General features: G+C 49.1%; 2 protein-coding genes, 3 long non-coding RNA genes and 1 pseudogene across 12 annotated transcripts; 5 read left to right on the top strand and 1 right to left on the bottom strand.

The window, feature by feature from the left end:
- Positions 1–808: 808 nt before the first annotated feature.
- On the top strand, positions 809–22318 carry RACGAP1 (Rac GTPase activating protein 1). Of its 4 annotated transcripts, none has more exons than XM_073318664.1 (17): positions 809–899; positions 6108–6196; positions 7217–7419; positions 8581–8717; positions 9385–9454; positions 11089–11142; positions 12030–12107; positions 12447–12570; positions 13939–14069; positions 14936–15100; positions 16098–16193; positions 16474–16672; positions 17440–17545; positions 17756–17888; positions 18081–18216; positions 19436–19544; positions 21116–22318. In XM_073318664.1, the coding sequence occupies exons 2-17, from the start codon at positions 6112–6114 to the stop codon at positions 21189–21191; spliced, it is 1902 nt and encodes a 633-aa protein (XP_073174765.1). In that variant the 5' UTR covers positions 809–899; positions 6108–6111; the 3' UTR covers positions 21192–22318. The 4 variants fall into 4 exon arrangements, with proteins under 4 accessions (XP_073174765.1, XP_073174764.1, XP_073174763.1 ...); XM_073318663.1 differs by having other exon boundaries at positions 12447–12576; XM_073318662.1 differs by having other exon boundaries at positions 8554–8717.
- Positions 22319–28613: 6295 nt separating this feature from the next.
- AQP6 (aquaporin 6) lies at positions 28614–34806 on the bottom strand. The gene is made up of 4 exons (XM_073318656.1): positions 34444–34806; positions 33064–33222; positions 32569–32649; positions 28614–28811 (listed from the first exon to the last, which is right to left on the bottom strand). Exons 1-4 carry the CDS (start codon positions 34804–34806, stop codon positions 28614–28616), a joined length of 801 nt encoding a protein of 266 aa, XP_073174757.1.
- A 25777-nt stretch (positions 34807–60583) lies between these two features.
- On the top strand, positions 60584–71421 carry LOC140901008 (uncharacterized). Its single transcript, XR_012155759.2, has 4 exons — positions 60584–63815; positions 64730–64871; positions 65171–65839; positions 69567–71421. It is a non-coding gene; the product is annotated as an uncharacterized LOC140901008 (long non-coding RNA).
- Positions 71422–73348: 1927 nt separating this feature from the next.
- Positions 73349–111494, top strand: LOC140901007 (uncharacterized; annotated as a pseudogene). The gene is made up of 3 exons (XR_013634853.1): positions 73349–73936; positions 108237–108350; positions 108758–111494. The product of XR_013634853.1 is annotated as an uncharacterized LOC140901007 (transcript).
- On the top strand, positions 96217–108230 carry LOC140901010 (uncharacterized). 4 transcript variants are annotated; one of them, XR_013634857.1, is made up of 7 exons: positions 96217–96815; positions 97018–97067; positions 97755–97890; positions 98176–98351; positions 98652–98735; positions 98871–99012; positions 99302–108230. It is a non-coding gene; the product is annotated as an uncharacterized LOC140901010 (long non-coding RNA). The 4 variants fall into 4 exon arrangements; XR_013634856.1 differs by having other exon boundaries at positions 98652–99005; XR_013634855.1 differs by having other exon boundaries at positions 98652–99012.
- Positions 111495–124298: 12804 nt separating the features above from the next.
- Positions 124299–128036, top strand: LOC140901009 (uncharacterized). The gene is made up of 3 exons (XR_013634854.1): positions 124299–125870; positions 125982–126067; positions 127315–128036. It is a non-coding gene; the product is annotated as an uncharacterized LOC140901009 (long non-coding RNA).
- Positions 128037–143387: the final 15351 nt, after the last annotated feature.

Below are 143387 nucleotides of genomic sequence, written 5' to 3'. Positions count from 1 at the left end.
CAGTTTTATGTCTCATCTGAAGAGCAACAGCTCCAAAAGGCAACCCTAAAACATCCTCACTGCATTTTCCACTTTATGCATCCAATGAAATGAGCTGTAGCTCACGAAAGCTTATGCTCAAATAAATTGGTTAGTCTCTAAGGTGCCACAAGTCCTCCTTTTCTTTTTGCAAATACAGACTAACACGGCTGATACTCTGAAACCAGTCCCCACACAGCAAGCCTGGGTCTGCCCTTCCTCAGTTACTGCAGCTGTAGAACTGAGAGATTAGCTTAGGTAAGGTTTCTCAAACTGGGGGGGTCGGGACCCCTCAGGGGGTCATAAGGTTATTACAGCGGGGGTCACAAGTTGTCAGCATCCACCCCAAACCCCGCTTTGCATCCAGCATTTATAATGGTGTTAAATATATTTAAAAGTGTTTTTATTTATAAGAGGCGTGGCACTCAGAGGCTTGCTGTTTGAAAGGGGTCACCTCTAAATTTGTATGAGAATCACTGGCTTAGACTGCAGCATGCTTGGGGTGGGTGCTGTGCCTTGTTTGCATATAGGCTGTAGCCCACTGAAGCCTCTAGGTGTGTCCCAAGTGCTGAGGTCTCCATTGCGACACTTGCCCTCACTGACGAAAACGCCGCCCTGCGGCTCTCAGAAACCAGGGGGCGGAGGCGGGAGGCCAGGCCCTCAACAAAGATGGTGTTCAGGTCAGCTTCAGCGTGCCAGTTCTACGTGTGGAAGCGGAACCAATGAGTGGCAGAGAAGGCGCGGATAGCTTTCTGTGATTCGCCAGCTGTGAGGATTCAAATCAGAGGGCGAGGCTGCCGCGCGGAGCTGGGTGGTTGCGCTACAGTTAGCGCCTGCCGGCTGGTGAGGAACCGCCGCTCCGAGCGTGTGAGGCGGCCAGGGTGAGTAGCGGGGGTACCGGGGTCACCCTGTCTGGCGGGCGTGGGGCCGAGGGGTCCCTCCCGGCTGACGCTGTGGGGGCGAGTACCCGCGCTGAGTGACCCCCAGGCTGGTGGGGAGGGGTCGCCCCATCGGCTTCCCCTGTGTCGTGGTGGCGGGCCTTCCCCCCGGCCGCCGCGCCGCACTGCCCCTCCGAGACTCGGGCTCGGTGCCCGTCAGGCAGGAACCGGTCCGAGCTGGCCGGAGCAGCCCCGCGCGCTCTGATGCTGGCATCTCCCAGCACGGCCAGGCCCCGTCACCGTGGCATCGCGGCCCCGAGGGGACGGGAAGCTCTGGCGGCGGGAGGGCGATGCAGGGTGCCGGCGACGCCTTCCACGCAGCTGGAACGTGCCCTGACTCGACTCTTCTTTGTACTGACCCTTCCTCCCCGCATCAGGCTATGGTGGATTAACCTCAGGGAGCCTCATGACCACGATAGCCGCCTCTGTCGTCAGGCGGGGTCCTGTTTGGGGAGAGCCTTGCTGTTGAACGCCCCTTTGCGTGGTGGGCATTGCTGGATTCCTGGTAGGGGAAGACAGTTGTGTTTTGGACGTCCCAGAGCGAGCCCGTACCTGTCAACGGGATGTTTAGGATGCCCTGCATGGGTGTTTTTCTCTAGAGGCATAATTGAAATTCTGTTAGATCCTTGGGTTTAAATAAACTTGTAGCTCTTTCAGTGGGACCCTAGGTTTCAGAGTAGCAGCCGTGTTAGTCTGTATTCGCAAAAAGAAAAGGAGGACTTGTGGCACCTTAGAGACTCACCAATTTATTTGAGCATGAGCTTTCGTGAGCTACAGCTCACTTCTTCGGATGCATAAAGTGGAAAATGCAGTGAGGAGATTTATATCCTAATGACTCTTTCAGATACACTCCTCTTACTTAGAGGCATCTTTGCAATTGACATTGTAAATGTATGAGAAGGCTTAAGTTAGATCTTTTGGATCTCTACCTTGTGTAGAGAAAGAGTGATTTATAGTCTGGAAGTGGCACCTCCCTTTTAACTGTGGAACAGAAGAGTTGCCCAGCATTGTGGTATTTTGTTTTAAGGACATGGATTACCTTGAAATGAGCCTGTGAGAGAACGAAAATTAATTTTGACCCCTTAGTTAGGACTGCTTGGCTTCCATCTCCTGTCTCATGTTTAGGTCTGGATCTCCATGAAAGCACCCTAAATATCATATTTTAGGAAGGTGCCTGGGTGATTGATGCTTTAAATACACTGTATCAACCCTTCTAAAATGTTGTTTTGCATTTTGCCTACTCCAGACTCTTCTCTCACCCCATATTGTCTATTATATTTTTATATATTCTTCACTCATTCCTCTCTAAACCTGGATCATTGTACCTTTAGAAAATAACTTGGTGAATGTAGATTTTAAGTGCTACTGCTCAGGCAGCTGTACTTGCTGCCTACATATTTTTTAGGTGTTGAGGTAAAAGGCATTTAACCAGCTGAAAAACACTGTACCTCTTGAAGTTAGTAATTTTATGGGAGTGGGGGGAGGAACAGTTAAATTTTAATCAAACTTTCTTTCTTAGACATCTGTACTCTATTCCTATGTAAATCAGGGTTGTATTCGCTGTTTGAGGTAATCCCATTGTTTTTAGTGGGACTGCTCTTGTGAATAAGGAAAGTAGGATTTAGACTATGTTAGGGTTCTATTTATGGTGGAATGGGTGTATCTATTTACACTTTAAGAATGCAGCTCTCATAGATGTACTGGAGGGCTTGCTAGTATACCTTTATGTTGTCCCATAAGTGTTACTGGTGAGAGAACTGTGGAGTGAAGCACTAAGCACTCATGGTGAGAACAGGAATGTTCAAATACCATGTCATTGTCCAGTGGTGGACTAGTTGTTAATCCTTCTCTACTGAGAACAATCCTCCACCTGCAGAAATATGAGAGAGGCTTGCCAACTATTGAGGTGACTGCAAAGTTCCAAGAGGTGCTTGAGACACTCTTAGTTCAATAAGAAGGCTTCAGATAGTTCTGCAGAGCTGGCACAGTTTGGCTGGTGATGCAGTAATGATTTTCTGCTGCAAGAGTGCTCGCTTCTGTAAGTAAACACAATTGCCACCTACATCCTATTACATAAACCTTGGAACATGGGGACCTGAATCCCAGGATTCTCTTAGGGCTGACTAGCAACATGTCTGTCAGGTGAGGTATAAATAAATGGTATCACTGTAAAGTGTGGAGCCTGTAGAAGACAAACAGATGATAGGATGGCAAAGAAAATTAGCAAACACAACTAAGGTCAGTCTGACTTAAGAGTCTGACCACCAGCTAGACTGCAGAACGTTGTATGCAAGAACACAGCGAGGTTGGGTTTAGCAGAGGAAAAAGCCATGGACAGGAATGACTGGCGGTGGTGTACTGCTTCCTATGTCTGTAAAGTTGCTTTGGGATGAGGGAATAATAAAGTGTGCATTTCCGTTAAATGGATAGTGTGGGAAGAAAGGTCTTTGGATTCCCAATAGAGGAGCTGGCACTACTGCCTGCAGCCTGTTTGAATTTTTTTCCAAGTTCCGTTGGTTGATGTGGGGGGACCCATTGTGTAGCCAATAATGTCATGTCTGATTGGTTCTAAATGTTTTAAGTAACAAAAAATTGTACTCAATTTTTTTCTTTCTTATTTTTATAACCACAGGAGACTTGCCCATTAAGAACCCATAAAAAGAACTGCTGCTGAAGTGATTCGAAGGACATTTAACGCACTAGTGCTCTTTATTGGTGTAATGAGATTGCTGTAGAGAGTTTCTTGGTTAGTGCTTGATTCTTAAGAGGCATATCATTTTGAATATGGAACCAAAGAGTTCAGGTCTAGTCTAACCCCCTGCCAAGATGCAGAATTTTGTTGTGTCTAAAGCATCCAACACAGATAGCTATCCAGACTCCTTTTGAAAACCTCCAGTGAAAGAGCTTCCACAACCTCCCTAGGCAGTCTGTTCCATTGTCCTACTGCTCTTACGGTTTTAATCCTAAATTTTCAGCTAAATCTGCTATGCTGTAGTTTGAACCTATCACCTCTTGTCCTGTCCTCTGTGGCAAGATAGAACTTTTCTCCATCTTTTTTTATGGCAGCCTTTCAAATATCTGAAGACCACTATCATGTCTCCCCCAGGCTCCTCTTTTTCAGATTAAACATACTCAGTTCCTTCAGCCTTTGCTCATATGGCTTACATCCCATCCCTTTGATCATCTTTGTCACTCGCCTCTGGATCCTCTCCAGTTTCTCTATATCCTTTCTATAAAGACCAAAACTGGATGCTGTACTCCAGCTGAGGCCTAACCAGCGCTGAGTACAGTGGTACTATCACCTCCTGTGACTTGCATGCTGTGCTTCTGTTAATGCAACCTAAAATTGCATTTTCTTTTTATGCAACAGCATTGCATTGCTGACTCGTGTTGAGGTTGTGATCCACCATAACTCCCAGATCCTTTTCAGCAGTGCTGCCGCCATGTCAGTTATCCCTCATTCTCTATTTGTGCATTTGTTTTTCTTCCCTAAGCGTAACATCTTTGCTGAATTTCATTTTGTTGTCAATAGCCCAGTTCTCCAATTTATCAAGATTACTCTGAATTTTAGCTGTATCTTCCAAAATGCTGTTAACCTCTCCAGCTTTGTGACATATGCAAATTTGATCAGTATGCTCTGTATTCCTACATCCAAAACATGAATAAAGATGCTGAACAACACCAGACCCAGAACAAATCTCTGTGGAACCTCACTGGAGACCTCCCTTCAATCTGACGCAATTCCATCGATAGTTACTCTTTGTTTGTGGTTGTTTAACCAATTATGTAGCCATTTAATGGTAGTTCCACTGAGCCTGCATTTTTCCAGCTTACTTATCAGAATGTCATGTGGCACTGTGTCAAAAGCCTTGCTGAAGTCCAGGAATATGGTTATGAGAATCAGTCCACTGGAAAGCATTTCAAAACAATTCTGCTATCATATTACGCTCTTCCCTTACCCTTACTAAGAACATTTTCATGAAAATTAGATCTGAGGATTCATCTGCTTCTGATGCTGGTTTGGTATCTGAACTCGTAATCCAGGTCCAGTCCTTGCAAAGCCTTACTCCTGTAACTAAAGATTACTTGCTAATAAGGCTTTTCTGCACTGTAACACCGGTTTGACATCAGTCATGGAGAAATGAACAGAATTAAGCAGGAGAACATATGAACATTTAAAAACTGATGTCCCCCTTTCTTTTAGGTGTCCCTACTAATGAAGAGTGTAGAGTGAAGGTACAGAAATATAGAATAACATTCTTGCAGTAGAATTTTTCTTCTGAGGCATCAGCAGGTCTCTAAAGTGTTTGAATTTTCCCTGCCGAATGGAATTAAAGCATGCCTGTTCACAGTGCTTCATATGTAAACTGCTTTTACCCTTCTAATTGTGGAGGTGGTGTGTTGTGTAGCTTGGATGCCAGGACATATTACAATGTAATCATCTGCCTGTACTTGGTATTAACATATTAGCCAGAGTTCTCATAAGCATTCCAGCATAAACCTGCATTAGAGAAGTAATTTCTGCACTGCTGAGCTAGCAATTTCTGTCTTGATCATTCCTGTGATGTAACTAGTACTGCCATGGCCATCATTTTAAAACATCTTTTCAATAAGAACAGTAATTTAAAAAATGAAGCAAAATCCAAATCTACCCAAAGATCTTCCAAGGACATTTGTTTAATTTTTTATGTATGTAGCTCTGAAACTGTATGGATAATGGTGTCCTTTGGAGAGTTATATTCTTCCTAGTCCGGAATTGGAACATTTTGTATACCTTCAAAATTATAAATTGGCAGGAAATCCCTTATTGTCTTGTTGGGGGTATGAGGCCCTACAGTATATTGCAAGTTATCTGAAGCATTGGAGTGTTTGTGGGGGTGTGTATGGGGGAAACGTAGTGGTTCTGTACAAAGCTGTCTCGACCATCTTCAATTTATGGGGACACTTGAAGACCTTTTCTTCAAGGAATAAGATCAGAAACATACAGCTGTTTGAAACTGCATTCTTGAGAGACTTTTGTATTTGGCTACAAATGTTAAGTCAGAGACTTTAGAGCACAGGTTTGTCTTAGGCTGGCAATGAATGACTCCTGTGTCTGGAGGAGTGGAAAAACCTGGATAGATCACTTTAACTCTTTTCATTTCTTGGCAGGAAGATGGAGACTGCAATGCTGAATTTACGGAATCTGTTTGATCAACTCATGCACCAGTCAGAATTTCTAAATGAAGGAAATGAATACCGTAAGTCAAGTCACAGTTAACTCATGTATGTTGTTCAATGTAAGACTAGACAACTACTAGCTCATTTCAACTTCAGTCCCGAGTACTAAAGAGCCCACTGGTGGCTTTGTAGGTAGTGGTGTACCTAGAAGAGCATAGATTTGGGAGCAAACTTGGTTCATTTGCTCTGACTGGATGCTTGAAGTGACCAGCTGAACTTCTGGAAAGAATGCATCATGCTGTAGCATCCTGATTTTCTTGCACACAGAATTTCAAAGTTGGAGTTTACAAGGTTTGTAAGGTGTGTGTGCGTGTGTGTGTGTGTAGAGTAAGCTAATTAGTACCAAAGGAGGGGGTGAAAACCTTAGAGGGCCCCAATAGTTAACTTTCTTCGACATGGGCCCAAGGAGAGTTTACACTGTCTGGGACTAACTGCTTCCATAAATAGCAGGGGGGAAAACGCTGGCTGAAGGCAAACTTGTGAAATCTCTTCTTGCTGTAGCTTTGCAGGGTGGAACATTTATATTCCCCTTAGGGCAGTGTGAAACAGCTAAAGGAAATTGGCTTTATACAAATATTGATTTGAAAGTAAAATTATCTAGCTGAATGGAGTTGCAGCTCCAGACATCCATAATACTAATTTACATCTACTGGAGCATATTACAGCAGTTATATTTGAATCTGCTATTGAAAGTCTTTCTGGTGTACTAAGCTGTGACGATAATGTAGTCTGTCTTCATGTTACTTTAATAGCAGTAGTTTTGGCCGGATGTATGACAACTTGCCAGGAAGGTCATCTTTTTCTTTAAGCTGATATAGCATAACATATGAAACCTGGGGAGCGACTCTCTTATATTGAAGTCTACATTACATGCTAGAGACAGGATGGCCAGTAAAACAGGAATCCATGATTCTGGTATGGGGAACTGATGTAACTGCTGGGGACATCAGCTAGACCAGTGGTCACCAACAATCGACTGGTTGATTCTAGAGTTGTTAAGACAGTTAGAATGTTGTTAAGACTAAGCGTCCTCTTCTCAGAGTTTATCCAGTTGGCAAAGAACTTTGAAGAGTTCAGAAAGAAGTGGCAGAGGGCAGATCATGAGCTGGCCAGGTACAAGGATCTTCTGATGAAAACAGAAACTGAGTGTAGTGCACTGGATGTGAAGCTGAAACATGCTCGCAATCAGGTGGATGTGGAGATCAAGCGAAGACAGCGAGCTGAAGCAGACTGTGAGAAGCTGGTGGGTATCATGTTACCTGTGATGTGACTTGTGTGTGGAACAGGCTTTGCCTTAATTGCATAGAGGCTCACTTAAATGAGTGTTTCCGTGCTATAGATAAGTCCACTCAGAGAAGGATGTGGAAAGTTACAAAAGAGCCCTCTATGTTCCTAAATGTGTTGGCACAAAAATATTAATTCCTGTAGTATATTTAATAGCTATACATGTTTTCCATGGTACCATCACCTTCAAATGTAACAAAATGGAAGACTCCACTGATTTTAATGACACTGGGCAATAGGAAATGGCACATGAAGCACCTTCATCTGATTAGAGTATTAGGAGTGTTCAGTATGGTTCTGACTGCTTGAGTTCAGTTTGTAGCTTCAAAGCTACATGCAGCTCTTCTGGGCGTTTAATGAGCCTGATAAGAACTCTTTTCACTCTCCTGGTCTCAGGTAGAGAGGACATAGGCAGCCTCCCACCAATGGCATGTGTGAGGCAGGAATGAAGAGAAATTCTATATTACATGGATTTGCAGAGAGCCACAAAACCATGACTACTTGCGTCACTGCAGCATTGTGAGACATCAACAAATTTCAGGAAGTTCTATTGGGAATCTTGTGACTGTCTGTGAGGCCTTTTGCTGCAGTGTCTCTCCAGCTCTTTAGGGTTTAGTAACTGTAGACATTTATAACCCTGCAGGTAGGAATTGAAGCATATTGGCAAGATTAGTATGGAGTTTAATTCATCCTAATGTGTTGTTTGGAAGATTCCATATTGGTTTCCTCAGCAGACTGGAATTGTTCAACTCTATAATTCTTTTGTGCGTTTCTCAGCAGTCTAAAAAGGTCTAAGCTACTTGGATTTATGAAGACAATAACTGGCACCTAATAAGACCTCAATAAATTGTTTTCTATTGCAAGAGATTATAGCCTTCATTTGAGTAGTGATTTAATTCAGAAGAATCTCACTGCTGCTACTTTAAATTGAGTTTGTTACCTGTTGGAAGCTATGACACCAGTTTCTGCTTTATGGGCTTTTAATATGGTGTTGGAGTAGCAAACTTCCTCAAAGCCTACCTGCATTAGCTGTATTAAATGTCTTATGGTCTGCCTGTCTCCCATAAATCTGAAGTGACGCTTTCTCCCCTAGCTACTGCTGATGTTTTCCGCTTTACAGGAGCGGCAGATCCAACTGATTCGGGAGCTACTGATGTGTGATGCATCTGGAAGCATTCAGCTAAGTGAAGAACAGAAATCTGCCCTGGCCTTCCTTAACAGGCCTCACCTTTCCACTGGAGGTTCTGGGAACAGAAGGTAGGGAAGGTAGCAACCTGACCATAAGGGAAACAACTGATTAGCACAAATACTTAAACTCTTGGATATCTGGTCCCTAGATTTACAGTAATCTTTGACTTTGGTGGAGATTTTTGACTTTTCCTTTGCAATACCCCAAAGCTATCAGCTTTTTTCTCCTGTGATCCTGTATTCCAGGATCTTTCACATGACCTCTTCCTCAAAGTGATCTAATGCATAACATAAATTATTTTAGTTTGAAAAATTTGAAACTTTAACTGTTCTTATCGAAAGCTATAAGAATTTCATATTTCTCATTAAATCTAATTAAAGCAGGTAATTGCATTTACAAGTTTTTGATATCCTCTCAAAATCATTACAAAAATATATTTTTGCCATATCTTTGAGACTGAATACAGTGATCCAGATGAGGTCATGTCACTGATTTATGTAATGGCACTGAAATATTCCTTATAGCAGAAATAAGGGGGCTCAAGAAGCACTAAAATGATTGCAAAAATCATTATTATGTTTATACTACATTAGTGCTACATTCATAGCATCAAGGTCTTGCCTTGTTCCGAACTGGAATACATAGCTATTGCCTGGTCAGTAAACTTGCCCTGGAATCATGAGGTCAACTGGAAGTGAAACCCACAGACTAATGGCTTTTTACTTTACTTCTTAGACTTTCAACAATAGATGAATCTGGCTCAATTCTATCAGACATCAGCTTTGACAAAACTGACGAGTCACTGGTAATGTAACTCCAATCTTTGAGAATTATCTATCTTCACTCTCCATATTGTTTCAGCAGCTCAGTGTCTTGCAATATCAACCATAAAAACACTGCACTGCTAAGCAAAGTTAAATAGTGTCCTTATATGTTGATTCTCCTTACAGACCTACAATATGAGTGTTCTAATTTAGTGTTCTAATCAGTGGGGGGGGGGTGTGATACCACAAGATCAGGTTTCTAGTCTCTAGTTACCATTCTGTCTACAGAAACCGAGTACTGTGATGTTATAACTAGGGATTCACGTCTGGTGTGGAATGGCAAAAAATCCTAACAGGCTTCAAGACAAAGTTTGTTAAGTTTATGGAGGGAATGGTATGATGAGACAGCCTACACTGGTATGTAGTGATCTGCAACTGCTAGCAGCATATATCTCCAGTGGCTGGTAATGGGATACTAGATAGGGAGGCCTCTGAGTTACTGCAAAGAATTCTTTCGCAGGTGTCTGGCTGGTGTGTCTTGCCTACATGCTCAGTGTCTAACTGCCATATTTGGGGTTGGGAAGGAATTTTCACCTGGGTCAGATTGGCAGAGACCCTAGGGGGGTTTCACTTTCCTCTGTAGCAGGGGTGGCCAACCTGAGCCTGAGAAGGAGCCAGAATTTACCAATGTACCAAAGAGCCACAGTAATATGTCCGCAGCCCCCCCACATCTCAGTGCTCTACCACCAAGCTTTGGAAGTCCGTCGTCCTCCTCCTCCCCCCCCCCCCCGCATCAGCAACCCCGCCCACTGGCAACCCCACCAATCAGCGCCCTCCCTGCACCTCCCAATCAGCTGTTTCATGATGTGCAGGAGGCTCGGAGGGGGAGGAGCGAGGGCATGGCAGGCTCAAGGGAAGGGGTGGAGTGGGAGCAGGGCCTGTGGCAGAGCCAGGGGTTGAGCAGTGAGCACCCCCTGGCACATTGGAAAGCTGATGTCTGTAGCTCCAGCCCAGAGTCAGTGCCTATACAAGGAGTTGCATATTAACTTCTGAAGAGCCGCATGTCGCTCCAGAGCCACAGGTTGGCCACCCCTGCTAGTCTGTAGCGTGGGGGCAGTGATCACTTGCAGGTTTAAATTAGTGTAAATGGTGGATTCTCTGTAACTTGAAGGCTTTAAAAGATGATTTAGGGACTTCAGTAACTGAGCCTGAGGTTAGGGGCCCATTACAGGAATGGGTGGCCTGCAATGTGCAGGAGGTCAGACTAGATGATCATGATGGTCCCTTCTGACCTTAAAGTCTGAGTCTTAGTAGTTCCAGCATGAAATTTAAAGGGAGCAGTGAGTGTAAGAAAATGACTAATGAGGGGTGGAGGAGGTAGTAGAGGCCAGTGAGAATTCTGAACCTCTGTTTCTATCCCTGCTGTCAGAATCTTAATGAGCACAGAGGTGAGGGAACTGCAGGGAAGCTGACTTCCCTGGTTATAACCCTTCAGAAATCACAAATGGAGCCAGAGGAAACACTAGATTCATAACTGGATGATAAGATGAACCTGTATTATATTTGTCTTAAGCTCGCTGCTCCACCGTTCTTTAAAATTGATTTAATGAAAGACATGGCTAAAGTCTGAAAGATATTTGTAGTATGTTAACACAAGACTTTGTCCTACCTATAGGATTGGGATTCCTCTTTGGTGAAGGCTGTCAGACTGAAGAAAAGAGAGAAACGGGTATGTTACATTCTTTCCTGTTAAGTGGTTGGAGCAGTCAGGAGTAACCATAGGTAGGACTGTGGCTACATGTGGTAGTTCAGCTATTATAATAGACACTCTGATCTGGTGGTCATTGTCCAAGTTCAGTCAGATCAGACCACCCAGAAATGCACTCTAATCTGCACCATGGGCAAGAGATGGAAGGCTTCTTCTGACTTAGTTTATAGAACTGGACTATCTAGACAAATAAATCCTTAATTCTTTGCATCCAAAAATTCAGCACTATTGTGTGGATTCAGATGAAAGCTTTGGAAGTAACTTTCACTTGTCAGCTGGAGATGATGGAGTGAATTTCCACATCCCATTCTAGTCTCACCTGCAGCTTACAAGCGGAAGTTACTTGGAGTGAAGCTTCTTGGTGGATCTACTGCATCATTCTGGTAACATGAAATAGGGGGAAATCAAAGTTAGGTGTTTCCATTATAATAGTGGGTTCAGGATTTGTCCTACTACCCTGCAGTCAGCATGTGGGTTGGGTAGGGAAGGGGGACTGAACCATCAGAAGAGATGATTGTCTTATTGGGGGAGGATTTGGTATTTGCTCTGTGTTTTCCAATAGCATTCCTCATGTTGAAGGGGGAAAATTACTTCCCCTGAAGGTCTTGGTGGTAGAGCACTGAGTTGGCCAGTCAGACTTCTTGGGAAGAATGTGTGCTAAATCATTTCTACTGGTCAGTTAGGCTACCTTATTTCACAAGTCTTCATATCCTTCCTAAATAGAAATCATTATGGACTTCAGTATCTGCAAACACTGCAGTGGAATTTACCCCAGACTTTCAGGAAATGCAGTGTGATGCTCTAGGTTTGACACCTCCAATCTTGTTTAACACCCATTTTCTTTTCAGCGTTCTTCCAGACAGTTCATAGAAGGCCCTCCAGGTCCTTTAAAAAAAACCCGATCAATTGGCTCCACAGTGGACCAGGTATGTAAACCCAGCTGAGTTTGTGTGCATCTAAAATCTCTTGTCAGAGGTGGCTGTATTTGTGTAGCCCTCAAATGCGTAGGATACTTTTTGAAATTAGAGCTAGTATAACAGTTTCACAGGACAGCATCTCATGAAGTCACTGCTAATGCCTGTCACATAATAATTTGGAAATTATCTTCCTTTTCTGTACCTCTGGCATTTGACACAAGATTAAATTAGACATCTGGTTAAGTTGTACACATTAATGCAATATAATTGATCTGCTGGGGCCAATAAAAGCTATATATCCCTTGCCACATCATATTGCCATCTAATCATATAGCTCTTTCATTTCAGGGAAACGAGTCTATAGTTGCAAAAACGACACTTATGGTCCCTAATGATGGTGGCCCAATTGAAGCTATCTCCACTATTCAGACTATACCTTATCATCTCAGAAGCCGGAGGAAGACAGGGACAGGTATATGTATGTCTGCAGGCTGTCCCTTATCCTGGTTTTAATGCACAATGCTGTTACTTGTCATTAATTTTCATGAATCTTTATTTGCCTGTCTCTGCAGACACTGATAGAAATGGGGGTGATTATGTTGAAAAGTTATTTTGAAAAAGGGTAGTCTGAGGGATCTTAATGGCTACTAGTAAAGTTTACAGCAAAGACCAGAACTTGTTTGCTGAACCACACTTCACAATGACCAACTTCACAATAAATAAACTAGGCACACAATTTTTCTCTGCCATCTCTTTATTTGTTAAATCTAACTGGGCTAGTAAGTGTTAATATCTAGGAGAGGAGGATGAAGTAAGGAGGATGGAAACAAAATTCCAAGAAAATCTTTGTTCCCTCCACCTGCTGCTTCCCATTTCTCCTATAATTAGCATTAAACTGGCATCTTGAAAGCTAGTAATCAAATAATAGTCTCTCTCAGGTGTCCTAATCCTGGCTATTGGAGAAACTCTAAATTTAACTTGTTCTTTAAAAATAATAAACCTCTCTTTGAAAGTTGGGTTACAGAAGGATCTTTAAATGGGATCAAGGCAAAAGAAAAAACTAAACATGGGGGCATTTTCCTTTCAGACCCTCTGAAACAGACCATAGTTATTTCAAGCCCAGAGAAAATCAAACTGAAAGACAAAAGATGAACTTCTTGCTTTTAGCCTTCTCTTCCTGGCCGTCTCCAAATAAATGACTTTAACCGCTAAAACTTCTCTTTCATAAATCTTCTGAGTGGAGGTATTCTGATAAATCCAACGCAGGGAGTGGGGGGGTTCTAGCATTGCTTTTATATATTCATAAGCAAAGTAATAGCTCAAAGAAGTTTTGTATACTAGAGAGATTAGAGGTAACTCAATGTGTATCCAATACAAGAACTATGTGCCTGTATTAATGCTTATTCTCTCAGTTAACTCAAGATGTGTTGCTCCTGGGCAATAATAATTGAAGCTTGTTGCCCTTATTCTCTGATTTTAATTGCTTTCAAAAGTAACATGGCTTTGCTTTCAGTTTTAACACACTAATACACCATACTTCTTGTTTGGCTTTGGAAAGCATGTCTGCAAGAGTGATTGCCTGTGAGATAGAAAGGAACACAAGACTGCATAATTAACCGTTAATTGCCAGTTGTATCTTGTAACAGCCTCTGCTGGGGGCACTACCTTTGGCATAACACAGATGCCAGGTGCAACTGGTAGTACTTGTTAGGCCATGGATATCTCTGTCATTCACAATAATCTCCTGCCGGTTCCAGGACACTTGTCTCAATCATTATATAGTCTTTATACTGAAAACAGAAGACTGGAAAATTATTCTACAGATCTCTCTCTTTTTCAGCCAGTTTACAGCCCTGGAATAGTGACTCGAGCTTGGGCAGTAGGCAGCTGGAACCCAGATCTGAAACTGATGGATCTAACACTCCTCAGAGCAATGGGGGGATGAGGCTGCATGAATTTGTATCAAAGACGGTATGTGTACAGGCAGTAGGAACTTGAGCAGCTCTCCCCTTTCAGTTCTCTTGTGGGTGGATTATAGTCAGTCCTGAAAGAGATTCACTGGACCTACTGCTGTACATCCCTCTTAGTGCAGGCTGGTGCACAGTGTCAGTTATCAAACTGATGTTGCCAGTTTCAGCTCTGGGCCCTGACCTGGAGTCCTCAGCTATGCCCTGGAATATATGCAGGCAGAGCCGTCCCTTGGGTATGGCGAATCAGGGTGAAGCGGGGAGGTGAGGCTAGAGGCAGGTGAATGGGGTGAGGAGGTGAGCGGGCAGGTGGAGGAGCCCCCCACCAGAACCTCCACCTCCCTCCAGCACCACCACCTCCTCCCTCTCACCGCCTGCCGTGGATCAGATGTTTCATGGTGTCAGGAGGTGCTGAGGGGGGAGGAACAAGGGCACAAGAGTTTCTAATGTCTTAGGCCCTGCACCCCCCTAGGGACTGCCCTGTAGGCAGGCATATATCTTTTAGTTTCTGCTGTGAAAGACCTCTTGTACTGCTATGCTGAAGTTTAACAGCTGACAGTTAAGCCCTTGAGATCCAGAGTTTAAACTTCCCATGCATGTCCCAGTGACTGTAACAGATGTCATGATGGCTGGAACTAAGATGGTAAAATAAAGGAGCAGGGTTTGTTAGAAGCAAAATCACCAACCATTGCCAAGGGCCTATTTAACTCCCAACCCCATTATTCTTTCAACAAATTTGACATGATGGTATCTGTGCTTTGCCATCAATATAGAACAAGACACTCATTCAATATACCTGTGCAGCTAAACTGTATCTGTTGTTTTGTTGCATTATTACCACTTCCTCACACACAGGCTCTTTATTTCCAGGTTATCAAACCAGAGTCATGTGTTCCATGTGGAAAGCGGATAAAGTTTGGGAAACTGTCCCTAAAGTGCAGGGACTGCCGTGTGGTGACTCACCCAGAATGTCGGGACCGCTGTCCCCTTCCCTGCATCCCAACGTTAACAGGAACTCCTGTCAGAATTGGAGAGGTATGGCTTTATGTGAGATGAGCTTTAAACCCTGTAGCTGCCAACAACAAATGGGCTAATGCCCATTTGTGAGAAATAGACCTTGCTTAAGGACTCCAGGAATCTTATATACTGGTTAACTTGTTTCTGCATTATGTAGATTGTCTGCTTTATTACAGATCTAATAGAAATACATAAATGAGACTGTTAAATAAAGCCAAGAATAGTAGGAATGTGGGTTTTTTGGAGGGAGGAGAATTGTATGTGGTGGTTCTGAAAGTATGTGGTGGAGGCATTTTGTTCTGATTTTGCAAGCAGTCACAGAAACTATTTCTCGCTCTGCATGTATCAGTGTTTCCAGTGCAGCCTCATCTGTGAACTGAAGTTATTGGCAAAGTTATTTTGCTTAAATTGGAGCCTTAAGATGCTTTCAGGTTGGTGAATGATGGCACAGCTAAGCTTGTCTTTAGGCGTCTCCTGCTTGTTTCAGGCTAGATCCCTCTTTTTTGGCCACTCACAGTAGTAGTCCTTCCGTTTGCTATAAAGAGCTGAATGCAGTCTAGACATTTCTAGTGGACTTAAGATCCTGATATATAGGTGCCAGAGTATCTGATTTATTAAATGTTAATATTACTTGCCCTCCTCCTTTCCCTTCATATCTGCTGCATGGTCCATTCTCCACTGGCCTGTGAAGCAGGAGTCTTTTGCCCAAGCTTCTAGTGTATGGTAAGACGTGTTGCACCTGTGGAGTTAAGTGAAACTCAGTTCTTGGCTCTCCATTTCCTATAGAGTAAGAATGTGTTTTTTGGAGGACTCTGGGTAGATACTGTTTAGCTCTCTACTAGACTACATAGTGTTTGTCCTCTCTTTGTGCCTATGACACCTACCTCTGTGGGTCTGGGGAATGAGAATCCGTGACTATTCCTAAGCCTATATCTGATGGGATCTCCTGAGCACTTCCAGTGTCCTGAAGCTTGTAAATGTCAATGTTGCAAAATCAGTCTCTTCCTTCTTTTAGGGGACGCTGATGGACTTTGTGCCCATGACTCCGCCAATGATTCCTTCCATTATAGTTCATTGTGTGAATGAAATTGAGCAGCGGGGGCTACGTGAGGTAAGAATCACCTGAAATCAGTGGGGGTGCTAGTGAAATGAATTTGGCTGTGATATTAGAGCCACAGTTGGTTAACTTGAGAATCTCTTGTTTATGATGCTGTAGATGTACACAGTGCTGTTCAATACATGAGTCACGATGAGCAAGTTACAGTCCCTACTCGGAGATCTCACAGTTTACAATGGGGACAGGAGACTGCTTTTACTGAAGAATCTAGACTTTACCTTCTCAAGATGTTTGGGCAGGTGAAGTCCTGACTTTAGGCATTACTCTCTAACAGACAGGCCTATACCGAATTTCTGGCTGTGACCGGACAGTGAAAGAGCTGAAGGAGAAGTTCCTTCGAGGGAAGACTGTGCCCTTGCTCAGCAAAGTGGATGATATCCATGCCATCTGTGGCCTTCTTAAAGACTTCCTGCGCAGCCTAAAGGAACCCATTCTCACATTCCGGCTAAACAAAACTTTTATGGAGGCAGCAGGTGAGGCGAGCCAAATGCCATTGGCAGCTGTCGTGCCTGAGGGAACATTCTCAGACAGATCCATCTGAATTGGCAGTCCTTCTCGGGTATGAATGTATTGGCAGTACTGGGTATACTGTAAAGAGGTCTTCCTTCCTACCGCAGATCTACGTCTACAACACTGCCTGGTGTTAGTGAAGTATCTCATCCAGGTCTTTGACAAACTTTCTCTGATCAGTAATCTGCCTTGCTGCTGCAGCTATCTCATTCTGTGGATTTTATCATATAGTCTGCTAACATTAGGTGGATACTCACTCTCTAGATCCCATATTTTTAGATTAGATTAATCCTTAAATAATCCCATGTTTTGATTTTTGGAACTAATCAATAGTCCTGGTAGTCAGTATCCTGTTCAGGAATGGTGCACAAGTTTAGTGCAGTCTTGAAGCTATTCTAATATTTGTACAGAAAATCTTTGAAATCAGTGTCCAACAGAGAGATCACAATACAGTGCTGTTCACCAGAGGATTTCAAATCATTTTACACACATTAAGCCTCATAACACAAAACCTCTGGGACACTGGTATTAGCCCCATTTTAGACAAGAAAACCACAGCACAGGTGTTTAAATGACTTACTCAAGGTTAGACAGTATCAGTGTTAGAATTAGAACTCGGGAGCATGGGACCCAGAATCTTAACACTCTCCAGCACTGTGATGGAACATACTACTGTCTGAGGAAAATGGTCCCATAGGCCTCTCTAATCGCTTTCTTTTTTTATTTAAAGAAATTCTAGATGAAGACAACAGTGTGGCTGCCATGTACCAAGCTGTTGGTGAACTCCCTCAGGCTAACAGAGACACACTCGCTTTCCTCATGATTCATCTTCAGAGGTGGGTTCAGCCAGGTTAGGAGTTCTGGAAATGGGGAAAAAGAGATGATGCTGTAGTTCTGTTTCTACAGGGGTTGAGTGACAGGGGAGTCTTTACCTGGGACTGTTTGCAAATTCAGATATAATTGACATCAGCTTACATTATCAGGGCTTTCTATCTGTGAACAAAATTTACTCAATGTCCTTTTCTTTTTCTTTCTTTCTTGTCTAGAGTGGCTCAGAGCCCAGACACTAAAATGGACATCACCAACCTGTCCAAAGTCTTTGGTCCCACAATAGTTGCCCATGCTGTGCCAGATCCTGACCCCATGACACTCTTGCAGGACACTAAACGACAACCCAAGGTAGGTGATTAGCAATGACACCTTGAGGTAGAATGTGGATGTAAGACACATGAAGTGTCCTGTTAAAGAATCTGATTATACTGGCACCTGGGGGGCTGTTGTCCTCTGGCCCATCTGATACCACTTTTAGGCTGAATGAGTTGTAGGTTTCTGGTACAGTGGGGAATCGTGTGCTAAAGTGTATTTCTGTAGGTGGTAGAGCGGCTGCTGTCACTGCCAGTGGAATACTGGAGCCAGTTCATGATGGTGGAGCAAGAAAACATTGACCCAGCGCATATAATTGAAAACTCCAATGCCTATTCCACTCCTCGAACACCAGATGTTAAAGGTAGCACTGGAATGTTGCTCTATCAGATCTTCAACTATGGTCAAACATCCACTCTAACTAAAACAATGACCTCAGATCAAAGTCTTTTGTTAGATTGTGTTGGAACAGGCTTGCCAAACTGCATATTTCCTACTCCTCCTCTTCCACATTAGTTACCAAACAGCCTTTGATACTGATGGTCATGGCTCTTTATCGCTGATATGGCATTTCAAGTGCTGTAGCCATGTTGATTCCAGGATAATAGAAAAACAAGTGGGGTGAGGTAATATATTTTATTGGACCAACTGGTGAAAGAGACGCTTTCCAGCTACACAGTGTAGCTTGAAAGCTTGTCTTTTTCACTAACAGAAGTTGGTCCAACAAAAGATATTATCTCACCCATCTCGTCTCTCTAATGGCATTTCAAAGCAGGCATTCTTTGGTCCGTTTTACCTACCTCCCAGCCTCAGGAGGAGTCTTACTTTTTCACAGTGAGAACATAACATTTTGCTCTTAGTCCCCAGCCTAGGCCTAACTGTAACCATTCACTGTGATAACCAAGCATCTGTAACACCTGCTGCCTTCAGTGCTGCAAGTCTGAATGTCAAGCTACGAAGAAGCTTTAAAGAGTTAAATATCTAGCTGTGGCATTGTCAATTGGTGCGATGTTACCAGGGCATTTTTGGGGGGAATGGAGTGGGAAGTAGCTTATGACAGGAAAGACAAGCTTCTCTCAAACTTCAGCAAACCTAGTGGAAGACTAACACATTTTTACGTACAACGTGTACTAAGCAGCGACTCCTGCTTCACTTAGCTTTGCTGTTGTGCCTCTATTTTTATAGAACATATTGGGCTAGTTCTGCTATTTTCACTTGTGTAAATCTGGAGTCCCACCATGGACTTCAGCAGAGTTATCCTGATTTACCACATGTCAACGGGGCAAAATATAATCCCATTACCTTAGTTTAAGAAGAAACATTGTATGTGAGTTATCCTGTGCCTGTCCTAATATGAAAAGGAGTACTTGTGGCACCTTAGAGACTAACCAATTTATTTGAGCATAAGCTTTCATGAGCTACAGCTGTAGCTCTGAGCTGTAGCTCACGAAAGCTTATGCTCAAATAAATTGATTAGTCTCTAAGGTGCCACAAGTACTCCTTTTTCTTTTTGTGAATACAGACTAACACGGCTGCTACTCTGAAACCTGTTCTAATATGACTCTTGTTTCCTCTGTTGGAAGTGAGCATGCTGGGTCCTCTCACTACTCCAGAACAGCAACTGACAAAGACTCCTTCGTCTAGCTCCCTGTCCCAGAAGGTCCGATCTACGCTCAGCAAGACTACCCCGAAGTAAGTGGTGCTGCGTACTTTGGGATAGTAAAATCAAATGCTACGGCCATGTCTACACTAGAGAACTTACAGTGGCACAGCTGTACCAATGCAGCAGCACTGCTGTAAGATCTGTTTGCATTTGGACAGGAAGAGGATGTCTGTCTGTATCTGTACAAGTTTGTTCATGCAGTTGATAGATTTCCACTCCATATAGCTAAATACAATGCCTTGCATAATGACAGGTTTCAGAGTAACAGCCGTGTTAGTCTGTATTTGCAAAAAGAAAAGGAGTACTTGTGGCACCTTAGAGACTAACAAATTTATTTGAGCCTAAGCTTTCGTGAGCTACAGCTCACTTCATCTGTTTCCACAGTATGCATCCGATGAAGTGAGCTGTAGCTCACGAAAGCTTTAACCAATTTATTTGAGCCTAAGCTTTCGTGAGCTACAGCTCACTTCATCGGATGCATACTGTGGAAACAGATGAAGTGAGCTGTAGCTCACGAAAGCTTAGGCTCAAATAAATTTGTTAGTCTCTAAGGTGCCACAAGTACTCCTTTTCTTTTTGCAAATACAGACTAACATGGCTGCTACTCTGAAACCTGCTGTAACATCGATTGTGTAGCCGCTCTATGCCAATGGGTGAGAGCTCTCCTGTCAGCATAATAAAACCAACACCTCAAGTGGTGGTAGCTATGTTGGCAGGAGAAGCTGTTCACCCCAGCGCATCTGTCAGTGTAACATATGTCGTTCAGGGAGGTGCTTTTTTCACACCCCTGAGTGACATAAGTTATACAGGCAAAAGTGGTAGTGTAGACAATCTAAGCTACTGTCTCAGTCCAAATAATATCATACACTATATTTGAGTGTTTGTATACCAGAGAGCACAAACAAACACCACCACCCCCCCGCCCCAGATTTGAAAGTGTCTTCTTTCCCCATTGGTCCTTCTGGTCAGGTGCCAACTAGGTTAATTGAACTGATTAACCTCATACAAGTAAGTGATTCTGTACCCCTGACCAGGAGGGATTTTGTTACTGCATACATAAAGGTTGTTACCCTTCCCTTTTGTATTTATGATGGTAGTTTTTTTATAAGAGACTAATCAACTGCTTACTGCGGTGGAGAGGGGCACTACTCCATGGGTGGGGTGGAATATATGGCAGAGAACTAAAGGAGTTGAGAAAGTTACAGGGGCTTGGATCTGCCCTTCCTCAATGCAAATTTCATAACATGCTCCTCCATGGCTCTTAGTGCAGCTGGTCAGAGGGACAGCTTATGTGTACAGGTCCAAGCCTCTCTCCCTAGCTTCCATGGCACTAAGTTAAACAGAATGCCTGTACTTCAGACTCTAGGAACCAACAAAAGCAGCCGCATCATAAGTAGTATGTGACATCGTGAGCAGGGAGGGGGGACCACAAACAAATCAAAGTTAAAAAGGAGTGTTTAAAAAAGCACAGAATGGTGAAAAAAGATGTCACTGTACATGTAGAGGTGCTAATTCACTAGTTCATCACAAGGTGGTGCTCTAATGGCAGGGCTGGGAATTATTGCTTTAGAACAGATCCTTACCATTTCTGTTTGTTTAGATTTGGGAGCAAAAGCAAGTCAGCAACCAACCTTGGACGCCAGGGATACTTCTTTGCCTCTCCTATGCTGAAGTAAAATGGACATGGAGTTTCAGCCCTTTTATAACGTTTACAGCCCACACATGCATGACTACAATAAAGGACTAACTGCCCTTCACTACTCTCGGCAGCCTGTGTACTAGGGTGTAATCTTATGACTTTTTTTTGTTTTTAGCTTAATTGAGATTTTTATTGTGCAATGTATTTTATTAAATATTTAGTGCTATATTACATCTAGCATTAGCGAGAAAAGTAACTGGCAAGATCTAGTCAGTATGTTAAGGCAAATTGCCACAAAAATATTTTAATTTGGAAAATATATATCTTTCAATGGGAAGCTGGCCTCCATCTGTTTAAGAGCACCTTACTGGAGTTCCATTTAAACACTTTTTCAAAACTATAAGGCAGCATTTTGCACCAGCAGTAATCCTACCTTGTTCCAGGAGAACTAGCATAATCCTTTGGGGAAAGAGTACTGATCCTGTCTATTGAGAAGCAGTGAATGCTGAGGAACACTTGTTCTTCCTTTTGCAAGTCTATTTTTAGTGAAGCCAGTGACTTTAGAAAATGAGAACTCTTAAAACTTGGCCACGTGAAAAATTACAAAAACCAGTGTTCCATAATGCGCCTAAACCTGCCATAAATCTTGACTTATTTGTGTACTATAAAGTGGCTCAGCCTGTAAATATGGTACTGAAGTTTGTATCTATCTTGAGTACAGGCCAGTAATTTTGGCCTCGGCTTCTACAAAAGTGAGTTTGGTTTGTTCTTAATGAATTGCCACTTGGTATATGACTTATACAGCAGAACTACATTAAAAATATCTGCTGTCTGTAAAGAAAAGTTTTATAGATAAGACTGTCTACAGATACTTGCACAAAGAATTATTGGATTGGTACTGTGGGTGCTTTTAAAAATTGTACTACTCTTCTTGATTTTTGGGATGGACATGTTTGTTAATGACAGTTTTCCAAATTCCAGGATATGAGGGGATGCTAATTTACCTAGCCCATTGTTGCACCAGAAGACTTGTTAAACATGTACCAATGCTTCTAAACATTGCTTCTCTGTATTAAGTTCCTGGAAACTGTACTGACTTCTGCCTATAAGAATCATGTACAGTTGGTATATCTGAAAAAAGTAAAATCACAGTTTTCTAATGAGGCCCAGGTTGCTTTATATTTTGGCTAATGCATTTCTCTCATTTGTGTGTTTAACATGGCATCTTTCAGACCAAAGTTCATGCTAGGCCTGAGATTCTCTCCACTCTTACTTTCTTTCTGCTGCTGCCTCCCACAGCAAACCCACCCCCTTTGAAATACTGCCAGAACAGTCCAGGAAACAAATATTTTTACCTTGCCTGCCCAGGATGTGATCCGATAGATCAATGACTGTAGTAAGAAAGTGGGTAAGAAAATAGATTTTCTGTGTCAGCAGAGGTTAGAAATAAACAGGTGTAACAACTTGAGGGAGAAGAGAAGTCTGTGGACTTGTAGGTGAGGGGAGAGGCCCCTACAATCTTGTAAGTGTCAGGAGATCATCTTGCCCTCCATTGCCTATTACAGGCTTTCCTACACTTCAGTGTGGTATCTGTGTCTCAGGTTAAGTTTCTGACCATCCTTACTGATCTGTTTTAACACAAATGGTAATTGTTCTTGCCCAGTCTGTGGTGTTAGTACAGATTAGTGTTCCATCTAACTTTTCACACTCATGTGTGGAATGAATTTTATGTGCACCAATATGGAGGTGATGTGTCACCTCTGTATTGGTGCACATAACAAAATTCATGTGGTGGGGGGCCGAGTGGGGGAAGGGGGCTCAGGCCTGGGGCAGAGGATTGGTGTGTGGGGGTGGGTGGGTGAGGGCTCTGGGCTGGGGATGAGGGGCTCAGGGCTGGGGCAGAGGGTTGGGGTGCAGGGGCATGAGGGCTCCAGCTGTGGGGTGCAGGCTCTGGAGTGGGGCCAGGGACTAGGAGTTTCGGATGCAGGCTGCTAGGAGCTATGGCCGGAAGAGAGGACTCCACCCAGCTCCCTCTCCTGGCAGCAGTACCCGAGCTGGGGGTGGGGGAGACGTGCCTCTCCCCTGGCTGCAGCAAGTCTGGGGCAGGTTTGTGCTGGGGAAGAGGTGCCTCTCCCTGCTGCAGCCCTGAGCCCCTGCACAGGGCTTAATAAGCAGCTGCGCAGCCATGTGACCATGCAGTTTAGAGGGAACTTAGGTATAGATTGTTTAGATTTTCCTAGAGATGAAGGGAGGATCGAAAATTAGGCAAGTGTGCCTTTCAGGGCTTCATAAAGTCTGATTTAATGCACGACACAAGGAGTTCTGCTTGAGTCACTTGGGATTGGGATGACATAATTACAAATGCTATCATACTAAAGAAGCAGATGCCATCTTGAACTAAAAGAAAGGAGGGGAGATGGCCTTTTATGGGTAAGCAATCCACTCCATATTGAAACTTCAGAAAACCTATTAAATAGCACAGCTTGTATAAGGAATCTTACTCCACTTTTGCATTTGCTTGAAGTGCTATAGGAGGTGTGACAGGGTCGGGCCAGATGGCTACAGGAGAGTAATAGAAGGCAGATATATTAGCCCCAGGCTAATTAGGTCCCTTTTCCTGGGTAAGGTAATGGAAGGTTCCAGAACCATCAGGAACCTTCTGGAGACAATTAAGACAGACAGGCTGATTAGAACACCTACAGCCAATCAAGAAGCTGCTAGAATCATTTAAGGCAGGCTAATCAGGGCACCTGGGTTTTAAAAAGGAACTCACTTCAGTTTGTGGTGTGTGTGTGAGGAGCTGGGAGCAAAAGGCACTAGTCGCTGAGAGTGAGAATGCGGACTGTTGGAGGACTGAGGAGTACAAGCATGATCAGACACCAGGAGGAAGGTCCTACGGTGAGGATAAAGAAAGTGTTGGGAGGAGGCCATGGGGAAGTAGCCCAGTGAGTTGTAGCTGTTGCACAGCTGTTCCAGGAGGCACTCTAGGCAGCTGCATTCCACAGGGCCCTGGGCTGGAACCCAGAGTAGAGAGCGGGCCTGGGTTCTCCCCAAATTCTCCCAACTCCTGGTCAGAGATAGGAGGAGTTGACCTGGACTGTGGGTTCATGAAAACGGAGGACTACTGTGAAGCTCCAAGGTGAGCAAATCCACCAATAAGCGCAAGACCCACCAAGGTAGAGGAGGAACTTTGTCACAGAGGATGTCTAAAATAGACACCCTATGTGTCTACTTTTGTCACCCTAGAGATGAGCAGCTTTAGAGTGTTTCCCCTTTTAGCTGCACTTGCTAATGTGACCAGCCATGGGTATTGCGTTGCTATGTAGACAAACTCTCTGTGCCTCCATTCCTATTTGTAAAATAGGGGTAGTATGAAGATAAATACATTAACTGTGAAATACTTAATTCCTATTACCATAGTATCTATACAAGTACCTAAAATAGAAACATAGTTTTCCAGTCCCTTGCTGTAATCTAGATTACCCTCCCTTAAACACAATTTGCCTCCCTAAACCTTTGTTACAGACTTCGTTTAAAAATGGTAGTAACAAATCAACACATCTTTAGTACCTTGCAGTTGGGAAGTCTGTCAGGTCCAGTTGGTTTCTGCTGGTAGCTTTTTTTTTTTTTTTGGGGGGGGGGGGAAAGCATCCTTTTAATCCTGTATGCTTATGCTCCATTCTGATGTATATAAATCCTTGTAAAAATTGCATAAAAAAGCTCTTGCAAATATCCTGAAAGGCAATAAAAACTTGACCATTAAAGTTCTGAGTAGAGGGGATATTTGCCATCTGCTGAGCTTCAGACAAAAAGATTTACAAGGTAATTATTACCCAGACAGACCTTTTCTCTCTCATTCTTCTCTCTTCTGTATCTTGGTGGAAAAAATACAAGACATCCATTTTATTGGAGAAATGTATCTTATTTAATGCTCTTAGTATTTTGTTAGTGTCTAAAATTGGCAGCAATCATGAGGAAATAGCAAGGTCAGGAAGACTGGAAAGCATGACGAAAAGAGAAATTCTTCAGTAATAGACAGTTGTATGTATGAAACAAAGGTGAGGTGGCTCTGACAAAGGGTCTGTTAAAGGCTCTGCTCTCTCAGTAGTGCAATCTGGACACAATATGCTTAGACTTTCCCACTTAGAAGAAGCATCCCAGAAAGCCTGAAGAAATATCTGAGGAACTTTGATTTTAAAAATGCTCACAAGAACCAGACAAGCTTGAAGGTGGATAAAACAAAGAGGAGTAAGTCATGTTCTGAGGCTTAACTAGTTGGCTTCACAAAGTATTATTAGCAATTGATGTGCAAAGTATTATTGGCATCATTATGATGTCTGAACAGAAGGCATGAGAAGTAAAACAGTGGGAAGCAAATTGAGAATTGTGAGAGGAGCAATTTTTGCTTATGTCATCTGTTCCTCTGCTAGTGATCAATCAATAAAACAAATCAAATGAGCCAGATTCATATGGGCAGTTTTGCTACTTGGTTTGTAAAATATACAGCTATGGGCAAGCATGATCCAAGGGGAAGGAAGGTAGTCTAGAGAGGTTAGAACAAAGGAATGGGAGCTAGGATTTTTAAGGGTCAGGGAGGATGGTGTACGTAGAGCTCTGCAAATCCACAGGTGTGGATATCTGCGGATCACAGCTTGGATGCCACAGGGCATCTGCAGTACATGCTCACATGGATCGGAGCAGCTGTTACCCAACCCTCAGACTCTAGCTGGGCTGGCTGAATCACACAGCAGCTGCTATGGCCTGCTAGGCATTCTGGGAGTTGTAGGCCTCAGCTTGCTTGGCTCCAGCGTTGTGGTTGTACATGGCGAGTAGTTGCTGCTGCTTAGGGTTGCCAACTTTTTAATCACACACAACTGAACAGCCCTGCTCCTTCTCTGAGGCCCTGCTCACACCCCACCCTTTCTCCAAGCCCTCCCCCACCCCTGTTGCTCTCCCCCCCCCCCCACTTACTTTCACCATGCTGGAGCAGAGGGTTTGGGTGTGGGAGGGGGTATGGGTGCTGCAGGCTAGGGATGCAGGCTCATGATGAGTGGGTTTGGGGTGCAAGAGGGCTCTAGGCTGGGACAGGGGGTTGGAGTGTGGGAGGAGGTATGGGCTCTGGGAGTGCAGACTCTGATGAGGCTGGGGATGAGGGGCTTGGGGTGCAGGAAGGGGTTCAGGCACCCCCCCCCACAACTCCTATTGGTTGTGGTTTCCAGCCCCTGTGACCAATGGGAGCTGTAGAACCAGTATTTGGGGTGGGGGACAGTGTGTGGAGCCTCCCAGTCCCTGGCTGCCAAGCACCTAGGGGCTGTAGGGACCTGGTGGCTGCTTCCGGGAGCAACATGGGGCCAAGTCAGGTAGGGAGCCTGCCTTACCCCAGCTTCCTGCTGCACCACCAACTGGACTTTTAATGGCCCAGACAGTGGTGCCAACTGGAGCTGCCAGGGTCCCTTTTTGACCATTCTGGTCAAAAACTGGACATCTGGCAATCCAAACAGTCACATGTACTTGCATCTTGTGTGCCTAACTTCATGACAGGAGTGAGGTTTAGGACAAATCCTCCTGTGTGTTGGCATCTCCCATTGGCTAATGTAGGGAGTGCCTCGCTTTGTATGGTGGCTTTTGTGAATCCCATTCTTAGGTGCTTGTCTTCCCCCAGTCATTGTGCAGGGGGCCAGGCACCTGACTCAGGTTTTGTGGATCTCATTATTCCGGTGTTTTTCTAGGCTCCCAAGTCCTTTTGTAGATCTAGGCCTGCTGGTGGTAAGGGGATGTACCTATACACTTTCTAGCTCTCTCATCTATCCTCTGGCATAAGAAGTGGTCTGATCATATTAGTAGTCAGGTTTTTAGGGGCAGTGTAAAGAACTCTGAAAAGCCTTTTGCAAAATAATTTACTTACAAAGTTATAAATAGAGAACTGATTCCAAGAAAAACAAACAAAGGAAATGTAAACTGCCAGCAAATGGAATATCATTCAATGGCTGTTGAACTCTGCTGGCTTGACCAGCCCTGTAGAAGAGAAACCATCAAGGGCTCTTGACAGACATTTGCTCCCTGTTTCATGGCTATGAGAAGAACAGCCTTGGAGGAGAAGGGCTAGGAAATTCCTTGGTTTAGTAGGGCTCCCACAAATGAGTGAAATGCCTGGTTAAGCTTTCAAAACTCCCATATTGGCTATAATGTCATGGGGACATAGATCATACAAAAAAAACACTAACTCTTGAGAATCCACCTTAGGTGTTAAACTGAGCCCCATGCATGTTGGAGCAGGATTTGGCAGGGAGGAGGGTGTTCAGTCAATGCTGTGCAGACATAGTTGATACATTAATCTTATTTACTAAATTATTGATCAATTATATTGCTAATAGTTATAGGTAGTTAGCTCATGGCAATTTAGAGCCTTCATTAAAGATGCTCAGTACATGACTGAAGTGTGCATTGTAAAATGTATCCACAGCCTGATGCAGTGAGTGACAAAGTGGGTTCACTGCTCAACAAACTGTATTTATGATGGATTTCAAGTTTCTCAGGAAGATGAAATACCCAGAGTAAATTCAAGAGTCACAAGCTCAGGAAAGGGACCAGTCATTTTTTATTATGATGGCAGTGGGTTTCTCCATTAAACCAATGGGGCTTAGAGCCCAGCCTTCATAAATACAGTGTACTCCATTGGCCTTTTGTTATTAGGGAGAGGAACACATGGTTCAAACGGTGCCTGAGGTCCTAAATAGAATGACTCAGTAGCATTCCCTGATTAGCTTTTAAATTTTCCTAAGCAACAAAATTCACCCTGCCCTATTTTTTAGAAAATCCTGACAGAGCGAGGAGCGGACCTGCAGCCACCGACTCCCCAGCCAGGCTCTCTTAGGCAGCCACTGCACTGCACAGAGCAGTGACCCTGAGCAGCCATCTTCAGCCATGTGAGAAGCAGCTTTGTCCCACTCCCTGCCCATGCCCTGCTGCCAGGGACAGTGGATGAATGTGCTGGGGTAGGGGAGAGGCAGAGCGTCTCCCCCTTCCCCCCCCCCCTCCAGGTAACTCCAGGGAGGTGGGGAGAGCGCAGCGGTCCCTGGACTGGGCTCAGGGGTCACTGGGGAAGGTGCTGGGAGCAGATTCCCTGGCCTCTCCAAAGGCATGTGCTCCCTGCTGCTGTGGCCCCAGCCCTCACAGGAGCTGGCAGGATTGGCTGCCCTGGACCAGGGAGATGGCTGGAAGTTTCTCCAGGAGGAGACCCGGGGGGGGGGGGGGAAGAAATCATGTGTCCTCCCCTTTACATCCTCCCACTCCCAAGGCACAAGTTGTCTGTGCTTAGGTCTCTTCCTACCATGATCCTGCACCCACCAGATACCATCAAATATCATCATGCTCTGCCAGCTCATGGGATGGTACCTGGCCAACTCTAGACTGCAGGCCTATTCAGAAGATACCCACTTATCTCTGGGATGCTGTGTGATTAAACCCTTTGTATGACATTGATCAATGACACAGGCTGCCTGTTCTGCTTTGCTTCCTCCATATCTTCTGCCTCCATGTCAAAGGTGCCTTTTAGAATTGCCAGCCTCTGTGAAATACTCTTCAGGTCAGGATAGAGAAGTACATTATACATCAGAGAAGCAAGGATTGCGCCTGTCATAGGGCCCACCCAGAAAATCTGCAGCGATAGGGAGAGGGAGACAAATAGCATATTAATTATTTATTGTATGGTGATAGTGCCTAGAAGCCAGGACTCCATTGTGCTAGGCAATGATTGTAGCCCCAAATAACTTACATTCTTTGAATGTGTGTCAGTATGGAGCTCAATGTTGGTATGCCTGTATTCCATGTGTATAAGCTTGAAAACTTTCAGTGTCTGGCAAGGCTGCGAATGCACCTTTTGCCTCCTCATGCTCCTGTGCAAAGGATTAGAAGGTGAAGCAAGCCTGCCCTTCCTTCAGTTCCCTCTTACCACCTGTGATAGCAAGACTGCACCTTCATTGTGGCTGACAGACTAACATTTTGAACTGGTGAAGTTACATCTTCACTCTTTTTTATTGATTTTTTTTTTTGAGGGGTGGCCATTTCCTCCCAATAAATTAGACAGACAGGTTGGACAGACAGGAGGGGCCTTTTATGCCCCTCTGTATAGTGGAGTGAGGTGTTTTGTGCCAACTGCTAGTTATGGAGTCAAAGGCCATGGGGTTTGTAACCCTTCTGCAATGTAGCAGCAGTGACAAAGCCTGGGTCCTTAGTTTAGGGCCATCTCTTCAGTTTTAGTTTGAGCCCCCAACCCAATATTCTAGGCATCTGTAATCACTCTGGGTGTCTTTGCCAGGCAAGTCTGTACTCACAAGCACAAAGGTTTAAACCAATGACCTTTATGTGGGGGAGTGATTGGAGAAAAGGGAAAGGCAGGTTGGGATAAATATTTACACTTTTAACACCTACTCTGACACACAGGGTTGGTGCGAGTTCCTCTGCTCTCAGCCTGGTGCATGCAACTGCTCTCACTTTGCTGTTATTCTGCTACAAACTGTACCCTGTGGGGTGAATCCAAGGGTTGCTTTACTCTGCCTGTTGCTCAGGTAACTAGAGCTGCTGCTCGGCTCTGTTTTCTATTTCCATGTGAAATCACTGTCTAGAATCACACCCCTTACCTCCCCATAGCCTTTTTGGCTAGAATTAAACTTATGATCCCCTCAGCTGCCTTATCACAAAAAAGCCCCACAATAACACAGCAACATATAATAGCTCTGCTTCTGCTCCTCAGTTTTTGTGAGGGCCTCTTACCCCACCTCAGTAAATATGCATTGTCAGAGTGACCCTCCCACACTTTCATTGTCTCTGGTCTGCCCAGGTGGGTTCCCAACAGGCAAATCTCAAAAATATGGACCTCAAGTACAATATTTAGTGACTGTATACCCCACTGTCCTCAAAGTACCTGCATTTAGTACACAACTGAGGTCCTGACAGCAAGAACCCAGCCTGTATATGACAGGTTTCAGAGTAGCAGCTGTGTTAGTCTGTATTCACAAAAAGAAAAAAGGAGTACTTGTGGCACCTTAGAGACTAACCAATTTATTTGAGCATAAGCTTTCGTGAGCTACAGCTCACTTCATCAGATGCATTCAGCTCACGAAAGCTTATGCTCAAATTTGTTAGTCTCTAAGTTGCCACAAGTACTCCTTTTCTTTCAGCTTGTATATAGTATCAGCAGGGTAACCATGTTAGTCTGGATCTGTAAAAGTGGCAGAGTCCTGTGGCACCACCTTACAGACTATACAGCCTGTATATGAAAACCTGGGAGACCCAAGCTGCAAAGCAAAGGCAGTTTGTGCCTTAAGAATCTGACAGCCTGTTTATCACTCACAGTGAGAATTTGCTAATTCATATCCTACTTATCTAGTATGTTAAACAGAACCACAAACTGAGTTTATTTACTAGGTAATCACTTATAAACACTTAAACTTATTTTATGTTTTAATATAAACCAGTGTGCGTTTGACTAAGGAGTCTGGGGAAAAAAAATCTCATCTTGGATACCACAAGCATGCATGGTCCTCTTCACATTGAGGGAGAGGCAGACCAGCTGTTAAACCCATATACTGGACACAGTTTGACCAGGGCAGGATGGTACTGCTCTGGGGTCCTAGGCTGGTGGTTAGAGAGCCTGCATGTAACTGCAGCTGGGTGTGTCCCTACCTGTGTAAATGCTGGTGAAAGTGCAAGCTGGGAGGGCTTTGCAGCTTGTCACAGCAGCACAGTGTGAGAAGAAGCCCAGGCTGGTGGGTCAGAGGGCTCAGTGGTACCCCAGTTCCAGGTGGCACCCCATGGGGAATCAGTCACACTGACCATGTCAACCTCAGTACTGAAAACCTTGTTGCAAAGACTCCTGGCTCCATCCCCTTTTCCTTCCCAGTCAAAATGGAGAAGTGCCCCCCCATACTGAGAACATTCAATAGGAAGCACTCTAGTTGGAGGAAGAAGCCCTTGACACAAACTAAAGATGGTGCCAAGACACTGGCAGCTATAGCTGGGGGTGAGGGAGGCTAGCTAACTGGTGCCAAGAACTGTGGAGGCAGTGGAACTGGAGCCCTTTCCAGTATCACTATTTACCTTTGACTACTGGGGGGATATGATAGAGGCCTATAAAATCATGATGTGTTTACATTTGCCACACAAGAACTAGGCATCAAATGACATTAATAGGCTTCAGGTTTAAAAAAAAACAAACAAAAGTAAGTATTTCTTACTTACAATGCACAGTTAATCTGTGGAACTCTTTGCCAGAGGATATTGTGAAGGCTGAGACTATAACAGCGTTCAAAAAAAGAACTAGATACATTTATGGAGGATAGGTCCATCAATGACTACTACACAGGATGGGCAGGGATGGTGTCCCTAGCCTGTTTGCCCGAAGCTGGGAATGGGCAACAGGGGATGGATTACTGGATGATTACTTGTTCTGTTCATTCCATCTGGAGCACCTGGCATTGGACATTGTCAGATACAGGATACTGGGCTAGATGGACCATAGGTCTGACCCAGTATGGCTGTTCTTATGTTTCTTCCAACTGCTACATAAAAAAACAACTTTGTTTTAAGAGGCCTGTTGGTCAATGTCACTGATCATGGGTTCCTGAAGGGAGGCACAAGCAGGTGATTAAACTGAACTAGCCCTATGTGGCAACAAGCAGTTGGTATACAAGGGACCCTGAGCTAAGAGTAGAAGAATCACAAGCTTTCACCCCAAGAGAAGTGAGAGCAAGAGGCCTAACACCCAACGTGGTGCACTCACAGACCAGATAGTGGGAGGGGGAAAAGGTGTGGCTAGCCCCTTAACAGTGAAATACTGACTGATTACAAGAAGATGAAGACAACTTGGTCCCTGCCTGCAAAGTGGTACACCCAGCTAACTCAGACTTCTGGGGACCTTCCCTTCCAGGTCTTTGGAACATCTAAAGAAGAGAAAGAAAAAAGGAGTACTTGTGGCACCTTAGAGGCCAACAAATTTATTTGAGCATAAGCTTTTGTGAGCTACAGTTCACTTCATCCGATGAAGTGAGCTGTAGCTCACGAAAGCTTATGTCACAAGTACTCCTTTTCATTTTGCGGATACTGACCAACACAGCTGCTACTCTGAAACCTAAAGAGGAGGCTGACTCCTATGTGTCCTTCCCAGACTTTACACTGAGCCCAGTGCCTGATGGGGAAGGAGTTGGGGATTTAGTAAGTGCTGGATTGATCACATTCAGTGCAGACATAATTGATAATGTTCAACCCATGTTACTCAGTGTTGGTCTCAGTACATTGATATAAGGAGCTCCTAGAAACCTGGGGTGCAATAAGGCCAAATTTCAACATCTCACCCAAGGTATTTTGGAGATGGTAGAGACCCCTGGGACAGAAAGGGAAAGGACAAATGATATTACCCAGTGAACAGTAAACTTATTGACTATGACAGCAGGGCCAAAGGATCTTGCAGGATTCATGGAGCAGCCAGTGAAGTAGATCTAGTAAACAGAAATGGGGAAGAAAGTATAAGGAAAATGACATGGTCTAAAGATGAATGAAGTCCAAATGAACCTCATGTTTGATTTGTCATATCTTTCTGGTTGTAGTTTAGGCAGTTAGACATTTACAAATCTCTCTCTACTAATTTATAGTTTAGTCATTATTGCTGTATGATGGGAGAAGCCTGGAATTGGCCTAGTTGGGAGTTCCTCCCACAGCAAGCATCTTGTACTGGGAGATACTGGGCCTGGCATAACAATAAGCTTTCCCCACAGCCAGCACTCCTGCCCTCCTCCTGCCTCCCAAAAGCGCTGCTTGGGTGTTTAGAATTGGTTGATTAGAAACAAATAAAAAGCATGCGCTCCATTAGGTATAAACCTCTCCATGGTTTATGCAGTGCCTAACAAGCTTACCCCAATCAGGTGTCCCAGAGCAACGGATAGGCCAATGAACGTGGCTGGGGAGTTGGCATTTCTGTGTCTGTCGGTGGAAGCAAAATAACAAAGAACCAGCTGAAAGGTGAGAATGAGCTCAACAGCAACTGCTTGTCCAGAAGTGATGTTGCTCCGCACCTGGGGAAAGGGATGGCAAAGGGACTTCTTAGGAGACCACAGCAGCCCATTGACTTCTGCCCACCAGCCACACTAGGTAATGCTGCTGCCTCACACAATCCACCTCAAAAGCAGGCATCTGCAGTAACACAAGCTCCTGGGAGACTTAAGTATAACAGTGGGGGTAAGGGGATCTTTCATGGTTTGTTTCCTTAATTTTGGAGCCATGCAGTACCAACTGACCGAGTGTAGGAATGATAAGCACAGAATGTACAGATCAGGCATCGACAGCAGATTTTGGAACAGTAGTAACCAGTTTTCATAGGCTATTGAGGACAGATTTTCAGAATGGCTCAGCATCTAGCAGCTCTCATTGAGAACAATGGAGAATTCTACACATGCACATCAATTGAGAACCATGGGGGCTCTAGGGTGCAGAGCTCTTTTGAAAATCTGTTCCTTATGGTTTAGGTACTATATTGCTGGGAGCATGAAAAAGCAGAGAGGAAGGCAAGTACTCATGCAACTAAAATCCACTTAGCTGGGAATGCGTGGAAATTATTTGAAACATATGTAAACAGCAGGAATGCTCAGCTGTAGGTCCTATCTGTGGAGTCCATTAAGTTGTTCTGATATCTTGGGTGACTCTTCCTTGTTCTGAGCCTCACTTCTCATCTGTAAAAGTGTGAGAGTCACAGTAATAAATGCTTAGTACATGCACAAGCCTTTACTAAGGGTAAGCACTTCCACTAGCCACTTCTTTGGCTTGACTTAAATAGACATAGATTCATGAGGTATCTAGTATAGTTTTGTTTGACCTGTATCTAAAAACCTGCCTGTACTGAGCATTCATTTCTAGCTGGTCACTTGGCAGGTTTCACTGTAAAGATCAGCCCATTTGTGTTTCCATCTTGAGCAGATGGCAGTGATTTTTATCACAAATCCCCCTCAATTCATACCTACCACAGCACTGGCCTCCTAATTTAGGAATTACAACATAATTCAGCATGGTTGGCTGTTTCTCCTCCTGCAGCGGGGTTCAGGTCAGGATTGAGGGGCATTGACATTGCTATCAGTCACTACATATTAACCCAAGCCTGGACTAGCAGGGGGGCCACATAGGTAAAGAGTGAGGGGACCGGAAGAGGTGTGGTTGGGAAGCTTGCACATGTCTGGCTCATAGCAATGTTAATGGTCATTCACTTTCATCAGCACTACCAAAAAGAGAGGTGAAGAACTCACTGTGTTAATGGCTAAGCTTCCTCGGACCTCTGCAGGTGTCACTCCATACAGCGTGGCTGCTCCAGCGATCCCTCCGGCCAGCTGGGCAACCATATAGCAAGCAGCTCTTGCCAGAGAGATACGAGAGCCAAGCAGGAAGGCCATAGTCACAGCTGGGTTGATATGAGCACCACTGACATGCCAGGCAATCTGGACCACAGTAGCTGCAGCCAAGTTGAAGGTAATAGAGATCTGTAAGATGGTGGGGAGGGCTGAGGGCCAGTGGAGGGCTGAGCCCAGGCCAAAGAAGACGTAGATGGAGGTGGCTAGGAACTCTGAGAAAACAGCCCGATAAAAGGTCACAGACAGCACCTCCTTCCACATCCTCTCATGAGGCCAACAGTGAGAGGGACAGAGGGAGTTTCTAATGCTGGAGCTCCTTTTTACTGGAGAATATTTGAGGAAACACTATGTAAATAAGTAAGTTTGTAAACTTGGGCAGGACCAGGAAATCCAGAACCTGGAAATTCTTCAGTGAAGGAATGTGTTAGACCTACCCAGTTCAGTACACATCAATGCTCCTTCGTCACCCCACTCCCCACTGTCCCAGGGTCTTAGCTCCCAGTACTAGACTTAACCCAGTTTCTGAACCTCAGAAATGTGTGTTTCATTGCTGGGTTGTCATCTTAGTGTAATATAGGCAGGGCAGACAAACTCCTGTGGGGACCCTGGAATTTCACACACAGACCAAGACCAGTGCACACCCTCCCCCAAACCCCACCACAGGGTTTGTGGGGTTTTGGAATGGACAGTCAGAGGAGAAGATAATGGGGACTGGGGTGAGGGAGTGGAGGAGCTGGGGTGGGAGGGACCATATGGATGGGGGAGCCTTGTGGATATTGGGGAGGGCTTGAAATGGGTTGCTTGGGAATGGGGGGCTCAAGTAGGTGGGAGATTTTATAAGTGGAGTTCATGGTGGGGCAGGAGGCTGGATGGGTTTGGTGGTTGGGGGAACCCTGAGGGAAATATGGTGGGGGGGTGCCTGGGTGGGGCATTAAGAAGCAGGCTGACCAGGAAGGTATGGGGCAGTGAGGTGGGATGATGTGGTTGAGGATGGACTCAGGCAAGTTGGAGTGGTGGAGCAGTGAGGGGCATAAGAATAGCTGGAGAGAGGGAGATGGAGGGGCCTGGGGATGTTCAGGATGGGGTGATAGGGAGGGTGGAGTTCCCTTGGGCTGGGTGGGTATTTCTGGGCTGGGGGAGCAAGGAGGACTGGGAGAGGCTGGGCTGGGACTCAGGAGGGGGTGCGCCGTTGGTTGGGAGGCACTGGGAAACCCAGGAGAATTTGGGGGACTGGGGGGTTGTGGGGTGACCAAGGGAATGGGAGGGAGCAGGATGAGGTAGCTGCAGGAGGTTGGGGGAGGGGAAGATTGCAAGCTGGAGATTGCAACTCCCACAATGCTTGGGAACTGGTGGGGAGCAGCATTCTGGAGGTACAGAACACAGATTGCAACTCCCATGATGCCTTTGATGGAATCTGGCGCTAGTGATCAGTAGGGCCCTACCAATTTCACAGCCATGAAAATCATGTCACAGACTGTGAAATCAACCCTGCCCCCTGAAATCTGATCTCCCCTGCTGCTGGGAGTCCAGGAATCCTAACTACTAGTCCAGCCATGCTGGGGAGGGACAGGAATTGTCCTTCTCCTGCATGGCTACTCTTGGTGGGGAGATCAGACCCACCTCCAGAAGCAGCACAGAAATGAAGGTGGTATCCCCTCACTTCTTTGCTGCAGCAGCCCAGGAGCTGGGCTCCGGCCTTCCATTTAACCCCACGACTCCTGCCACAGCTCCAGGTCCAGGTGTGGCTTCCTCCTGCAGCTGGGGCAGCCTGGGCTCTGGCCTTTGCAGCTCCTCCCCCCGCTCTGCCTTTGCGGCTCCTACCACTGCTCCGGCACCAAACCCAGGGCTTCCTCCTGGTGGCTGCACCCGGAGCAGGGGCAGCTTGGGCTTGGGGCTTCTTCCCTTGCAGCTCCTGCCAGGTCTCAGGATGACCCGGTAGGAGCTTCTGCCCTGCGGCTTCTCTGGGGCTGGGGCACCCTTTTTTTCTGGGGGCCCCCCAAATTGGGCAGGGGCCCCTGCCTTAATCTGTCCCTGGCCTGGACTAATAGCTAGAAGCCCCTGGTTGGGACACTCCCTGAAGCATGGGGGAGATCCTACCCACCTCCAGGAAGCTCCTCTAACTGCATGAAGCTGGGAGGGTGCTACCTTCAGAGCCCAGCTCTAAAGGTAGCACAGAAGTGAGGGTGGCAACTTTGCAACCCCCCTCATGATCCCATTTGGGGTCAGGACCTCCACAGTTACAGCAGGGTGAAATTTCAGATATAAACATCAGACATCATGAAATTGACCAACTGAAAAATCCTCTGGCTGTGAAATTGACAAGAATGCATGTGAATTTGGTAGGGCTGTAGTGATCAGGAAAGACAGGATGAGAAACTTTGGAAAAAAACAAAAAAACAAAAAACACAAACAAAAAAACCCTTCTGTTTGGTTTTAAGTAATAACATAATAAAGTTTGTAAGACATTTGCCTTCAACGTCACCTAACCAGACTAATCCATTACATCCTCAAACTTGGCATTTCTATTTTCTGAGTCATATCACCCGCCCTCAAGAATTGGCATGGTTATTTCTCAGAATCACTGGTGTAATAAGGCCCCAAAGTGCACTGATGCAAGAATAGGTTAGGGACCCCATCGCAATTTCAGGTCATAGTCCTCAAAAGCCCCCAGGCACCCCAACATCCCAGCCCCCAGCCTACCCCCTGTCCCAACATCCTCTGTTTTCCCACAACTCATTCATGCCCCCCCCCATAACACCCTCTCCCCCAAACCCTCACTCCCCAAAGCACAGCCAGAACTCATTCCACCAGCTCCGGGATTTTCCTGTCCACTCATCCCCCACTCAGCACTTTGCTCTCATCCTGAACTTGGGCAGTTCCTCCTGCTCCTAGCTATCCTGAGGTTCTGCACATGCCCATGGCCAGCCCCCAGATTTGAGCAATGAATGGCATTGTCACCTAATACATGGGCTTGCAGTGCCACTCAAGTTTGGCCTGGACACTTCATCATAATTAAGGGCAGCTGGGCCAAATTTGAGTGGCACTGTGACTCCATGCCCCAACTTGCAAATCCACTCAGGCAAATTTAGCCCTACTGCCCCCTACCATAGTAGAGGTGGTGGGGCCAAATTTGAGTGAGTAGCATTGTGACACCAGGCAAAGTGCTGCTCCAGTTGGTTGGGTTCCCATAATCTTGTGGGTCCTGGCACTACCGCACCACTGGCATCATTGTGGCTACAATGCTGCAACCTTTTCTGCATATATAAAGCAGAATCAAAACTTAGGATCCAAACCTGCCTGAACTTTGGGAAATATCTATAAGTAGAAGTGGTGGGTGGTAGTGGTAAGGAGAAATGAAACCATTTGAAGGGTGAAAAAATGTAAGCACAACTTTCATCACAAGATAACAAGGAAGTAAACCAAACCCTGAAACTAGTTTGGTCAGTTTTGCTTCCTGGTCCTCCTGTGCTAAACCTAGTGCTGCTGTCTTTGGGTTTCCCCCCTCCAGCATTCCCATTTTTCACTGCTCTATCTACTCAAGTGAGATATTTTTAAGGGGGGAGGGGAGGGAGCTAATCCTTCTGCTAACATCCCAAGAGTAACAAAGGTCAGTCCGTCTTCTACGAGATTCTCTATAATTTTGGCTTGAGCCCCCTACTCACTAATATGGGAACTTGCTCTGGGTGCCTTTGCCAAGCAAGTCTAATCACTCATAGGCAGAGGTTTAAACAAATGACCTTTATGGGTGGGGGAAGAGTTGGAGAAAAGGGAAAGGCAGGTGGAACTGGGATAAATATTTATACTTTTACACCTTATGCTGCCATTTCCCCACAGTCCTAAACAATTTGATACTAAATGGCTGATGCAATTAGTTTTGTCTTCCAGCCTCACACTTGCCGTTCATTGGTTGACAACTTCCCTGTGACATACCCATGTATGCAAATCCTACACCCTAGTCTAATAACCATTGCATAAAATATGCATTCTGAGGTTTCAGGTGCAATTTCAGGTTGAGGGAAAGGGTCAGGATAGGGATTAAGATTGGGGATCTGGTTAGGTTAGGGTTAGGATGAGGTGAGGGGTAGGCAGGGCTGTCTTTAGGCATAGGCAGCTACATAGGGCACCTGAAAATTTGGGGCACCACTGGGTCTTAGTGTCCACCCATCTCACTTTCTATCCTTTCCTGCAGGCTCCCTCAGCTGGCTGCTGCAACCTGGTGAGTCTTCCTCAGGAGGGAATCTAGTAGTTAAAAGTGAAAAGAAAAGAGTACTTGTGGCAGCCTGCCAGACTTATTAGCACAACACTGAAACTGTTAAAGAGCCATTCAAGGGGTAATGAAGCCATTTAACAGGCATTTGCCAAACCCCAGGTATATACTGTCAGTTTCTGAATTTGAGAAAAACAGTTGTGCATTACTTTAATAAAATATTTTTAAAGCAAATTTTAAACTAAAGTCCTGTAGACTGACATGTTCTGAATAAATTATTAGTGTGTTGAAGATTATAAATTCACATCTCTAAAAAAAATCCTTGTATAGATTTTTAGATTCACAATCCTCTTTAGCCTTAAATGCTTGCCTTTTCAGACTTTTTTTTTTTTTTAAACACACACAAATCCTTCAAAAGACCACCCTTATCTAAAAGACACATTCTAATGACTGGTTTCAGAGTAACAGCCCTCTTAGTCTGTATTCACAAAAAGAAAAAGGAGTACTTGTGGCACCTTAGAAACTAACCAATTTATTTGAGCATAAGCTTTCGTGAGCTACAGCTCACTTCATCAGATGCATACTGTGGAAGGTGTAGAAGATCTTTTTATACACATAAAGCATGAAAAAATACCTCCTCCCACCCCACTCTCCTGCTGGTAATAGCTTATCTAAAGTGATCACTCCCCTTACAATGTGTATGATAATCAAGGTGGGCCATTTCCAGCACAAATCCAGGGTTGAACAAGAACATTGGGGGGTGGGGGGAAGGGGTAGGAAAAAACAAGGGGAAATAGATTGCCTTGCATAATGACTTAGCCACTCCCAGTCTCTATTCAAGTTAATTGTATCCAATTTGCAAATGAATTCCAATTCAACAGTCTTTCGCTGGAGTCTGGATTTGAAGTTTTTTGTTGTAATATAGCAACTTTCATGTCTGTAATTGCGTGACCAGAGATTCAAGTGTTCTCCGACTGGTTTATGTTGTTGTCATCATGACTAGGTCGGAATATGAACAAGAGGCTGCTCGGCAGCTCTCCAACACCACTTTCTACAAGCCATTACCCTCTGATCCCACTGAGAGTTACCAAAAGAAGCTACAGCATTTGCTCAAGAAACCCCCTGAAAAAGCACAAGATCAAATCTGCACAGACACACCCCTGGAACCCTGACCTGGGGTAATCTACTCCCCAAGACCCATAAACCTGGAAATCCTGGGCGCCCCATCATCTCAGGCGTTGGCACCCTGACAGCAGGATTGTCTGGCTATGTAGACTCCCTCCTCAGGCCCTACACTACCAGCACTCCCAGCTACCTTCAAGACACCACTGATTTCCTGAGGAAACTACAAGCCATTGGTGATCTTCCTGATAACACCATCCTGGCCACTATGGATGTAGAAGCCCTCTACACCAACATTCCACACAAAAATGGACTACAAGCCGTCAAGAACACTATCCCCGATAATGTCAAGGCTAACCTGGTGGCTGAACTTTGTCCTTACCCATAACTATTTTACATTTGGGGACAATGTATACCTTCAGATCAGCGGCACTGCTATGGGTACCCGCATGGCCCCACAGTATGCCAACATTTTTATGGCTGACTTAGAACAACGCTTCCTCAGCTCTCGTCCCCTAACGCCCCTACTCTACTTGCGCTATATTGATGACATCTTCATCATCTGGACCCATGGAAAAGAAGCCCTTGAGGAATTCCACCATTATTTCAAAAATTTCCATCCCACCATCAACCTCAGCCTGGTCCAGTCCACACAAGAGATCCACTTCCTGGACACTACAGTGCTAATAAACGATGGTCACATAACCACCACCCTATACCAGAAACCTACTGACAGCTATTCTTACCTACATGCCTCCAGCTTTCATCCTGACCATACCACACGATCCATTGTCTACAGCCAAGCTCTGTGATACAACCGCATTTGCTCCAACCCCTCAGACAGAGACAAACACCTACAAGATCTCTATCAAGCATTCTTACAACTACAATACCCACCTGCGGAAGTGAAGAAACCGATTGATAGAGCCAGAAGAGTTCCCAGAAGTCACCTTCTACAGGACAGGCCTAACAAAGAAAATAGCAGAACGCCACTAGCAGTCACCTTCAGCCCCCAACTAAAACCCCTCCAACGCATTATTAAGGATCTACAACCTATCCTGAAGGATGACCCAACACTCACAAATCCTGGGAGACAGGCCAGTCCTTGCCTACAGACAGCCCCCGAACCTGAAGCAAATACTCACCAGCAACCACATACCACACAACAGAACCACTAACCCAGGAACCTATCCTTGCAACAAAGCCCGTTGCCAACTGTGCCCACATATCTATTCAGGGGACACCATCTCAGGGCCTAATAACATCAGCCACACTGTCAGAGGCTCGTTCACCTGCACATCCACCAATGTGATATATGCCATCATGTGCCAGCAATGCCCCTCTGCCATGTACATTGGTCAAACTGGACAGTCTCTGCGTAAAAGAATAAATGGACACAAATCAGATATCAAGAATTATAACATTCATAAACCAGTCAGAGACCACTTCAATCTCTCTGGTCACACGATTACAGACATGAAAGTTGCTATATTACAACAAAAAAAAAAAACTTCAAATCCAGACTCCAGTGAGAAACTGTTGAATTGGAATTCATTTGCAAATTGGATACAATTAACTTTAGGCTTGAATAGAGACTGGGAGTGGCTAAGTCATTATGCAAGGTAACCTATTTCCCCTTGTTTTTTCCTACCCCCCCCCCCCCCAGAGGTTCTTGTTAAACCCTGGATTTGTGCTGGAAATGGCCCACCTTGATCATCACACACATTGTAAGGGGAGTGATCACTTTAGCTAAGCTATTACCAGCAGGAGAGTGGGGTGGGAGGTGGTATTTTTTCATGCTTTATGTGTATAAAAAGATCTTCTACACTTTTCACAGTGTGCATCCGATGAAGTGAGCTGTAGCTCGAATAAATTGGTTAGTCTCTAAGGTGCTACAAGTACTCCTTTTCTTATTCTAATTACTATAGTAAAAAAAAAAAAAAAAAAAACTTGCTTCCAAAGTCTTCCTGTCCACCTCTTTCTCCCTTCACCCCCCCCCCCACCCCATTGAAGAGGTTCCTTTAAGGAACAACCACCCTTTTCTTCCAGATAGCAAGACAAAGAGTTACTTCTGACTATCTGATGAACTAATTTTAAGAGAACCCTCCAGCAAAATCAGTACCTTAGTAGGATATAAAATCCTTTGTTATACCTAAAATCTTTGGAAACATTTTTTAAAGTTGGTGAAATTTCATATAACCCTTCTGCCTGTCAGAGTTGGCAGCAACAAGGGCTGGGTTCTGTATCTAGGGGTTCCATTCCAATAACAGAATGCAAAACTGGCTCGAGCCCCCACCCAGTGACCTGGGACAAATATATACCACCCCTGCTGGGCGCCTCCAAGAGGCAATACTTCCCCTCTCGCAAGCACATATTCTGAGTGTAACAAAAAGCCTTTTAATAACAGAGAGAACAATGTGGCATTATGTTGGGGAAACACCACCAACAGGATTCATAACAACCCATGAGCAAAAACCCACCCCAAGCAAATTGGGGCATGTCCTTTCCCTTTAGTTCTTGAGTCCAGCAACCCAAAAATCACCCAAAGTCCCAAAAGTCCAACAACCCAAAATGGGGCTGCCCTGACCGGGGACAGACGAGTTCAAAAGTTTATCTGCAGAGTTTTACCTCCCGACCTGGGTGGAAATCAGACCTGGGGGGCAGTTAAGGGGCACCTTATATGGTCAAAGCTGATGACCCCACCTCTCCATGGGGCTCTGCCAGCTACCCCATGGGCTGCTCTAGGCATCCCGTAAACTGCTCTGCTCCGTCAGCCACTCCGCTCACCATCCCGCCCTCAACAGCAAAGTAACAGATTCTGATGGGGAGTGTTTTATAACACTACAGTAGTGGGGGGGAGGCTCTTACTATGAGCCAGGTATGATGTTCTAGGGTGTAATCTTGACTTGTGTGGGGCTGTGTCACCTGACCTGCAATGGGGGTGCCTCACCATGCTTCGCTGTTGTAGCCCAACTTGGGTAGCTCATGAACAGCCTGTCAGCGTGCAGCTCCCCCACTCTCCCCCAAGTGTCTGTGTTGGGAACACTGTGTGTATGGCTACGACTCTGATCCCAGCAACTTGTCAGTCATGCTTTGGCTTCCATCAGACGTGGGCTACCACATACAGGGTGACCCTAACACTCCCTGTCCTGACCTTTACCCCCAAACGTGCTGTGCACTGTCCAGCCCTCTCCAGGACAGGACAGATAGATTAGGTCTGTTTTACCTCTAGGAGGTCAATACACACAAATCTGTCACTTTGTGGATTTACAATCCACAACCCTGGATTAATTTTGGTTCAAGAATAAAACAAGTTTACTGAACTACAAAGAGAGGTTTTAAGTGAATAAAAGTAATGAGGCATTAAAATACATGACAAAGTTCCTCCTCTGCTTTGGTGGGTCCTGCGCTTTTTGGCACATTTGCTCACCTCAGAGGTTCACGGCAGCCCTCAGTTTGGCCTCTTCTGCTACAGGCTCAAACCTGCCATTCACTCAGCCAACCTCATCACTGGCCAGCAGGAGGAAACTGAGAACTAGCTCTGCAGTCTCTGTTGTCCCACCTACGGGGGTCAGGGACCACACCAGATCCCTTTCCAAATTAGGCCTTCCCTTCTGGTGTTGCTCACAGATCAGGTCAACGCCTCCTGTGTCCGATCAGGAGTTGGGGGGAACCTAGGCCCACCCTCTACACCGGGTTCCAGCCCAGGACCCTGCAGATAGCAGCTGTCTACAATGTCTCCTGTATCAGCTGTGACAGCTACAAGTCCCCAGGCTACCTCCCCATGGCCTCCCTCCACCACCATCTTTATCCTCACCACAGGATCTTCCTCCTAAAGCCTGATCACACTGGTACTCCTCAGTCCTCCAGCAGTATGCCTTCTCACTCCCTGCTCCTTGCATACCCTCTGCTAACTAATGGGAGGTCCTTTTTAAACCAGGTGTCCTGATTAGTCTGCCTGCCATAACTGATTCTAGTATGTTCTTAATTGGCTCCAGGTGTATTAATTAGCTTGCCTGTCTTAATTGGTTCTAGCAGGTTCCTGATTGCTCTAGTACAGCCTCTTCTCTGGTCACTCAGGGAACAGAAAGCTATTCATCCAGTGGCCAGCATATTTGCTTTCTATCAGACTTCTGTACCCCACTGGTCTGGGTCTGTCACAAATAAGAAATGGTTAGAAGAAAAATAAAGATAAAATCATTTCTAAACTTAGCAAACTAGGCTTGTGAAGTCACTTTCCACAGGTTCCAGTAATATTGCTGCCCAAACTCTCAGGTCAGGATCTGCTTCCAGGGTCCAACAGCTGTTTCTCTGACCATCTTAGGTGAAAGGGAGATCGGTAGGGAGAGACAACTTGTGTGTTTTTGCCATTCACTTTTATAGCTTGGTCACCCTTTGAAAAGTATTTTTCCCGAGTGTTCACCTAAGGTAAAGTTCTTTCTTGCTGAAAGCAAGGAGACATGGAGTTAGGTGGAGGAAGGAGGCTTTGTGCTGTTTCTTTTCACCTGTGTATACTGCTTCAGTCTTCTCCCTCTTGTCCTCTGTGGAATCTGTTTACAGCTGATATGCAAATTGAGGCAAACACAGACCCCTTTCTTTAGGACAGGCCTGCTTGACCAGTTCCACCTAATCAGGCTACTTGGAACTTGTGCCTTTAACACCCGGGGGTGGGGGTGGGGGGGTAGTTCATAACATTACACAGACTGTTGCTACAGCCATTTCACCATGATAGTATTGATCACTGAGTTTCAAATGCTACCTCATAAGGCATATTTTTTTCCAAAGATTGTTACCACAATGTGTAGGGTGCGAATACAGGGGTGCATTTGGTCACAGTGGGCTGGGGTGTTCATGCAGGGCTCACTAACCTTGCCCTTCCCTGGAAATTGCCAGACAATGAACAGGAGGGGGAGAATTCTTGCTCCAATCCTGAATTTCTGGAAATCCCAGGCTCGCTGGAGCTGGTTTGATTTCCCAGTGGAGTACTAGTGTCACCTTAGAGACTAACAAATTTATTTGGGCATAAGCTTTTGTGGGCTAAAACCCACCTCATCATATGCATGGAGTGGAAAATACAGTAGGAAGATATATATACATAGTACATGAAAAGATGGGGGTTGCCTTACTAATTCTAACGAGACAATTCAATTAAAGTGGGCTATTATCAACAGGAGGAAAAAAATCACTTTTGAAGTGGTAATTAGGGTGGCCCATTTCAAACAGTTGACAAGAAGGTGTGAGTAACAGCAGGGAGAAAAATTAGGCATGAGGAAATTAGTTTTTAGTTTGTGTAATGACCCATCCACTCCCAGTCTTTATTCAGGCCTAATTTGATTGTGTCTAGTTTGCAAATTAATTCCAGTTCTGCGGTTTCTCAATGGAGTCTGTTTTTGAAGTTTTTTTGTTGAAGAATTGCCACTTTTAAGTCTGTTATTGAGTGGCCAGGGAGGTTGAAGTGTTCTCCAACTGTTTTTTGAATGTTATAATTCTTGCCATCTGATTTGTGTCCATTTGTTCTTCTGCGTAGCGACTGTCCAGTTTGGCCAATGTACATGGCACAGGGGAATTGCTAGCACATGATGGCATATATCACATTGGTATATATCACTCCAGTGGAGTCAGTTTTTCACCCTGGTGGATTATGATTTTCCCCATTGTAGTTAGTTGCACTTTATCTGCTTCCCTACAGCCCCTCACTACGTTCTTCAGGCAGCATCTCATTGCTTCACATTAAAACTGCTTCCCTTTGGGTCTGTATGTTCTGGGGTGTTTTCTGTCATCAGTGACTGCACCAGCTTGGGCAGATGCTTGGCAAGGCAAGGGTTCTACATTGCTAATGAAAAATGCTCTATGTTAAATAAAATTACTCTGTGACAGTGGCATTTGACTTTTTTTTGAAAGTGTGAAATAGCCACCAGGGATCACTGACCAAATGGGGGAGGGGGCGGGAATGGACGGACACACACACGGCACTGTCTCACCTGACGGCACCACACATGCGCACAAACACACACACACAAACTGCATGGGGTGGTCTAAGTGAAGCTGTGCCCTCCATTTAGTCCCTCACCCACCCATATTGAGGCAGTGACCCCTGCTGGCCAGTTGGGGGACTACCCTGTGTGTTGCTCCACCAATTGGAGTGGTGACGATCATCTCCCGACCCTCACACACCTCTTGGTGTGTGTGTGTTTTGGTAAAGCCCAGTGTGTCTCCTGCCAAAATGGGTAATGCACAGAGCAGGTTTCCTTCGAGCAGCAGTGACACCCAGTGGCCAGTCGGGGTCTTGCACAGAGTGTGCTTCCCTTCCAGCAACAGAGCGTGTTCCCCTTGGAGCAGCAGTGACACCCAGTGGCAAGGCAGGACAATGCACAGAGCATGTTTCCCTTGGAGCAGCAGTGACACCCAGTGGCAAGGCAGGACAATGCACAGAGCATGTTCCCCTTGGAGCAGCAGTGACACCCAGTGGCAAGGCAGGGCAATGCACAGAGCATGTTTCCCTTGGAGCAGCAGTGACACCCAGTGGCAAGGCAGGGCAATGCACAGAGCGTGTTCCCCTTGGAGCAGCAGTGACACCCAGTGGCAAGGCAGGGCAATGCACAGAGCGTGTTCCCCTTGGAGCAGTAGTGACACCTGGTGTCCAGGTTAGGTAATGCACAGCGTGTTCCCCTTGGAGCAGCAGTGACACCCAGTGGCAAGGCAGGGCAATGCACAGAGCGTGTTCCCCTTGGAGCAGCAGTGACACCCAGTGGCAAGGCAGGGCAATGCACAGAGCGTGTTCCCCTTGGAGCAGCAGTGACACCCAGTGGCAAGGCAGGGCAATGCACAGAGCGTGTTCCCCTTGGAGCAGCAGTGACACCCAGTGGCAAGGCAGGACAATGCACAGAGCGTGTTCCCCTTGGAGCAGTACTGACACCTGGTGTCCAGGTTAGGTAATGCACAGAGCGTGTCTCCGGTGGAGCAGCAGTGACACCAGGTAGCCACTTGTGGTAATGCACGGAGCGTATTTTCCATGGAGAAGTAGTGACACCCAGTGGCCAGTCAGGGTATTACACCGCGTGTCTCCTTTTGAGCAGCAGTGGCGTTGAGTGGCCAGTCAGCACCTAAGATGCCACAAGTACATCCACACGCCCCACTATTGCCCTGTGCCCAGCTAAGGCCCACTCGGGATGGGAAGGGGGCGGAGGGAAGGAGTCGTGCCGCAGTGACTTCTGGGAGATGTAGTGTGCACCGGCCTACGCCTCCCATCAGCCACCGCAGGGCCAGCGGAACCGTGGGAGAGGCAGTGTCCGGTGCCCGCTTCCCCCAGCGGCCAGGGCAGGGCCTGGCGCCTTCTCTTCCGGCGGGAGGCGCTTTTGGCGTTACAGCTTCCGTTTGCAAACTGGCGCCGGAAACGGAACTTGTTGGAAGAGGAAGTCACATCAGCGGTCAGGACGCCAACCGCGGTACACCAGGGGATTCGGCTTCGCTCTGCGCGAGTCGTTTCCGCCATGAGCGACGCATCCTGGGAGTTGTAGTTTTGGGGTATGTTTGGCCCTGGCACATCTCAGCCAGTGCCCCCATCCCGCCCCAACCTTCCCCAACCCGAACCCCGGCCCGCCCCAGCCCCTATCCCGCCCCCCAACCTTCCCCAACACGAACCCCGCCCCCTCCAGCCCCCAGCCCGCCCCAACCTTCCCCAACCCCGGACCCCATCCCGCCCCCCCAACCTTCCCCAACACGAACCCCACCCCCTCCAGCCCCCATCCCGCCCCAACCTTCCCCAACCCGAACCCCGCCCCCTCCAGCCCCCATCCCGCCCCAACCTTCCCCAACCCGAACCCCGGCCCGCCCCAGCCCCTATCCCGCCCCCCAACCTTCCCCAACCCGAACCCCGCCCCCTCCAGCCCCCAGCCCGCCCCAACCTTCCCCAACCCGAACCCCACCCCCTCCAGCCCCCATCCCGCCCCAACCTTCCCCAACCCGAACCCCGGCCCGCCCCAGCCCCTATCCCGCCCCCCAACCTTCCCCAACACGAACCCCGCCCCCTCCAGCCCCCAGCCCGCCCCAACCTTCCCCAACCCGAACCCCGCCCCCTCCAGCCCCCAGCCCGCCCCAACCTTCCCCAACCCGAACCCCGCCCCCTCCAGCCCCCAGCCCGCCCCAACCTTCCCCAACCCGAACCCCACCCCCTCCAGCCCCCATCCCGCCCCAACCTTCCCCAACCCGAACCCCGGCCCGCCCCAGCCCCTATCCCGCCCCCCAACCTTCCCCAACACGAACCCCGCCCCCTCCAGCCCCCATCCCGCCCCAACCTTCCCCAACCCGAACCCCGCCCCCTCCAGCCCCCAGCCCGCCCCAACCTTCCCCAACCCGAACCCCGGACCCCATCCCGCCCCAACCTTCCCCAACCCGAACCCCGGCCCGCCCCAGCCCCTATCCCGCCCCCCAACCTTCCCCAACACGAACCCCGCCCCCTCCAGCCCCCAGCCCGCCCCAACCTTCCCCAACCCGAACCCCGGACCCCATCCCGCCCCCCCAACCTTCCCCAACACGAACCCCACCCCCTCCAGCCCCCATCCCGCCCCAATCTTCCCCAACCCGAACCCCGCCCCCTCCAGCCCCCAGCCCGCCCCAATCTTCCCCAACCCGAACCCCGGACCCCATCCCGCCCCAACCTTCCCCAACCCGAACCCCGGACCCCATCCCGCCCCAACCTTCCCCAACCCGAACCCCGGCCCGCCCCAGCCCCTATCCCGCCCCCCAACCTTCCCCAACACGAACCCCGCCCCCTCCAGCCCCCAGCCCGCCCCAACACGAACCCCGCTCCACCACGCCTCCCCCAGCCAGTCCCAACCCGAACCCCGCCCCCAAACCCACCCCCCCAACCTTCCCCAACCCGAACCCCGGCCCGCCCCGGCCCCTATCCCGCCCCCCAACCTTCCCCAACACGAACCCCGCCCCCTCCAGCCCCCAGCCCGCCCCAACCCGAACCCCGGACCCCATCCCGCTTCCCCAACACGAACCCCACCCCCTCCAGTCCCCATCCCGCCCCAACCTTCCCCAACCCGAACCCCGGCCCGCCCCGGCCCCTATCCCGCCCCCCAACCTTCCCCAACACGAACCCCGGCCCGCCCCGGCCCCTATCCCGCCCCCCAACCTTCCCCAACCCGAACCCCGGACCCCATCCCGCCCCCCCAACCTTCCCCAACACGAACCCCACCCCCTCCAGCCCCCATCCCGCCCCAACCTTCCCGAACCCGAACCCCGGACCCCATCCCGCCCCAACCTTCCCGAACCCCGGACCCCATCCCGCCCCAACCTTCCCCAACCCGAACCCCGGACCCCATCCCGCCCCAACCTTCCCCAACCCGAACCCCGGCCCGCCCCAGCCCCTATCCCGCCCCCCAACCTTCCCCAACACGAACCCCGACCCCTCCAGCCCCCAGCCCGCCCCAACACGAACCCCGCTCCACCACGCCTCCCCCAGCCAGTCCCAACCCGAACCCCGCCCCCAAACCCACCCCCCCAACCTTCCCCAACCCGAACCCCGGCCCGCCCCGGCCCCTATCCCGCCCCCCAACCTTCCCCAACACGAACCCCGCCCCCTCCAGCCCCCAGCCCGCCCCAACCTTCCCAACCCGAACCGCGGACCCCATCCCGCCCCCCCAACCTTCCCCAACACGAACCCCACCCCCTCCAGCCCCCATCCCGCCCCAACCTTCCCCAACCCGAACCCCGGCCCGCCCCGGCCCCTATCCCGCCCCCCAACCTTCCCCAACACGAACCCCGCCCCCTCCAGCCCCCAGCCCGCCCCAACACGAACCCCGCTCCACCACGCCTCCCCCAGCCAGTCCCAACCCGAACCCCGCCCCCAAACCCACCCCCCCAACCTTCCCCAACCCGAACCCCGGCCCGCCCCAGCCCCTATCGCGCCCCCCAACCTTCCCCAACACGAACCCCGACCCCTCCAGCCCCCAGCCCGCCCCAACACGAACCCCGCTCCACCACGCCTCCCCCAGCCAGTCCCAACCCGAACCCCGCCCCCAAACCCACCCCCCCAACCTTCCCCAACCCGAACCCCGGCCCGCCCCGGCCCCTATCCCGCCCCCCAACCTTCCCCAACACGAACCCCGCCCCCTCCAGCCCCCAGCCCGCCCCAACCTTCCCCAACCCGAACCCCGGACCCCATCCCGCCCCCCCAACCTTCCCCAACACGAACCCCACCCCCTCCAGCCCCCATCCCGCCCCAACCTTCCCGAACCCCGGACCCCATCCCGCCCCAACCTTCCCCAACCCGAACCCCGGCCCGCCCCAGCCCCTATCCTGCCCCCCAACCTTCCCCAACACGAACCCCACCCCCTCCAGTCCCCATCCCGCCCCAACCTTCCCCAACCCGAACCCCGGCCCGCCCCGGCCCCTATCCCGCCCCCCAACCTTCCCCAACACGAACCCCGCCCCCTCCAGCCCCCAGCCCGCCCCAACACGAACCCCGCTCCACCACGCCTCCCCCAGCCAGTCCCAACCCGAACCCCGCCCCCAAACCCACCCCCCCAACCTTCCCCAACCCGAACCCCGGCCCGCCCCAGCCCCTATCCCGCCCCCAACCTTCCCCAACACGAACCCCGCCCCCTCCAGCCCCCAGCCCACCCCAACACGAACCCCGCTCCACCACGCCTCCCCCAGCCAGTCCCAACCCGAACCCCGCCCCCAAACCCACCCCCCCAACCTTCCCCAACCCGAACCCCGGACCCCATCCCGCCCCCCCAACCTTCCCCAACACGAACCCCACCCCCTCCAGCCCCCATCTCGCCCCAACTTTCCCCAACCGAACCCCGGCCCGCCCCGGCCCCTATCCCGCCCCCCAACCTTCCCCAACACGAACCCCGCCCCCTCCAGCCCCCAGCCCGCCCCAACACGAACCCCGCTCCACCACGCCTCCCCCAGCCAGTCCCAACCCGAACCCCGCCCCCAAACCCACCCCCCCAACCTTCCCCAACCCGAACCCCGGCCCGCCCCAGCCCCTATCGCGCCCCCCAACCTTCCCCAACACGAACCCCGACCCCTCCAGCCCCCAGCCCGCCCCAACACGAACCCCGCTCCACCACGCCTCCCCCAGCCAGTCCCAACCCGAACCCCGCCCCCAAACCCACCCCCCCAACCTTCCCGAACCCGAACCCCGGCCCGCCCCAGCCCCTATCCCGCCCCCCAACCTTCTCCAACACGAACCCCGCCCCCTCCAGCCCCCAGCCCGCCCCAACCTTCCCCAACCCGAACCCCGGACCCCATCCCGCCCCCCCAACCTTCCCCAACACGAACCCCACCCCCTCCAGCCCCCATCCCGCCCCAACCTTCCCGAACCCGAACCCCCGGACCCCATCCCGCCCCAACCTTCCCCAACCCGAACCCCGGCCCGCCCCAGCCCCTATCCCGCCCCCCAACCTTCCCCAACACGAACCCCGACCCCTCCAGCCCCCAGCCCGCCCCAACACGAACCCCGCTCCACCACGCCTCCCCCAGCCAGTCCCAACCCGAACCCCGCCCCCAAACCCACCCCCCCAACCTTCCCCAACCCGAACCCCGGCCCGCCCCGGCCCCTATCCCGCCCCCCAACCTTCCCCAACACGAACCCCGCCCCCTCCAGCCCCCAGCCCACCCCAACCTTCCCCAATACGAACCCCGCCCCCTCCCACGCCTCCCCCAGCCCTCCCCAACCTGAACTCCAGCCCGCCCCCCCAACCTTCCTCAACCCGAACCCCATCCCGCCCCCCAACCTTCCTCAACCCGAACCCCGCCCCCTCCCACGCCTCCCCAGCCCTCCCCAACCTGAACTCCGGCCCCCAGCCCTCCCCCCCAACCTTTCCCAACCCGAACCCCGCTCCACCACGCCTCCCCCAGCCAGCCCCAACCCGAACCCCGCCCCCAAACCCCCCCCCCCAACGTTCCCCAAACCGAACCCCGGCCCCTCCAGCCCCCAGCCCACCCCAATCTTCCCCAACCCGAACCCCGGCCAGCCCCAGGCCCCATCCCGCCACCCCCAACCTTCCTCAACCAGAACCCTGGACCCCATCCCGCCCCCCCAACCTTCCCCAACACGAACCCCACCCCCTCCCGCGCCTCCCCCAGCCCTCCGCAACCTGAACTCCGGCCCCCAGCCCGCCCCCCCCAACCTTTCCCAACCCGAACCCCGCTCCACCACGCCTCCCCAGCCAGCCCCAACCCGAACCCCGCCCCCAAACCCACCCCCCCAACCTTCCCCAACCCGAACCCCGGCCCCTCCAGCCCCCAGCCCCCCCCAATCTTCCCCAACCCGAACCCCGGCCAGCCCCAGGCCCCATCCCACCACCCCCAACCTTCCCCAACACAAACCCCGGCCCGCCCCAGCCCCTATCCCGCCCCCCCAACCTTCCTCAACCCGAACCCCGGACCCCATCCCGCCCCCCAACCTTCCCCAACACGAACCCCGCCCCCTCCCACGCCTCCCCCAGCCCTCCCCAACCTGAACTCCGGCCCCCAGCCCCCCCCCCCCAACCTTTCCCAACCCGAACCCCACTCCACCACGCCTCCCCCAGCCAGCCCCAACCCGAACCCCGCCCCCAAACCCACCCCCCCAACCTTCCCCAACCCGAACCCCGGCCCGCCCCGGCCCCTATCCCGCCCCCCAACCTTCCCCAACACGAACCCCGCCCCCTCCAGCCCCCAGCCCGCCCCAACCTTCCCCAACCCGAACCCCGGACCCCATCCCGCCCCCCCAACCTTCCCCAACACGAACCCCGCCCCCTCCAGCCCCCAGCCCGCCCCAACACGAACCCCGCTCCACCACGCCTCCCCCAGCCAGTCCCAACCCGAACCCCGCCCCCAAACCCACCCCCCCAACCTTCCCCAACCCGAACCCCGGCCCGCCCCAGCCCCTATCGCGCCCCCCAACCTTCCCCAACACGAACCCCGACCCCTCCAGCCCCCAGCCCGCCCCAACACGAACCCCGCTCCACCACGCCTCCCCCAGCCAGTCCCAACCCGAACCCCGCCCCCAAACCCACCCCCCCAACCTTCCCCAACCCGAACCCCGGCCCGCCCCGGCCCCTATCCCGCCCCCCAACCTTCCCCAACACGAACCCCGCCCCCTCCAGCCCCCAGCCCGCCCCAACCTTCCCCAACCCGAACCCCGGACCCCATCCCGCCCCCCCAACCTTCCCCAACACGAACCCCACCCCCTCCAGTCCCCATCCCGCCCCAACCTTCCCCAACCCGAACCCCGGCCCGCCCCGGCCCCTATCCCGCCCCCCAACCTTCCCCAACACGAACCCCGCCCCCTCCAGCCCCAGCCCGCCCCAACACGAACCCCGCTCCACCACGCCTCCCCCAGCCAGTCCCAACCCGAACCCCGCCCCCAAACCCACCCCCCCAACCTTCCCCAACCCGAACCCGGCCCGCCCCAGCCCCTATCCCGCCCCCAACCTTCCCCAACACGAACCCCGCCCCCTCCAGCCCCCAGCCCACCCCAACACGAACCCCGCTCCACCACGCCTCCCCCAGCCAGTCCCAACCCGAACCCCGCCCCCAAACCCACCCCCCCAACCTTCCCCAACCCGAACCCCGGACCCCATCCCGCCCCCCCAACCTTCCCCAACACGAACCCCACCCCCTCCAGCCCCCATCTCGCCCCAACTTTCCCCAACCCGAACCCCGGCCCGCCCCGGCCCCTATCCCGCCCCCCAACCTTCCCCAACACGAACCCCGCCCCCTCCAGCCCCCAGCCCGCCCCAACACGAACCCCGCTCCACCACGCCTCCCCAGCCAGTCCCAACCCGAACCCCGCCCCCAAACCCACCCCCCCAACCTTCCCCAACCCGAACCCCGGCCCGCCCCAGCCCCTATCGCGCCCCCCAACCTTCCCCAACACGAACCCCGACCCCTCCAGCCCCCAGCCCGCCCCAACACGAACCCCGCTCCACCACGCCTCCCCCAGCCAGTCCCAACCCGAACCCCGCCCCCAAACCCACCCCCCCAACCTTCCCGAACCCGAACCCCGGCCCGCCCCAGCCCCTATCCCGCCCCCCAACCTTCTCCAACACGAACCCCGCCCCCTCCAGCCCCCAGCCCGCCCCAACCTTCCCCAACCCGAACCCCGGACCCCATCCCGCCCCCCCAACCTTCCCCAACACGAACCCCACCCCCTCCAGCCCCCATCCCGCCCCAACCTTCCCGAACCCGAACCCCGGACCCCATCCCGCCCCAACCTTCCCCAACCCGAACCCCGGCCCGCCCCAGCCCCTATCCCGCCCCCCAACCTTCCCCAACACGAACCCCGACCCCTCCAGCCCCCAGCCCGCCCCAACACGAACCCCGCTCCACCACGCCTCCCCCAGCCAGTCCCAACCCGAACCCCGCCCCCAAACCCACCCCCCCAACCTTCCCCAACCCGAACCCCGGCCCGCCCCGGCCCCTATCCCGCCCCCCAACCTTCCCCAACACGAACCCCGCCCCCTCCAGCCCCCAGCCCACCCCAACCTTCCCCAATACGAACCCCGCCCCCTCCCACGCCTCCCCCAGCCCTCCCCAACCTGAACTCCAGCCCGCCCCCCCAACCTTCCTCAACCCGAACCCCATCCCGCCCCCCAACCTTCCTCAACCCGAACCCCGCCCCCTCCCACGCCTCCCCAGCCCTCCCCAACCTGAACTCCGGCCCCCAGCCCTCCCCCCCAACCTTTCCCAACCCGAACCCCGCTCCACCACGCCTCCCCCAGCCAGCCCCAACCCGAACCCCGCCCCCAAACCCCCCCCCCCAACGTTCCCCAAACCGAACCCCGGCCCCTCCAGCCCCCAGCCCACCCCAATCTTCCCCAACCCGAACCCCGGCCAGCCCCAGGCCCCATCCCGCCACCCCCAACCTTCCTCAACCAGAACCCTGGACCCCATCCCGCCCCCCCAACCTTCCCCAACACGAACCCCACCCCCTCCCGCGCCTCCCCCAGCCCTCCGCAACCTGAACTCCGGCCCCCAGCCCGCCCCCCCAACCTTTCCCAACCCGAACCCCGCTCCACCACGCCTCCCCCAGCCAGCCCCAACCCGAACCCCGCCCCCAAACCCACCCCCCCAACCTTCCCCAACCCGAACCCCGGCCCCTCCAGCCCCCAGCCCCCCCCAATCTTCCCCAACCCGAACCCCGGCCAGCCCCAGGCCCCATCCCACCACCCCCAACCTTCCCCAACACAAACCCCGGCCCGCCCCAGCCCCTATCCCGCCCCCCCAACCTTCCTCAACCCGAACCCCGGACCCCATCCCGCCCCCCCAACCTTCCCCAACACGAACCCCGCCCCCTCCCACGCCTCCCCCAGCCCTCCCCAACCTGAACTCCGGCCCCCAGCCCCCCCCCCCAACCTTTCCCAACCCGAACCCCACTCCACCACGCCTCCCCCAGCCAGCCCCAACCCGAACCCCGCCCCCAAACCCACCCCCCTAACCTTCCCCAACCCGAACCCCGGCCCCTCCAGCCCCCAGCCCACCCCAATCTTCCCCAACCCGAACCCCGGCCAGCCCCAGGCCCCATCCTGCCACCCCCAACCTTCCTCAACCCGAACCCCATCCCGCCCCCCCAACCTTCCCCAACACGAACCCCGCCCCCTCCCACGCCTCCCCCAGCCCTCCCCAACCTGAACTCCGGCCCCCAGCCCGCCCCCCCAACCTTTCCCAACCCGAACCCCGCTCCACCACGCCTCCCCCAGCCAGCCCCAACCCGAACCCCGGCCCCTCCAGCCCCCAGCCCGCCCCAATCTTCCCCATCCCACCACCCCCAACCTTCCTCAACACGAACCCTGCCCCCTCCCACGCCTCCCCCAGCCCTCCCCAACCTGAACTCCGGCCCCCAGCCCGCCCCCCCAACCTTTCCCAACCCGAACCCCGCTCCACCACGCCTCCCCCAGCCAGCCCCAACCCGAACCCCGGCCCCTCCAGCCCCCAGCCCACCCCAATCTTCCCCAACCCGAACCCCGGCCAGCCCCAGGCCCCATCCCGCCACCCCCAACCTTCCTGAACCAGAACCCCGGACCCCATCCCGCCCCCCCAACCTTCCCCAACACGAACCCCGGCCCCTCCCACCCCTATCCCGCCCCAACCCGAACCCCGGCCTGCCCCAGCCCCTATCCCGTCCCCCCAACCTTCCTCAACACGAACCCTGCCCCCTCCCACGCCTCCCCCAGCCCTCCCCAACCTGAACTCCGGCCCCCAGCCCGCCCCCCCAACCTTTCCCAACCCGAACCCCGCTCCACCACGCCTCCCCCAGCCAGCCCCAACCCGAACCCCGGCCCCTCCAGCCCCCAGCCCACCCCAATCTTCCCCAACCCGAACCCCGGCCAGCCCCAGGCCCCATCCCGCCACCCCCAACCTTCCTGAACCAGAACCCCGGACCCCATCCCGCCCCCCCAACCTTCCCCAACACGAACCCCGGCCCCTCCAACCCCTATCCCGCCCCAACCCGAACCCCGGCCTGCCCCAGCCCCTATCCCGTCCCCCCAACCTTCCTCAACCCGAACCCCGCCTCCTCCCGCGCCTCCCCCAGCCCTCCCCAACCCGAACTCCAGCCCCCAGCCCGCCCCCCCCAACCTTTCCCAACCCGAACCCCGCTCCACCACGCCTCCCCCAGCCAGCCCCAACCCGAACCCTGCCCCCAAACCCACCCCTCCAACCTTCCCCAACCCGAACCCCGGCCCCTCCAGCCCCCAGCCCGCCCCAATCTTCCACAACCGGAACCCCGGCCAGGGCCAGCCCCAGCCCCCCCCCAACCTTCCTCAACCCAAACCCCGGACCCCATTCTGCCCCCCCAACCTTTCCCAACCCGAACCCCGGCCCCTCCCAGCCCCCATCCTGCCCCAACCTTCCCCAACCCGAACCCCGCCCCGTCCCGCACCTCCCCAACCCGAACCCCGGCCTGCCTCCGCCCCATCTCGCCCCAACCTTCCCCAACCAGAACTCTGGCCCCCCCCCCGGCACCCATCCCACCCCCAACCGGGACCCCGGCTCCCCCAACCCCCATCCTGCCCTAACCTTCCCCAACCCGAACCCCGGCCCCCCCAGCTCCCAGCCCGCCCCAACCTTCCCCAACCCGAATCCTGCCCCCTCAGCCCTCTCCAGCCCACTTCCCCAGCCCCGCCGTGCCTCCCCAGCCCTTCCCAACCTGAACCCCAGCCTGCCCCAGCCCCAGCCTGCCCCAACATTCCCCAACCAGAACCCCGGCCCCCCCCGCCCTCAGCCCTCCCAACCCAAACCCCGCCCCCCCCCCGCCCTCAGGCCTCCCCAATCCACTTCCCCGGCCCCCCAGCCCACCCCAACCTTCCCTAACCCACTTCCCCGGCCCCTCCGCACCTCCCCCAGCCTGCCCCAACCTTCCCCAACCCGAACCCCGGCCCCCATCCTGCCCCCCAGCCCTCCCCAACCCGCTTCCCTGGCCCCCCCGCCCTCCCAGCAACCTTCCCTAACCCAGTTCCCCTGCCCCCCCCACCTCCAGCCTGCCCCAACCTTCCCCAACCCACTTCCCCGGCCCCCCCTTGCCTCCCCCAACCCGCTTCCCTGCCCCCATCCTGCCCCAACCCGAGCCCCAGCCCCCTCAGCCCTCCCCAACCCACTTCCCCGCCCCCCCAGCAACCTTCCCCAACCCAGTTCCCTGGCTCCCACCCCGCCTCCAGCCCACCCCAACCTTCCCCGGCCCCCACCCCGCCTCTAGCCTGCCCCAACCTGCTTCCCCAGTGCCCCCAGCCTGCAGCAACCTTCCCCAACCCACTTCTCCAGCCCCCAACCTGCCGTAACCTTCCCCAACCCTCACCCCCCAGCCCATCACAACTTGCACCCCATGCCTAGTCCCCCCATCCCTACTCACCCCACCCTAACCACCCCCATCCATCCCCCCATCTGTTGGGCCTCTCAGTCCTCCTTTCTTCTCCCTCCAACACCCCCTAGGCCACCCCGACCTGCATCCTATCCTTCCCCTTCCCCCATCGATGCCTCCTCCTGTAGGGCCCCTCAGCCCCCTCCCTCCCCAACACCCCCCCAGCCCATCACAACCTTCCCCACCCTGCACCCCAGCTCCCTCAGTTCATCCCTCCACTCATGGCACCCCTCAGCCCCCAACTCTCTCCAACACCTTCCTAGCTCACCCCAACCTGCACCTCCATCCGTGCCTCCACCCGTACGGACTGCTCAGCCCCCCCTTCCTCCCCAACTGTCCCCCCAGTTAGGGTTTAGGGTTAGGTTAGGAAGAGAAGAATGAGGGGGGATTTGATAGCTGCTTTCAACTACCTGAAAGGGGGTTCCAAAGAGGATGGCTCTAGACTGTTCTCAATGGTAGCAGATGACAGAACGAGGAGTAATGGTCTCAAGTTGCAGTGGGGAAGGTTTAGATTGGATATTAGGAAAAACTTTTTCACTAAGAGGGTGGTGAAACACTGGAATGCGTTACCTAGGGAGGTGGTGGAATCTCCTTGCTTAGAGGGTTTTAAGGTCAGGCTTGACAAAGCCCTGGCTGGGATGATTTAACTGGGAATTGGTCCTGCTTTGAGCAGGGGGTTGGACTAGATGACCTTCTGGGGTCCCTTCCAACCCTGATATTCTATGATTCCAGCACGTGGGGCTGCAGGCTTGGAGAAAAAGAGATTCTGCTGTAAACAACTTAGCTTGTACTAATGTGTGGGAATACCCCTGCCATTAATTAATAAGCATAAGGAAAAACTAGCTCACGAAAGCTTATGCTCAAATAAATTGGTTAGTCTCTAAGGTGCCACAAGTACTCCTTTTCTTTATGAGGCAACTGCTGCTACCAGTTTGTTTTTCTGAGATTCCCTGTTTTTCCTCTACTCCTCAACTAACACCGTGGGAGAGCAGGCATTCAGGACACTTCCGTTATGTGTAAGTGTCCCTATTAGGGGACATTATTATCTGGACAAGAGGGATATCTGGTTTCTGAGGGGATACTACTGGCCAGACATGGGGTACTTTTTGTTTGGGGGGAGGGCACTAGAGACAGGTTGCAAAACACCTCCTCTCTGGGGGGGGAGAGTAACAGTGTGTATTGGCCAGTTGCTGGGGAAGGCATTTAAAAAAGTTTAATATTATTTACTCTTTTCATAAAATCAACAACATATCTAAGCTATTTCACATTTCTCTGGACCATACCTTCAGGCCTCAAGGCACATAGGGAGGAGCATATCCTGAGTAAACATCTGGAACCAGGAAGGTGACTACAGGTGCTGTTTGTTCTTCCTTCATTGCTTCTCTCTAGTGTGTTGGCCAACATGCTCTCTCTCCTTGCCTGTTGTTATACAGGCTGCCTTCATAGACATGTTCACCTGCATGTGTCCAGTGGTGATTGAGATATAAATGGCTATGCATATCTACTGTGTTGCGGGGGCGGGAGGGGGGGAAGGAGTACTAAAACCTTCCGCTGCTTCTCACATGCTTCTAGTGCAGTGTGCCTTGATGCAGCAGATGAATTGTAGTCTTCTCTTACCTTTGTTTTCAGAATGTGTTGCCCTATGCGCTACTTTGTGCAGCTGGAGGTATGAGCTGTGATTAAAAGTACATAGAAACATTGTATCAACAAGTTTGTAAGGACCCCCGTGGGCATTGAAAATGTATTCCCCAGAATGCCCCCCTTCCCCTGTTCCTGCTGCTGTCCCATCCCTACTGCAGTACATTGGTCTTCAGTAGGAAAAATTACACGAATAAATAATTGATTTAAACTTAATTCTGTTTATTGGTTAACTGGTGGGAGTGGTTTTGTGGCTGCAAATATGTGTAACAGTACATGAATATCGTTTAAGTGTTTTCAGGATCAGGGCCAACCCCTTTATGGACTCAGTTGCAGAAAGGACCGAGTTTTGCTCCAGAGTCAGACTATATATTGGAGCTTTTTGAAATTTACTTGAATACAATGTCTGCACCCTTGAGAGGGTGGGCAGCACATGCATTACCCCAGTGGGCATCATTATGTTAGCAGAATGAGGTCACATTAGCTGTTCTGAAGGGTTTTTCAGGCTGAGACTTAAAAGAAGATGTAATCCTTAACCTTCTACAGATGGGGAAACCAGCACAGGTGTGCCTGAACAGTCACACCGTGGAACAATATAGAAAGTCAGAAAAATTTAACTACATATAACTGGCAGATTACAGAGTAGCAGCTGTGTTAGTCTGTATTTGCAAAAAGAAAAGGAGTACTTGTCAACTGCTGGAAATGGCTCACCTTGATTATCACTACAAAAGGTCACCTCCTGCTGGTAATAGCTCACCTTAAGTGATCACTCTGGTTACAGTGTGTATGGTAACTCCCATTGTTTCATGTTTTCTATGTATATAAATCTCCCCACTGTATTTTCCACTGAATGCATCCAATGAAGTGAGCTGTAGCTCACGAAAGCTTATGCTCAAATAAATTTGTTAGTCTCTAAGGTGCCACTAGTACTCCTTTTCTTTTTACATGTAACTGAGTTCTTTAATATCTCAGTCATGCTTATCAAACTGGCAGCCTTTCTCTAAGGAGTAAGGATGTATTCTGATGTTTGATTGGTAGTTGTTTTTTGTTTTTGTTTTGTAAATGAAAATAATTTGTGGTGGTGGGCTGTGCATTCTAGCAACTCTAATTCCACCACAACTTTTTATAACAGTGCCATTTAATCTCTATAATAATGTAGTGGGAGCTCTCTTTCTACCTTTGTACCATCACAGCAGTTTTTCTTTTCTTTTCTTTTTTCTTACATCACAACTGACTGAACATGTAGGAAGAGGGGGCAGGTTATTCCCCTTTGCCTTCGCTCTGCACTGCATGTACTCTGCTGGCGGGGAGACATCCCAGGATCTCTGCAGGTGCCCCTTTTGCCCCATCTCTGAATTGAGATGATGTCACAGCAGGGGCAAAGCACTAAGGGCACTAAGCAGGTGGTTGGATTGAGGAGGAAAAGGTGTACAGTGGTGCACTGTGAGAGATGTAGAGTGTCCTGGCCTATGTTATTGGACTTTGGTGGTTGCATGGCAGCATGAGCGATGCAGTGTCGTGCTTTCTCCCACCATGGAGCGAGCAGACAGAAACTTCTACCTGCCAGGGAAGTGGTGGGAAGGACAAGCTGTCACGACAAGTGCCCTAATACGTGCAACACAAGTCACAGATGGAGCATCCCTGAGCTGTGCTGCCACTGGGAGCAGCCAACCTCACACTGAGGGGGATTGGTGACCCATTCCAAGAGTGGGGATAGTAGGTTACAGGGGGGTACCCTTAGCTATCCCCCCATCAACTCTGCTTCTCTTCTTTGGCCTACATGCCTCAGTTTTCTCCTCTCAAACCACTTCATCTCCTGCTTCCCCCACCCCCAGGCACTCACACCCTCCCCCAATCACCTAGATAAAGCCCCCTAATCCCTCTCATTCCTTCCCCCCAGGGCACCTGCTCGTCAACCAAAGTCCCTTAATCTCCCCTATCCCCCACATCCCTCCTGCCCATACCCCCCTTGTGGGTCCCAAAGCAGGCTGCCTCCACTTCAACCCCCATGGGTCTAGCCACAACCCCACTACCCAAAACTGCAGGCAGCTCCAATCCCTCTGCTCACCCCCAATCTCCCACCTGCCCCACCTTTTGCCCCTCAGCCTCACTCCTCTTCAGCCCCCCCGCACCGTAAGTCCCCCTATTGGGGGCGCCCTTCCACACCCATGGCCCCTCCACCACTGCCGTGTTCCCAGCTGAGCCCGCCTGGGCGGGGCGGAGGGAAGGAGTTGTGCCGCAGTGCCTTGCGGGGGATGTAGTATGTCCCGGCCTGCATCTCCCATCAGCCACCGCAGGGCCAGCGGCACCATGGGCGTGGCAGTGTCCGGTGCCTGCGTCTCCCAGCGGCCAGTGCCGGGCCCGGCGTTTCCTGTTTGGGCGAGAGGAAGGCGCTTTCGGTATCACAGCTTCCGTTTGCAGGGCAAGGCGGGAAGAGGAAGTGACTTAATTCGCCCGGACGCCAAAGCTCCTGCCAACCCCAGTACCTCGGGGGATTGTCTTGATTCTCCACGAGTCGCTGCGGTCGTGAGCGATGCATCATGGGAGTTGTAGTTGACAACGTGCTGCCTTCTCGGGAACGTTTGGTACCCCTCAGCCCGCGGGCCCCTAACCTTCCCAACACTACACCCCCCATCCTTCCACCAGTGGGGTCCTCAGCCCGCCCCTCCCCTCCCCTCCCTCCCCAACACCACCAGCCCCACACAACTTTTCCCAAGCGGCACCCCCATTCCCCCGAGTCAATTCCTCCACCTGGGGCCCCTCAGCTCCCCCTTTCGCCCCCCCAGCCCCATTCCCCCCAGATTCCATGCTTCCACCCGGGGCCCCTCAGCCCCCCTCTCTCCTCCCCCCCAAAATCCCCCAGCCCACCCCAACCTACACCCCAGTCCATGCCCCTCATCCGTGGGAACCTCAGCCCCCCATCCTCCCTCCCTCCCCAACACCCCCAAGCTCACCACAACCTGAACCCCCATTCCTACCCTTCCCACCAGTCCATCCCTCCACCCATGGGACCCCTCAGTCCCCCTCTCTCCTCCCTCCGCAACACCACCAGCCCACCACAATCTGCACTCCCATCCATTCCTCTCTCCCTTCCACACAGCACAACAACACACACAGCCCATCTCACACAGACACATTGAACACGACACACAACCCGTCTCACACAGAGACAAACAATACGACACACACAACAGGACACACACATCACAAACACGCTGGACAACACGACACACACACACTCCACACAACACTCGAGATGACACACAACACACACAGAACACGACACACACACAACACTACACATGACCAGTTTCACAAAGACACACACAACACAACATGTCAGACACACACAAGACAACACACACACGACACCGACACACACACACAGAACACGACATATAACACGTCACACACACACACATACAACACAGGACACCGACACACACACAGAGTACACGACACACAACACGTCACACAAAATGACACACAATAAGACACACAAACATCACACACAACACACCACACATACACACATACACAACGACACACAACACACACCATGTCCATGTCACACATACACATCACACACAACTCGTCACACGACACACAACATGTCACATACAACACGACACACAAAACATCACACACAACACCTTTCAGAGTAACAGCCGTGTTAGTCTGTATTCACAAAAAGAAAAGGAGTACTTATGGCACCTTAGAGACTAACCAATTTATTTGAGCATAAGCTTTCGTGAGCTACAGCTCACTTCATTGGATGCATACTGTGGAAAGTGTAGAAGATCTTTTTATATACACACAAAGCATGAAAAAATACCTCCTCCCACCCCACTCTCCTGCTGGTAATAGCTTATCTAAAGTGATCACTCTCCTTACAACGTGTATGATAATCAAGTTGGGCCACTTCCAGCACAAATCCAGGTTTTCTCACCCCCCCCCCCACACACACACACATACACAAACCCACTCTCCTGCTGGTAATAGCTTATCTAAAGTGATCACTCTCCTTACAATGTGTATGATAATCAAGGTGGGCCATTTCCAGCACAAATCCAGGGTTTAACAAGAACGTCTGGGGGGGGGGGGGTAGGAAAAAAACAAGGGGAAATAGGTTACCTTGCATAATGACTTAGCCACTCCCAGTCTCTATTCAAGTCTAAGTTAATTGTATCAAATTTGCAAATGAATTCCAATTCAACAGTTTCTCGCTGGAGTCTGGATTTGAAGTTTTTTTGTTGTAATATAGCAACTTTCATGTCTGTAATCGCGTGACCAGAGAGATTGAATTTATGAATGTTATAATTCTTGACATTTGATTTGTGTCCATTTATTCTTTTACGTAGAGACTGTCCAGTTTGACCAATGTACATGGCAGAGAGGCATTGCGGGCACATGATGGCATATATCACATTGGTGGATGTGCAGGTGAACGAGCCTCTGATAGTGTTGTTGGGAACACTGGGGCATGGCCACTAGGTAACTCGAGGGGATGGAAGACCACGAGTGTCGATGAAGCCCCCTCGCACTAGGCCCCTGTGTCCTTGGCCCCCCCCTCCTGCCTGGAGGCACTCACAGCAGCTCTGTGTGCTAGGCCCAAGTGTCCTTGGCCCCCCCGCCTGGAGGCACACACAGCAGTTATGCTGAGAATCTGCAACAGTATGTTGCAGAGTCAGACTGCCTGAAACTAAGCAAGGCCAAACAGGGAAGATATGAAAAAACAATGCTAAATAAAGCAGCTTTATGTATAGTTTAACAAATGATACAGAGAATCAGGGAACTAGCTGGGAACTGGATTGGCTGGCTATATGGATACTTGGAGCAGCTTGCTATTGGATAAGTATGCTGGAAAAAAGGATGTATAAAAGCCTGTGTAACTTCCTGCTCTGTTGTGCAGGATTTGAGATTTTATTCTCCCTGTACCTTTTTGCAGCTGCAAATAAACTTTTCTGCTTCTCCACCCCGTTGTAATTATTGGGTGTAGCACACCGGGTAACGAACCACTCAAGCTGTTGTTCAGCCTCTCGGCACTGGGTGCCGGCAACAGTGTGGCTGATGTTATTAGGTCCTGTGATGAGGTCCAGCAACCACATACCACACAACAGAACCACTAACCCAGGAACCTATCCTTGCAACAAAGCCCGTTGCCAACTGTGCCCACATATCTATTCAGGGGACACCATCACAGGGCCTAATCAGGGCAGTGCGTGTGAGCGTGGTCCAGTGACTGTCGGTGTTAACTCGATCTCTGTTCATCAAGTGGGGCCAATGCATGGATGAGGGCAAGATTTTCAGCACCAATGGAGCTTTGTATAATGATAGCTCGTGCTTGGCTTTTGCAGCTGCTCTCGCAGAGGAATTGTCCAGGAGCCCGAGCCAGAGGAGAAGTGGCCGAGGTGTACCTAAGCAGCTTGGACATCCTTCTAAGTGGACATGAAGAGTCGTCAGCTTTCTGTCTCCCGCATAACTGGCTCTGAGTAAGCGGTCAGTGCTTTGAATTCCTCATCTGTGCTTGCTGCAGTATTCTTCAGAGGCCGTGTGCTTCCTCTTTGGGTAAAGGGCTCTGTGAAATTATGGCTGATGAGGGGCCAGAGTCTGCTGTGCAGAGTGATTATTTCGGGTGCTGTTGCAAGGGGTGCTTTCTAGTTTTAGTACTAAAGGCCTGATGGTGGGGAGGGTTGGGACAGAATGCCGCCATGCAGGAGAAGAGAAAAGAATAGCCTATGCGATGTTGGCCACTGAGATGGTAACTTATTTGTTTTTCCTCCTCGGTCTGGGTTTAGTACAAACAGTCTACTCCCCTCATTGGATGGAAAGCGAGCGAGAGCAGTGAGCCTGCGAGCACTGTTGATGCAAGCCAGGAGTCGTCCAGTTGGCAGTGGAGCAGTCGCTAATGTCAGTGAGATAAGTGTCTGGTTTGTTTAAGGCTTTGTTCACGGCCCGCCTGGCTCCAGGTAGGGACTCCCCATTAGCTGGGGCTGGGTTTGTAAGAAATGGTTCCTGACCAGCTGTGGTTACGAGAGAGACAAGGTCCCCGTTTTCAGGGGCTGCTCATTTCTCTGGCCAGGAACGGTGTCTCCTTTGCAGGAGAAGGTTGCATCTAGGAGGAGGACTCCAGCTGGTGAGTTGCTTGCCTTCCTCCCATGTTCTTCTCTCTTCTCTTGTGTGTTGGCCAACTTTCTCAGTCTCTCTCTCCTCTGCTCTCCTGGTGCTGTCTCCCTTTGTAGGACAAAGGTAGGTGTGCATTCCCCCAGGTGAGGTCTCGGGAGCCATGGAGAAGTCGGAGCGGACGAAAATCATGCAGGGCAGTAGAAAGGTTGCTGAAAGTACCTGAAGAGACAAAGGAACTGAGAAGGGGGAAGTCCAGACTAAGACAGGAGTCTAGTCTGTAAAGGGAAACAATGGGAAGTCTAAGCTACAGAAACTCTTCAAGTTGCCGAAAGACATTTAGGGTGAGAAATTACTTCTTGAATCCAGTCTCTTCAAGATCTTAGGCTTAGTATGTGTGTGTATTTGTATTTGCTTAGTAATCTGCCATCTTCTGTTTGCTATCCCTTACAATAACTGAAAATCTAACTTTTATAGTGAAACTATTTTTTGTTTATTATTATTTATTATTAAACCCAGTTTGTGCAACTGGTGCGCCGTGAGGAAATGCTTTGTGTATTACTCCAAGGGGCTGCCCGGTGTCACTGTTGGTCCATGAGGGAAATGATTTGAGCACTACCTGAATTGGCCACGAAGTGTCACCATTGCTCCGTGAGGGAAATGCTTTCTGCGTTACTCCAAGTGGCTGCCCAAGTGTCACTCTTGCTCCATGAGGGAAATGGTTTGTGCATTGCCCTGACTGGCCACCCAGTATCACTGTTGTTCTGTGAGGGAAATTATTTCTTCATTACACTGAGTAGCCACCCAGTGTCATTGTTCCTGTATGAGGGAAATGATTTGTGCACGATCTGAATTTGCCACCCACTGTCACTGTTGCTCTGTGAGGAAATGCTTTGTGCAGTACCCTGAGTGGCCACCCGGTGTCACTGTTCGTCCATGAGGGAAATGGTTTGTGCATTATCTGGATTGGCCACCCAGTGTCATTGTTGCTCCGTGAGGGAAATTGTTTGTGCATTCCCCTGACTGGCCACCCAGTGTCACTGTTGCTCCATGAGGGAAATTGTTCATGCATTACCCTGACTGGCCACTGACTGTCACTGTTGCTCCGTGAGGGAAATTCTTGCATTCCCCTAACTGGCCACCCAGTGTCTATGTTTGTCCAGGAGGGAAATGGTTTGTGCATTATGTGGATTGGCCACCCAGTGTCACTTGTGGCACTTTAGACACTAACCAATTTATCTGAGCATAAGCTTTCGTGAGCTACAGCTCACTTCATCGGATGCATAGTGTGGAAAGTGTAGAAGATCTTTTTATATACACACTGTTAAGGAAAAGTTAGCACATGTGACTCCATTTTGGTTTGGGACCCACCATGGTTTAAATGCCAGCACATCATACACCAGGAGGAGTGATCCTTAGATACTGAATCCCTGTGAAAATCCTCCTCCTTGTCTCCAGCCTGCCTTGACTCCCAGTATCTGGTTTTTGTCAGTCTCTAACTCCCTGTCTCTTGGCCTTGATGTGAGGCCTCCCATCCTGATAATAAAGGTTACTGATGCATGGCTTTAGGACCATGCTGTGTAATTAACATACTGGTATAGCACGAGGAATGCACCAAGCAGGGATAGGTGGTAGATAAGACAAGGGTTTGTTTATTGGCTAAGGTTTCCGATGCACGAGGGCAACATGCTTTGCCAAAAAGTATATAACCTTTGTATAATCTGTATTCAGGGTCCCCTCCTGGCTAGCAGGGGGGCACCACGCTCGAGCATAATAAACTTAGTGTCTTTTGGGAACTCTGCAGTTGTGGACTTTGTTTATGTGCCTCAGCCTAGATTCGAACTGTGCGTGACCTATCTGGTGTAATTCGCAGCAGTTGTGTGCGTGTCCTACCAGGTGTAATTTGTAACAGTTTTGGCGACCACAAAGGGACTCTAGGCTCGCCCCAACAAGCGAGACTACACTCCTCCTCTTGGACAGTTCCAGCCGGCACAGGGTGAGTTCACCTTTGAGAATTCTAAGAAGGGGGGGTGTGAGCCGTCACTTAGGCAATAAGGTGGCACATTTGGTGTCCTTTTGGTAGCCCATTATGGGTTCTGGGCAGAGTGTAAGTAAGGGGACCTCTTTGGCTGAAATTCTCGAGAATTGGGGGAATATTTCTTGTACCCATGGGTTAGGTAAAAAAAAAAAAGCTGTAATCTTGTGCAAGGTTGAGTGGCCAGCACTAACAACTCAAACACCTTTTGACTGGCCACCGGATGGTTCCTTTGCTGGGGAAAAATTAACAGCGCTTAGGAAAAGGCTGGAAAACAAAGCTCCAGTCCAGATGGATTATTGGTATGTATGGGACAACTGGCCTTATGTGCATGCGAAAGGACGTCCTCTTTCCTCTTCCTTTTCTTATTCATCTCAGGGGTCTCCAGCCCCGCTCTGTGCTATGCCTGCTTCTGCCCCTCCTCCGGCTTACCCTCGGCTTTCTGACTTATGCCCGTCACCTCCTTGCTTGCCAATTAGCCATGCTTTCTGTCCAGGTGACAAGCCTCATGGGGGTAGAACTCGGGTAGCCCTTGTAAGTGAAAATATTTAAGAAAAGAGACCAGGAGGGCTGCGGGCTAGTTAAGAAGCCTACCCTCCTTGTTAATTTGGTAGTGAAACAAAGCTGGTGCTCATGAAAGGGACAGTTCAGAGAAAAAAAACAGGATCGGGCCCAAGTGGCAGGCAACAGATAGAGAGATTGGAAAACAGATTGGAAACTTGGAGGTCATAGTGAAAAAAGAGGAGTAAATAATTACAGAAATGGAAAACGTAAATCCCGGAATAATACTTGAAATGGTAAAATCTAAGTTAATTGGGTGTCGTTTTGGGAAATAAGCAAGTGATTTAAAAAAGGATAGTAAAAAGTTAACTCTGTAGTTGCTGGAAAGAATTAAGCAGTTGAACTTTGTAAAATACTGGAAAGAAAAAGAATTCTTGGTTTCTTTGCAGCCATTTTGGAAAAAAATGGGCCCTTTTCCAAAAAAAAAAAAAAAATGCAATTATACAGTGTTACTTAATTAATATCTTATTAGGCTCCAAGGGGCTACAATAGGTGGTGTCTTCCTTTTCAGGTCACTGTGTGTTTGACAGCAGGAGTTAAAAGTAAAAGGCAATCAAAAGTCTGGTAAAGTTTATTGTGCCCTTTTTAAAGTAAAAATCTTTAACCTGTGGATCCAAAAGCAAGCCAGAAAGCCTTTGTTTTAATGTAAATTACCTAACTAATAAGGTAGAGGCCACTGAAACCTGGGCTGCCTATAAAACAAATACAAGAAAATATGGGTAATTCCTCTGTTTTGCCTACAATTAACAAGGGCATTTGTATAAAAAAAAAATATTTTAAGCAATGACTGACTGCCCAAAAGGGGTAGATCTGTGGGGTTTTTTTGTCTTTCAAAAAATCAGAGAAAACTAATGCCAGCTGAAAAGCAATTCAACATCTCATAAATTTACTGGCACAATAGGAATTCTGTTCTGTGTTCTATGTCCTGTCTTGTGGTGTTTGTCTTGTGGCCAGAATTGCTGTGTTTAATTTTTCATAGGACAGTTTAGTTTAAAACTAAATAGAAGGGTTAAATCAAAATGCAGATACTCGTTTTATTCAACTTGGAATATATACTAAAGTTTAATATATTTGCTTAAGTAAAAAAAAAAAAATTCATTGGCCAGATCTTTTAATTAAAAAAAAATTGTTGTTAAAATTTGCACACCAACAGTCTTTGGAAGCAAGGACATGAAAGGTTAACCCACTCCCCATATTATACATAAAATCCTTCTGGCTACCTCACATTTCTAGCCAAAGGGCTGGGGAGGGAGGAAAGCTACTGGACACCAGAGGTTGTACCAAGTGGACTCCTCAAAAGTGGGTGTGCTTGTCCTGGCTTGTTGCTCCAAAGCTCTGTAATAAAGTCATTTTCGTAAAATGGTGTATGTGGCATACATTAAACAATATGACTAAAGTGCTGTATAATGGGCAATGTACATGTGTTCCTTTTTAAACAAAGATGAATAAGTAAAAAGTAAAAGTTTCCTTTGCAGGTTAATAAAAGCCAAGAAGGGGAAAAAAAAATAAAACGGAGGACAAGCTAATTCACAAATGAACACCACGACCAACCCATGGACTAAGCTTTCCAGCTACTGGGACCTTCACAGCCCACCAGGACTTTCTGTGTTCCTGTTTATTGGACTTACATTGGGGGTAGTGTTTTTTGTATAGTATAAAGGAGAATGCCGACATTGGTATGGTTTGCCTGGGGGGTTCCTTTCCCTATTCCCAAGTCCAGTACAAGGATGGAAGGGCAATAGCTTCTTAAATTTAACCCGTGCTATCAAACAGGGTGTAAATTGAACGCAGTGTTGAATTGGTATTCATACCCCCACATATTTAGGTCAGGGGGTCCCGTTGGTAGGAGTACCTATCCCCCTTAATCAAACACTCCAAACTAAGCTTTGGGCAAACACTACGTTTAACTGAAATGTTACAATCCAAATATGGTCTATTAATATGGTGGCCCAGGGTAATTATGCTTTATGTGTGTCACGACGTAAGGGCATAAAAAATACAGTTTTTGTAGGAAATTTTGTGGGGTGCAAGGACACCACCCAAATCAGCTCTGGTGCGGGCGGCCCCTCTACCTACTCCAGGACCCCGTGGCCAGTCCCCGAGGGGTCTGGCTGGTATTCGTTATGCAATCACACAGCCTATAAGGGTTCTCCCAGCAGGATGGTGTGGTACATGTACTTTAGGGGCTACAGTACCTGCCGTGACAGTACACCAAAACCTGACCCGGGGAGAGATCCGCAATCTAGTATGGAGGGACAGACAAAGTATTCCTTTAAACCCCCTTTCTCAACGGCCCAAAGGCTTTCACTCCTTTGTGCGTTGGTTTCTGCCATGGATGGGAGTAAGCGAGCTAAAAAAGCTATAGTTAACATTTCAGCTGCTTTGGAACTAATGGCAAATGCTACTGCAGATGCTCTATCTGCCCTTCAAATTGAAGTCACCCAGCTATCCCAAACGACATTGCAAAACAGCCTAGCCCTGGATTATCTCCTTGCAAATCAGGGCGGGGTTTGTGCTCTGGTCAATTCAAGCTGTTGTGTATTTGTAAATCAGCACCATAGGGTAAAAACTAACATCCACATCCTCAAGCAACAGGCAGCCCTATTCCACCACATCAGCCTCGACACTACCAGCGCCGGATTCCAGGAGGTCTGGGACTGGCTCACCTCATGGCTACCGGATGTGGGGACCTGGGGACGGCGTATTTTGTATTTACTTTTTTTGACTGTTGTTGTTTTTGCGTTATTTTTTGTATGCCTACAATGCTGCAGTATGTGCTGTCGGCAGTTGCTAACCCTGCAGCGCGGTTACTCAGCCCCAATATAGCTTACTGACGTACAAAAAGAAAGGGAGGACTGTTAAGAAAAAGATAGCACATGTGACTCCATTTTGGTTTGGGGCCCACCATTGTTTAAATGCCAGCACATCATACACCAGGAGGAGTGATCCTTAGATACTGAATCCCTGTGAAAATCCTCCTTCTTGTCTCCAGCCTGCCTTGACTCCCAGTATCTGGTTTTTGTCAGTCTCTAACTCCCTGTCTCTTGGCCTTGATGTGAGGCCTCCCATCCTGATAATAAATGTTACTGATGCATGGCTTTAGGACCATGCTGTGTAATTAACATACTGGTATAGCACGAGGAATGCACCAAGCAGGGATAGGTGGTAGATAAGACAAGGGTTTGTTTATTGGCTAAGGTTTCCGATGCACGAGGGCAACATGCTTTGCTAAAAAGTATATAACCTTTGTATAATCTGTATTCAGGGTCCCCTCCTGGCTAGCAGGGGGCCACCACGCTCGAGCGTAATAAACTTAGTGTCTTTTGGGAACTCTGCAGTTGTGGATTTTGTTTATGTGCCTCAGCCTAGATTTGAACTGTACATGACCTATCAGGTATAATTCGCAGCATTGGTGTGCGTGTCCTACCAGGTGTAATTTGCAGCAGTTGTGTGCGTGTCCTACCAGGTGTAATTCGTAGCATTTGTGTGCGTGTCCTACCAGGTGTAATTCGCAGCAGTTGGGTGCATGTCCTACCAGATATAATTCACAGCAGTTGTGTGCGTGTCCTCTCAGGTGTAATTCGTAACAACACAAAGCATGAAAAAATACCTCCACCCACCCCACTCTCCTGCTGGTAATAGCTTATTGGTGGCTGTGATTGCAGAGCCATTGGCCATTATCTTTGAAAACTCGTGGCGAACCAGGGAAGTCCCGGATGACTGGAAAAGGCTAATGTAGTGCCAATCTTTAAAAAAGGGAAGAAGGAGGATCCTGGGAACTACAGGCCAGTCAGCCTCACCTCAGTCCCTGGAAAAATCATGGAGCAGGTCCTCAAAGAATCAATCCTGATGCACTTGCATGAGAGGAAAGTGATCAGGAACAGCCAGCATGGATTCACCAAGGGAAGGTCATGCCTGACTAATCTAATCGCCTTTTATGATGAGATTACTGGTTCTGTGGATGAAGGGAAAGCAGTGGATGTATTGTTTCTTGACTTTAGCAAAGCTTTTGACACGGTCTCCCACAGTATTCTTGTCAGCAAGTTAAGGAAGTATGGGCTGGATGAATGCACTGTAAGGTGGGTAGAAAGCTGGCTAGATTGTCGGGCTCAATGGGTAGTGATCAATGGCTCCATGTCTAGTTGGCAGCCGGTATCAAGTGGAGTGCCCCAAGGGTCGGTCCTGGGGCCGGTTTTGTTCAATATCTTCATAAATGATCTGGAGGATGGTGTGGATTGCACTCTCAGCAAATTTGCGGATGACACTAAACTGCGAGGAGTGGTAGATACGCTGGAGGAGAGGGATAGGATACAGAAGGACCTAGACAAATTGGAGGATTGGGCCAAAAGAAATCTGATGAGGTTCAATAAGGATAAGTGCAGGGTCCTGCACTTAGGATGGAAGAATCCAATGCACAGCTACAGACTAGGGACCGAATGGCTAGGCAGCAGTTCTGCAGAAAAGGACCTAGGGGTGACAGTGGACGAGAAGCTGGATATGAGTCAGCAGTGTGCCCTTGTTGCCAAGAAGGCCAATGGCATTTTGGGATGTATAAGTAGGGGCATAGCGAGCAGATCGAGGGACGTGATCGTTCCCCTCTATTCAACATTGGTGAGGCCTCATCTGGAGTACTGTGTCCAGTTTTGGGCCCCACCTACAAGAAGGATGTGGATAAATTGGAGAGAGTCCAGCGAAGGGCAACAAAAATGATTAGGGGTCTGGAACACATGACTTATGAGGAGAGGCTGAGGGAGCTGGGATTGTTTAGCCTGCAGAAGAGAAGAATGAGGGGGGATTTGATAGCTGCTTTCAACTACCTGAAAGGGGATTCCAAAGAGGATGGCTCTAGACTGTTCTCAGTGGTAGCAGATGACAGAACGAGGAGTAATGGTCTCAAGTTGCAGTGGGGGAGGTTTAGATTGGATATTAGGAAAAACTTTTTCACTAAGAGGGTGGTGAAACACTGGAATGCGTTACCTAGGGAGGTGGTAGAATCTCCTTGCTTAGAGGGTTTTAAGGTCAGGCTTGACAAAGCCCTGGCTGGGATGATTTAACTGGGAATTGGTCCTGCTTCGAGCAGGGGGTTGGACTAGATGACCTTCAGGGGTCCCTTCCAACCCTGATATTCTATGATTCTATGATCTAAAGTTACCACTCTCCTTACAATGTGTATGATAATCAAGATGGGCCATTTCCAGCACAAATCCAGGGTTTAACAAGAACGTCTGACGGGGGGGGGGTAGGAAAAAACACGGGGAAATAGGTTATCTTGCATAATGACTTAGCCACTCCCAGTCTCTATTCAAGCCTAAGTTAATTGTATCAAATTTGCAAATGAATTCCAATTCAACAGTTTCTCGCTGGAGTCTGGATTTGAAGTTTTTTTGTTGTAATATAGCAACTTTCATGTCTGTAATCGCGTGACCAGAGAGATTGAAGTGTTCTCCGACTGGTTTATGAATGTTACAATTCTTGACTGTTGCTCCATGCCCCCCAAAATGGACCCAGCTGAGGGGTCCTATTCTCTGTACCTACAAGCTCTGTTTTAAACCATGTTCCTATCATCTAATAAACCTCTGTTTTGCTGGCTAGAGTCACGTCTGACTGCAAAGTTGGGGTGCAGGACCCTCTCGCTTCCCCAGGACCCCGCCTGGGCGGACTTGCTGTGGGAAGCGGACGGAGGGGCAGAGGATGCTGAATGCTCCGAGTTCAGACCCAGGAAGGTGGAAGCCGTGTGAGCTTCTCGCCCTGCAGACAGGCTGCTCACAGAGAGGAGACTTCACCCGAGTCCTGCCTGGCTTCGTAGGGAGCAGTTCCAGAGCATCGCCCCTGGACTCCGTGACAAGTATCCTCTGCAAACTTTGCCACCTCACTGTTTACCCCTTGCTCCAGATCATTTAAGAATAAGTTGAATAGGATTGGTCCTAGGACTGACCCTTGGGGAATACTGCTAGTTACCCCTCTCCATTCTGAAAATTTACCACTTATTCCTATCCGTTGTTCCCTGTCTTTTAGCCAGTTCTCAAACCATGAAAGGATCTTCCCTCTTATCCCCTGACAACTGAATTTACATAAGAGCCTTTGGTGAGAAACCTTGTCAAAGGCTTTCTGGAAATAGCCTAAGTACACTATGTCCACTGGATCCCCCTTGTCTACATGTTTGTTGAGCCTTCAAAGAACTCTAATAGATTAGTACAGGGGTGGCCAACCTGTGGCTCCACATGAAGCTCTTCAGAAGTTAATATGTGGCTCCTTGTATAGGCACCGATTCTGGGGCTGGAGCTATAGGTGCCAACTTTCCAATGTGCCCCCCACTTCACCCCTACCCATGAGCCTGCTATGCCCTCGCTCCTCTCCCTCCCCCTCCAAGCCTCCTGCATGCCACAAAACAGCTGATCGGGAGGGATGGGGAGGCGCTGATGGGCAGCCGGTGGGCACTGGGAGCAGGCAAGAGCTGATGGGGGGGGGCTGCTGACATATTACTGTGGCTCTTTGGCAATGTACATTAGTAAATTCTGTCTCCTCCTCAGGCTCAGGCTGACCCCTTCAAAGAACTCTAGTAGATTAGTTTCAGAGTAGCAGCCGTGTTAGTCTGTATTCACAAAAAGAAAAGGAGGACTTGTGGCACCTTAGAGACTAACAAATTTATTTGAGCATAAGCTTTTGTGATTTCCCTGTACAGAAACCGTGTTGACTTTTGCCCAACAATTTATGTCCTTCTGTGTGTCTTACAATTTTATTCTTTACTATTGTTTCAACTAATTTGCCCAGTACTGACATTAGACTTACTGGTCTGTAATTGCCGGGATCACCTCTAGGGCCCTTTTTAAATATTGGCATTATATTAGCTATATTCTCAATGTAGATATAACAGAGAAGGTGCAGGGATAGAGGGTGTCACGAAGTGGGGATTTTCCCTTGTTATGTTGTATGTGAGTTTTACTGTTGAGCCTATGTGAGTTTTACTGTTTTGCATGAATACTGCCTGTGCCCCAGTTTCCCTGTGTGCTGCACCAATACCTTGGTGGTGGGAATAGGGGTGTGTGACTTCGCTGAGACCTCTGGAGCAGGTGAGGCTGCTCCAGCTGCCTGCACCTGTGCTATGACCAGTGTGTGACGTTGCAGTCCGTAGGCTTTATGGAAATATGCTTACTAATACGCTTTACGATAAATACCCCTTGTATGGTGTCATTAGAAAGCTTGTAATCTACAAAGTGTGTTCATCCTATTTGTTTGCATGTAGTATTTCTATATCTGGAGCTAGGAGAATAAGCTATAAAATTGTATCACTGATGTAAACATATTAAGTAGAGGCCATTAAGGGTGTTCCAGAAACAATCAGTTGTAAATGGCCTTAGTTACTTGAAAGACTTCCTGTGTACATGTGGGCTAGCCCATGGGGAATGGAGACTAGGGGTTTTACAGTGACATGTGATGTGACCATGTCACCTGGTACTGAAATCCATCTTAAATCTGGTACTTTTCCATTTAGAAGGAGGGGTGGGGACCCAGAGAGACAAAAGATTCCCGCCTTGTGCCAAAGGTATAAAAGGGGGTGGAGCAGGACAAAGGGGGCCAATCATAAGAAATCCCCTGCTTACCACCTGAGATGTCTGCTGGAACTAACATTACCTGGGGAAAGGTTTCAGAGTAGCAGCCGTGTTAGTCTTTATCCGTAAAAAGAACGAGGAGTACTTCTGGCACCTTAGAGACGAACAAATTTATTAGAGCATAAGCTTTCGTGAGCTACAGCTCACTTCATCGGGGGGAGAATCTCCCCACTATATTTTCCACGGTATGCATCCGATGAAGTGAGCTGTAGCTCACGAAAGCTTATGCTCAGATAAATTGGTTAGTCTCTTAGGTGCCACAAGTCCTCCTTTTCTTTATACCTGGGGAAAGGATTGGGCCCAGACGAGGAAGGAGTCTAATCTGTGAAAGAAGCTTATTGGAACATCTCTGAGGGGGGGAGATTACCTGTCATCAGTTTCTTAGGCCAGGCCTACACTAAGGGGGGGATCGACCTGAGAATACGGGAATAGCGTAGCTGAAGTTGACGTAATTAGGTTGACTTACCTCGGCGTCTTCATGGTGGCGAGTCGACTGCTGTCGCTCCCCTGTCTACTCTGCTTGTGCCTCTTGCGGCGCTGAAGTACCAGAGTCGACGGGAGAGCACTTGGGGTTCAATTTATCATGTCTAGACTAGACGTGATAAATCGACCCCCGATCGATGGATCGCTACCCGCCCTTAATGTATTAGGCTTAGACTTGCAGTGTTTTTCTTTATTTTGCTGGGTGACTTACTTTGTTCTGTCCGTTATTACTTGAAACCACGACAATCCTACTTTTTATAACATCACTTGTTTTTGTTTTTTTTAATATATTTTTATAAGGAGATATACCTATCTCATAGAGCTGGAAGGGACCTTGAAAGGTCATTGAGTCCCATCCTCTGCCTTCACTAGCCGGACCAGGTACTGTCCCAGACAGATTTTTTGCCCCAGATCCCTAACTGACCCCTCAAGGATTGAACTCCTAACCCTGGGTTTAGTAGGCCAATGCTCAAACCACTGAGCTATCCCTCCCCCCTGTTTTCACTTAAAACCTGCAGCTCTGGGAGCGTGGTTCAGACCCTGGGTCTGTGTTGCAGCAGGCTAGTGTGTCTGGCTCAACAAGACAGGGTTCTGGAAGTCCCAAGCTAGCAGGGAAAACAGGCTCTGAGGTAATTTCAGCACGTCAGGTGACAGTCCCAAGGGGGCATCTGTGACTGAACGACTCCCCAAGATGGACTTGGCCGAAAGTCACTGATTTCTGTGCTAACAAGTTCTGTTTTACGCCGTGTTCCTGTCGAATAATAAACCTTCTGTTTTACCCGCTGGCTGAGAGTCACTGCGGAGCTGGGGTGCAAGGCCCTCTGGCTTCCCCAGGAGCCCCGTCCGGGCGGACTCGTTGCGGGAAGCACACGGTGTGGAAGGGGATGCTGAATACTTCGAAGTCAGAGCCAGGAAGGTTGAAGTTGTGTCAGCTTCTTGCCCTGGTGACAGTGTACTGAGAGAGAGGAGACATGCTCCCCCAGAGTCCTGACTAGCTTCATATGGAGTAGTTCCAGAGCATCTCCTGGTGACTCTGACTTGTGGGGAGGGGAGAGAGTGTGTATTTTCAACCTCTGTGACACCTGAAGTGGTGAGTCGGAGGGATTCCCACCTTCTGAATTACTCCAGCAGTGTTTCCTCTTTTTGAGCCATGTAGAATTGATCTCCACTTTCTACAGCTCCACCGCTCAATGTGTCCTATGATTCAAGGTTCTCAGCCTTCTGTTTGTGGATCACAATTTGTTTTCTTTGCCCCTAAAACAGTAATTTAGGGCCAGAGATGAAAGTATCACAGACCTGGATGGGGAATTTGAATGGATCTGAAATACAGTGAGATGATTTGGAGTTTAAATCCCAGTTTCCACCTGTTGGCAAAGCCTGTTGTAGGACTTCTCCTACTGAGATGGGATTGTTTGCAGATGGGGAGGCTGGCTGGTTTGCTTTTTGTTTTTTTCCATTATGACAATACTAGAACTTTTGTAAATAATATGACTTAAATTAATGAGTGAAGGAGGTTTGAATGGCTCACAGGAGAATGCAATGGGAGAATCTCTTGTCCTGATTCTGAGTCGTACAACCAATAGCACTAACCTGCTTGCTTGCATAGATGTATTTTTTTCGTATACATATTTGGTTTATTGTAATAGGTTTAGAGATTTAATATTAAAGTAAGCTTGGCTGTAACGCAAGAGACCTAAAGGCCATATCCTGTATGTTAAGCTAAGGAAAGTTAACACATCTATATTAAGACCATTTACCCAGAAAAGTAAAGTTAACCTATATCTTGTTACCTAAATAAATAAATATTCACACATATGTCTATAACCTTCTATCTAGACCAACAGATAATGAAGAATGGCGTAGGGTTTTTTAATGTGGTACCCACAGACTTAACAGGAACATCACAAGGAAACTTAATGTGCATATATACGTGTCATCAATACGCCCAATTGTGGGTGAGGAATAAAATTTGGGCATAGGAGGAAGGATTTCCGGCACTTGTGCCCTATAAAAGAGGTGACCCACCTCGCTAGAGCACTTCACTCCTCCCCACTCACTCAACATGCTAAAAAAACTCAAGGGCCCAGCTGGGGTAGGGGGGCAGCTCTGGGGTTATGCCCTGAGGAGTGGGGAGCATTGGGGCTGCGGGTTTTTGCCCCGCAGGAGGCGTGGGGGCTCTGTGCTTCAGCTGCGGGGTCCTGTAGACACCCTGAAATCAGCTCATAGACCTCTGGGGGTCATGCTGCCCTACACGCTATTGCAGTAATGTTTGTACAAGGTGTGACGCTGGCAGAGCAGCTTATGTCAGAGTGTATTCAGGCCAATTGATGTGTGTATTAGTATAGATCAAAGCGATTGTTAAATGTTCAAATGTATTGGGTGTTTAAACCTCCTGAAAACTAGTGGAATGTTGTTTGCACTGTTTTCACTTATCTGTATCCTGTTACAATGTAATAGCAAAGAGTTGCATTGTGTAGACCCCTGTAACTAAATAACCCATCAAACGAGAATGAAGGTTTGTGGAATGCAAATGAAGAAAAGGTTAATTTCAAAACAAGTGGTGATAAGAAGCGAGATTCCTGGGCCGGGGGTGGGGGAGCGGGAGGGTGTGGTTTGCACTGTTGTTGCACATGGTGGGAATGGGGAACTGGGCTCTGCCTTAAAGCGGTGTCAGGCTTAGGGGGGCTGGGTTCAGAGCTGGAGGTTAGGGTTGGGGTGAGGATTGGGCTACAGTTTTGGTTCAGGGGTTTAGAATTGGGGAGCAAGTTATAGGGTTAGGGTTCCAGTTGGGTTCCGGGTAGGGGGTGGGGTTTAGATTTTGCGGGGAGGGTTTGTCCAGCAGCAGCAGCAGCATAGAAGTGCGGGTGGCAATAGGGTGCCAGCCAATAGTGATAAGTCTGGGGTCTTTTAGGTCGTTTTAGTGTCAATAGTACCCTAGGGAAGGGATAGGGTCATGTTTACGACAGGGGGCTAAACTGTTGGGGAAGGGGGTGGCAAGTTGACCCATCCCATTTTGCACTTCCCACACGGACATGCGCAATACGTCACATGCGTGGACGCACACACATCACACACGATGACACAAAATGACACACAAAACGACACACAACACCTCACACGACACACAATGCGACATGGAAAGCATCACACACAAAACATCACACACATGACACCGACACACTCAACACAACACAACCCACAACCTGTCACACAACACGACCCACACACACTCAAGACGACACACAGCAAGTCGCATGTCACACACAGCACGTCGCACAATTTGTCACATGTCGCACGTATCACTTCACACACAACACGTCGCACTACACACATGCACACGCACAACACGTGCGCACACGCACAACACGACACATGACAAAAGGGCGCACAATACAACACAAAACGGCACACATGACACTGACACACACAGGACACTGACACATCGCACATGGCACGCATGTACGTCGCACACAGCACGTCGCACAATACGTCACACGTTGCATGTCACACGCACAACACGTAGCACACAGCACGTCGAGCGTTGCTCGCGCATCACACGTCGCAGGTTGTAGACTGCACGTCGTATATTTTCAGGGGCTGCTCATTTCTCTGGCCAGGAATGGTGTCTCCTTCACAGGAGAAGGTTGCATCTAGGAGGAGGACTCCAGCTGGTGAGTTGCTTGCCTTCCTCCCATGTTTTTCTCTCTTCTCTTGTGTGTTGGCCAACTTTCTCAGTGTCTCTCTCCTCTGCTCTCCTGGTGCCGTCTCCCTTTGTAGGACATGGGTAGGTGTGCATTCCCCCACGTGAGGTCTCGGGAACCATGGAGAAGTCGGAGCAGACGAATATCATGCAGGGCAGTAGAAACGTTGCTGAAAGTACCTGAAGAGACAGAGGAACTGAGAAGGGGGAAGTCCAGACCAAGACAGGAATCTAGTCTGTAAAGAGAAACAACGGGAAGTCTAAGCTACAGAAACTCTTCAAGTTGCCGAAAGACATTTAGAATGAGAAAATACTTCTTGAATCTAGTCTCCTGAAGATCTTAGGAGTAGTATGTGTGTGTATTTGTAGTTGCTTAGTAATCTGCCTTCTTCTGTTGGCTATCCCTTACAATCACTGAAAATCTAACTTTTATAGTGAAACTGTTTTTTGTTTATTATTATTATTATTATTTATTCTTAAACCCAGTTTGTGCAACTGGTGCTCTGTGAGGAAATGCTTTGTGTATTACTCCAAGGGGTTGCCCGGTGTCACTGTTGGTCCATGAGGGAAATGATTTGTGCACTACCTGAATTGACCACGCATTGGCCATTGCTCCGTGAGCGAAATACTTTCTGCATTACCCTGACTGGCCACCCAGTGTCACTGTTGCTCCGTGAGGGAAATGGTTTGTGCATTACCTGAATTCGCCATACAGTGTCACTGTTGCTCCGTGAGGGAAATTGTTCGTGCATTACCCTGACTGGCCACCCAGTGTCACTGTTGGTCCATCAGTGAAATTGTTGGTGCATTACCCAGAGTGGCAACTCAGTGTCACTGTTGCTCCGTGAGGGAAATTGTTTGTGCATTACCCTGAGTGGCCACGGAGTGTCACTGTTGCGCCATGAGGGAAATGCTATCTGCATTACCCCGAGTGGCCACCCAGTGTCACTGTGGCACCATGAGGGAAACTGTTGGTGCATTGCCCAAAGTAGCCACCCAGTGTCATAGAATCATAGAATATCAGGGTTGGAAGGGACCCCAGAAGGTCATCTAGTCCAACCCCCTGCTCGAAGCAGGACCAATTCCCAGTTAAATCATCCCAGCCAGGGCTTTGTCAAGCCTGACCTTAAAAACCTCTAAGGAAGGAGATTCTACCACCTCCCTAGGTAACGCATTCCAGTGTTTCACCACCCTCTTAGTGAAAAAGTTTTTCCTAATATCCAATCTAAACCTCCCCCACTGCAACTTGAGACCATTACTCCTCGTTCTGTCATCTGCTACCATTGAGAACAGTCTAGAGCCATCCTCTTTGGAACCCCCTTTCAGGTAGTTGAAAGCAGCTATCAAATCCCCCCTCATTCTTCTCTTCTGCAGGCTAAACAATCCCAGCTCCCTCAGCCTCTCCTCATAACTCATGTGTTCCAGTCCCCTAATCATTTTTGTTGCCCTTCGCTGGACTCTCTCCAATTTATCCACATCCTTCTTGAAGTGTGGGGCCCAAAACTGGACACAGTACTCCAGATGAGGCCTCACCAATGTCGAATAGAGGGGAACGATCACATCACGTCCCTCGATCTGCTCGCTATGCCCCTACTTATACATCCCAAAATGCCATTGGCCTTCTTGGCAACAAGGGCACACTGCTGACTCATATCCAGCTTCTCGTCCACTGTCACCCCTAGGTCCTTTTCCGCAGAACTGCTGCCTAGCCATTCGGTCCCTAGTCTGTAGCTGTGCATTGGGTTCTTCTGTCCTAAGTGCAGGACCCTGCACTTATCCTTATTGAACCTCATCAGATTCTTTTTGGCCCAATCCTCCAATTTGTCTAGGTCCTTCTGTATCCTATCCCTCCCCTCCAGCGTATCTACCACTCCTCCCAGTTTAGTATCATCCGCAAATTTGCTGAGAGTGCAATCCACACCATCCTCCAGATCATTTATGAAGATATTGAACAAAACCGGCCCCAGGACCGACCCTTGGGGCACTCCACTTGATACCGGCTGCCAACTAGACATGGAGCCATTGATCACTACCCGTTGAGCCCAACAATCTAGCCAGCTTTCTACCCACCTTATAGTGCATTCATCCAGCCCATACTTCCTTAACTTGCTGACAAGAATACTGTCACTGTTGCTCCGTGAGGGAAATTGTTGGTGCATTACCCAGAGTGGCCACCCAGTGTCACTGTTGCTTCGTGAGGGAAATTGTTGGTGCATTACCCAGAGTGGCCACCCAGTGTCACTGTTCCTCTGTGAGGGAAATTGTTGGTGCATTACCCAGAGTGGCCACCCAGTGTCACGGTTGATCCGTGAGGGAAACTGTTCGTGCATTACCCTGACTGGCCACCCAGTGTCACTGTTGCTTCGTGAGGGAAACTGTTCGTGCATTACCCTGACTGGCCACCCAGTTTCACTGTTGCTCCGTGAGGGAAATTGTTTGTGCATTACCCTGAGTGGCCAAGGAGTGTCACTGTTGATCCAAGGGAAATGCTTTGTGCATTACCCTGAGTGGCCACCCAGTGTCACTGTTCGTCCATGAGGGAAATGGTTTGTGCATTATCTGGATTGGCCACCCAGTGTCACTGTTGCTCCATGAGGGAAACTGTTGGTGCATTACCCTGGCTGGCCACCGAGTGTCACTGTTGCTCCGTGAGGGAAATGGTTTGTGCATTACCTGAATTCGCCATACAGTGTCACTGTTGCTCCTTGAGGGAAATTGTTTGTGCATTACCCTGACTGGGCACCCAGTGACACTGTTGCTCCGTGAGGGAAATTGTTGGTGCATTACCCAGAGTGGCAACTCAGTGTCACTGTTGCTCCGTGAGGGAAATTGTTGGTGCATTACCCAGAGTGGCAACTCAGTGTCACTGTTGCTCCGTGAGGGAAATTGTTTGTGCATTACCCTGAGTGGCCACCCAGTGTCACTGTTGCTCCATGAGGGAAATTGTTCATTATTCTGAGTGGCCACTGTGGAAGTATAACATTGTATAAGTATAACGTTGTATAAGGGGACACGCTGGATACATTGTATATGAGAGGGCATGCCAAAACATGTTACAAAGTATCTGAGGGAGCACACGTAGGGACAGATAGCTTTTGAATGGAGAAGCAATTAAGATAGAGCCAGCACATCTAAGAAGCAGGCATCAGAATGGAAGGTGTGATGGGCAATTAGTTAAGTTAACTGGAAGCTGTTAAAGGAGATTGTTAAGGGTGGCAGGTAATTGAAGATACGTGACTGGTCTCAGGGATCTCGAAGGGTGGTGACTAAAATCTTTTTCTTCTTTTGTCTGTAACTTCTCTGTAACTTGTTCTCCAAAAAAATGTATAAATTAAAAGACACAAGCCCCACTCGGGGGGCTCACTTCTAAATGTATTAGCAGAGCAGCTTTGCTAATAAAACAGAGTGGTCTGATAAATTGTGAGTCTGAGTCAAACTTGGACAATTTGGAGGTTCTACCGAGATGGCAAGCGGCTTCACTGAGGCTGTGTGATCCTTGACTGCGTTGCAGGACGATCGTGGCAGCCGGCGCCTGGATGCTTAGTCCAAGCGATCCTCCACAAGACAGAAAGGTACACAGCAGCAGCGCAGTCTACGCCATTTAACTTGTTGGTTCTCACTCTGTTCGGGTAGGGGTCTTTGGATCCAGCTTCTGGAATCAGACGTCTCAGGTAATTATTATTTTTGTGCTTTAACCGGTTTGAGGACTGTCTTGTCTTTGTGTCTATCCGTCTTCCCCGTGGTGTGTGTGTGAATTTGGGAGCCATTTCTGTCCGGAGACTGGCTGACCAAGGGGTCCCCGTTCCCACGGTCTGAATAAGTGGAATCTGCACAGCTGCAGCCGCACCACGCCTTGGGTATAACCCCTGGTGTGAAAGCAAGGGCAGTTGAGGCAGTAGCCTGTGGGCTCCTTTCTGTGTGTTGCACCGGGTACTGCTCTGCTGAGCCCGAATTTCCTTCTTGTGTGAGTGCTGTGTGAAGTCCTCCTGGATGGGTAATCAGAAGTCTAAGGTAGAACAGTTCCCTAAGGGAACTCCAGCTTATTTTATGTAGGGTCCGGACTCTTGTAGGTTTCTTGAAAAATGGTCCAAATTAGCTCTAGAGAACCCCAAATTACAGTGGCCACTGTTAGGTTCTTGGGACAAAGATCAAGTGGACACTTTAAAAAGCAAACTCGTCCTCCCAAAAACCAAATTGGAGAGAGGAGAAGTAGACTGCTTCATGCAGTGGTGGGAAGAGGCAAATCGTAGATGGACTGAGTCAAAACTCACCTCTCTTAAAAATTCTATCAAAAAACTAACGTTCAATTGGATGCAGTCTCTCCCACCACTAGTCTGAGCGCTCCCCTTTGCCCAGCCCTGTGTAATGATCCAGATCAAACCCGACCCCCACCATACTCCTGCGCAAATAAGAAATCAGAGAAGGAAAAATCTTCAGTGACTACAGATAATGAAAGTGAAGAAGATACCCTCATTGGCCTCGCAGCTCTGCAAAATATTATGAAGAAATCCAAAGCAGACTGCAAAGATTCTCTTGACATCTCTTCTTGGAAAAGAGAACCTGACGGGAGGTTAATGAGAGACTCTGATCAAACTGTTGTGGCACCCTTACGAGTCCTTAAGATGGGAGAAAGTGAGTCCATATGGGATTATAAGCCCTGGACTCGTACAGAACTTTTATCTATAGTTAAAAGTTTTCCCAAACCACAGGAAAACTCTGTCAAATTTGCTGAGGAGTTTCTGTTAATCTGTGAAACCTATGAACCCTCTGAGACAGATCTCCTCCAACTGTGTAAATTGTTAGCTCCTGCCAGTTATTATGAAAAATGGTTGGCTGCCACAAACTGGCCAGCTGAGGCACGCCACTCAACCATAAAAAGTACTGGCCCAGATTCGGCATACAGAGACCAGAGTATGGCTCTTTGGAAGCGCCTGCATCAAGCCATTCCCAAAGTGTGGTCTCCTAAAACAAACTGGACAGCAATACGTTGCTGTAAGCAAGGGCAAGGAGAAAGCCCAGGCGACTATAGGTCCCGGCTAACTGATATTTTCCTACAACATTCAGGAATACAAGAGCCCGATGTAAATGGGCAGGGGGCCTTGGCACATGCATTTGTTGATGGTCTTCTCCCTGCCACAGGCAGCATGTTAAAATGAATAAGTGTGGGATGGGAGACTGAAACCATGGACAAATTGCTGGCAGTAGCAGAGCATTGCCACCGCACTTTAAAAGGAAAGGAGGAACAGTCCTCCCAAAAGTTAATGGCTCTGCAGATACAGCATTATTCAGGACTAAGCAGACCACACCGGGGACAGGGACGGGTTTGCGGAAGGGGGCGGGGGGCTGGATTAACTGGGGTTTGTAACTACTGTAAACAGCCTGGACACTGGAAAAAAAGAGTGTCCAAGATGACCTAATAATTGTATGGGAAATCAAGTGAACCCCCCGCTGGTTCCTCCAGCTGATCCCCAACCCTATTTTTCACCCCAACAATGACGGGATGCTGGGGAACCTCACAAAGTTTTAGCTCCCTTATTACCTCTGTCCCGTACTGGAGAATGTGTCCTGACTGTAAATGATCTCTCTCTCCCTTTCCTTGTTGATACTGGAGCTTCTCTTTCTACAATCCGCACCACTGACTTGCCTGAGGTTCCCGATCTGGAAAATCTGTCTGCTGTTGGCATTACAGGGATGCCTGCCTCTTGTCCCCTCTCAAAACCTTTGTCTGTTCAGGTCGGTCCCCTCTCTGAGGAGCATGCATTCCTCCTCTCTGATTCCACCCCTGCAAACCTTCTGGGACGGGACTTGCTATGCAAACTTGGCTGTTCTATTTACTGCTCCCCAGATGGTGTCTATCTGCAAATCCCTCAGTCTTCCTTATGTGATTCTGTAGCCTCCCTGCTGTCTGAAACTTCCCTCTCCACTCCGGTCCCTTGCTGTCCCTTAACTCCGTCCCTGGAGCACCTAATCTCTCAGGTTCCTTCCTCCCTATGGCCATCTCACCCATCTGAAGTGGGCCGATTAAATACTGACCCAGTTGGGATTACTGTAGACAATTCCAAACCTCTGCCTCGCCTGTCTCAGTATCCTTTGAATCCTGAGGCAGAGGCTGGGATTGCTCCAGTTATATCTGCATTAAAAGAACAAGGAATTATTGTCCCTTGTTTCAGCCCCTGTAACACCCCTATCCTCCCAGTTCAAAAGGCTGACGGCAAATCGTGGCGATTAGTTCAAGACCTTCGAGCTATTAACCGTATTGTCATACCTTCTTTTCCAGTGGTTCCTAACCCTGCTACAATATTAGCGTCTCTTCCTCCAAATGCAACCCACTTTACTGTTGTAGGTTTGTGCTCCACTTTCTTCTCTGTCCCAGTTCACTCTGAATCCCAGTATCTCTTTGCCTTCTCCTACAAGGGTCAGCAATATACATGGACTACCCTTCCCCAGGGGTATACAGAGAATCCATCCTATTTTTCTCAAGCCCTAGCCAGGGATCTCGCTGATCTGGTTTTCCCATCAGGATCCACACTGATCCAATATGTGGACGACTTACTCCTGTGCTCCCCCTCTCTGTCTGCCTCAGAAACTGATTCACTAACACTTCTCACAGCTTTAGCAAACAAGGGTCATAAGGCTTCTCGCACAAAATTGCAGCTCTGCCAAACCTCTGTCACATACCTAGGCTTCCTTCTCTCCCAGGGCTCCCGTACACTCTATCCAGCCCGGGTACAAGCCATCCTTAGCTTTCCCCAGCCTTGCTGTCCACGCCAGGTGAGAAAATTCTTAGGCATGACAGGGTTCTGTAGGCAATGGATTCCCCAATATGCTTCTCTGGCTAAACCACTCCAAGAACTCACTCGATCCTCTGTACCTAACCCCATGCCATGGCCACTTGAAGCAAATGCTGCTTTCATCTCCCTTAAGCAGAATTTAGCCTCTGCCCCTGCCTTAGGGTTACCTAACTATGACAAGCCTTTTACCCTTTTCTGTCACGAACAATCTGCTTGTGCCCTCAGGGTTCTTACTCAGGAGCACGGTGACAGAAATCGCCCGGTGGCTTATTTTTCTACAACCATGGACCCTGTAGCCCAGGGTTTACCCCCTTGCTTACGCGCTGTAGCTGCTGCAGCGCGCCTGGTCGAGATGTCTGAGTCCCTTGTCCTCTGCTCTCCTCTCACTCTCCTGGTTCCCCATTCTGTGGAAACTCTCCTTCTGCAACGCAACACTGCTCACCTCTCCTCTGCTCGCCTCACTAGGTATGAACTTTTGCTGCTTTCAGCCTCACATATCACTATTAAGCGCTGCTCCCGGTTAAACCCTGATACCCTCCTTTCTTTACCTAGTGATGGTGAACCCCATGACTGCCTTGTAACTGTCTCCGCTATCACTGTCCCGCGCCCCGACCTTTCAGATGTACCTCTCCCTAACTCTGACCTGGTATTATTCACTGATGGGTCCTGTTATAGAAATGACCAAGGCCACCTTCTTGCAGGGTATGCTGTGGTCTCTGTCTCTGAGACCATAGAAGCTGCGCCCTTACCCTCTGTGACCTCTGCCCAGGTGGCTGAACTGATTGCTCTAACCCGTGCCTGCTTTCTAGCCGAGGGGCTCTCTGCCACTATTTTTACTGATTCTCGGTACACTTTTGGGGTTGTGCATGACTTTGGCACCCTCTGGCAGGCTCGAGGTATTCTTACCGCTACTGGTACCCCTATCAAGAATCGCCCCTACATTGCCGCCCTCCTGTATGCAGTTTTAATACCGTCTGCCTTGGCAATTGTTAAGTGTACTGGCCACTCAGCGGCAGACACCGAGGTGGCAATGTTGTACCAATAAAATAAAAACCAGCAGGATCTTATTAAAGGGAAAAAGGCAAAATACCACATTTATTGTGAATACAGAAAGAATCATAGTAAGCAGTTAGTTATAGTTATAACATTCCATTCAATCTCATATTTATTCTCACATTCATTCATACAAACACACACACACACACACACACACACAGGTTCTGCAAGGTTGTTATCATAGTTACCAGCCTTAGAGTTGCTCATGCCAAGTCACTGGCCAGGTGGCCTGGACATGAGGAGGGAGCAGGGCCTTGTCAGATGCTCATCTGATGCTCCTGGAAGTTGGTTTGCAGAATCAGACCCCCAAAGTTCTCACTTTTTAGAGTCTATTTTTATAGGAATTTCTTCCTATGCCAGTCTATGGGAATTGCTTCATCATGCTGTTGCTGAATCAATCAGCAGATAGCACATTCCTGACAGCTCCAAGATGTTATCTTGTTCTTTGGTTCTCCCATTCTTGAGGCTGTTGGGTGGATTCCAGTCTGCCCTCCGGGTGGGGTCCTCTGGTTATTTCCACTTGACGCCTTCTTCAGCCGATGGACACTGGATTCTTAGGCTGGCACCTCCCTGATCATTCAGTTATTATCCACACCAAGCATCCATCCACATACATCCTCTATCTCTATTTTAATGACAATTGTTAATACAACAAAAGGGTGGGGAGTCTCTGGGTGCTGTTTCTGTTGTTAGAGTATTGTTTTGAGTCTCTCTCTCTGTGAACTGCTTTGAGAACAGACTCTGTCTTAGAATGTACTAACACAGTTAGCAGCTTGCAAGTTTCACACATAGAGGGAGAGAAACAATACCAAAAACCAAGAGACCTCTTAATTAGTAATACCCTGGAATTTAAACTCTGGGGAATCAAACTCATTTGTGATTTTAATACAGAACTTCTTTAATATGATCCAACAGCAAAAGGTAATGCACTTGCTGATGCTGCTGCAAAACATGCCGCCACTATAAAACCTTCACCAGAAGCGTTTCTTGGTCCCCTCTCTGTCTCTGTAATGCCACCATCCCTGTCTCATCTCTCTCAGCTCCAGGATTCTGCCCCAGAAACAGAGAAAGACATCTGGAGTGCTTTGGGTTGCTCTTTGCATTCTGATTCCCTTTGGCGATCGCCCACCGGTACCTTTGTAGCCCCCCTCTCATTCTACCTGTCTCTAGCCGCCCTGCTACGTGGTGTTTTGCATGTTGGCAAGGAGGGGATGGTCTCTGCTATGAGTAAGGCGGGGTGGTGGGCTCCCCATTTCAGCTTCTTTGCAACCCGCCACTGTGCCGCTTGTGTTACTTGTCAAAGCCACAATGTAGGCAAATCTGTAAAAGTAACACAAGGGTTCTGGGGTTTGCCTCAAGCACCTTTCCTACACTGGCAACTTGATTTTGTACAAATGCCAAAGTGTCAGAAATATGAATTCATTTTAGTTATAATATGTCTGTTTTTGGGTTGGATTGAAGCCTTTCCCTGTCGCAAAGCTGATTGATTGTCCGTTGCAAAATGTCTGTTAAACCACATTATCCCTACCAAGGGAATTCCTGCCACTTTGTCTAGTGACCGGGGAACACATTTTACTGGAAAAATTGTTCAACATCTAAACCAGGTCACCCACCTGTTGCACTGCCCTTACCATCCACAGAGTGCAGGGGCAGTTGAAAGGCGAAATGGTGTGCTTAAAAATAAGCTGGCAAAAATATGTAGTTCCACAGGGTTAAACTGGCCAGCTGCTTTACCACTGGCCCTTATGGAAATTCGATCATCCCCATCCCAGAGACACAAATTGAGTCCATTTGAAATCATCATGGGACGCCCTATGCGAACAATGGCTACTATTACCCCAGCCCCAGACCTAAACCTAACTTACAGCATGCTCCTCCAGTACTGCAAAGGGTTAATGCAAGCTGTGAGCTCCTTCCATTCGCAGGTGCGAGCAGCTTGGCCGACGGAACCCACCTCTGCTGCCTGTCACACTCTTGAGCCTGGTGATTGGGTCTACCTGCGGCACCACCTTCGGAAGCACGCCTTGGAACCCCGGTGGAAGGGTCCATACCAGGTACTGCTCACCACCCAGACAGCAGTGAAATTATCCGGCATCGCTGCATGGATCCACGCCTCACAGCGCCACCTCAAGGGGACCAAGCACCTCTGCAAGACCACGCGGAACCAGCTTCAACCCCAGAAGACAAAGAGGAACAGCCTGCAATACCTTACAATCTGCGCTCTCATAAGGGTTGCCAGAAGCAGAGGGTAAGCAGACAGCAGGACCCAACAAACAAGAAGCAGTAGTGAGCCTATCGCCTGCTGCCTGGTGGACATAAAACCGTGACTGCGGTTCCCTCGAAAGGGGTTGTCGGAACCAGAAAGGGTCCTGCTTCCAACATGTGTCCTTTGAGAAGCTTAATCCTCAGCTACTGTGTCCTGAGGGTCTGGGGAATCCAGAGTGACAGTGACAATGCTTTCATCCAACAACAGGTGCAGATAGCCCAGATCCTGAATATTTCTAATTGCTGGGTCTGCAGCCACATCCCAGCTCACTCACAAGCTAGTATCCCCACCATGGCAATCCCTTTGAATTCCCCAGAGCTTGCTGGAGAACCCTATCCACTTAAAAGGACATGGAAGGAAAATGACACTTGGGGGCTGGGAAAAACATATGTTCCTAAACTTATAAGTGTGGTGAAAGGAAAGGGCCACTGGTGCTGGGTGTGTAATGGGACAGGGCTGAATCTAGGGAGGAGCAGCTGTCTCCAATACATCGTGTCCCATGGTGTATGGGACTATTGAAACAAGGTTGGAGAATGGTGAACCGGGTATGGAAAGATAAACTTCCTCTCAACCTGGGATCAAACCAAAGATTCAATCTCTTGCTCCCCCTACAGCCTCCCTGAGAAAAACAGCACCATCTACAAATGTCATGTGAATGCTACCTCTTCTCCCAGTGAAAATCATCCTGTGCCCTTTGGGGGATACTATTCCTCCTTTGTAAATTCTTACATGTCAAAGGGTTGCAGTCAACCCTTCCCAGCTTTAATGGGACATCATTGGGTTTGTGGGGAAAATGCTTACACTGTGTTACCAGCAAATTGGTCAGGTATCTGTTATCCTGCTCAGCTTTTCCCACAATTCCGGGTGCTTCAATCCCTCCCACAAAAACACCTCCGTAATTTCAGGCGAAAAAGGAGGGACTTGCCAGATGCTAAATGGTATGTGGATAACATAAGCCCCCTAACTTGGGAAGAAGCTGTTGGCATTTCTTTAGTCCCAGTAGGGGGGGTAATCCACCATGCAAAAAGGCTTTTAAGGTTACAAGCGGTGGTTGAGATCATGGCCAATGAAACAGGAGAGAGCTTAAAAGCTCTAGCCAAAGAAGCAGGAGCGGTCCGACAAGTGGCCCTCCAAAACCGTCGGGCATTAGATATAATACTGGCAGCCAAAGGTGGGACCTGTGCTCTAATTGGAACAGAATGCTGTGTATACATACCTGATAATACTAATGAGGTAATAAATCGTGCTAGCCATCTGGAGCAAATTGCATACCTTCCCCACGAAGAACCAAGTTCCTTGTGGAAATGGATAAGTAACTTATTCAGTTTCTCTAGTCTGGGAAACTGGTTGTTTCAAGGAATCCTGACTATCCTATTTGGAATTCTAATAATCTTTGTGAGTTTTCAATTGATTTCTTGTTGTATCCAAAACTGCACAAGACACACCATCCATCAGGTTACCCCTAACCAGAGTGCTAATCTAATGTTGTTAAATGTCACCAGTGAAAGTAATGAAAAAGAACGATTGATGTATGGAATCCAGTAAGTCATTGGTCATGGCCATAGCCTTGACCAAAAGGGGGGATGGTGGAAGTATAACATTGCATAAGTATAACATTGTATAAGGGGACATGCTGGATATATTGTATATGAGAGGGCATGCCAAAACATGTTACAAAATATCTGAGGGAGCACATGTAGGGACAGTTAGCTTTTGAATGGAGAAGCAATTAAGATAGAGCCAGCACATTTAAGAAGCAGGCATCAGAATGGAAGGTGTGAAGGGCAATTAGTTAAGTTAACTGGAAGCTGTTAAAGGAGATTGTTAAGGGTGGCAGGTAATTGATGATACGTGACTGGTCTCAGGGATCTCGAAGGGTGGTGACTAAAATCTTTTTCTTCTTTGGTCTGTAACTTCTCTGTAACTTGTTCTCGAAAAAACTGTATAAATTAAAAGACACAAGCCCCACTCGGGGGGCTCACTTCTAAATGAATTAGCAGAGCAGCTTTGCTAATAAAACAGAGTGGACTGATAAATTGTGAGTCTGAGTCAAACTTTGACACCACCCAGTGTCACTGTTGCTCCGAGGGAAATGCTTTGTGCATTACCCTGAGTGGCCACGGAGTGTCACTGTTGCTCCATGAGGGAAATGCTTTGTGCATTACCTGAATTCGCCATACAGTGTCACTGTTGCTCCATGAGGGAAATTGTGCATTACCCTGAGTGGCCACCGAGTGCCACTGTTGCTCCGTGATGGAAATTTTTTGTGCATTATCCTGAGTGGCCACCCAGTGTCACTATTGCTCCGTGAGGGAAATGCTTTGTGCATTCCCCCGAGTGGCCAGCCAGTGTCACTGTTCCTCCATGAGGGAAATGGTTTGTGCATTATGTGGATATGTGGATTGGCCACACAGTGTCAGTGTTCCTCCATGAAGGAAACGGTTGGTGCATTACCCAGAGTGGCCACCGAGTGTCACTGTTGCTCCGTATGGAAAATTTTTTGTGCATTACCCTGACTGGCCACCCAGTGTCACTGTTGCTCCGTGAGGGAAATTGTTCGTGCATTACCTAGAGTGGCCATCGAGTGTCACTGTTGATCCATGAGGGAAATGCTTTGTGCATTACCCTGAGTGGCCACCCAGTGTCAGTGTTGCTCCGTGAGGGAAATTGTTGATGTATTACCTAGAGTGGCCACCCAGTGTCACTCTTGCTCCATGTAGAAAATGTTTTGTGCGTTACCCTTTCTGGCCACGCAAGACAACACACATATTTCACACAAAACATCTCACACACACAACACGACACACCACACTGACAAACACACAGAACACGTCATTCATACACACACGTCTCTCACACACACAAAACACATGACACTGACACACACAGACAACATGACACACAAAAATCGACACACAAATGACACTGACACACACACAGACCACCAACAAGACAAATAAAACGGGTACACAACATGTCACACACTCAACACAACATTCAAGACAACACACAGCATCAATACACAACACTCAAGGAAAACACAAGACTGACAACACGTCAATACATACACACAACACAATATGCAACTCCTCACATGACACACAAGACGGCACACAACACGCAACACAAGACATCACAAACAAAACATGAGACAACACACTACACAGACACACACACACACAACACGTCACACACACTACACAACACTCAAGACAACACACAGCACACTCACAAAATTGCACACAAGTCTCACACACAGAGAACATGACACAGAACACGTCACACATACACAAACATGTCTCACACAAACACCAGACACCAACACACAACACAACACACATGTCACACACACAACACAACACACATGTCACACATGTCCTACGCCACACAAAACAGACAACATGACACAGAAATCATACATGACACCAACACACACACGCGCACGACACGCCGACACACGGACGTTGACACGTGCACGACACACGCCGACGCACCACACGCTCATGACAGGCTGACGCACCACACGCACCGATGCAGAACATGCGCACGACACGCGCTGACACGCGCACGACTCACGCCGACACATGCTGACACACATACGTGCACAACGCACGCTGACAAACGCGCATGACACACACCGACCGACGCGTACGACACACGCTGACACACACAAACATGCGCATGACACGCTGACCGACACGCCCACACATGCGTATGACACACGCTGACCGACACACACGCCCACACACACCCACACGCATGACACACACGTACACACACATGCACACGCACGATACGCTGACCGACATACGCCGACACACAAACACACACAGGACAGATGACGTCTCAGACACGCCAACACACGCTGACACATGACACACATCTAACACATGCTGATAAATGCCGACACCCACACACGACACACATCTCACATACGCCAATACAAGCTCACAAAACACACAGCGTTTCACACATGCGACACACACAACATGCACAGAACACCCGATGTCTCACACGCCGATACACACACAACACGCACAGAACACCCGACGTCTCACACACACACAACACGCACAGAACACCCGACGTCTCTCTCACACACAACACGCACAGAACACCCGACGTCTCACACACACACAACACGCACAGAACACCCGACGTCTCTCTCACACACAACACGCACAGAACACCCGACGTCTCTCTCTCACGCGGCGACACACACAAGACGTCTCTCACTCGCGCGCCGTCTCTCTCTCACGCGGCGACACACACACGACGTCTCTCACTCGCGCGCCGTCTCTCTCTCACGCGGCGACACACACACGACGTCTCTCACTCGCGCGCCGACACACGCAGGACGTCTCTCACTCACCTGGGGAGTGGCCATCGAGTGTCACTGTTGCTCCGCGAGGGAAATTGTTGGTGCACTACCTAGAGTGGCCACCCGGTGTCGCTGTTGCTCCGTGAGGGACATGGTTGGTGCATTACCTAGAGTGGCCTCCCGGTGTCGCTGTTGCTCCGTTAGGGAAATTGTTGGTGCATTACCTAGAGTGGCCACCCGGTGTCGCTGTTGCTCCGTGAGGGAAATTGTTGGTGCATTACCTAGAGTGGCCACCCAGTGTCGCTAATGCTCCATGAGGGAAATTGTTGGTGCATTAAAGTGGCCACGCAGTGTCACTGTTGCTCCGTGAGGGAAATTGATTGTGCATTACCCTGACTTGCCACCCAGTGTCACTGTTGCTCCGTGAGGGAAATTGTTGGTGCATTACCTAGAGTGGCCACCCAGTGTCACTCTTGCTCCGAGAGGGAAATTGTTTGTGCATTACCTAGAGTGGCCACCCAGTGTCACTCTTGCTCCGAGAGGGAAATTGTGCATTACCTAGAGTGGCCAGCCAGTGTAACTTTTGCTCAGTGAGGGAAATTGTTTGTGCATTAACCTGAGTGGCCACCGAGTGTCACTGTTGCTCCGTGAGGGAAATTGTTGGTGCATTACCTAGAGTGGCCACCCAGTGTCACTCTTGCTCCGTGAGGGAAATTGTTGGTGCATTACCTAGAGTGGCCACGCAGTGTCACTGTTGCTCCGTGAGGGAAATTGTTGGTGCATTACCCTGACTGGCCACCCAATGTCACTGTTGCTCCGTGAGGGAAATTGTTGGTGCATTACCTAGAGTGGCCACCCAGTGTCACGGTTGCTCCGTGAGGGAAATTGTTGGTGCACTACTGTGAGTAACCACCCAGTGTCACTGTTCGTCCATGAGGAAATGGTTTGTGCATTATCTGGATTGGCCACCTAGTGTCACTATTGCTCCGTGAGGGAAATTGTTGGTGCATTACCCTGATTAGCCACCCAGTGTCACTGTTGCTCCGTGAAGGAAATTGTTTGTGCATTACCCTGACTGGCCACCCAGTCTCACTGTTGCTCCGTGAGGAAAATTGTTGGTGGATTACCTTGAGAGGCCACCCAGTGTCACTGTTGCTCCGTGAGCGAAATTGTTTGTGCATTACCTAGAGTGGCCACCCAGTGTCACTGTTGCTCCGTGAGGGAAATGGTTTGTGCATTACCTAGAGTGGCTACCCAGTGTCACAGTTGCTCAATGAGGGAAATTGTTGGTGCATTACCTAGAGTGGCCACCCAGTGTCACAGTTGCTCAATGAGGGAAATTGTTGGTGCGTTAGAGTGGCCACGCAGTGTCGCTGTTGCTCTGTGAGGGAAATTGTTGGTGCGTTAGAGTGGCCACGCAGTGTCGCTGTTGCTCTGTGAGGGAAATTGTTGGTGCATTACCCTGACTAGCCACCCAGTGTCACTGTTGCTCCGTGAGGGAAATTGTTTTTGCATTACCCTGACTTGCCACCCAGTGTCACTGTTGCTCCGTGAGGGAAATTGTTTGTGCATTACCCTGACTTGCCACCCAGTGTCACTGTTGCTCCGTGAGGGAAATTGTTTTTGCATTACCCTGACTTGCCACCCAGTGTCACTGTTGCTCCGTGAGGGAAATTGTTGGTGCATTACCCCAAGTGGCCACCCAGTGTCACCGTTGCTCTGAGGGAAATGCTTTGTGCATTACCGTGAGTGGCCACGCAGTGTCACTGTTCGTCCATGAGGGAAACTCACACGCCGACTCTCACACGCAGGACGTCTCTCACTCGCACGCCGACTCTCACACGCACGCCCACACACGCAGGACGTCTCTCACACGCACGCGCACACACGCAGGACGTCTCTCACTCGCATGCCGACTCTCACACGCACGCCCACACACGCAGGACGTCTCTCACTCGCACGCCGAGAGACGCAGGACGTCTCACACGCACGCCGATTCACACCCACGACGATGTCTCTCACACGCAGGCCGACTCACACCCACGCCGACACATGATGTCTCTCACACGCACGCCGACACACACGCACGACGTCTCACACGCAAAACACATGACGTCTCACCCACGATGACAGACATGATACAAGTCTGACCTCCGCCGACACACGTCGTCTCATACACACCAATAAAAGCTGATACACACGACACACACCGACAACACACAACGTCTCTCACACGCGGTCACACAGACACACATACGACACATGCCGACACACACACACAACTCACAACGTCTCTCACACGCCGACAAACACACACACAACTCACAACGTCTCTCACACGCCATCACAGACACACATACGACACACGCCGACACACACACACAGAACACACAACAGATGAGAATATGGCAGAAGTGGACCTGAGCAGCTTGGGCATCTATTCCAAAGAGATATAAACAGGGCTCAGCTTTCTGCCTTCTGCAGAACTGGCTGTGAGGTCAGTGCTTTCAGTTCCTCATCTGTATTCGTTGTAGCACTCTTCACAGACCGTGCGCTTCCTCGTTGGGTACGGGGCTCTGTGGTATTAAGGCTGGGGAGGGGCCAGAGTCTTCTGTGGGAGAGGCAAAAAGAAGAGCCTACGAGATGTTGCCGACCGAGATGGTAACTTACTTGTTTTTTTCACCTTTTGCTGTGTTTAGTACCAAGGAAAAAGAAAATAAGCCTCAGAATCTACTGTTCTCATTTGATGGTGAGTGAGAGAAGCGAGCCTGTGATCATTATCGATGCCAGGCAAGAGCCGTCCATCTGGGAGCCAAGCAACTGCCGCTGTCAGTGAGATAAGTGTCTGGTTTGGTGTGGGCTCTGCTCATGCCCCACCTGAGTCCAGGTAGGGAAGCCCCGTAAGATAGGATTGGGTTTGTAAGAAAAGGTTCCTGACTAGCTGTGGTTAAGAGGGAGAACTGGTCCCTATTTTCAGAGGCTGCTCATTTCTCTGATCAGGAATGGTGTCTCCTCCGCAGCAGAAGGTTGGATCCAGGAGGATGACTCCAGGAAACGAGTTCTTTGCCTTTCTCCCACGTTTTTCTCTTTGTCTCTCTCTCTTCTCCAGTGTGTTGGCCAATTCTCTTTCTCTCTCTCTCTCCTCCTCCTCACCTTACCTTTCCTTGTGCTGTCTCCCTTCATAAGATGCGGGCAGGCGTGCTAGGTGTGCATCCTCACAGGCTAGGTCTCGGGAGCCATGGAGAAGTAGGAGCGGAGAAAAATCCTGTGTGGCAGTGGGCACTAAAGTGAAGCAGTGACTGTCGGTGTGAACTTGGTCTCTGCTCATTGAGTGGGGCAAAGGGAGATGGGATTGGAGAGGGAGGCCAAGATGAGGGCCAGATTCCTAGCACCAATAGAACTTAGTGCGGGGATGGCTTATGCTTGGCTTTTGCAGCTGTTCTCGCATAGGAATTGCACAGGAGCCCTAGCCACAGGAGAAATGGAAGAGGTGGACCTGAGCAGCTTCGACATCCTTCTAAGGAGACATAAACAGTCCTCATGTTTCTGCCTTCTGCATAACTGGCTGTGAGGTCAGTGCTTTCAATTCCTCATCTAGACTCGTTGCAGTATTCTTCACAGCCTGTGTGCTTCCTTGTTGAGTACGAGACTCTGAGATTAAGGCTGAGGAAGGGACCAGAGTCTCCTGAGCAAAGTGACTATTTTGTTTGCCCTGACAATGGGCGCCTTCTAGTTGCAATTGTAAAGTAGGAATGGAAGATGGGTTGGGGGCAGGAGCCGTGGGATCTGGCAGATGTGAAATGAAAAGACTATGTGACACTGCAGATGGAAATGCTAATATTTTTGTCCCCCCCCAGCCCATCTGCTGGGTCTAGTACCAAGGAAAAAGAAGTCAAGCCTCAGAGTCCACTGCCCTCATGCGATGGAAAGTGAGTGAGAGCAGCGAGCCTGTGACCATTGTTGATGCCAGGCAAGAGCCCTCCATCTGGGAGCTGAGCAGCCGCCAGTCTCGTTGAGATAAGCGTCTGGTTTGGTGAGGACTCTGCTCACACCCCACCTGAGTCCTGGTAGGGAAGCCCCGTTAAGTTAGGGTTCGGTTTGTAAGAAAAGGTTCCTGATCAGCTGTGGTTATGAGGGAGAAAAGGTCCCCATTTTCAGAGGTGGCTCATTTCTCTGGTCAGGAGCGGTGTCTCCTCCGCAGCAGAAGGTTGGATCCAAGAGGGTGACTCCAGGTGTTGAGTTGCTTGCCGTGCTCTCATGTTTCTCTGTCTTCTCTAGTGTGTTTGCCAACTCTTTCTCTCTCCTTCTCTCCTTTTGCCGTCTCCCTTCACAGGATACGGGTAGTGTGCATTCCCAGAAGTGAGGTCTCGGGAGCCCTGGAGAAGTAGGAGCGGACGAAAATCATGCAGGGCAGCGGGTGCGAGCATGGAGCGGTGACTGTCGGTGTTAACTCTGTCTCTGTTCATCAAGAGGGGCCAATGCGTGGATGAGGGCAAGATTTCCAGCACCAATGGAGCTTTGTATCATGATAGCTCACGCTTGGCTTTTGCAGCTACTCTCGCAGAGGAATTGTCCAGGAGCCCGAGCCAGAGGAGAAGTGGCCGAGGTGTACCTAAGCAGCTTGGACATCCTTCTAAGCAGACATGAAGAGTCGTCAGCTTTCTGTCTCCCGCATGACTGGCTCTGAGTAAGCGGTCAGTGCTTTGAATTCCTCGTCTGTGCTCGCCGCAGTATTTCTTCAGAGGCCGTGTGCTTCTTCTTTGGGTATGGGAGTCTGTGAGATTACGGCTGATGAGGGGCCAGAGTCTGTTGTGCAGAGTGATTATATCAGGTGCCGTTTCAAGGGGTGCTTTCTAGTTGTAGTACTAAAGGCCTAATGGTGGGGAGGGTTGGGGCGGAATGCTGCTGTGCAGGAGAAGAAAAAAGAATAGCTTATGCGATGTTTACCACTGAGATGGTAACTTATTTGTTTTTCCTCCTCAGTCTGGGTTTAGTACAAACAGTTTACTCCCCTCATCGGATGGAAAGCAAGCGAGAGCAGTGAGCCCACGAGCACTGTTGATGCAAGCCAGGAGTCCTCCAGTTGGCAGTGGAGCAGTCGCTAATATCAGTGAGATAAGTGTCTGGTTTGGTTAAGGCTTTGTTCACGGCCCGCCTGGCTCCAGGTAGGGACTCCCCATTAGCTGGGGCTGGGTTTTTAAGAAATGGTTCCTGACCAGCTGTGGTTACGAGAGAGACAAGATCCCCATTTTCAGGGGCTGCTCATTTCTCTGGCCAGGAACGGTGTCTCCTTCGCAGGAGAAGGTTGCATCTAGGAGGAGGACTCCAGCTGCTGAGTTGCTTGCCTTCCTCCCATGTTTTTCTCTCTTCTCTTGTGTGTTGGCCAACTTTCTCAGTCTCTCTCTCCTCTGCTCTCCTGGTGCCGTCTCCCTTTGTAGGACATGGGTAGGTGTGCATTCCCCCACATGAGGTCTCGGGAACCATGGAGAAGTCGGAGCAGACAAATATCATGCAGGGCAGTAGAAACGTTGCTGAAAGTACCTGAAGAGACAGAGGAACTGAGAAGGGGGAAGTCCAGACCAAGACTGGAATCTAGTCTGTAAAGAGAAACAACGGGAAGTCTAAGCTACAGAAACTCTTCAAGTTGCCGAAAGACATTTAGAATGAGAAAAACTTCTTGAATCTAGTCTCCTGAAGATCTTAGGAGTAGTATGTGTGTGTATTTTTATTTGCTTAGTAATCTGCCTTCTTCTGTTGGCTACCCCTTACAATCACTGAAAATCTAACTTTTATAGTGAAACTATTTTTTGTTTATTATTATTATTATTTATTCTTAAACCCAGTTTGTGCAACTGGTGCTCCGTGAGGAAATGCTTTGTGTATTACTCCAAGGGGTTGCCCGGTGTCACTGTTAGTCCATGAGGGAAATGATTTGTGCACTACCTGAATTGACCACGCATTGGCCATTGCCCCGTGAGCGAAATACTTTCTGCATTACCCTGACTGGCCACCAAGTGTCACTGTTGCTCCGTGAGGGAAATGGTTGGTACATTACCCAGAGTGGTCACCCAGTGTCACTCTTGCTCCATGAGGGAAATTGTTTGTGCATTAACCTGAGTGGCCACCGAGTGTCACTGTTGCTCCGTGAGGGATATTCTTGGTGCATTACCTAGAGTCGCCACCCCGTGTCACTGTTGCTCCGTGAGGGAAGTTGTTGGTGCATTACCTAGAGTGGCCACCGAGTGTCACTGTTGCTCCGTGAGGGAAATTGTTTGTGCATTACCCTGATTAGCCACCTAGTGTCACTGTTGCTCTGAGGGAAATTGTTGGTGCATTAACCTGAGTGGCCACCGAGTGTCACTGTTGCTCCATGAGGGATATTCTTTGTGCATTACCTAGAGTCGCCACCCCGTGTCACTGTTGCTCCGTGAGGGAAATTCTTGGTGCATTACCCTGACTTGCCATCCAGTGTCACTGTTGCTCCGTGAGGGAAATAGTTTGTGCATTACCCTGAGTGGCCACCGAGTGTCACTGTTGCTACGTGAGGGAAAATGTTGTTGCATTACCTAGAGTGGCCACCCAGTGTCACTGTTCCTCAATGAGGGAAATTTTTGGTGCATTACCGAGAGTGGCCACCCAGTGACACTGTTGCTCTGTGAGGGAAATTGTTGGTGCATTACCTAGAGTGGCCACCCAGTGTCACTGTTGCTCTGTGAGGGAAATTGTTGGTGCATTACCTAGAGTGGCCACCCAGTGTCACTGTTGCTCTGTGAGGGAAATTGTTTGTGCATTACCCTGACTTGCCACCCAGTGTCACTGTTGCTCCGTGAGGGAAATTTTTGTGCATTACCTAGAGTGGCCACCCAGTGTCACTGTTGCTCCGTGAGGGAAATTGTTGGTACTTTACCTAGAGTGGGCACCCAGTGTCACTGTTGCTCTGTGAGGGGTATTCTTGGTGCATTAGCTAGAGTCGCCACCCAGTGTCACGGTTGCTCCGTGAGGGAAATTATTGGTGCATTACCTAGAGTGGCCACCCAGTGTCACTGTTGCTCTGTGAGGGAAATTGTTTGTGCATTACCCTGACTTGCCACCCAGTGTCACTGTTGCTCCGTGAGGGAAATTTTTGTGCATTACCTAGAGTGGCCACCCAGTGTCACTGTTGCTCCGTGAGGGAAATTGTTGGTACTTTACCTAGAGTGGGCACCCAGTGTCACTGTTGCTCCGTGAGGGATATTCTTGGTGCATTACCTAGAGTCGCCACCCAGTGTCACTGTTGCTCCGTGAGGGAAATTATTGGTGCATTACCTAGAGTGGCCACCCAGTGTCACTCTTGCTCCGTGAGGGAAATTGTTTGTGCCTTAACGTGAGTGGCCACCGAGTGTCACTGTTGCTCCGTGAGGGAAATTGTTGGTACTTTACCTAGAGTGGGCACCCAGTGTCACTGTTGCTCCGTGAGGGATATTCTTGGTGCATTACCTAGAGTCGCCACCCCGTGTCACTGTTGCTCCGTGAGGGAAATTGTTGGTGCATTACCTAGAGTGGCCACCCAGTGTCACAGTTGCTCGGTGAGGGAAATTGTTGGTGTATTACCCTGACTTGCCACCCAGTGTCACTGTTGCTCCGTGAGGGAAATTGTTTGTGCATTACCTAGAGTGGCCACCGAGTATCACTGTTGCTCCGTGAGGGAAATTGTTGGTGTATTACCTAGAGTGGCCACCCAGTGTCACTCTTGCTCCGTGAGGGAAATTCTTGGTGCATTACCTAGAGTGGCCACGCAGTGTCACTGTTGCTCCGTGAGGGAAATTGTTGGTGCATGACCTAGAGTGGCCACCCAGTGCCACTGTTGCTCCGTGAGGGAAATTGTTGGTGCATTACCTAGAGTGGCCACCCAGTGTCACTTTTGCTCCGTGAGGGAAATTGTTGGTGCATTACCTAGAGTGGCCACCCAGTGTCACTGTTGCTTAATGAGGGAAATTCTTGGTGCATTACCCTGACTTGCCATCCAGTGTCACTTGCTCCGTGAGGGAAATTGTTGCTGCGTTACCTAGAGTGGCCACCCAGTGTCACTGTTGCTCTGTGAGGGAAATTGTTGGTGCATTACCTAGAGTGGCCACCCAGTGTCACTCTTGCTTCGTGAGGGAAATTGTTTGTGCATTACCTAGAGTGGCCACCCAGTGTCACTCTTGCTCCGTGAGGGAGATTGTTTGTGCATTACCTAGAGTGGCCACCCAGTGTCACTGTTGCTCCGTGAGGGAATTTGTTGGTGTATTACCCTGATTAGCCACCTAGTGTCACTGTTGCTCCGTGAGGGAAATTGTTGGTGCATTACCTAGAGTGGCCACCCAGTGTCACTGTTGCTCCGTGAGGCAAATTGTTGTTGCATTACCTAGAGTGGCCACCGAGTGTCACTGGTGCTCTGTGAGGGAAATTGTTTGTGCATTAACCTGAGTGTCACGGTTGATCCGTGAGGGAAATTATTGGTGCGTTAGCTAGAGTGGCCACCCAGTGTCACTGTTGCTCCGTGAGGGAAATTGTTTGTGCATTAACCTGAGTGGCCACCGAGTGTCACTGTTGCTCCGTGAGGGAAATTGTTTGTGCATTACCTAGAGTGGCCACCCAGTGTCACTGTTGCTCCGTGAGGGAAATAGTTTGTGCATTACCCTGACTTGCCACCCAGTGTCACTGTTGCTCCGTGAGGGAAATTGTTTGTGCATTAACCTGAGTGGCCACCGAGTGTCACTGTTGCTCCGTGAGGGAAATTGTTGTTGCATTACCTAGAGTGGCCACCCAGTGTCACTGTTGCTCCGTGAGGGAAATTGTTGTTGCATTACCTAGAGTGGCCACCCAGTGTCACTGTTGCTCCGTGAGGGATATTATTGGTGCGTTACCTAGAGTGGCCACCCAGTGTCACTGTTGCTCAGTGAGGGAAATTCTTGGTGCATTACCTAGAGTGGCCACGCAGTGTCACTCTTGCTCCGTGAGGGAAATTGTTGGTGCATTACCTAGAGTGGCCACCCAGTGTCACTGTTGCTTAATGAGGGAAATTCTTGGTGCATTACCCTGACTTGCCATCCAGTGTCACTGTTGCTCCGTGAGGGAAATTGTTGCTGCGTTACCTAGAGTGGCCACCCAGTGTCACTGTTGCTCTGTGAGGGAAATTGTTGGTGCATTACCTAGAGTGGCCACCCAGTGTCACTCTTGCTTCGTGAGGGAAATTGTTTGTGCATTACCTAGAGTGGCCACCCAGTGTCACTCTTGCTCCGTGAGGGAGATTGTTTGTGCATTACCTAGAGTGGCCACCCAGTGTCACTGTTGCTCCGTGAGGGAAATTGTTGGTGTATTACCCTGATTAGCCACCTAGTGTCACTGTTGCTCCGTGAGGGAAATTGTTGGTGCATTACCTAGAGTGGCCACCCAGTGTCACTCTTGCTCCGTGAGGGAAATTTTTGGTGCATTACCTAGAGTGGCCACCCAGTGTCACTGTTGCTCCATGAGGGAAATTCTTGGTGCGTTACCTAGAGTGGCCACCCAGTGTCACTGTTGCACCGTGAGGGAAATTCTTGGTGCGTTACCTATAGTGGCCACCCAGTGTCACTCTTGCTCCGTGAGGGAAATTGTTTGTGCATTACCTAGAGTGGCCACCCAGTGTCACTGTTGCACCGTGAGGGAAATTCTTGGTGCATTAACCTGAGTGGCCACCGAGTGTCACTGTTGCTCCGTTAGGGAAATTCTTGGTGCATTACCCTGACTTGCCACCCAGTGTCACTGTTGCACCGTGAGGGAAATTGTTGGTGCATTACCTAGAGTGGCCACCCAGTGTCACTCTTGCTCCGTGACGGAAATTCTTGGTGCATTACCTAAAGTGGCCACCCAGTGTCACTGTTGCTCCATGAGGGAAAACGTTTTGTTCATTACCCTGAGTTGCCACCTGGTGTCACTGTTGCTCCATGAGGGAAATGCTTTGTGTGTTATCCTGTGTGGCCACCGAAGACAACACACACACACACACAGAACATCACACACACATCACACTGAGACAACACGACACATAACACCAACATACACAAACACGTCTCACAAACACACACGACACCGACACACAAACAATACGACACACAGCACTGAAGGAAACACACAACACACACACGACACTGCCACACACAAACAATACGACACACAGCACTGAAGGAAACACAACACACATACGACACCGCCACACACAAACGACACGACACACAGCACTGAAGGAAACACACAACACACACACGACACCGCCACACACAAACGACATGTCACACGACACTGACGCTCACACAACACAACACTCACACGACACTGATGCTCAGACATGTCACACGACACTGACGCTCACACAACACAACACTCACACGACACTGACAGACACACACACAACACGACACAGCACGTCTCTCTCACACACACTCAAGAGGACACGACACACGAGACCACACACACACACACACGCACCACACAGACTCACACACACCATGACACACAACACGTCACACATATATGCAAGACACGGACAACATGACACACACACTCCACACGACATTCAAGATGGCACACAACACATGGACAACACGACACACACACACTTGAGATGACACACAACACACGGACAACATGACACACACACACTCCACACGACACTCGAGATGACACACAACACGTCCCCCACACACAACACTGCACGCAACACGTCAGACACACACACAAAAGGCACACAAGACAATACACGACAACACACACAATACAACACACAAAACATCACACACACAACAGACAACTCCGACACGCACATAGAACACGACCAACCACACGTCATGCACACAAAATTACACTGTCACACACACACACAACACGCCACACACACACAAGATGACACACGACACCGATATGCACACACAACACATCACATACACACAACACTACACACAGAAGATTACACACAACACAACACACACATGACACAAATAACATCAGACACAAAACACACGACATCAACACACAGAAGATGACCCACACAACACGTCACACCCCCACACAACACGTCACACGATACACAAAATGGTACGTCACACAGACATAAGACAACACACAAAAGATCACACACACAACACCCCACACAGACACACACAGACAACACACAACACGTCACACAAACGCTAGACGACGCACAACACAAGCACAAGAGGATACACAACACATCACACACATGCTAGATGACACACAATAGACAACACGTCACACAAAACATAACACACAGAACACACTACACAGACACACACAGAATGACACACAACACATCACACACACGCTAGATGACACAGAACACACACACAGCACGACACTCAACACGGGGGCTGGGCTGTCGGTGCGGGGGGATAAAAAAAGACCCCCCCAGCCCCACTTAGCCTCCGCTTTCTGAGCCCGGATTTGGCCGCTCCCCTGTCCCCACTTCCAGCTGTTTGACCCCCCCACACCCCGCACAGTCAGACTACGACCCCCCTTTCCCCCCAGCCAGCGCAGGGGAGTTTCGGGCCAAGTCAGGACAGAGCGAGGGCGCAGCGGCTTCAGCAGCTACTACTGAGCATGCGCCATCCGTGCTCAAGGCGCATGCTCACTCCCAGCTAAACTAGCGCGCGCGGGGGCCCATCGCCGCCGAGCCCGCCTCTCGGGTCTGACCCGGTGTCACCGCGTTTGACAGGCCAGGCGGGGCGGTCTGTATGAACGGGGGGATCTGTACGGGCTGGGCCCGAGAATTCGGCAGTGCCCCAGGGCAGGCTGGGAGATGTAGTTCCTGACGCACCTCAGGCCGGAAATAACGTTGTCCCAATGACGGGCGGAGGCGGTTAACGGTTTGCGTGAGGGCGACCCGCTCGCTGATTGACGGAGAGACCCCCGGGGGCAGCCGCGCGGACAGAGACTCCCGGAGCCAGGGGTGGAGGAGGGGATGGGAAACTGTTGCTGTGCTGCCTTGGGGACAATGTCGGGGAATCCCGCAATGTCACTCCTTTTGTTCTGCTCTTCTCTCCCATTCGGTTCCCAGACTTTGTTACTGGGAGGGTTTCAAAATGTCTCGCTGGTTTAGTGCTAGTGGGAGGGGCCGGTCAGTGCTGTAATCAAGTGACCAAACATTTCCCCAGCGTAGAATCGTAGAACGGTAGGGCTGGAATGAGCCATGAGAGGGCATCTAGTCCAGCCCCCAGCACTGAGGAGTTTGTCCAACCTGTCTTTGAAAACCTCGAATGATGGGGAGTCCATCACCTCTCTTGCTAATCTATTCCAGTGCTTAATTACTTTTTTTTCACAATTGAGTCACGCGGTTGACTCAAATTCAATTTGTGATCCACTATAACTCCCGATCGTTTTCAGTAGTACTACCTCGTAACCAGCTATTCCCCACTTGGTTGTTGTGCATTTGGTTTTCCTTACCTAAGTCTAGTACTTTGCACTCGTCTTTATTGAATTTCATCTCACTCATTCAGCTTACTTCTCCAATTTGTAAATGTTACCTTGAATTCTATGCCCAAATAAATCTGTTAGTCTTTAAGGTGCCACCGGACTCCTTGTTGTTTTTGTGGATACAGACTAAGACGGCTACCCCCTGATAGGTGACGCTTTGTTATTTTTATGTCTGATTTTATAAGCAAGTAGTTTTTAAATGGGGCGTAACTCAGAGGTACGCAAGACAAATCAGACTCCTGAAAGGGGCACAGTAGTGTGGAAAGCCACCAGTCTACACAGCTATTTTTAATGGCTAGCACCTACAGTGGAGCACCCATAGGGAGACACATCTCAAAGAACTGTTAGGGGGCTTATTCCTTCACCCACTTACTTCCCTGGTCCTTCTCACATGAACAGAGAGCAACAATGTCCAAAGGTGCTTTTGATGTTTTTTGGGGTGAACTTCCAGCAAGCATGATTCCAGTTTCCTTCCTTAGTGTCCCCCTTCCCAGCTCTGACACCACAGAGCCTTACACCTGTGTCCTTGTTCCCATTCCTGCCCTTAGCCAAACATGATTCCAATTTCCCCAGCCTCATTCCCTGTTCCCATTTCCCCCTTTAGCAAAACATGATTCCAATTTCCCCAGCCCCATTCCCTGTTCCCATTTCCCCTCCCCACACCCACCCACTCACTTCCTGATTGACTGCAGACTATATAGTAAAACTTGAGTTCTGCTTAGCTATACGTTAACCAATCATTTTCCTGAAATTTAACTAACCAATCCTAACATATTGTAACATGATTATGTAACCAATTATATCCCACCACCTTAATTAGTTTACACCCAGCAAAATTAAGTATACAGCAGACAGAAACAATCACAGAACCAGACAGAGATTATACAGACAAACAACAGCGAAGTGGGAACTATAATGACAAAACAATACAGAAGTCAGGATTTCACACCCCAGCTATTGATAAGTGAGTTCTTGCCAGACAGGATGCTATCAAACTAAGTTTCGTTTCACATCTTCTAGGCACTTCCCTTTCTCTGGAGATGATAGGCACTATCAGGACAGGAGTGTATTCCTAACAGCCCAATAGCACCTTATTTCAATGTGACTAGTTTGGAATGTGAGGATGTGACCGGTCACTTCCCAGCTTATGGCTGCCTCTGTTGCTTCGTCAAAGGTCTTAGCCTAAGAACAGGGACTCAGACTGTCACAGTAAGAGAAGGACCTTACACTGGCAGACAGTGATTTTAATTCTTTCTTTTATACCTCTAACTAGCCAAGTGATAAGAATACACCTAAATTCTTAAAGTACAGGCCTTTGCAGACAGGCCTGAATATCTATATCCTAACGAGAACCATCGTTAATACACAAGTTGTGTAATTTCTTCTTTTCTTGTTACCTGATCTCACTGGTCTTCTTTCCCCTAAACAGGGTTTCCAGTTTCCAAACCCGATGTCATCTCCCAGCTGGAACGAGGGGAAGAGCCGTGGGCCCCAGATCTCCAGGGCTCAGAGGAAAGAGAGATCCTGAGAGGCAGCTGCATGGGTGAGGGATCATTTAAGGAGACAGCTGGGATTCCCAGCAAAGACCTTGTGAGGTCTCTGGGTTCAGGATGGTCCCCAGCAGGTGTCATATCCTCTGGGCAAATACTGTTTATGGCTTCCTACCCATCCTGAAAAAAGAAAACGAGTACATGTGGCACCTTAGAGACTAACACGGCTGCTACTCTGGTACCCATCTTGACTAACTCCTGGCAGTAGTTCCCTCCCCAAACTGCCATCTCCCTGAGTGTTTGGATGGGAGCTGGATGCAGAATTGATCCCCTCCTCTCGCCCCTTTGGGGAAGAGTTGGGGGAAATTCAGTCTCTGATTTTTTTCCATCTTCAGCTATTCTCTTGGTTTCTTCTCCCCTTTTCCGTCTGGTTTCTAAGGTTTTTCTTTCTCTGTCCCAGGAAGTGATGGGATGGTGAGAGAGACCGTGGAGCAGAATCCTCAGCAGGAAGATGAGCAAGTGGAACCACATGGGGCGTTGTTGCAAGGATGCAAAGGGAGTGTGTCCAGGAGTTGTGAGCAGGGAAAAGGCTCTCGGGCAGCACAGGCCAGAGAAGCGGCAGGGAAACCAGACAGCGCAGAAAGTTGGAATATCTGTTAATTATCGGGGAACTCACAAAGGCCTCAAGGAAATCACAGCCCAGCAGAGAATCCTGACAGGAGAGAGAAATAACACGGGCTTTGAGTGTGGGAAAAAGTTCAGGAGGCGCTCACACCTCATTACCCACCAGAGAATCCACACCAGAGTGAGACCCTATGGATGCTGTGAGTGCGGGAAAACCTTCACTCAGCATTTGCTATCAGAGGATCCACACAGGGAAGAAACCCCATGAATGCTGTGAGTGTGGGAAACCTTTTGGCACTCAGCCCTTATAAAACATCAGAGGATCCACACAAGGGCAAAAGCCTATGAATGCTGTGAGTATGGGAAAATGTTCACTGAGTGCTCACACCTTATTCGCACTCAGAGGATCCACACGGGAGAAACCCTATGGATGCTGTGAGTGCGGGAAAACCTTCGCTGAGCGCTCACACCTTATTTGCCATCAGAGAATCCACAAAGGCCAGCGCCCCTATGAGTGCTGCGAGTGCGGTAAAACCTTCACTCAGCACTCACATCTTATTGCACATCAGAGGAGTCACACAGGGGAGAAACCCTGTAAATGCTTTGAGTGTGAGAAAACCTTCTCTTGGCATTTAGCCCTTATAAAACATCGGAGGATCCACACAGGAGAGAAACCCTATAAATGCTGTGAGTGTGGGAAAACTTTCACTGAGTGCTCAACCCTTATTCATCATCAGAGAATCCACACAGAGGAGAAACCCTATGAATGCTGTGAGTGTGGGAAAACCTTCACTCAGAGCTCAAACCTTATTACGCATCAGAGGAGCCACACAGGAGAGAAACCCTGTGAATGCGGGAAAACTTTCGCTCGGAGCTCAGGCCTTATTACACATCAGAGGAGCTGCACAGGAGAGAAACCCCATGAATGCTGTGAATGTGGAAAATTCTTCCATCACAACTCTTCTCTTATTTATCACCAGAGAAGCTGCAAGGGAGATAAACACCATGAAAATCTTTTCTCGGGTTCAGAAAACATTGTTTTTTCCTAATTCCCAAGTAGTGCACTTTAAGGCAGCATTTGTGGCATCTCAGCTCCTTTAGGTGAGTTGTCAGCTTTTCCCTTTTGCAGCTCACCCTTCCTTGGAGTGAAGCCCACAGTGTTTTTCATCAACTCCTTCGTCCTCTGTCATGGAAATGTGCGTCCCTCCAACAGGAATGCCCATCAGTCCCAGGTGGGGGAACCAGGAGTGATCTCTACTAGGTACATGGAGGTTAAATCTATCTGGGCCTTGACACCACTAGGGTTTTCCATGGAGTTCGCGATCCTGATATAAAAACACAACTATTTTTTCAAGAAAGAAAATAGCCCATATAGCGTCCAGGGTAACGTAGCAAATTTCCTTACCACTGGACACAAGCTCCGTCACTTTTTCTAGTCTAACCAAATTTGGAGCATCACATTTATAATTTTTTCTCCCTCTGCAAAGTGATTGTTAGTCACCAGGTTCCCCCACTAGGGACAGATTGCCTCATTCCCAGTTGTTGCCACGTTGCACTGGATTCTGCTGAATAGCAGTTGGGCTTTTTACCATTTTTTCCATGTAAATATAACAGAGAAGGAGCAGGGATAGAGGGTGTGAGAAAGTGGGGATTTTTCCTTGTTATGTTTTAAGTGAGTCTTACTGTTTTTCATGAGTACGGCGTGTGCCTCAGTTTCCCTGTGTGCTGCACCAATACCTCGGTGGTGGGAATAGGGATGTGTGACTTTGGCTGAGACCTCTGGGGCTGGTGAGGCTGCCTGCATGACCGGTGTGTGACGTTGCACTCCATATGCTTTATGGAAATATGCTTATGACATAACTGGAATATGCTTCACGCTAAATACCCCTTGTATCGTGTCATTAGAAAGCTTGTAATCTACTAAGTGTGTTCATCCTATTTGTTTGTATGTATTATTTCTATATCTGGAGTTAGGAGAATTAGCTATAAAATTGTTTCACTGATGTAAACATATGAAGTAGAGGCCATTAAGGGTGCTCCAGAAACAATCAGTTGTAAATGGCCTTAGTTTCTTGAAAGCCTTCTTGTGTACATGTGGGCCAGCCCATGGGGAATGGAGACTAGGGGTCTTACCGTGACATGAGACCATGTCACCTGATAATGAAATCCATCTTAAATCTGGTACTTTTCCATTTAGAAGGAAGGGTGGGGACCCAGAGAGACAAAAGATTCCTGCCTTGTGCCAAAGCTATAGAAGGGGGTGGAGCAGGACAAAGGGGGCCAGTCATGAGAAATCCCCTGCTTACCACCTGAGATGTCTGCTGGAACTAACACTACCTGGGGAAAGGATCGGGCCCAGACTAGGAAGGAGTCTAATCTGTGAAAGAAGCTTATTGGAACATCCCTGAGGGTGAGATATTACCTGTAATCCTTTTTTTTAATGTATTAGGTTTAGACTTGCGTGTTTTTGCTTTATTTTGCTGGGTGACTTACTTTGTTCTGTGTGTTATTACTTGAAACCACTTAAATCCTACTTTTTATACTTAATAAAATCACTTTTCTTTATTAATAAATCTAGAGTAAGTGATTAATACCAAAGGGAGCAAACAGCGGTGCATATCTCTTTATCAGTGTTACAGAGGGTGGACAATTTATGAATTTACTCTATATAAGCTTAATACAGAGTAAAACAGATTTATTTGGGTTTTGGATCCTATTGGGAACTTGGTATCTGGGTGCTGGAGACAAGTAAGCTGCTGAGCTGTTTTCACTTAAAGTCTGCAGCTTTGGGGGCGTGGTTCAGACCCTGAGTCTGTGTTGCAGCAGGTTAGTGTGTCTGGCTCAACAAGACAGGGTTCTGGAAGTCACAAGCTGGCAGGTAAAACAGGTTCAGAGGTATTTTCAGCACATCGGGTGACAGTCCCATGGGGGTCTCTGTGACTGAACCCGTCACACGGTGCCTTTCGTAACCGGAGACCCAGGAATGTGTTAAGGAAAAGTTAGCATATGTGTGTATGTGACTCCATTTTGGTTTGGGGCCCACCATTGTCTAAAAGTAAACACATCATGCACCAGGAGGAGTGTTCCTTAGATACTGCATTCCTTTGAAACCTGCCCCCTTGTTTCCAGCCCATCTCGAATCCCGGTTTCTGTTCTTTGTCTGTTCCTAACTCCCTGCCTCCTGGCCTTGATGCGAGCCTCCCATCCCGATAAGAAAGGCTACTGGTGCATTGCTTTAGGACCATGTTGTGTAGTTGAAGTAATGATCTAGCACGGGGAATGTACCTAGCATGTATGGGTGGTAGATAAGGGAAGGGTTTGTCTATTGGCTAAGGTTTCCGATGCACTAGGGCAACGTGCTTTGCTAAAAGGTATATAATCTCTGTATAACCTGCATTCGGGGTCCCCTCCTGATTAGCAGGGGGGCACCACGCTCGAGCATAATAAACTTAGTATCTTTGGGAACTCTGCAGTTGTGACAGATTTCAGAGTAACCGCCGTGTTGGTCTGTATTCGCAAAAAGAAAAGGAGTACTTGTGGCACCTTAGAGACTAACCAATTTATTTGAGCATGAGCTTTCGTGAATTACAGCTCACTTCATCGGATGCATACTGTGGAAACTGCAGAAGACATTATATACACAGAGACCATGAAACAATACCTCCTCCCACCCCACTCTCCTGCTGGTAATAGCTTATCTAAAGTGATCATCAAGTTGGGCCATTTCCAGCACAAATCCAGGTTTTCTCACCCTCTGCCCCCCCCCCCCCCCACAAACTCACTCTCCTGCTGGTAATAGCAGGAGGGTGAGAAAACCTGGATTTGTGCTGGAAATGGCCCAACTTGATGATCACTTTAGATAAGCTATTACCAGCAGGAGTGTGGGGTGGGAGGAGGTATTGTTTCATGGTCTCTGTGTATATAATGTCTTCTGCAGTTTCCACAGTATGCATCCGATGAAGTGAGCTGTAATTCACGAAAGCTCATGCTCAAATAAATTGGTTAGTCTCTAAGGTGCCACAAGTACTCCTTTTCTTTCTGCAGTTGTGGACTTTGTTCGTGTGCCTCAGCCTAGACTTGGAGTGTGCGTGACCAATCGGGTGTAATTTGTAACAAATGGGATGCAACCAGGTGACTCTTTGCCCAGGAAACGAGACAAAGACAAGGAGGAGGAGCAATGGAGGTGTCTGACTTTGGGTCGCTGGAAGCTGGCAGTCTGCTTGGGGGGACCCGAAGAGGGGGAGTTCAGGGCATCTGGCCCATGACTCCCTAAGGTGGACTTGGCCGAAAGTCACTGATTTCTGTGCTAATGAGTTCTGTTCTACACCGTGTTCCTGTCGAATAATAAACCTTTTGTTTTACTGGTTGGCTGAGAGTCATGCTGGCTGGGGGGCAGGGCCCTCTGGCTTCCCCAGAAGCCCCGTCCGGGCAGACTTGCTGCAGGAAGCCCACGGTGTGGAAGGGGATGCTGAATGCTTCGAAGTCAGACCCAAGAAGGTCAAAGTTGTGTGAGCTTCTTGCCCTGGTGGCAGTGTGTCATGGAGTGTGGCGAAGTCAGGGCCCTGCACCCCCACTTCCTGCGATTCACCGTGACTCTCAGCCAGCCAGTAAAACAGAAAGTTTATTGGACGACTGGAACACAGTCCCAAGCAGAGATGGGAGAGGGAGGCAGGGATGAGGGCAAGATTAAACACACCGAGAGAGCTCTGGGTAGTGATGGTTTCTTGCTTGGCTTTATTAGTTTGCAGAGGAATCGTTGAGAAGCCCTAGTCGGAGGAGACGCTGGCAGAAGTGGACCTGACCATCCTTCTAAGGAGACATGAATAGTCCTCATGTTTCTGCCTTCTGCTTAACTGGCTGTGAGTAAGAAGTCAGTGCTTTGAATTCGTCATCTGTACTCACTGTAGTTTTCCTCACAGGCCGTGTGCTTCCTCGTTGGCTACGAGTCTCTGGGATTAAGGCTGGGGAAGGGACAAGAGTCTCCTGAGCAAAGTGACTATTTTGGGTGCCGTTACAATGGGTATCTTCCAGTTGCAGTTGTAAAGTAGTAATGGGAGATGAGTTAAGGGCGGAGCCCTGGGATACGGGAGATATGAAATGAAGAGACAACGCGACATTGCAGATGGAGATGCTAATTTTTTTTTGTTCCCTCTTCTGCTGGGTTTAGTCCCAAAAGAAAAGAAGACAAGCGTCGGAGTCTACTGCCCTCATGCGACGGAAAGAGAGCGACAAGATCGTGAGCGTTGTTGATGTCACGGAAAAGTCGTCCAACTGGGAGCGGAAGAGCTGCCACCCTCAGTGAGGTAAGTGTCTATTTTGGTGATTGCTTTGCTCACGGCCCACCTCGCTCCTGGTAGGGACGCCCCTTTAGCTGGGGCTGGGTTTGTAAGAAGATGTTCTTGACTAGCTGTGGTTACGAGGGAGATAAGGTCCCCATTTTCAGGGGCTGGTCATTTCTCTGGCCAGTGTTACAAATTATACCTGACAGGTCATGCACACAAACTGCCGCGAATTATACCTGATAGGTCACGCACAGTTCGAGTATAGGCTGAGGCACACAAACAAAGTTCACAACTGCAGAATTCCCAAAAATACTAAGTTTATTACGCTCGAGCGCGGTGCCCCCCTGCTAATCAGCAGGGGACCCCGCATGCAGGTTATACAGAGATTATATACCTTTTTGCAAAGCACGTTGCCCTAGTGCATCGGAAACCTTAGCCAATAGACAAACCCTTCCCTTATCTACCACCTATCCCTGCTAGGTACATTCCCCGTGCTAGACCATTACTTCAACTACACAACATGGTCCTAAAGCAATGCAGCAGTAACTTTTCTTATCAGAATGGGAGGCCCACATCAAGGCCAGGAGGCAGGGAGTTAGGAACAGAGAAAGAACAGAAACCAGGAGTCGAGACAGGCTGGAGACAACGGGGGGAGGATTTTCACAGGAATGCAGTATCTAAGAAACACTCCTCCTGGTGCATGAAGTTTTTGCTTTTAGACAATGGTGGGCCCCAAACCAAAATGGAGTCACATATGCTAACTTTTCCTTAACACCAGGAGCGGTGTGTCCTCTGCAGCAGAAGGTTCGATCCAGGAGGATGACTCCAGGTGGTGAGTCACTTGCCTTCCTTCCATGTTTTTTCTCTCTGTCTCTCTCTCTTCTCTAGTATGTTGGCCAACACAAACACACACCCCACCTTTCTGTCCTTACCTTTCCTAGTGCCTTCTCCCTTCATAGGATACTGGGAGGCATGTTAGGTGTGCATCCCCACAGGCTGTGTCTCGGGAGCCATGAAGAAGTAGGAGTGGATGATAATCATGCAGGGCAGTGCGTGCGAGAGTGGAGCAGTGACTGTCGGTATTAACTTGGTCTCTGTTCATCAAGTGGGGCCAATGTAGATAGAATGGAAGAGGGAGGCAGAAATGAGGGGAAGATCTCAGGCACCAATAGAGCTTTGTGTAGCGATGGCTTCTGCTGCTGCTCTTGCAGAGGAATTGCTGAGGAGCCCTAGCCAGAGGAGAAAGTGGCAGAGATGGACCTGAGCAGCTTGGACATTGTTCTCAGCAGATGTGAACAGTCCTCCACTTTCTGCCTCCCGCTTAACTGGCTGTGAGTAAGTGGTCAGTGCTTTCAACTCCTCATCTGTACTCGCTGTAGTACTCTTCACAGGCTGTGCGCTTCCTTGTTGGGTATGGGGCTCTGTGGTATTAAGGCTGAGGAGGAGCCATGTCTGCTGTGCAGAGTGACCATGTGGGGTGCCATTGCAAGGGGTGCTTTTTGGTTGTAATGTTAAAGATGTAATGGGAAGAGGGTTGAGGGCAGAGCCCCGCCATGCAGGAGAGGGGAAAAGAAGGGCCAACGAGACGTTGCCGACTGAGATGGTAACTGATTTGTTTTTCTCCCTTGTGCTGGGTTTAGTACCAAGGGAAAAGAAGTCGCGTGCCAGGGTCTACTGCCCTCATGCGATGGAAAGCGAGTGACAGTGATAAGACCGTGAGTATTGTTGATGCCACGCAAAAGCTGTCCAACTGGGAGCAGAACTGCTGCCACTCTGAGATAAGTGACTGTTTTGGTGATTGCTCTGCTCGTGGCCCACCTGGCTCCAGGTATGGACGCTCCTTTAGCTAAGGCTGGGTTTGTAAGGAAAGGTTCCTGACTAGCTGCTGTTATGAGGGAGACAAGGTCCCCATTTTCAGGGGCTGCTCATTTCTCTGGCCAGGAGCAGTGTGTCCTCCGCAGCAGAAGGTTGCATCTAGGAGGATGACTTCATGTGTTGAGTTGCTTGCCTTCCTCCAAGGTTTTTCTCTTTCTTTCTCTCTACTCTAATGTGTTGGCCAGCTCTCTGTCTCCTCTCCTCTCCTTGTGCTGTCTCCCTTCTTAGGATGCAGGCAGGGGTACTAGGTTTGCATCCCGACAGGTGAGGTCTCGGGAGCCCTGGAGAAGTTGGAGCAGATGAAAATCATGCGTGGCAGTCGGTGTTGACTCGGTCATCGAGTGGGGCCAGTGTAGATGGGTTTGGAGAGGGAGGCAGGGATGAGGGCAAGATTTCAAGCACCGGTAGAGCTTTGTGTACTGATGGCTCATGCTTGGCTTTTGCAGCTGCTCTTGCAGAGGAATTGTCCAGGAGCCCAGCCAGAGGAGAAGGTGCAAAGGTGTAGCTGAGCAGCTTGGGCATCCTTCTACGGAGACATGAACAGTCCTCCCCTTTCTGCCTCCCGCATAACTGGCTGTATGTAAGCAGTCAGTGATTGGAATTCCTCCTCTGTAGTTGTTTTTGTCACAGGCAGTGTGCTTGCTTATTGAATATGGGGCTCTTTGGTATTTAAGGCTGGGGAAGGTATCACACTTACAGTTGCCATCTTTCACGGGGTAATAAGCACCCCGACTTTCACAATAAACCAAAAATCAAGCTAATCCCATTTCAGAACAAGGAATCTGTAAGAACCCGAACACTCTGTGACTAGATCCCCCCGGTGTGCAGTCTGGGAGTGTGGTGGGCCCACTGTGCACCCCTGATTCTCTCCCCCACTTTGCCTCTCCTTGCCCTGTGCCCTTGCTTGCCAGGAGCCAATTTAAAAAAAAGAAGTAACAAACTGCAAGGTAAACAAGCAACAAGCCAGCATCCAAAAACTCGCCAAGAAGCAACTCTCAAGCCAATTAAGTGAAAAACAAGCCCAATTTCTGCATTTTCCCCACAGGTTTGGTATTTTTTACCAGAGTCTGCTGTGCAGAGTGACTATTTCGGGTGTCATTGCTGGGGTGCTTCTACTTGTAGTCCTGAAGGTGTAATGGGAGGGGGGTTGAGGGCAGAGCCCTGGGGTGTGTTAGATGCAAGAAGAAGAGCTTACGCCACATTGCCGTCTGAGATGCTAACTTCTTTGTTTTTCTCCCTTGTGCTGGGTTTGGTACCAAGGGGAAAGAAGTCAAATGACAGAGTTTACTCCACTCGTATGATGGAAAGCAAGCGAGAGCAGGGAGACTGTGAGCCTTGTTGAAATGAGACAGGAGCCATACATTTGGGAGGGGAGCAGCCACCACTGTCAGTGAGATAAGTGATATATTTTATGCGAGATAGTCTTTTACGGTATCATTGGAAAGGTTATAATTTACTGCATGTGATTATCCAATTTGGATGCATGTATCATTTCTGTATCTAAAGTTGGAAATATTGACTATGTAACAATTATAACCGGGTGTATACTTGGGAAACACCCACCAGACAACACGCCATCAGCCTTGATGGGCCATTAGGAAGAAACAATAAGACTGTGAAGACACTAATCTCTCTCCTTCCTGAGACGCATCCTGGGATGTAGCTGTGACGCTACTAGGTCAGGTGGTCCTGTCACCTGGTACTAAATGCTATGTTGGACTTCTAGTAATTTTCCACTAAAAGGAGGGGGAGGTCAAGACTGGGAAACAAAAGATTCCCGCCTTATGTAAATCTTACTTAAGGCTGGGGAGTAATGCAAACAGGTCTCTTCTCCGTTGCCTTCCTGTCGAAGCAGAAAGACTGCTAAAAGTACCTGAAGGGACAAAGGAACCGAGCAGGGGGAAAGTCCAGGGCTGAGTCTGGACTAAGACAGCAGTCTGCTCTGTAAAGAGAAATAACTGGAAATCTCAGCTACAGAAACCCTGCAACTTGCCTAAAAACAACGTTTAGGGTGAGAAATCACTTCCTGAGTCCAGTCTCTTTAAGATCTTAGGCTTAGTATTGCATGTTTGTTTTATTTGCTTAGTAATCTGCCTTCTGTTTGCTATCCCTTACAATCACTTAAAATCTTCTTCCCTTATAGTTAATAATAAACAAGTTCATTAAACCCAGTTTGTGCAACTTCTAACGGGGTGGGGCAAAAGTTGTGCATATCTTCCCTGATCATATCTTCCTCCACATTGAGGGAGGTGAATTTATGAGCTTATGTTGTATAGATTTCTCTACGGCCCAAGACAATATTATTTTGGGTGTACTTTCCAGAGGGGAACTGCACTTGAGAGCTGGGAGATATCATAGCTGAGTCTTCTCGTAGAGAGCTGTTGACAGACTCTGTGCGATTCTACAGCTGGTGCGTCCCTACGTGTGTGTGTGTGTGTGTGCTGCCAGAGGCTGGAGAGCCTAAGTCAGCAAAACAAGGAGAGGGAGGCCAGGCTAGTGCAGCAGCAGGCTCAGAGAAATCCCAGTACATCAGGTGGCATCCCAGAATGGGGGTCAAACCCGTCACAGGGTGGGCCCCTGAGAAAAGACCTCTGCTTCTAACTGGGGCACGATAAGTGCGGGGGGAATCCTTTGTGCCCTCCAAGGAGTTGTCAGGTGCTACGGAATCTTCCTGAAGTCTGGTAACTTCGTGGAGAGCAACTTGACTGTAACAAGAGATGCTTAGTCCTCAGGTATCTTCCTTCTGTACACTGGGTGAGCTTCCCTGGTCATGCCAGTCTAGTCCTCCTCTCTGAAGCAGGCCACATTCAGTCGAGGATGTGAGCAGGGGTCTGAGAGTAGCCCTCGGCCTGTGTCTCCACTCACCAGGTTGCACCACCCAGGGCATGTGGAGGGTCCAGGGCTATGCACAGCACTCTGGACTGACTTGCTCCAGCTCAGGCTCCTGGGTTCTAACCCCTGCGCTTGCTGCTACTCAAGGGTTCTCCCTGTAAGTTACCCCAACTGGACAGTGGATGTCATTGTAACGCAGTGGGAAAAAGGCTTTGTGAATTACTCTGACAGGTCACCGTTGCTTTGAGGGAAATGCTTTGTGCGTGACTCAGAGTGGCCACCCATTATCACTGTCCCTTCATAAGGAAAATGGTTTGTGCATTACCCCAACTGGCCACCTGGTGTCACTGTTCCTCCATGAGGGAAATACTTTGTGTTACCAAATGGCCACTCGGGGTAATGCACACAGCATTTCCCTCGTGGAGGAACAGTGACATCGGGTGTCCAGTATCAGGGGGTAGCCGTGTTAGTCTGTATCCACAAAAACAATAAGGAGTCCAGTGGTACCTTAAAGACGAACAGATTTATCTGGGCATAAGCTTTTGTGGGTAAAAAACGACTTCTTCAGAAGCATGGAGTGAAAATTACAGATGCAGGCAATATATTGTGACACATGAAGAGAAGGGAGTTACCTCACAAGTGGAGAACCAGTGTTGACAGGGCCAATTCGATCAGGGTGGATATAGTCCACTCCCAATAATTGATGAGGAGGTGTCAATTCCAGGAGAGGCAAAGCTGCTTTTGTAGTGAGCCAGCCAGTCCCTACTCAAGCCCAAATTAATGGTGTTAAATTTGCAAATGAATTTTAGTTCTGCTGTTTCTCTTTGAAGTCTGTTTCTGAAGTTTTTTTGTTCGAGTAATGTACAGTTGCTCCATGAAGGAAATGCTCTGTGCGTTACCCCGAGTGTCCACACGGTGTCAGTCTTCTCAATGTGGGAAATGCTTTGAGCATCCCCCAAGTGGCCACCCAGTGTCACTCTTGCTCCATTAGGGAAATGCTGTGTGCATTCTCCCAAGAGGCCGCCCATTGGTGGGATAACTCACGTGACTGGAGTACTGTCATGGATGGATATAAAGTGTTCAGGAAGGACAGTCAGGGCAGAAAAGGTCGGGGAGTTGCATTGTATGTAAGAGAGCAGTATGACTGCTCAGAGCTCCAGTATGAAACTGTAGAAAAACGTGAGAGTCTCTGGATTAAGTTTAGAAGCGTGAGCAATGAGGGTGGTGTCGTGGTGCGAGTCTGCTATAGACCACTGGACCAGGGGGATGAGGTGGATGAGGCTTTCTTCCGGCCACTAATGGAAGTTACTAGATCGGAGGCCCTGGTTCTCATCGGAGACTTCAATCACCCTGATGTCTGCTGGGAGAGCAATACAGCGGTGCACAGACAATCCAGGAAGCGTAGGGGACAATTTCCTGATGCAAGTGCTGGAACAACCAACTAGGGGCAGAGCTCTTCTTGACCTGCTGCTCACAAACTGGGAAGAATTAGTAGGGGAAGCAAAAGTGGATGGGAACCTGGGAGGCAGTGACCATGAGATGATCGAGTTCAGGATCCTGACACAAGGAAGAAAGGAGAGCGGCAGAATGTGGACCCTAGACTTCAGAAAAGCAGACTTTGACAACCTCAGGGAACTCATGGGCAGGATCCCCTGGGAGAATAACATGAGGGGGAAAGGAGTCCAGGAGAGCTGGCTGTATTTTAAAGAATCCTTATTGAGGTTACAGGAACAAACCATCCCGATGTGTAGAAAGAATAGTCAATATGGCAGGCGACCAGCTTGGCTTGACAGTGAAATCCTTGCTGATCTTAAACACAAAAAAGAAGCTTACAAGAAGTGGAAGATTGGACAAATGACCAGGGAAGAGTATAAAAATATTGCTCGGGCATGCAGGAGTGAAATCAGGAAGGCCAAATCACACCTGGAGTTGCAGCTAGCAGGAGATATTAAGAGTAACAAGAAGGGTTTCTCCAGGTATGTTAGCAACAAGAAGAAAGTCAAGGAAAGTGTGGGCCCCTTACTGAATGAGGGAGGCAACCTGTGACAGAGGATGTGGAAAAAGCTAATGTACTCAATGCTTTTTTTGCCTCTGTCTTCATGAACAAGGTCAGCTCCCAGACTGGGCAGCAGTCTGGGGAGGAGGTGACCAGCCCTCTGTAGAGAAAGAACCGGTTCGGGACAATTAGAAAAGCTGGACGAGCACAAGTCCGTGGGGACGGATGCGCTGCATCCGAGAGCACCAAAGGAGATGGCGGATGTGATTGCAGAGCCATTGGCCGTTATCTTTGAAAACTCACGGCAATCGGGGGAGGTCCTGTTACGGATTGTAACTAATAGGTCACGCACAGGAACTGCTGCGAATTATACCCGATAGGTCACGCACAGGTCGAGTCTAGGCTGAGGCACACGAACAAAGTCCACAACTGCAGAGATCCCAAAGATACTAAGTTTATTACGCTCGAGCGTGGTGCCCCCCTGCTAGTCAGGAGGGGACCCCGAATGCAGGTTATACAGAGATTATATACCTTTTAGCAAAGCACATTGCCCTCGTGCATCAGAAACCTTAGCCAATAGACAAACCCTTCCCTTATCTACTACCTATCCCTGCTAGGTACATTGCCCATTGTAGACCATTACTTCAACTACACAACATGGTCCTAAAGCAATGCACCAGTAGCTTTTCTTATCGGGATGGGAGGCTCACATCAAGGCCAGGAGGCAGGGAGTTAGGAACAGACAAAGAACAGAAACCGGGAATCGAGACAGGCTGGAAAAAAGAGGGAGGGTTTTCACAGGAATGCAATATCTAAGGAGCACTCCTCCTAGTGCATGATGTGCTTGCTTTTAGACACTGATGGGCCCCAAACCAAAATGGAGTCACATATGTTAACTTTTCCTTAACAGGTCCCGGATGATTGGAAAAAGGTTAATGTAGCGCCCATCTTTAAAAAAGGGAAGAAGGAGCATCTGGGGAACTACAGGCCGGTCAGCCTCACCTCAGTCCCTGGAAAAATCATGGAGCAGGTCCTCAAGGAATCAATCCTGAAGCACTTAGAGGAGAGGAAAGCGATCCGGAACTGTCAGCATGGATTCACCAAGGGCAAGTCATGCCTGGCTAATCTAATTGCCTTCTATGACTAGATAACCGGCTCTGTGGATGAGGGGAAAGCGGCAGATGTGTTGTTCTTTGACTTTAGCAAAGCTTTTGATACGGTCCCCCCCAGTATTCTTCTTGCCAGCAAGTCAAAGACGTATGGGCTGGATGAATGGACTATAAGGTGGATAGAAAGCTGGCTAGATCGTCGGGCTCAAAGTCTCCATGTCTAGTTGGCAGCCGGTATCGAGTGGAGTGCCCCAAGGGTCGGTCCTGGGGCTGGTTTTGTTCAATATCTTCGTTAATGATCTGGAGGATGGCGTGGATTTCACCCTCAGCAAGTTTGCAGATGACACTAAACTGGAAGGAGAGGTAGATACGCTGGAGGGTAGGGATACAGAGGGCCCTAGACAAATTAGAGGATTGGGCCAAAAGAAATCTGATGAGGTTCAACAAGGACAAGTGCAGAGTTGTGCACTTAGGACGGAAGAATCCCACGCACCGCTACAGACTAGGGACTGAACGGCTAGGCAGCAGTTCTGCAGAAAAGGACCTAGGGGTTACAGTGGACGAAAAGCTGGATATGAGTCAACGGTGTGCCCTTGTTGCCAAGAAGACCAATGGCATTTTCGAATGTATAAGCAGGGGCATTGCCAGCAGATCGACGGACGTGATTGTTCCTCTCTATTCGACAGCGGTGAGGCCTCATCTGGAGTACCGAGTCCAGTTTTGGGCCCCACACTTCAAGAAGGATGTGGAAAAATTGGAGAGAGTCCAGCGGAGGGCAACAAAAATTATTAAGGGACTGGAACACATGACTTCTGAGGAGAGGCTGAGGGAACTGGGATTGTTTAGTTTACAGAAGAGATGAGTGAGGGGGGATTTGATAGCTGTTTTCAACTGCCTGAAAGGGGGTTCCAAAGAGCATGGATCTAGACTGTTTTCAGTGGTAGCAGATGACAGAACGAGGAGTAATGGTCTCAAGTTGCAGTGGGGGAGGTTTAGGTTGGATATTAGGAAAAACTTTTTCACTCGGAGGGTGGTGAAACACTGGAATGCGTTACCTAGGGAGGTGGTAGAATCTCCTTCCTTAGAAGTTTTTAAGGTCAGGCTTGACAAAGCCCTGGCTGGGATGATTCAATTGGGGATAGGTCCTGCTTTGAGCAGGGGGTTGGACTAGATGACTTCCCGAGGTCTCTTCCAACCCTGATATTCTATGATTGTCACTGTTGTTGCATAAGGGAAATGCTTTGTGCATTTGTGCAACTGGTCACCCAGTTTCCACGGTATGCATCCGATGAAGTGAGCTGTAGCTCACGAAAGCTTATGCTCAAATCAATTGGTTAGTCTCTAAGGTGCCACAAGTACTCCTTTTCTTTTTGCGAATACAGACTAACACGGCTGTTACTCTGAAAACTGGTCACCCAGTGTCACTGTTGCTTCATGAGGGAAATGGGTTGTGCATTAACCCAAGTGGCCCCTCGTTGCCTCTCTTCCTTGGTGAGGGAAATGGTTTGTGCATTACCTGGATTGGCCACCTGGTTTCACTCTTGCTCCATGTGGGAAATATTTTAGTGACGCCAGGTGGCCACTCTAGGTAATGCACACAGCATTTCCCTCATGGAGCAACAATGACAGTGGGTGGTCACTCAGGGTAATCCACAGTTGTTCCACGAAGGAAATGCTTTGTGCATTACCTGGATTAGCCACCCTGTGTCACTGTTGCTCCATGAGATAAATGCTGTGTGCATTAACCCGAGTGGCCATCCGGTGTCACTGTTTCTCCTTGAGGGAAATGTTTTGTGGATTACTCCGTGGTCACCCAGCGTCACTGTTGCTCTATGGGGAAAATCCTCTGTGCATAACCCCGCCCTTCCACATAGTGTTACTGTTGTTCCAGGGAAGCTGCAGGCTGAGTTGCCTGTAAGGGTATGTCTATGCTGGCATTGAAGGACAAAACTTTTTTCTTTCAGAAGTGTTAACCCCCTCCCCCATCCCTTGACCCCGAAAGTAAAAGTTTTGCCACTACAAGTACCAGTGTGAACCACGCATTGTTGGCAGGAGCGCTCTCCTGCTCGCAATACAAATGCCGATCGTTGGGAGTGGGAGTTTTTTGTTGGCAGGAGAGACGACAAACAGTGGCTACACTTCACGGCTTTTAGCAGCAGGGCTGAAGCCTAAGGGTATGTCTACACTACCCGCCGGATCAGCGGGTAGTGATGGATGTATCGGGGGTCAATTTTAGTCTAGACGTGATAAATCCATCGTGAGAGGTGCAAGCGGAGTCGACGGGGGAGTGGTGGCAGTCGACCCAGTGCTGTGAAGACGCCGAGGTAAGTTGACCTAAGATACGTCGACTTCAGCTACGCTATTCTCGTAGCTGAAGTTGCATATCTTAGGTCAATTCCCCCCCCCCCCCCGCCCCGACCCAGTGTAGACCAGGGCTTAGATAAATGCATGGTAGAGCCTGAATACAGGCGGCTGCTTCCCTTTAAGTGAGACTTGATTTCTCATAAAAGTTTTCTTCCTTGTTCTGGGTGTGTGAATTTCCCTATTTTGTGAGTAGGTGTGGGTTTACGACCAGGGGAAGAGACAACAGTCTTCTCTGCACAGTGACTCTCTTGAATACAGGTGCAAAGGGCTGCTTAACATATGAACGTAAGAATGGCAATTTGGGGTCAGACCAAAGGTCCATCTAGCCCACTATCCTGTCTTCTGACTGGCTAATGCCAGGTGCTTCAGAGGGAATGAATAGAACAGGTAATCGAGAAGTGATCCATCCTGTGTCGCCCATTCCCAGCTTCTGGCAAACAGAGGATAAGGACACCATCCCTGCCCATCCTGACTAATAGCCATTGATGGACCTAATCTCCATGAATTTACCTAGTTCTTTTTTGAACCCTATTATAGTCTTGGCTTTCACAGTATTCTCTGGCCAGCAATTCCACAGGTTGAGTGTGTGTTGTGTGCTTTTTAATTGTATCTAATGGGAAGGTCTAATGGGAGAGGGAGAAGAACCACTGACACAACATTGCAGATTCTGACGATAACTTTTGTTTTTCCCTCTTGCGTTGTGCTTCGTGTCAAGGGTAAGAGCCCACCCCTGTTGTGAGATGGAAAGCGTACAAGAGCCATGAGACACTGAGCATTGTTGATGCCAGGCTACGGTGATGCCGTCTAGCTGGAAGCAGAGCAGCCATCGCTGTCAGTGAGATAAGTGTCTGGTTTGGTGAGGAGTCTGGTCACGGTGCACCTAGCTCCAGGCAGGGACGTGCCATTAGCTAGGTCTGTGTTTGTAAGAAAAGGTTCCTGACTAGCTGTGGCTACGAGGGAGACAAGGCCCCCATTATCAGGGGCTGCTCATCTGTCTGGCCAGGAGAGGTGTGTCCACTGCAGCAAAAGGTTGGATCCAGGAGGATGACTGTAGCTGGTGAGTTTCTTGCCTTCCTCCCCTGTTTCTCTCTCTCTCTTCTCTACTCTAGTGTATTGGCTGACACACTTTGTCTGTCTGTGCTTGTTTCTCTTTCTTTGGTCTCCCTTCATAGCACATGGGCAGGCGTGCATCCCCATTGGCTAGGTCTCGGGAGCCTTGAAGAAGTAGGAGGGGACAAAAATCACGCAGGGGAGCGCGCGCGAGAATGGAGCATCACTGTCAGTGTTGACTGAGTCTCTGTTCATCAAGTGGGGCCGATGTAGATGGGATGGGAGAGGGAGGCAGGGATGAGGGCAAGGTTTTGCGCACCAATTGAGTTTTGTGGAGTGATGGCTCCTGCTTGGCTTAATTGTGGTGCTTGCAGAGGAATCGTCGAGCAGCAGCTGCAGGAGAAGCTGGCAGAGGTTGACCTGACCAGCCTGGACATTCTTGTAAGCGAAGATTAACAGTCCTCCGCTTTCTGCCTTCCGCATAACTGACTGTGAGTAAGCGGTCAGTGCTTTGAATTCCTCATTCTGTACTCACTCTAGTTTTCTTCACAGGCTGTGAGCTTCCTCATTGGGCATGGGGCTCTATGGGATTAAGGCTGAGGAAGAAGCAAGTCTCCTCTGCAGAGTCACTATTTCAGGTGCTGTTGCTACAGGTGTTTTCTATTTGTAGTTATAAAGGCATAGTGCAACGGGGGTTGAGGGCAGAACCCTGGTGTGTGGGAGATGCGAGAAGAGCAGTGTTGCTGACTGAGATGCTAATTTTACTGTCTCCCCCCCACCCTCCCTTGTGTTGGGTTTAGTACCAAGGGAAAAGTGGCGGGTCAGAGTCCACTCCCCTCATGTGAGGGAAAGCGAAGGCAAGCTGTGAGGGCTCTACTCACAGTCCACCTGGCTCCAGGCTGGGACTTTTTGTTAGCTGGCGCTTAGTGTGTAGGAAAAAGTTTGTGACAAGCTCTGGTTAAGAGGGAGACAAGGCTCTTATTTTCAGGGGCTGCTTTTTTCTCTGACCAGGAGTGGAGTGTTCTCCCCAGCAGGAGGTCAGTCCAGCCACTGAGATGCTTTTCTTCCTTCCATGTTTCTCTCTCTCTCTCTCTCTCTCCCTGTCTTCTGTGGCCAACACAGACGTGCATGCTCCCTCTTCTTGCCTCTTCTGGTACTGTCTCCCTTCACAGAAATTGGGCATGGATGCTGTTTGTGTGTCCTCACAGTCTTGGATATAAGAGCCAGCAGGATGGGGGCAAGAAAGCCTGTTAGAGCTGGCAGAAGGGGGGGCGTAAAAGGCCATTTGACCCATCAAGTGTTTAGTCCGTGTCTTTTACTGCAATGGAGGTGATGTAGTACAGATGGGAGAGGGAGGCAGGTACTGGAAGATCTCATGCACCTATAGCCTTTCTGGCAGCGATGGCTCTTCCATAGGTGGTTTGCTGTTCTTGCAGAGGCATGCTCCAGGCCAGTGCAGCAGCCCCAGACAGAGGAGGAGCATGTGGAGGAAGTGGACCTGCACAATCTAGACATTTCACTTGCCAACGGAGCTGAGGAGGTCTCTTGTGATGTTGGAGGAGCAGGTGTTTGTTTGTGAAATATCTCTCTCCAGTATCTGCATAGTGAGGTGCTTCCTTGAGAACAGAGAGATGCTTCTCATTTCCATGGGATGTGTCCTGGGGAAGGTACAGCTCTGCCCATGGCTGGTAATTGTCTGGGATTGTCCCTTTCCTGGAGGGCTGTAGTTCCTTGGGAGTGATGAGCATTTTAGGCCCTGGGTGGGCTGGAGAGGAATAAAGAACGGGGCTCCAATGAGCAGAAGTTAGTTACACCTGTGTGTCTGTCTGTCTTCCATGCACCAGTGGTAGCCTAGCTTACAAGTGTTCTCTCTTTCTCTTTTCAGTTCCTCATGAGATTGGGTAGATGAGAGAATGGCCAACCTGTGGCAGAGACCTAAGAAGGAGCAGCCACCCTGAGCCCATCCCCAGGGATCGAAGCCAGACAGTGATCTGCAGAGTAAGAGCAAATAGAAATTTGCTTCAGTTAAGTATTGAGGGAGGGCTGCAAAGACTCCGGTCCTGGGGCCGGTTTTGTTCAATATCTTCATAAATGATCTGGAGGATGGTGTGGATTGCACTCTCAGCAAATTTGCGGATGATACTAAACTGGGAGGAGTGGTAGATATGCTGGAGGGGAGGAATAGGATACAGAAAGACATAGACAAATTGGAGGATTGGGCCAAAAGAAATCTGAGGTTCAATAAGGATAAGTGCAGGGTCCTGCACTTAGGACGGAAGAACCCAATGCACAGCTACAGACTAGGGACCGAATGGCTAGGCAGCAGTTCTGCGGAAAAGGACCTAGGGGTGACAGTGGACGAGAAGCTGGATGTGAGTCAGCAGTGTGCCCTTGTTGCCAAGAAGGCCAATGGCATTTTGGGATGTATAAGTAGGGGCATAGTGAGCAGATCGAGGGACGTGATCGTCCCCCTCTATTCGACATTGGTGAGGCCTCATCTGGAGTCCTGTGTCCAGTTTTGGGCCCCACACTACAAGAAGGATGTGGATAAATTGGAGAGAGTCCAGCGAAGGGCAACAAAAATGATTAGGGGACTGGAACACATGAGTTATGAGGAGAGGCTGAGGGAGCTGGGATTGTTTAGCCTGCAGAAGAGAAGAATGAGGGGGGATTTGATAGCTGCTTTCAACTACCTGAAAGGGGGTTCCAAAGAGGATGGCTCTAGACTGTTCTCAATGGTAGCAGATGACAGAACGAGGAGTAATGGTCTCAAGTTGCAGTGGGGGAGGTTTAGATTGGATATTAGGAAAAACTTTTTCACTAAGAGGGTGGTGAAACACTGGAATGCGTTACCTAGGGAGGTGGTAGAATCTCCTTCCTTAGAGGTTTTTAAGGTCAGGCTTGACAAAGCCCTGGCTGGGATGATTTAACTGGGAATTGGTCCTGCTTTGAGCAGGGGGTTGGACTAGATGACCTTCTGGGGTCCCTTCCAACCCTGATATTCTATAATTCTATGACTCTTGTTGGTGGAGAGAATTTGTTAGTATGGGGTTGGCCCCTGAGGAAAGGCCTCTGAATCTAGCTGGAGCGGGACCCGCACCCGAGCGGCTCTTAAGGTCTGTGAGTTGTCGAAGGGCAGCAGGGAACTGAGGAGCAGCCACAGCCCTGGAACCCCCAACCGGTACAAGGACAAGATGGGGGAACGTTTTGGCAGCCTGCATCATTGCACCACCTAGAGCGGCAGTTGCCACATCCTGCCTGGCTCTGACTTGAAGCTTCTGGCCTCTGACCTGGTGAATAATGTTCTCTGTAAAACATGAAACACTCTGCGTTCCGTCACTGCCTTGGTTCCAGGGATGGGTAGCCATGGTAAATCCCTCATCCCATTATTAGTGTCGCTCTCACAAAACCAGCAACATCTGTTCAATAGCATCCACTGCTTTCAAATCACGATGGCCACCATATTGTGTTACGACCATTTCTCCCAAACAAAGAAAGGTCCCCGTGCCTTGTCAATTCAGTTCACCTAAAATAGGCGGTCTCTCGTAGCCTCATTCCCATTTTTGAGAGACACACTGAGCCTGTGCTGCCACAGAATCAAGCCCCCGTCCTGTACTCAATATGAGTCACATCTTTGGATCTAGGACAGAGGTGGGCAAACTACGGCCCGTGGGACCGTCCTGCCCAGCCCCTGAGCTCCTGGCCTGGGACGCTCGCCCCCGGCCCCTCTCTCGCAGCCTCGGCTCACTGCTCCGCTGGCGCAACACTCTGGGCCGGGGGTCTGCGAGCTCCTGGGGCAGCGCAGCTGTAGAGCCCGGCCTGACCCGGTCTCTGTGCCGTGCAGCGCGGCTGCCTCTCCTGGTGCAGCCACGCCGCCAGCCACCGGCGCTCCAGGCAGCATGGTCGGGAGGCACGGAGCCAGGGGGTTGGATAGAGGGCAGGGGAGTTGAGGGTGGTGGTCAAGGGGCAGGGGTATAGATAGGGGTTGGAGGGATGGGGCAGTTAGGGGCAGGGGTTCAATCCAAATTTCGTGAAATAATTACTTGAAAAATACAAAAGAAACAAAATGCATCCAAACCAAAAAACACAGAAATTGAAACAGATAGTTGTTAAGTTTGTGTTGTGTAGCCACTCAAAGTCCCCTTTTCAAAAAGACAACATCGATTGCAGTTTTTAATGCTCTCAACCGCTTTTTTCTTGGTGTGGAAAAAAATTAGTTCTTTCATTTACTTGTGAATCGTGGCATGCTAAGACTACAATTGGAAAGCCAATTGTGAGAGTGCTTTTGCTTAAAAAAATTGAAGGGTTAACCATTTATAATTATTTTTTCATATGTTAAACGCTTGCTTGTTTTTCTTTTGTTTATATTACAGTGTGTCATTTTTATAACTGGTAAAACTTAGTAACCCTAAAGTGTTTTAAAATGTGATTAAGGTTTCTGCAAAAGCATTAAAAACCCAAACTTTACTTGCTTAACCACATGGCTTTCAACTTAGCTTAAATCAGAGCTGCTATCACACTACTGTTTTGTTAGCTACCTATAATTTGTCACATGACCTACAAGGATAGTTACAGAACCACACTTCTGTGTGTTGGTTTCACAATGATACTTTTCTTTCATGCACTGTTGTTCAAGCATTGGGCTGTTGTTATTATTTTTTCCACTTTTTTCCCTGTTAACTGCTTTTGGGTGTAGGAAATGGCTCATAACTACAAAAAGAGGTCCCAAAAACATCAGCTGACTGCTGATGGTTAAAAAAACCAAAACTCAAATTCCACAAGGATAAATTATGATGCCAAATAAGCAAGTTTAGCCATTGGTGCATAACATGTTAACAGTCTAGAGCCATCCTCTTTGGAACCCCCTTTCAGGTAGTTGAAAGCAGCTATCAAATCCCCCCCTCATTCATCTCTTCCGTAGACTAAACATCCCCAGTTCCTTCAGCCTCTCCTCATAAGTCATGCGTTCCAGTCCCCAAATCATTTTTGTTGCCCTCCGCTGGACTCTTTCCAATTTTTCCACATCCTTCTCACAGTGCGGGGCCCAAAATTGGACACAGTACTCCAGATGAGGCCTTACCAATGTGGAATAGAGGGGAACGATCACGTCCCTCGATCTGCTGGCAATGCCCCTACTTATATATCCCAAATGCCATTGGCCTTCTTGGCAACAAGGGCACACCTTTGACTCATATCCAGCTTCTCGTCCACTGTCACCCCTAGGTCCTTTTCTGCAGAATTGCTGCCTAGCCGTTCGGTCCCTAGTCTGTAGCGGTGCATTGGATTCTTCCGTCCTAAGTGCAGGACTTTGCACTTGTCCTTATTGAACTTCGTCAGATTTCTTTTGGCCCAATCCTCCAATTTGTCTAGGGCCCTCTGTATCCTATCCCTACCCTCCAGTGTATCTACCTCTCCTCCCCGTTTAGTGTCATCTGCAAACTTGCTGAGGGTGCAATCCACACCATCCTCCAGATCATTTATGAAGATATTGAACAAAACCGGCCCCAGGACCGGCCCTTTGGGCACTCCGCTCGATACCGGCTGCCAACTAGACATGGAGTCAATGATCACTACCCATTGAGCCCGACAATCTAGCCAGCTTTCTATCCGCCTTATCGTCCATTCATCCAGCCCGTACTTCTTTAACTTGCTGGCAAGACTACTGTGGGAGACAGTGTCAAAAGCTTTGCTAAAGTCAAGGAAAAACACGTCCACTGCTTTCCCTTCATCCGCAGAACCAGTTATCTCGTCATAGAAGGCAATTAGATTAGTCAGGCATGACTTGCCCTTGGTGAATCCGTGCTGACTGTTCCTGATCGCTTTCCTCTCCTCTAAGTTCTTCAGAATTGATTCCTTGAGGACCTGCTCCATGATTTTTCCAGGGACCGAGGTGAGACTGACCGGCCTGTAGTTCCCAGGATCCTCCTTCTTTCCTTTTTTAAAGATGGGCACTACATTAGCCTTTTTCCAGTCGTGCGGGACTTCCCCCGATCGCCATGAGTTTTCAAAGATAAAGGCCAATGGCTCTGCAATCACATCCGCCAACTCCTTTAGCGCTCTCGGATGCAACGCAGCTGGCCCCATGGACTTGTGCATGTCCAGCTTCTCTAAATAGTCCCAAACCGCTTGTTTCTCCACAGAGGGCTGGTCACCTCTTCCCCATGCTGTGCTGCCCAGCACAGCAGTCTGGGAGCTGACCTTGTTCGTGAAGACAGAGGCAAAAAAAGCATTGAGTACATTAGCTTTTTCCACATCCTCTGTCACTAGGTTGCCTCCCTCATTCAGTAAGGGGCCCACACTTTCCTTGACTTTCTTCTTGTTGCTAACATACGTGAAGAAACCCTTCTTGTTACTCTTAACATCTCTTGCTGGCTGCAACTCCAGGTGTGATTTGGCCTTCCTGATTTCACTCCTGCATGCCTGAGCAATATTTTTGTACTCATCCCTGGTCATTTGTCCAATCTTCCACTTCTTGTAAGCTTCTTTTTTGTATTTAAGATCAGCAAGAATTTATTGCAGTTTGCTCAAGATCACAGGTCCTTGTACTATTTAAAGCAGTCTTAGTTTTACTAACTAGTACTCATTTCAATTATGCCCGTGATGGTTCATCTGCACCCCAGTCGGGGATATTTGTGAAAGAGAGAAGGAGGACCCAAAAGTAAGAGACAGTGACCTCATCGTTAGCTGTCCTCCTCTGTCTGTACTCACGGCAACAAGATCGCTTGACGGACAATTGGAGCATCACTGAACTGTGGGGAGGGCGGTTGTGGCTGGAAGTCTTTCCAGTTAGTATGAACTGTTGTAAGCTGTTGGGTGAGAAATCTTTTGGCTTTGAAATGGTATTTAGCTTGGTGATGTTTAGGAATTGGTTACAAAAGAAATAAAATGTGTAAGGCCATAAAATTCAGAATTGGTTTGTGATTTTATCCTTGTAAGTGATATTTTCCTAGTTAATAGACTTGTTGCGTCGAAGCAGCGTGTTGCAGTCGATGTATTTGGGGAATCTCTAGTTAGGTTAACAAAGGCTCGGGCATAATTGTTTCCTTGGAGGACGTGATGGACTAATAATGAGCTTGTTCTGTGCAGTAGTGTGCTGGACAGTTAAAGATGCACATTTCTGGGGTCCAAGGCCAGGACTGAAAATGTGTGTATGTCATCCTGTACATGGTTCGTGAGCGGCTGGGAGCGACTGTACATGTTCATGTATGTGTTTGAGCAGAGTGTGGAGAAGCTGCTTTTCACTAGCCAAGCACAGTTCAAGGGAGACAGGAGTTGAGCGGTTCAGGTTCTACCCTGGGGAATGTCACCGGGGGTCACTTTGATTGGTATGTGGGCTATTTCTTGTTTCTGTGGGGGACGGTATACAGTGGATTTGGGATGTTGCTTGTTTTTCACGGAACACACCATTGACGGGACTTGGGGCATTTTATGTTCAGACAGTTTACTCTTGATTGAATGTATGCCACTTAAAGGCTGGGGATAAATTTAGTTATGGAAGGAGGGCTACTTCCTGTTTATATGGAAGAGAGACCATTTTCATTGGGTGGGTAGGGAACACTAGCGATGGAATGAGGAACATTTTCTAGTCAAAGGAGACAGTTTTTGGGGACATGAGTTTTTCACACAAGCTCATGATGGGGAGGAGGGTTTTTTTTCCTGTAACTGCTCGTTCAAAGGCTTTGGGAGTTGGGGAAAGAGGAGCGCTCACAGCTGGCCCCCCTCCTGCTCCTTTGGAATGAGTTTGGGTTAGGGAAAGTGAGAGAGCTAGCGCTACGGTAGATCTGAGAGGTTGCCGTAGTCCAGGAGGGGCACGTATGGGAGGCAATCAGAGAGCACTTTTCTCCATGCAGGATTCAAATGTGCACAAGGGCTGCAGCTATTAGAAACTTTGTGCTTTGGGGTGCAGCTCCAGCCATCTTGTTTCTGAAGTAAATATTAACACTCAAATATTTAAATAGTATCCTGCTGTCCTCTTGGAAACCAATAATGATCTACGGTTAGTCAGTAACATTTTATGTATAATAAAAAATATGTCGTGTTTTGTTAGTCTTCTTCAGAAACAGGAAGTAGTTTAATGCCCCGCTGTAGCAGTCTGCTTTGCAGATGGTGCAATTCTAATTTTCCCCAATATCATCGTTCCCGTGACAAGATGCGTTCAATGTCTTCTTGGCCACATTCCCTCAGCGAAAACATGTCCTGTGCAGGGTCGATTCCGTGCTCGGGAACCCCAGGGATCTGTTGTCAATAGCATTCCACCTGGAAAGAAGGGGGTGAGTCAGGAATACTGTTCCCTCCAAAAAGAAGGGGTGCATCGTCAATAGTACTTCTCCTGGAAAGAAGAGGTGTGACACAACGACTGTCCCCTCGGGGAACAAGGGGTGTGTCACGAATCCTGTGCCCTCCAGAAAGAAGGATGTGGATAAATTGGAGAGAGTCCAGCGAGGGGCAACAAAAATGATTAGGGGTCTAGAACACATGACTTACGAGGAGAGGCTGAGGGAGCTGGGATTGTTTAGCCTGCAGAAGAGAAGAATGAGGGGGGATTTGATAGCTGCTTTCAACTACCTGAAAGGGGGTTCTAAAGAGGATGGCTCTAGACTGTTCTCAATGGTAGCAGATGACAGAACAAGGAGTAATGGTCTGAAGTTGCAGTGGGGGAGGTTTAGATTGGATATTAGGAAAAACTTTTTCACTAGGAGGGTGGTGAAACACTGGAATGCGTTACCTAGGGAGGTGGTAGAATCTCCTTCCTTAGAGGTTTTTAACGTCAGGCTTGACAAAGCCCTGGCTGGGATGATTTACCTGGGAATTGGTCCTGCTTCGAGCAGGGGGTTGGACTAGATGACCTTCAGGGGTCCCTTCCAACCCTGATATTCTATGATTCTATGATAAGGGGTGTGTTACCAATAGTACTCCTGGAAATGAGGTGTGGTACACATGCTGTCCTCTCTGGAACCAAGAGGTGTGACGTGAATACTGGCCCCCTCTCCCATTAAACAAGGGGTGTGTCATGTATACTGACCCTGCAGAAACCAGAAGCGTGACACAAATACTGGCCCCCCGAGGTGTGTTCTGAATACAGTCCCCTCTGGGAACAAGAAAGGGTGTATCATTAATAATGACAGGTTTCAGAGTAGCAGCTGTGTAAGCCTGTGTCTGTAAAAAGAAAAGGAGCTTCATCTGCCGTAGCTCACGAAAGCTTACACTCCAATACATTTGTTAGGCTCTAAGGTGCCGCAAGTACTCCTTATCTTTTTATCATTAATAGTATTGCTCCTGGAAACTATAGGTGTCATTAATAGTACACCTTGTGAGAACAAGAGGTGTGTCCTGAATAGTGTCTTTTCTAGGAATAAGAGATGTGCTACGAGTACCCTGCCCTCTGGACAGGAGGGGTGTGTCATGAATACCGTCTGCTCTGGGAACAAGGTGTGACCGGTGACTACCGTTCCCACCGAAACAAGGGGTGTGTCATGAATTGTAGTCCCCCTGGAAACAAAGGCATGTCGTGAATTGTAGTCCCCCCCAGAAACAAACGGTGTGTCCTGAATACTATCCCCCCGAAACAAGAGGGGTGTCATCAATAGTACTCCTCCTGGGAACGAGAAGTGAGTTCCGAATAACATCCCCCCGGAAACACGAGCGCTCTCATCAATAGTACTCGTGGGAACGAGAGGTGAGTCACAATTACTGTCCTCAGTGGGAACAAGCTGTGTGTCCCGAATATTGTGCCCCCCAGAAACAAGAAGTATGTCATCAATAGTGCTCCCTCTGGGAACAAGAGGTGGGTCCTGAATACTGTCCTCTCTGGAAGGGAGAAGTGTGTTACAAATACTGTCCCCCCGCCCCCAGAAAGAAGAGATGTTTTATCAATACTACTCGTCATAAAAACAAGTGGTGTGTCACGAATACTGTCCCCACGGGGACCAAGTATGTTCCGAAGACTGTTCCCTCCAGAGAGGAGAGGTGTGTTTTGAAAACAGTCCCCTCTGGGCACAAGGGGTGTATCCCAAACAGTGTCCCCTCCAGAAAGAAGGGGTGAGTCTCGAATAGCATCCCCTGTAGAAAGAAGCGGGTGAGTCATTAATAGTTCTCCTGAGAACAAGAGCTATGTGCGACATACTGTCCTTTCTGGCAACAAGAGATACGTTAGGAGTACAGTGTCCTCCAGAAACAAGAAGCGTGCCGTGAATACTGTCTCCTCCGGAAACAAGAGGTGTGTCATCAATAGTACTCTTCCCAGGAACGAGGGGTGTGTCATCATTGGTGGTACTCCTGGAAATAAGGGGTGTGTCATCATTCGTACTCCTAGTGGGAACAAGAGGTGTGTCCTCAATATCTTCCCCTCCGGAAAGGAGAGGTGTGTCCCGAATACCGTCCCCTCTAGAAACAAGTTTCAGAGTAACATCCGTGTTAGTCTGTCTTTGCAAAAAGAAAAGGAGTACTTGTGGGTTAGTCTCTAAGGTGCCACAAGTACTCCTTTTCTTTCTAGAAACAAGGGGTGTGTCCTGAGTACCGTCCCCTCTGGAAACAAGAGTTGTGCCATCAATAGTACTCCCCCTGGGAACAAGAGGTCTGTCCTGAACACCGTTCCTTCTGGGAAGAAGACATGTATTAATTATGAGTACAATGTTCTCTAGAAACAAGGAGTGAGTCTTGAATATTGTGTCCTCTGGAAATAAGAGGTGTCTCCTGAATACTACCCCATCCAGAAACAAGGAATGTGTCATGAATTGTAGTCCTGTTGGAAACAAGGGTGTGTACTGAATACTGCCCCCCGAAAACAAGAGGTGTGTCATCAATAGCACTCCTCCTGGGAACAAGGCGTGTGTCCTGAATACTGTCCCCTCTGGAAACAAGAGGTGTGTCATCAATAGCACTCCTCCTGGGAACAAGGGGTGTGTGCTGAAAAGTGCCCCCTCTGGAAACAACAGGTGTGATATGAATACCGCCCCCCCCCACCAGAAACAAGAGGTGCGTCATCAATAGCACTCCTCCTGGGAACAAGGAGTATGTCCTGAATACTGTCCCCTCCAGAAACAAGAGGTGTGTCATCGATAGTATTCCTCATGGGAACATGAGGTGTGCCCTGAATACTGTCCCGTCGAGAAACACAAGTACTTGTAGAACGTAATGTTAAAAATAATGGGTCATGGTTCCCTGGTGCCCTCTGTTTCAGTGCCCCTGTTCTCGCCCCCTCCCTACACTTGGAGCAATCCCCGGCCGAGCTGGTCCCAGGAACCTCTTGTCTGCTGTGTAGAGGCTGATGCTGGGGTGTCACAATCCCCCGTCTTTGTACCTGGTCTCTGCTGAGCTTGGGTAGGGGGGGTGAGGAGTCTGTGATGTTGCCTCTGTGTCCTGAGTGCTGCTGCTGGACTGAACAAGCCTTCTGATGAGTGAGGTCTCCATTTAAAATAAGAGTGTGCTGTCTCTCTCACTCTCCAGATACACACAGCCTCTCTCTCACATACACACTTGCACTGTTGTTGTTGTTGTTATAGTCTCTGCAATTTTATTCTTTCAAAGGAAGTAATATGTGCATGATGCATTTCAAAGTTTAAGGGTTACAATGCTGTTTGTTCATTTTTTTAATGTGGTGTGTGCATTTCATAAGTTTACTACTCAAATAATGAAATTGAAGGTAGAACTGAGTTCTAAAATGCCTAACCTGTCCGGGCCAGTAATTGTAATTGCTCAATTGACATTCATTATTTAAAATAACAACTATGAAGCACAATATGATAAAAGTCAGACAATCAAATAATAGTATCCTGCTAGAACATAAATTCTGCTTCTACTCACAACTGTAGACACCGCAGCTGAAGGTCGCTTATTTTCAAATCATATTTTTAGTGATATCTGTAAAATAACTTAATGTTTGTATGAAAATAAATGTGGTTCCATGTATGATACTAATAACCACGATGGACTCAAATGTTAGTAAAAAGAAAAGGAGTACTCATGGCACCTTAGAGACTAACAAATTTATTTGAGCGTAAGCTGTAGCTCATGAAAGCTTACGCTCAAAGAAATTTGTTAGTCTCTAAGATGCCACGAGTACTCCTTTTCTTTCTACGGATACAGACTAACATCTGCTACTCTGAAACCTGTCAAACGTTAGTGAGTCACATACATGATTTTGATCTATTGGTAAACATAAATGCAAAAATATTTAGAGAAATGAATTTCCTTTCTTAGTAAAAGGGAAAACACTACATCAATCATGTATGTTTATTTTAATGAATGGTTTTTTTCACTGCACTAAAAAGCATTTACTTAATTTTGGCTAGATAATGGTGGTAATGCAGTGTGTGTGTGTTAAATCAACTCTGCTTAAAATCTGCTTATTTGCTGACTTTGTATATATCTGTACTAAAGATAATGTACAAAATAGCAAACGTGTGTTTCTGATATCTGTGTTAAAGCTCCAGAACTGACACCTTCAGGCTTGGGAGTGGGAACAATCTCCTGATTGTTCTGAACTTACATATATATATAAAGAAAGAAAAAAATATAAACTGAAAATGTGGCTTTCGTTGGAGTTTGTATATATGTAAGAATTAGGATGTAGCTGACAGGAGTACTATATCTAAGTTATCATGTGCAAGAAACCTGGAGTTTTCAGGTGCTCAAATAGCCCCTGGAATCATGATTAAAATCACCTTCCCCCCCAAAAATATGAAAAGTCGCCTCCAGTGAGCCGGGAGTGGGCTCCAGCAAGATGCAGCCCCCTGCGTGACAGCACGAAGTCCACCTTGAGCCATGTGCCCAGTGCCAGGCACCACAAGCTGCAGCAGCAACGGAGGTGTCAGGGTGGCAATACACTATGCGACCCTTATGTCTGCGATTCTGCTGGGGGTGGTGGTGTCGCCTTAAGAACTGGACACCTACGCAGCAGCCAGTGCTCTCTAGCTGCCCATACAGTGCTCTGTGACCTTTGTCCATGTAAATTAAGCACTCGGAGGAAGCAGTGGGGTGTGCAGGGGATGCAGCCCAGGGCAAAGTACAAGTTTGCACAGGTTGCCATTTTCCCTAAAGTCGGTCATGGGGATGGTACGGTTTCTCTGGCCCATGGCAGCTGCCTGGGTGGCGTGTCAGGGATCGACACCATCCTCCATTTTGAACTCGAGGCCGTGGTATGCCCTCAAGCGTCAGCCAAGTAATCTTTCCATTACCCCCTAAATACCCTCTCACAGTACAAACCCCCTGCCCCAGCACCGTTGAGGTACCTCTTTTGGCAGCCCCCAACTGGACCTACCGTGGAGTCCCCTCTTCCCTCTAGGTAGCATTTTCTTTTAACGAACCTGAAACATGGTAATTATAGTGTTACTCGGTGATAGAGTTTGAGTCTTCTGCAAATTTGTATTGTAAGAAGGAAGGCCGATTAATACATCAAGACGAACAGCACTTACCACCGCTAAGCTAGGAATGAACTAAAGGGTTTCTGTGTCGCCTGAGTCTGTATTTATAGCTGCCTTTGGCTTCTAAAGCATGCTGGGAAACGGAGGGGTGGAGCTTAGGCAGTATATAAGCTGGGGTCTTGTCACAATAAGTCATTCGGCTTTGAGTTGGTTGAAAGAAATGCGCATAGGCGCTTATAGGGGTGTTTATAGTCAGGGTGAGTATCGATGCGAGGTAACGATTATATGTATTTGTGATTAATGTGCTATTTTTCTGTGCTTATTTTTGTGTAATGTGGTTTTCTTTCATTTCAGGTTGCTCATAGCGTGTTTGATTACCCTATTATCATTTGTATTTTCATTAGGAGGAAAGACATTAGGGGTTGTTTCCGACAGAGCTTCTGTTAAACAGACATCTGGTATCGGTAGAGCGTCCATGGTGTCAGACTGTTGTAGAAGCAAAGAAGTTTTCTGTCTGGGTTAGGTGGGGACCGGTCTGAGGAGACCGTAATATTTAGTACGAGTTTCTTCTCTTAATCTCAGCTGCTTGCCCCTCCTGTATTTTCTTCTACTTGGTTGCCTGAAACCATGCGAGTAGAGTTTATAAACCACGTTTGTAGTCAAGCTTTCTTTGTATTCGCAGCTGCATCCAGATCCGGTAACGAGTCGCATCGAGAAGTGAAGGGTTGTGCATATTTTTCTCTTCGTCCGTCGCAGGGCTGCTGTATTTTGTAAGCAATTTCAACATATGGGAGCGAAGGCCTGTCTACCGAGGCGAAGGAAATCTCGAGAGGGAGAGCACCTGTCCAATCTCCAAAGATAAAGTATACGCCAAAGCGTTCGATGGTCAGAAGCGTTTCTGATGTTGAGGCTGTTTCTTTAGTTACGGAAGTTCTCTAAACTCTGCTCATTCTTAATGGACCCTGAGGGGTGGGCGGGAGCTCACTGTACGGAGGGAGCGTGCGTTTCCCCCAAGCGTGCTGGCACAGTGACCTGTCTGTAACTAAAGATGCTCCCTTCTCAGTTCTTCTCTCTTACGCAGCACTGGTTTGGGATGACAGGTCCTCTACACGGTGGTGGTTTTCCGAGGAGGATGTGAGCATCCTAGTTAGTGATGGGTCCCTGCAGTGTAGGGAAAGGGGGAGAGCCGCCACTATCTAGAAGCGTAGCCATTTTCCGTGTGGATGAGAGTGTCCAATGTGGCGGGTATAGTAGCTGTTCCCTCTCAAGGAAACGGTATGCAGGTGAGGTCATCTTTCATATTGTGGTGTCGGGAGCTTTGTGAGTAGAGTTTATAACTGAGGTTTGCAGTCAAGCTTTGTTTTTATTTTCAAAAGTGTCCAGATCCGGTACCGTGTCGTTCCGTGGAAGGTCGTGACTAGTTCTCTGTGACCGTGTCACGACATCGCCATACGGCTGTCAACGTACGGGAGCGAAGGCCCGTGTAAAAAAGGACAAGACGATCTTGAGAGCTGGAGCTGCTGTCAAAATTAAGTCGGTGCCCAAGGATTCGATAGTCAGAACTATTTGTGCCTTTGAGGCTCCCTGTTTAGGGGCGGGGGTCCTGTAAACTCTCTCCCCAGTCTGAATGGGCACGTGAGGGGTGGGCGGGAGATGGTTGTACGGCGGGAGCGTGCATTTCTCCGAGGGAAGGTCGATCGCTGGCAGAGTGACCTGTCTGTAACTAGAGATGCTCAGTTCTCCGTTCTTCTCTCGTACGTGGCACTGGGTTCGCATCACCGGTCACCGTTTCCACCTTGCGTTCTCCTCTTCGTGGTGGTGGTTTCCGAGGAGGATGTGAGCATCCTAGTTAGCGATGGGTCCCAATTGTGGTGGGACACGTGGGGGGCCACCAGTATGTGGATGAGCATGTTTGGGGTGGGTGGGCGCTTCTCTGAGGGGGGTGTAATGTGTGGTAGGCGTTCCTTCCGTTCGGAAAGCAGTATGCAGGGGAGGTCATGTTTCAGATCGCGTCGTTGGGCGCTTTGCCAGTCGGTTTGCAGTCAAGCTTTGTTCGTCTCTGCAGGCACGTCCAGATCCTGTACCGTGTGGTGTCGTTCCGCGGAGGGTCGTGACTACTTCTGTCTGACCGTCACGTCAGCGTATGGGAGCGAAGGGCCGTGTACAAAGGACGAGACGATCTTGAGAGCGGGAGCGGCTGTCAAAGTTAAGTCTGTGCCGAAGGGTTCGATAGTCAGAAGTATATGTGCCGTTGAGGCTCCCTGTTTAGGGGCGGGAGTCCTGTAAACTCTCTCCTCAGTCTGAATGGGCACGTGAGGGGTGGGCGGGAGATGGTTGTACGGCGGGAGCGTGCGTTTCCTCCGAGGGAAGGTCGATCGCTGGCAGAGTGACCTGTCTGTAACTAGAGATGCTCAGTTCTCCGTTCTTCTCTCTCACACAGCACTGGGTTCGCATCTCTGGTCACCACTACCTTGTTTCCTCAGGAGGATGTGAGCATCTCAGTTAGCGATGGGCCCCAGTCAGGGTGGGAAAAGGCCATGAGTATCGTGTAAATTTTGAGTATGTTGCTTGTTCATTGTAACTGAATAGAAGTAGTTGGTTGCTCCTTCTTTGTGGGTAGGAATGTGTCAGGGCTCTTTTGGCTTGTCGAATATGTCAGTTTAGCAATGTGAGTTTGGCGTTATGGCATTTAGCAATAACGTGGCATTTATTGTTTGCGTGCCACAGGGGGATCCGAGTCCAGAACCGAGGGAACGGGCTGTGGCAAGCTGCAGAAGTACTTGTTTCCCAAAATGGAAGTGGATTTGACGTCAGGTTCGCAAGTTAAGTATGGTTATCGATCATGGTAGTCTTGTCGGTCCATTCTATGTTGAAGATGGGAAATACGTTTCACTGGGTGCACGTCAACGGGAATTTTGTTGTGTTTGTTTTAGAAACTGAGATGTTTGGCACGTTCAATGGCTGTAGAACAAATGCTAATCTTTTTTTGATTTCTCATAGGAAGCTATTTCTGTCCCTGCGGTCCGAAGATATCGGTGTCACTGGAGAAGACTGGTGTGCTTTGTTTGGAAGAATCGGGGTTAGATCATATATTTTTTGGGTTGTGATCAGAAGGGTCCTCTGTTTGATGGCTAGAATGTAGTAGAGCAGCGGTGTGGCAGTTCAGTGATGAGACAGAACACAGCTTTATGCAAGCAAACAGGCTGGTCAGCGGAGATGGGCTGTTCTGCCCCCCCGCCTTCCACCTTCTCCTTTTATTATATTTCTCCCCCTAAGCATTACACACTGCTACACAAAGGAATGTATGACATTGATTCATATGCTTAGTTACCATCCTCTATCTACTACAATCCTGGTTCTCAGGCCTTGAGCCCAGGCTAAAAAAGCCTCCCACAGTTGCTGTCCAAACAATCAAGTTCTCAGGGTTCATATCTAGCCCTTGTCCTTGGATAGAGCAATGTGTGCATTGCTTCTAGGAAACAGTCAGGGTGTGCCCCGCCTGCTTCCAGGTGGAATAGCTAGACATTAACCCTTCACAGCGGGGCTGGTGTCACTGTGTTCCGGTACCTAGCAGAACTACCAATATCATGAAATGGCATTATTGTCACTTTTGCAATCCCAATCGGAGAGATTGGGTTTATTTGTTCAGTCACTCATGTGAAGCAGTTCCTGTAATTACTTGCACAAGAAGTAACTTTCTTTTGAAAGGAGTCGGTCGTTTGCCACTTGAAACGTTCTAGCCATGAAAGTCACAAGAGAACAGCATTAGGGGTTGTATCATTGTTTTGGGCATTCGGAAGCGTTTGTCAATTGTTTCTGTATCGTTGTGCACGCTTTATTTGTAGAACCATAACGTAGAGCTTGGGTTGCGGTTAGATGACTCATTTAGTCATCCATGTCATAGCGTTTTAAATCACTGCAGTGATTTCGAAACCATGGTGCAGTGCAGTCAAACAGCCAGAAGGCTGACATCGTTACCAATTTGTCAGCCTTTTGGCTGACAAACACCTACAAGATCTCTTATCAAGCATTCTTACAACTACAATACCCACCTGCTGAAGTGAAGAAACAGATGGACAGAGCCAGAAGAGTACCCAGAAGTCACCTACGACAGGACAGGCCCAACAAAGAAAACAACAGAACGCCACTAGCTATCACCTTCAGCCCCCAACTAAAACCTCTCCAACGCATCATCAAGGATCTACAACCTATCCTGAAGGATGACCCATCACTCTCACAAATCTTGGGAGACAGGCCAGTCCTTGCCTACAGACACCGCCTCCCAACCTGAAGCAAATACTCACCAGCAACCACACAACAGAACCACTAACCCAGGAACCTATCCTTGCAACAAAGCCCGTTGCCAACTGTGTCCACATATCTATTCAGGGGACACCATCATAGGGCCTAATCACATCAGCCACACTATCAGAGGCTCATTCACCTGCACATCTACCAATGTGATATATGCCATCATGTGCCAGCAATGCCCCTCTGCCATGTACATTGGCCAAACTGGACAGTCTCTACGTAAAAGAATAAATGGACACAAATCAGACGTCAAGAATTATAACATTCAAAAACCAGTCGGAGAATA

This window comes from Lepidochelys kempii, chromosome 20 (assembly GCF_965140285.1).
Source record: "Lepidochelys kempii isolate rLepKem1 chromosome 20, rLepKem1.hap1, whole genome shotgun sequence".
Taxonomy (NCBI): domain Eukaryota; kingdom Metazoa; phylum Chordata; order Testudines; family Cheloniidae; genus Lepidochelys; species Lepidochelys kempii.
This window is presented reverse-complemented; position numbering and strand designations above follow the sequence as displayed.

Excerpts from the sequence above, each read along its gene's own strand:
- RACGAP1 (XM_073318661.1), top strand. The coding sequence starts at position 6,112 with ATGGAGACTGCAATGCTGAATTTACGGAATCTGTTTGATCAACTCATG. Across the intron at positions 9,455-11,088 it reads ACAAAACTGACGAGTCACTG|GATTGGGATTCCTCTTTGGT; the intron begins GTAATGTAACTC and ends TCCTACCTATAG. Across the intron at positions 18,217-19,435 it reads TCGAACACCAGATGTTAAAG|TGAGCATGCTGGGTCCTCTC; the intron begins GTAGCACTGGAA and ends CTCTGTTGGAAG.
- AQP6 (XM_073318656.1), bottom strand. The coding sequence starts at position 34,806 with ATGTGGAAGGAGGTGCTGTCTGTGACCTTTTATCGGGCTGTTTTCTCA. Across the intron at positions 33,223-34,443 it reads GAAGCTTAGCCATTAACACA|GTGCGGAGCAACATCACTTC; the intron begins GTGAGTTCTTCA and ends CCCTTTCCCCAG. Across the intron at positions 28,812-32,568 it reads ATAAGTTTACTGTTCACTGG|ATTTTCTGGGTGGGCCCTAT; the intron begins GTAATATCATTT and ends CTATCGCTGCAG.